Below are 111,844 nucleotides of genomic sequence, written 5' to 3'. Positions count from 1 at the left end.
ATATATACATATATATACATATATATGTATATATATAGAAAGACAAGAGCAACTTGTTGGCAAGGATATGGAAATAGGGAAACTCTTGTGCATTTTTGGTTGGAATGTAAATTGGTGTAAGTATTACAGAAAATAGCACAGATGTTCCTCAAAAAATTAAAAATACAACTACCATAGGGCCCAGCAACACCCACTTTGGGGTATAAAACCAAAAAAAGTGAAATCAAGGTCTTGAAGAGAAATCTACACTCACATATTCATTACAACATTATTCACAATAGTGTCCCTGTATGGATGAATGGCTAAACACAATGTGGTATATAGATAAAATGGCATATTAATTCAGCAAAGAGAAAGAAGGAAATCTTGCCATCAGGGATTAACCTGGAAGGCATTATGCTAAGTGAAATAAATCAAACAGAAAGACAAATACAGTGTGGTCTTATTTATATGTGGAATCTAAAAAACCCAAACTAAAAGAAGCAGAGAGTAAAATGGTGGTTACCAGGGTCTGGGAGGTGGGGGAAATCTGGAGATACTGGTCAAAGGGTACGAACTTCAGTTATAAGATGAGTAAGTGCTGGGAATCTAATACTGGTAATCATTTTGCAGTACTTAAGTGTATCAAATCATGTGTCATTACATGAAAAACATGCATACAGTTTACATGTGTATCCATGCATACAGTATTACATGTTTACATGGATATACCCAAAGATATATCCATTTGAATGCAGAGTTCCAAAGAATAGCAAGGAGAGATAAGAAAGCCTTCCTCAGTTATCAATGTAAAGAAATAGAGGAAAACAATAAAATGGAAAAGACTAGAGATCTCTTCAAGAAAGTTAGAGACACCAAGTGAACATTTCATGCAAAGATGGGCTCAATAAAGGACAGAAATGGTTTGGACCTAACAAAAGCAGAAGATATTATGAAAAGGTGGTGAGAATACACAGAAGAACTATACGAAAAAGATCTTCATGACCCAGATAATCACGATGGTGTGATCACTCACCTAGAGCCAGCCTGGAATGCGTAATCAAATGGGCCTTAGGAAGCATCACTACAAACAAAGCATGTGGAGGTGATGGAATTCCAGTTGAGCTATTTCAAATCCTAAAAGATGACACTCCAAAAGTGCTGCACTCAATATGCCAGCAAATTTGGAAAACTCAGCAGTGGCCACAAGACTGGAAAAGGTCAGTTTTCATTCCAGTCCCAAAGAAAGGCAATGCCAAAGAATGCTCAAACTACCACACAATTGCACTCATCTCACACGCTAGCAAAGTAATGCTCAAAATTCTCCAAGCCGGGTTTCAACAGTACGTGAACCGTGAACTTCCATATATTCAAGCTGGATTTAGAAAAGGCAGAGGAACCAGAGATCAATTGCCAAAATCTGTTGGATCATAGAAAAAGTAAGAGAGTTCCAGAAAAATATCTACTTCTGCTTTATTGACTGCACCAAAACCTTTGACTGTGTAGAGCACCACAAACTGTGGAAAATTCTGAAAGATATGGGAATACCAGACCACCTGACCTGCCTCTTGAGAAATCTGTATGCAGGTCAAGAGGCAACAGTTAGAACTGGACATGGAACAACAGACTGGTTGCAAATTGAGAAAGGAGTACGTCAAGGCTGTATATTGTCATCCAGCTAATTTAACTTATATGGAAAGTATATCATGTGAAATGCCAGGCTGGATTAAGCACAAGCTGGAATCAAGATTGCCGGGAGAAATATCAATAACCTCAGATATGCAGATGACCCCACCCTTAGAGCAGAAAGTGAAGAGAACTAGAAAGCCTCTTGATGAAAGTGAAAGAGGAGAGTGAAAAAGCTGGCTTAAAACTCAACATTCAGAAAACTAAGATCATGGCATCTGGTCCCATCACTTCATGGCAAATAGATGGGGAAACAATGGAAACAGGGAGAGATTTCATTTTGGGGGGGCCTCCAAAATCACTGCAGATGGTAACTGCAACCATGAAATTAAAAGACCCTTGCTCCTTGAAAGAAAAATTATGACCAACCTAGAGAGCATATTGAAAAGCAGAGACATTACTTTGCTAACAAAGGTCTGTGTAGCCAAAGCTATGGTTTTTCCAGTAGTCATATTTGGATGTGAGAGTTGGACTATAAAAAAAGCTGAGCACTGAAGAATTGATGCTTTTGAACTGTGGTGTTGGGGAAGACTCTTGAGAGTCCCTTGGACTGCAAGGAGATCAAGCCACTCATTCATAAAGGAAATCAGTCCTAAATGTTCATTGGAAGGACTGATGCTGAAGCTGAAACTCCAATACTTTGGCCACCTGATGCTGGGAAAGATTGAAGGCGGAAGGAGAAAGGGGTGACAGAGGATAAGATGGTTAGATGGCATCATGGACTCGATGCTGGCGTGCAGCAGTCCATGGGGTCGCAAAGAATCGGGCATGACTCAGCATCTGAACTGAACCGAATTAGTCTTCAGGCTTCCTGGATGACTCAGTGGTAAAGAATCCTGCCAAGCAGGAGACATGGGTTCAATCCTGGGTCAGGAAGATCCCCTAGAGGAAGAAATGGCAACCCACTTGCCTGAGAAATCCTTGGACAGAGGAGCCTGTGTCTGTGGGGTCGCAAAGAGTCAGACAGGACTACGGACTAAGCAACAAATTAGTCCTCATCTTTAGCATCCTGCTTCAGTAGGCTGAATTAGAGAAGATAGGTATTAATACTAATAATAATTTGGAATTCCTACTTTTTACTGTAGGTTTTTTCAACTTATTACCACGTGCTTTTTTAATTCTCATTTTGAAAAATGAATTACTCTAGTTTTGCTCCAACATCAGTAAGCTCAAAAATACAGTCAAAAGTTCTAAAATCATCATTAATAGTGCCCATTTACAATGAGATGTCTGGAAGAATGGCAGAATCTCATGATTTTTTTTTTCTCTTTCTTAAAAGATCCAATCTTAGGAAAGATGAGTTACATGGAAATATTACATTGCATATACCTATGCTTGTATTTTCTTCTGGTGGTGCTATCTGCAAATGTTTTGATTTTTTAGCTGTTATACTATCTTGTGGCATGTTTAGTTGTGCAGGAACTTTTATAGTTAATTTCAGTGGTAGAGGTAAATGGTGTTTTCTTTTTAATTTCAACTGGGTAAAAATATGTTTTGTATTATCAAGGTGATCATCAAGAATTATGTTTAAGATTGTATTTCTTTTCACTTAAAAACAAATTGATCACATATCAGTATCATAATGAAAGGGATTCAATGTTACAAGTTTGAACCACTGTTTTATTTGACATTTTAACTTACTACCTTTTCTAACCTCAATGTTTCTTTTTTTTATGAGAATGATAAAGTATATCCCTGGTGAGATTGTTTTGATAATTAAGTTTAAATTATTTAACATTTGTTAAGTGATTATAACAGTGTCTGGCTATTACTATGTAAGTGTTTAAATAAAAATATGTAAGTATCATGGTTCTTCCATTCAAAAGCAGTGATTAACAGTATTATTTCCTTAATGACAACATCCAGCTTTGATACTATCAGTATAAATGAAAGTTATCCCAAATTTTAATAATGAGGAATTCAGCTAGGAAGTACATGGCTGTACACAGTATATTACATAAGTAATACCACCAGAAAATGCTTCTTGGACAACTTAAAGCCAATCCTAGCAAACATTTCAACAATTACATTTTAAATTTTCCAACTCCAACTAAAGACATGCCTGCTGCATGTCTCACTGTCATGACAAACTCAGTATGTTTAACTTATCTCTGATAATGGCACCAACACTCTCAGTAACCTGGGATGGGGAATTAAATTTCTGACTCTTCTTCCCTTGTCTACTCATAACCAGTCACCAACTATTGCTGCTGCTAAGTCGCTTCAGTTGTGTCCGACTCTGTGTGACCCCATAGACGGCAGCCCACCAGGCTATTAACTCTATTAATTCAACTATTAATTTGTCCCAAAAAATGTTTTTCTTGTGCCTTAAATCCTTCCCTACCTACTATTGTCACTCCAATTCACACAATTATTTTCTCTTGCTTACTGGACTTTTAACCCATCTCACTCCAGTCTCTCTCACTTCTGGTCCTGCTTTCAAATCTCACCTCAATCCACTACAGTTTGCTTCCATCCCCATCAGCCCCAGGAAGCTACCCTTGCTGGGACCATCAAAGATCTGTTAGTTACCAATGCCACTACACACTTGTACTCATCTAATTAGGCTTTTTGGTCAATTAACATTCTCTCCTCAAAATTCCCCCTTCCAATGTTTCCCAAGGCCGTGCTCACCCGTGATTTTCCTCCTTACTTTTAACTGTGACTTCTGCATCTCTTGGCTTCCCTGGTGGCTCAGACAGTAAAGAATCTGCCTGCAATGCAGGAGACCCAGGTTTGATCCCTGGGTCAGGAAGATCCCTTGGAGAAAAGAATGGCTATCCAGAAAAGGGAATGGCTACCCACTCCAGTACTCTTTCCTGGAGAATTCCATGAACAGAGGAGCCTTGTGGGCTACATACAGTCCATGAGGTTGCAAAGAGTTGGACACAACTGACCAACTAACACTTTCCCTTTCACTTTTCTGCATCTCTTCCCTAGGGTTTCTTCTTCTCTTTATCCTTTAGGTATTATATTGATGTTCCTCAGGATTTTATCTTTGGCTTTCATATTTTCTCATTCTTCATGTTCGTGACTATTTTTTACTACCTCCAATGTCTATGACTCACTAGGCTGTAAACTCCATGAAAACAAAGCCTGGACCTGTATTGTTCTGAATCCTATCCCACTACCTAGCACATGCTAAGCTAAGTCGCTTCAGTCATGTCCGACTCTGTGTGACCCCATAGACGGCAGCCCACGAGGCTCTCCCGTCCCTGGGATTCTTTAGGCAAAAACACTGGATTGGTTTGCATTTCCTTCTCCAATGCACGAAAGTGAAAAGTGAAAGTGAAGTTGCTCAGTCATGTCCAACTCTTAGCGACCCTATGGACTGCGGCCCACCAGGCTCCTCCGTCCATGGGATTTTCCAGGCAAGAGTGCTGGAGTGGGGTGCCATGCCTTCTCCAACCTAGCACATAGTCAGCACTTTTCCTACACCTGTGCCCCAAGCACCAGCCCTATGTACCATGTACCCTATGTAACCTAGTTACATCGTTCGCCAGTACGGCAACCTTGAATAAGTTAAGGCATCTGTATCCCAATTTCCTAATGTTTACATTAGGAATAGTAGGAGTAGTAATACCTACCTTTGAAGGTAGGGAGTTAAATAAATTAATAGAGGTAAGCCATTGAGAATATTGCAAGGCATTAGAGCAAGCATTGTAAAATCTTAGGTGTTTTTTACATATCTAACATGTACTAGCCAATTCCTTCCTGACGTTACATGGCCACACCAAATTCAGCATGTCCCAAAGTGAACAAACCCCTACATCAACCTACCCAAACTGTTTTTTTTTTTTTTTCCTTCTAAATTCCCTATTTGGTTTAAGGCAACATCATCTATGCAATTACCTAAACTTCTCTCCCATTGCAGCAGACAATCAAGTCATCTCTATTCTCCACTGTATGCAATTCCACCCCTTCCACCTACTTCTACTCCCACAGCCCAAGCTCTGGTCTCCCCAGTTCATATCACCTATTCCCTGACTTTTTGACACCACTGCTGCCAGAGTGACCTTTTTGAAAATATATCCTTTTATCTCCAGGATAAAATGCAAGGCCTTTATGATCTAGCCATTGCTTTCCGTGACAGATTCATCTTTCATGGCTCTTTTCCTACTTTATCTTCTAAAAGTAGCAGGGACAAAAATCAGAGTAATAGTAGTAGCTGGTTGTTGGGCTTCCCTGGTGGCTCAGATGGTAAAGAATCCGCCTGCAATGTGAGAGACCAGGGTGCAATCCCTGGGTTGGAAAGACCCCCTGGAGGAGGGCATGGCAACCCACTCCAGTATTCTTGTCTGGAGAATACCCATGGACAGAGGAGCTTGGCAGGCTACGGGTCATGGGGTCGCAAAGAGTCAGACACTACTGAGCGACTAAGTGCAATAGCTCGTTATTAGTAAGGAAATGGAAGCTTAAAGAACTTAAATCACCAAAATCTCAATGCTGGTACCTGGCAGAGTCAGCACCCAAAGTTAAATCTGACTCCAAAGCATGTTCTCTAATCACTATAATACGCTGCTGTTCAACTGCAGTTGTCTTCTCAGACGCACATATCACTTCCCTCTTCAGTATCTTTGCACATTTTCTTTCCTCCATAAGGAATTTCAATAATTCATTTTATGACACTTTTTTTGGTCAGGATTTTGCTTTCTGTACAAAAGATGGCTCAGAGAAGAAAAACACTTGTAAAATCCATTTGGGGACTTCCTTGGTGGTCCAGTGGCTAAAACTCGGAGCTCCCAATGCAAAGGGCCCGGGTTTGATCCCTGGTTGGGGAACTAGATGCCACATGCTCTGACTAAGATCTGGCAAAGTCAAATAAAAATAATAAAATAAAAATGAAAACCCACTTTTGAGGAAAAGAGAACAGTGGAAAATGGTATTTACAACTTAAGGCATTTAGAAGAGTGTTATAAATATCACTTTCCTTTCAAATGTAAAGGAGTAAATATTGTTAAACATATAGCTCAGGTTTCTCCTTTGTAACATTTTCACTAACTTTACCACTAGACAAAATTTAAAATCATTTGCTCAATAACCATGACATTCAAACCCAACCTGCTCCATGCACAGCATACTGAGAAAACATACAGGGGGAGTCAAGGGGCTAAAAAAAAAGAAATTTAAGTATACCATGTCCATAATTCTAATGTATTTGTATCAAACGGTACTGTATTTGTTTATTTATTTTAAATCTTCCTTAATTCCTAAGGATAGTAATGAATCACATGTTATAGGGGTTTTGAAAACAGAACCTCAGAGAGTTAAGCAAATATATATCCAACAAATGTTTATTGACTCTTAATGCCAGAATAGAATCAATTTCACTAATATGTTCAAAACCTAGGAGTGATTACTCCCCTCACTGTCTAAAATCGTATCTTATTCTAACGTTCAAGATGCTCCAAAAAACTCAATTGTCCAAACTTTTCTCTCGTCTCCTTACAATACAGCTTCTACTCCACCCTGTCAAGCTGCATGTGGGAATGCCACGATATCGGCAACCTTCTCCCTTCTACATTTTCCGTCTCTTGTTTCCCCCCTGCTCCTACGGTATATTTAAAAAAGAAAGAAAGGCAATGGGCCCAAAATGGAGTTACTTATACTAGGCCTCTTGTCAGCAAACTAAGATTTAATAGTTTCAGTTCTCTCAGACACAGAAACTTAAACCAGTCAATCAGGAATCATCTGATCAGCACCTGATAGGTAATATACCTAACTGTATATTGGGTCAGTCCCTTATTGTCCCCTAAAGGAAAGTAGCTTTGCGATAACAAACACGCTCTTTTGCCTAATATAACTTCCTTGTTTTCACTCCCTTCTGCCTATAAAAGTCTTTCATTTTTTACAGTACCTTTCTATCTGCTAGATTGAATGCTTCCTGATTCAAATCAATTTTTGTTCAAATAAATTCTTAAAATGTTTAATATGCCTCAGGTCACCTTTTAACATGTATTTCATACATAGGCTTTAAAGCACTGATGACAACCTGGTAGCTCATAAACCAAATTAGACTCACAGACAAGTTCAGTTTGATTTGTAGTTGAAAATACTTTTTTTCTTAATTATATGTCATTCTTCAACAGTTAGGAATGTTCATGTTAAAGCCTAGATGCCAGATTTTCTGTGAAACCTGAAAGTTTAAGCAGACTGAAGTTCCTGCAAAGCATCAGTTGGCTGAGACTGAGTAGAGGCAGCCCTCCTTGGATGGGGCTGGCCTAATGTGCCTGTAGTCTGTATTATCCCTTTCAGTATTTTACCTTCTGATACTTGTTTTAAAAATTAGACCAAGTTCCAAATAGTCCTGAAGTGTTTTCCTAGAATCTTGGGGCCCCCGATCTCAATCACATTTAATACAAAACACCTATTACTTATATCCTTCATCTGCAATTAATCATGTGTTACTTTATTGATGAAGAGGCTTTGAGGCGGAGCAGAGGGCACTCAGAAAACTTTACAGGATGACAATGATAATTATAGGTTATTCATGCAACCAAAATTTGTTCTGTTCCTGCTTTGGGGATTTCCAGACCACCCAGACAATATTCTTGACATAGTGCCAGGCACCAAGGTAAGCAATTCCCAAACACGATCCCATTTACTCTTTCCAACAATGCTGTGAAGTAGGTAATATCCCATTTTATAAATGAGGAAGCAGGGGCAGACCAGGGTTCTAAACCAAGTATGTTTGACTCCAAATCTTGTAGTCTAGTCTTTTGAATTACTGGATGAATTCATTCTTATTATCACTGCCGTGATCCAGATCTACTTCTTAGCTTTGAAGTTCAAGAAGCTTGATTTTTCTCACCGCACTCTGAATTGATCAGCCAACAAAGACTAATTCATAGGAACTAAACTTCAAGGGACTTGCATCTTGATCAAAATGTCACCTTATTGTTTTACAACATAGATGTTCATGTTAAATCAATAATACATTCTCTTTTGTAATCTTCAACGCTTCAGAGGCTAAGTCATAACTGAAAGTGGCTTAGTAAACAAGGTATCAGTACAGAAGAAATTAATAGAATGATTTTACTGATTTGTTCATCCAACTATCCAACTGACTGTGCTATATAAGAATCTATCAAGGTACTAGACCAGTACAAGGCCATCCACCTATTCAGGTGCCCCACACACACCATGCCCTCTCCCCACCCCGTCTCCTTCAGATCAGATCAGATCAGTCGCTCAGTCCGACTCTTTGGGACCCCATGAATCGCAGCACGCCAGGCCTCCCTGTCCATCACCAACTCCCGGATTTCACTCAAACTCACATCCATCGAGTCAGTGATGCCATCCAGCCATCTCATCCTCTGTCGTCCCCTTCTCCTCCTGCCCCCAATCCCTCCCAGCATCAGAGTCTTTTCCAATGAGTCAACTCTTCGCATGAGGTGGCCAAAGTGCTGGAGTTTCAGCTTTAGCATCATTCCTTCCAAAGAAATCCCAGGGCTGATCTCCTTCAGAATGGACTGGTTGGATCTCCTTGCAGTCCAAGGGACTCTCAAGAGTCTTCTCCAACACCACAGTTCAAAAGCATCAATTCGTCGGCACTCAGCCTTCTTCACAGTCCAACTCCCACATCCATACATGAAAAGCCTATCGTGGCAAAGCCTTATGTTTTGGGATCTTCTCTAGATTCCATAAAGACTACCATCTCCCTTTCTGTTATTACTATTTGCTTTCTTCAGTTGTAACTGATTAGGCTACAACTTTTTACACCTATTCAGATTTAATTTCCAGAGCTTACTTTTGCTTCTTTTGAACTTGGAAAGTATTCCGTTTTCTAAGGGAACTATGACAAATAGCTAAACTGATTTATTTTATACTTATTTGGTTTTTTAATTCTCATCTTTCTGGGAAATACCTTATAGTAGCCCTTATGCACTGCCTTAGGTGTCCCATTTCTATTTCGCTTTGTAGATGCTTATGCTTTGTCTTCCTAACCAGATTGTAACCAGTTTGAGGGCAGTAACAGCAATAATATCTTTGAAGAGCTTTACTCTCTGTTCCCATTTTATTTACAAAAGCATCTAGCAAAATCATTCATGCTATTATTTATCACATGCTTTTATTTTTTTCTTTTACAAAGGGTGAAAACCGAAGTTAGGAGAAATAAATTGACCTACCCAAGTTTATAAAATTAGTCAGTGGTAAAACCAGGTTCTTGTCCCAGTTCTTGCAGTCTGCTCATCACACTTTCTCTGAACATCACACTGTTCATCACATAAGGCTGCTTCTGTGTGCTCATGCTTAATATCTCTTCTGTGCCCCCACAATACCAGATTGTAAATATTGAATAAATAATCACAGGTTTTGTTTGTAATTATAAGCCAATGAGTCTTAATTCTTACTATTTGTTTGTTAACATATTAACTATACATCTCAATAATGCAAATGGTTAATATCTGATATTGTTTCAGATGAGCATGTCTCAATATATGACCAGTGGCACAACAGCATTAGAGTCACCTAGACTGCCTGTCAAAATTGCGGATTCCTAAGTTTTCTCCAGTTCTGTTGAATGAAACTTCTAGGGGTAGAGCCCAGAAACACATATTTCAATAGGCTTTTCAGCTAAGAGTTAATCACACTGACATTTGACAATCACTGTTCCAAATAAAAATAATGAGGGATAGGGTGAATGTAAAATACGAGGTTCTCTTGGAAAGCTGATAATGGTGGTTAAAAAGAATGAGGACAGATAAAGGAAAGCTTTTACTATCAGGCCAACTCATGATATTTAGTGGTTAAGGAAGTGCCTTTAAAGGTTTTTCAGCAGTAGGAGGAAATAATAAAAGCACTGCTTATCTAGAAATATACATAATGTACTCAAAGGAAAAGAAATCATAGCGAAATCAGTTAGCAAGTTTATTCCAACACACTCAGTAACCTAGGACAGCAGAGAGAATGGAAAGCAAAGCTTGAATAAAACACTGAAGAAACAGTCATATTCTGACTTGACTTCCACTTCTAGCAATTTATCTGATGGATTTAATTATATGTACAGTTATAGAGATTCAATTCCAAGGACATTGATCACAGTGAAGTTCATAATAAACAATGAAAATGATCTAAATATCTAAGAAACAGGTATTGTTCAGCCATATATTAGGATATTATTAAGTCACTAGGAATGTTGCTGATGACTGGATATTAATGCATAAAGATGTTTACGATATATTGATAACTGAAACAAATGGTTCACTTCAGTTCAATTCAGTCGCTCAGTCGTGTCCGACTCTTTGCGACCCCATGAATCGCAGCACACCAGGCCTCCCTGTCCATCACCAAGACCCAGAGTTCATTCAGACTCACATCCATCGAGTCAATGATGCCATCCAGCCATCTCATCCTCTGTCATCCACTTCTCCTCCTGCCCCCAATCCGTCCCAGCATCCGGGTCTTTTCCAATGAGTCAACTCTTCGCATGAAGTGGCCAAAGTACTGGAGTTTCAGCTTTACCATCATTCCTTCCAAAGAAATCCCAGGGCTGATCTCCTTCAGAATGGACTGGTTGGATCTCCTTGCAGTCCAAGGGACTCTCAGGAGTCTTCTCCAACACCACAGTTCAAAAGCATCAATTCCTCGGTGCTCAGCCTTCTTCAGAGTCCAACTCTCACATCCATACATGACCACTGGAAAAACCATAGCCTTGACTAGACAGACCTTTCTTGGCAAAGTAATGTCTCTGCTTTTGAAGATGCTATCTAGGTTGGTCATAACTTTCCTTCCAGGGAGTAAGCGTCTTTTAATTTCATGGCTGAAGTCACCATCTGCAGTGATTTTGGAGCCCAAAAACATAAAGTCTGACGCTGTTTCCACTGTTTCCCCATCTATTTCCCATGAAGTGATGGGACCAGATGCCATGATCTTCGTTTTCTGAATATTGAACCTTAAGCCAACTTTTCCACTCTCCTCTTTCACTTTCATCAAGAGGCTTTTTAGTTCCTCTTCACTTTATGCCATAAGAGTGGTGTCATCTGCATATCTGAGGTTATTGATATTTCTCCCGGCAATCTTGATTCCAGCTTGTGTTTCTTCCAGTCCAGCATTTCTCATGCTGTACTCTGCATATAAGTTAAATAAGCAGGGTGACAATATACAGCCTTGATGTACTCCTTTTCCTATTTGGAACCAGTCTGTTGTTCCATGTCCAGTTCTAACTGTTGCTTCCTGACCTGCATACAGATTTCTCAAGAGGCAATAAGGTAGTCTGGTATTCCCATCTCTTTCAGAATTTTCCACAGTTTATTGTGATCCACACAGTCAAAGGCTTTGGCATAGTCAATAAAGCAGAAATAGATGTTTTTCTGGAACTCTCTTGCTTTTTCCCTGATCCAGCAGATGTTGGCCATTTGATCTCTGGTTCCTCTGCCTTTTCTAAAACCAGCTTGAACATCTGGAAGTTTATGGTTCACGTATTGCTGAAGCCAGGCTTGGAGAATTTTGAGCATTACCTTACTAGCATGTGAGATGAGTGCAATTGTGCCATAGTTTGAGCATTCTTTGGCATTGCCTTTCTTTGGGATTGGAATGAAAACTGACCTTTTCCAGTCCTGTGGCCACTGCTGAGTTTTCCAAATTTGCTGGCATATTGAGTGCAGCACTTTCACAGCATCATCTTTCAGAATTTGAAATAGCTCAACTGGAATTCCATCACCTCTACTAGCTTTGTTTGTAGTGATGCTTTCTAAGGCCCACTTGACTTCACATTCCAGGATGTCTGGCTCTAGGTGAGTGATCACACCATCGTGATTATCTGGGTTGTGAAGATCTTTTTTGTACAGTTCTTCTGTGTATTCTTGCCACCTGTTCTTAATATCTTTTGCTTCTGTTAGGTCCATACCATTTCTGTCCTTTATCGAGCCCATCTTTGCATGAAATGTTCTCTTGGTATCTCTAATTTTCTTGATGAGATCTCTGCTGCTGCTGCTGCTAAGTCGTTTCAGTCGTGTCTGACTGTGTGTGACCCCATAGATAGCAGCCCACTAGGCTCCTCTGTCCCTGGGAGTCTCCAGGCAAGAATACTGGAGTGGGTTGCCATTTCCTTCTCCAATGCATGAAAATGAAAAGTGAAAGCGAAGTCATTCAGTCGTGCCCGACTCTTAGCGACCCCATGGACTGCAGCCTACCAGGCTCCTCCGTCCATGGGATTTTCCAGGCAAGAGTACTGGAGTGTAGTGCCATTGCCTTCTCCAAGAGATCTCTAGTCTTTCCCATTCTGTTGTTTTCCTCTATTTCTTTGCATTGATCTCTGAGGAAGCCTTTCTTATCTCTTCTTGCTGTTCTTTTGAACTCTGCATTCAGATGCTTATGTCTTTCCTTTTCTTCTTTGCTTTTCACATCTCTTCTTTTCACAGCTATTTGTAAGGCCTCCCCAGACAGCCATTTTGCTTTTTTGCATGTCTTTTTCTTGGGGATGGTCTTGATCCCTGTCTCCTGTACAATTTCATGAACCTCAGTCCATAGTTCATCAGGCACTTTATCTATCAGATCTAGGCCCTTAAATCTATTTCTCACTTCCACTGTATAATCATAAGGGATTTGATTTAGGTCATACCTGAATGGTCTAATGGTTTTCCCTACTTTATTTAATTTCAGTCTGAATTTGGCAATAAGGAGTTCATGATCTGAGCTACAGTCAGCCTCTGGTCTTGTTTTTGTTAACTGTATAGAGCTTCTCCATCTTTGGCTGCAAAGAATATAATCAATCTGATTTCGGTGTTGACCATCTGGTGATGTCCATGTGTAGAGTGTTCTCTTGTGTTGTTGGAAGAGGGTGTTCGTTATGACCAGTGCATTTTCTTGGCAAAACTCTATTAGTCTTTGCCCTCCTTCATTCCGTATTTCAAAGCCAAATTTGCCTGTTACTCCAGGTGTTTCTTGACTTCCTACTTTTGCATTCCAGTCCCCTATAATGAAAACGACATCTTTTTTGGGTGTTAGTTCTAAAAGGTCTTGTAGGTCTTCATAGAACCCTTCAACTTCAGCTTCTTCAGCGTTACTGGTTGGGGCATAGACTTAGATTACTGTGATATTGAATGGTTTGCCTTGGAAACGAACAGAGATCATTCTGTTGTTTTTGAGATTGCATCCAAGTACTTGATTTTGGACTCTTTTGTTGACCATGATGGCTACTCTATTTCTTCTGAGGGACTCCTGCCCGCAGTAGTAGATATAATGGTTGTCTGAGTTAAATTCACCCATTCCAGTCCATTTTAGCTCGCTGATTCCTAGAATGTCGACATTCACCCTTGTCATCTCTTGTTTGACCAATTTGCCTTGATTCATGGACCTAACATTCCAGGTTCTTATGCAATATTGCTCTTTACAGCATCGGACCTTGCTTCTATCACCAGTCACATCCACAACTGGGGATTGTTGTTGCTTTGGCTCCATCCCTTCATTCTCTCTGGAGTTATTTCTCCACTGATCTCCATAACATATTGGGCACCTACTGACCTGGGGAATTCCTCTTTCAGTATGTTATCATTTTGCCTTTTCATACTGTTCATGGGGTTCTCAAGGCAAGAATACTGAAGTGGTTTGCCATTCCCTTCTCCAGTGGACCACATTCTGTCAGATCTCTCCACCATGACCTGCCTGTCTTGGGTTGCCCCACGGGCATGGCTTAGTTTCATTGAGTTCAACAAGGCTGTGGTCCTAGTGTGATTAGATTGACTAGTTTTCTGTGAGTATGGTTTCAGTGTGTTTGCCCTCTGATGCCCTCTTGCTACACCTACCATCTTACTTGGGTTTCTCTTACCTTTTGCTCCAGCAAAGCGCAGCCATTGCTCCTTACCTTGGACGAGGGGTATCTCCTCACCGCCACCCTTCCTGACCTTCAACGTGGGATAGCTCCTCTAGGCCCTCCTGCGCCCACACAGCCACTGCTCCTTGGAGGTGGGGTTGGTCCTCCAGGCTGCTGCCCCTGGCCTCGGGCGTGGGGTTGCTCCTCCTGGCCTCCGCCCCTGGCCTAGAATAGTCTAATTCTTGTTTACAAAAATATGTAAGTGTTCAGACTCCTAGAAAAGTTTGGGAAGAATAAATGTACAATAAAGTATCACTAGTGTTATTTCTGACATTTCATTCCACATAATTCGATGAAGGGTGTTTTTTATTTTCCTCTTTTTGCTTGTTTTCTAATTTTTGGAAGATGAATATGCTTTGGGTTTGTACTAAAAAAAAAAGGCAGAGTTAATTATTTCTTTAAGCATTTATGTTAAAAAATAGGACTTGATAATGAGGAAACTAAAACAAAACTATATGAATGTTTTAAGCCTGGGTAACAGAGACTGATACTAACATGAAAAACGGAGGAAAGACAAGAGCAAAAGAGCATTTTGAAACTGGTATTACATACATATCTCAAGGGAGAGTATATAGAAAAATAGCCAAAAAATTAACTTTAGAGCAGTGTGGAGTTCTGGGAGAATAATAAAAAATAACACTGGCTGTAGAAGATGAACTTAGAAAATTTTTGTCTTGCTGAGATTTATTTATTAGCAGTAGGGATGAGGAGGGGAGGCTTCCACTAATGCTACAACAGTAATTCTCAAACTTTATCATGTACCAGAATCACCTGGAGATCTTGTTAAAACTAACCTCTTGTTGCTGGTGTCTACACCTTGATTCTATAATCTGGGGGGAAATAGAGAATTTATTTTTAAATCTTTTTATTTATTATTTTTGGCTGTGCTGAGTCTTTGTTGCTGTATGCAGACTTTTCTCTAGGTGTGGAGTGCAGGGGCTACTCTCTAGTTTGCAGTGGCACAGGCTTCTCACTGTGGTGGCTTCTGTTGTAGAGCATAGGCTCCAGGGCACGGGCTCAGCAGTTGCAGCACATGGGCTTAGTTGCTCCATGGCATGTGGACTCTTCCCAGACTGCCAGGGATGGAAACCATGTCCCCAGTATTGGCAGGCAGCTTCTTAACCACTGAACCACCAGGGAAGTCTCAGAATTTGCATTTTTAACAAGAAGCTCTATACCAGCAAAAACAAGATCAGGAGCTGACTGTAGCTCAGATCATGAACTCCTTATTGCCAAATTCAGACTGAAATTGAATAAAGTGGAGAAAACCACTAGATCATTCAGGTATGACCTAAATCAAATCCCTTATGACTATACAGTGGAAGTGAGAAATAGACTTAAGGGACTAGATCTGATAGACAGAGTGCCTGATGAACTATGGATGGAAGTTCGTGACATTGTACAGGAGACAGGGATCAAGACCATCCCCAAGAAAAAGACATGCAAAAAAGCAAAATGGCTGTCTGGGGAGGCCTTACAAATAGCTGTGAAAAGAAGGGAAGATATACCCATTTGAATGCAGAGTTCCAAAGAATACCAAGGAGAGATAAGAAAGCCTTCCTCAGCGATCAATGCAAAGAAATAGAGGAAAACAATAGAATGGGAAAGACTAGAGATCTCTTCAAGAAAATTAGAGATACCAAGGGAATATTTCATGCAAAGACAGGCTTAATAAAAGACAGAAATGGTAGGGACCTAACAGAAGCAGAAGATATTAAGAAGAGTTGGCAAGAATACACAGAAGAACTGTACAAAAAAGATCTTCACAACCCAGATAATCACGATGGTGTGATCACTCACCTAGAGCCAGACATCCTGGAATGTGAAGTCAAGTGGGCCTTAGAATGCATCACTACGAACAAAGCTAGTAGAGGTGACGGAATTCCAGTTGAGCTATTTCAAATTCTGAAAGATGATGCTGTGAAAGTGCTGCACTCAATATGCCAGCAAATTTGGAAAACTCAGCAGTGGCCACAGGACTGGAAAAGGTCAGTTTTCATTCCAATCCCAAAGAAAGGCAATGCCAAAGAATGCTCAAACTACCGCACAATTGCACTCATCTCACATGCTAGTAAAGTAATGCTCAAAATTCTCCAAGCCACATTTCAGCAATAAGTGAACTGTGAACTTCCAGATGTTCAAGCTGTTTTTAGACAGAGATCAAATTGCCAACATCTGCTGGATCATGGAACAAGCAAGAGAGTTCCAGAAAAACGTCTATTTCTGCTTTATTGACTATGCCAAAGCCTTTGACTGTGTGGATCACAATAAACTGTGGAAAATTCTGAAAGAGATGGGAATACCAGACCACCTGACCTGCCTCCTGAGAAATTTGTATGCAGGTTAGGAACAAGAGTTAGAACTGGACATGGAACAACAGACTGGTTCCAAATAGGAAAAGGAGTACGTCAAGGCTGTATATTGTCACCCTGCTTATTTACCTTATATTCAGAGTACATCATGAGAAATGCTGGGCTGGATGAAGCACAAGCTGGAATCAAGATTGCCGGGAGAAATATCAATAACCTCAGATACGCAGATGATACCACCCTTATGGCAGAAAGTGAAGAACTAAAGAGCTTCTTGATTAAAGTGAAAGAGGAGAGCAAAAAAGTTGGTTTAAGGCTCAATATTCAGAAAATGAAGATCATGGCATCTGGTCCCATCACTTCATGGGAAATAGATGGGGAAACAGTGGAAACAGTGGCTGACTTTATTTTTGTGGGGGCTCCAAAATCACTGCAGATGGTGACTGCAGCCATGAAATTAAGAGACACTTACTCCTTGGAAGGAATGTTATGACCAACTTGGACAGCTTATTGAAAAGCAGAGACATTACTTTGTCAACAAATGTCTGTCTAGTCAAGGCTATGGTTTTTGGACTATAGCCAAAGGCTATGGTTTTTGGACTATAGCCAAGGCTATGGTTTTTGGACTATAGTTGGAGTATAAAGAAAACTGAGCGCCAAAGAATTGATGCTTTTGAACTGTGGTGTTGGAGAAGACTCTTGAGAGTCCCTTGGACTGCAAGGAGATCGAAGAACTCCATCCTAAAGCAGATCAGTCCTTGGTGTTCATTGGCAGGACTGATGTTGAAGCTGAAACTCCTGATGTGAAGAGCTGACTCACTGGAAAGGATCCTGATGCTGGGAAAGATTAGGGGCAGGAGGAGAAGGGGACGAGAGAGGATGCGATGGTTGGATGGCATCACTGACTCGATGGACATGGGTTTGGGTGAACTCCGGGAGTTGGTGATTGTAGGGAGGCCTGGTGTGCTGCGATTCATGCGGTTGCAAAGAGTCGGGCACGACTGAGTGACTGAACTGGACTGAACAGGAATCCAAGTGATGTTGGTACTGCTAATCCCCAAACCATATTTTGGGAACAATCATATTAGAATTGAGAGAGATCAGGTAAATTGTTGGGTTGACAGGGTAGAAGTTTGAGGAGAGAAGTCTAAGGAATGAGATATGTGTGTATGCATGCTCAGTCGCTCAGTCATGTTGGATTCTGCAACCCTATGGGCTGTAGCCTGCCCAACTCCTCTGTTCATGGGATTTCCCAGGCTGAATACTGGAGTGGGTTGCCATTTTCTTTTCCGGGGGCTCTGGAACCCTGGGATCCAACCTGTGTCTTCTGTATCTCCTGCATTGCAGACAGGTTCTTTACTGCTGAGCCATCAGGGAGGCCAGGAGATATACTTGAGTCAATTAAAAAAAAAAACAACAAACTGAACTAGATGAACAGAGCCACTTCCAAAGCCCCTTTCTCATGAGGCAGAAGAGTTTTGATCACAGAGGAGCAAGGTGCACTAGGCAAGGGAACTGGGCTGGAATTGTACACCAAGAAGGAGCTGGTGTGTAGGGAATTAAAAAAAAACAAAAACAAACCTTAACATCTGGTGTAATACCAGGGGAACAAGGATTCTGAATTGAAGGTGATGGACTCTATTCCTTTAATTCACTCCTGGTGAAACCTATCTGGACTCATATTTAGGTCCCACTTTTTAAAAAGTCTACATAAGTAAAATTGAGAGAAGTTTTATTAATGCTGTAGCACATTAGAGCTACAGTAAAAGGGAAAAGAAGGTCACTTCCCTCCGGTCACCATCATGCATCTTGAACACCACCAGAACAGACTAGCATCTGGTGAAACAGCATGTAGTAGAAGCAGCACCTGGTAGAATATCATAGGATTGGATTTGTTTCTGAACAGGTGTGGGACTCCTCATGGGGGCTCTCAGAAATAATTAAATAGGGGATGTACTTTACAGGAGGCTGGAATTTCTGCATAGTCACTCAAGGGCCAGAGCCAGGGCAATTTGAATTACATGGAAACCCTTGAATTTAACTCAGAATTTTATCACTCTATCTTGTGTAAAATGCTAAGAAGAGCAAAGGTATACATGTCTTGTACCTGTGCAGTAATCAGAGCCAATTTTGACTCAACTAACAATAAAGAACCACTGCATTATTTTTAGTAGAATCCACAAAATAAAACCAAGATGTTTAAACTATAGCTCTGATAGGTTTATGCAGGATAAGGTGAGGAAGACAGAATCATAGACTGGGGAATAACTAAAATGCTGCTAGATTCTAGTAGAAAAATGCTAAGGACTCAGTGAGAAAGTGACTATACATAAATGAACTAGTAAAGGGGTATACAATATCAGCAAGACTTGAGAGATGCTGCTGCTGCTGCTGCTAAGTCGCTTCAGTCGTGTCCGACTCTGTGCCACCCCATAGACAGCAGCCCACCAGGCTCTGCTCTCCCTGGGATTCTCCAGGTAAGAACACTGGAGTGGGCTGCCATTTCCTTCTCCATTGCGTGAAAGTGAAAAGTGAAAGTGAAGTCGCTCAGTCACCGCGGACTCGTGGCGACCCCATGGACTGTAGCCCACCAGGCTCCTCCATCCATGGGATTTTCTAGGCAAGAGTACTGGAGTGGCTTGCCATTGCTGAGATAATAGTAAATAAATTTGTGTAAAAGCCAGATATAGCATCAATTTTTTCTGTTATGGTAGCTAGAAAAGCCATGATCTAACTATGAAAAACAGATAATTTTAAAAGAATTATCATTCTGATGATAAAGATGAATTTATTTCCCAAGCAGGAACAAAGACACAGACGTGGAGAACAAACAAATGGATACCAAAGGGGAAAGGGAGAGAGGTGAGATTAATTGGGAGATTGGGATTGATATATTTATACTACTATGTATAAAATAGATAAATAATAAGAAACTACTGCATAGCACAGGGAAACTCTACTCAGTGCTCTGTGGTGACTTAATAGGGAAGGAAATCCAAAAAAGACAGGATATATGTATATGTATAGCTGATTCACTTTGCTGTACAGCAGATATTAACACAACATTGTAAAGCAATTATACTCCAATGAAAATTAATTTAAAAAGGAAAAAAACTATTATTTTGAGAGTAAGAGATATATTTTTTAGATTTCTTAAGGCTGAAGTAATAATCAGCCTGTGATTTTAATCAGGAGAGTGTAGTTTAATTACTCCTTCATTATCTCACACTAAAAGATTTTTTTTCTTATCTGAATCTTTTTAAGTTACTGCTTATACCACTCCTTCAGTATTAACTATTAATTAACTTGTACTCTTAATGACCAATTCACGTGAATGTCTTACTTCTCAAAGTAGATTTTGCTGTCCTACAGAATAAAACCAATGTTTTACACTATATCTCGCACTCTCTGGTACTATATCCCTATATCTCACACTCTCTGGCACTACCAATAACTCCATACTAACTAAATGATACTATTTTATAGTATATGGTTCAAACATCCTTTGAAAAATATAAAGGATACATTAAAAATTATGATCAGTATTCTAAGACATGAACTAGAAGGAACTCTTGGACATTAAATATACAATAGTGTCAATAAGTAATGCATCAAAAAGAATTGAAAGATAAATTTGAGTAAATCTCTTAGAAAGCAGAACAAAAAGATAAATACAATTAGAGAAAAGATAAGATTAATAAAAAAAAGGAAAAAGACATTTCCCAGACCTGAAGGATGTGTCTCTACATTGAATGTGATCACCAAATACCCAGTGCAATGAATAAAGCAAGACCCACGCAGAGGTACATCAAATACTGAAATGGTGGAACACCAAGAAGAAAGAGATCAAGTAAATGTCAGAGAGAAGAAACAGATTATATACAGAGGTTTCAGAATCTAATAGTATCAGACTACTCTATAATCACCTGGAAGCTAGAAGACAGTTTCTCATCAACTAAAATGAATAAAAAGTATCTCCAATGCTGAGTTTTATATTCCAGCCAAACTATATGAAATAAAGGTAGAATAAAGGTCTAGCTATTTTCAGACAAATATGACCTACAAAAATATGCTTCTTATGCACCCTTTCTCAGGAAACTGAGAATATATTCCACCAAATCAAGGAAACAGGAAGACAGGAGATCCAAGAAAGAAAGGAATCAACATAGAAGAGAGGAAGAAGCAATTCCTAAAACAACAAAAAAAAGAAATCCCAGGATGACAGCTGCTCAGCAGGCCTATAAAACAACAAGTCCAGATCAGAGCAGAAGTGAGTGTTCAGGAAAGATGTACACAAGATTAAAATGGGTCTGAGAAATAACATGATATGGTTGACAGTACTGGTAACTCTGGCTGAGTTAGTGGTAAGCCCAAGTAAGACGGTAGGTGTTGTAAGAGGGCATCAGAGGGCAGACACACTGAAACCATACTCACAGAAAACTAGTCAATTTAATCACACTAGGACCACAGCTTTGTCCAACTCAATGAAACTAAGCCATGCCCATGGGGCAACCCAAGGTGGATGGGTCATGGTGGAGAGATCTGACAGAATGTGGTCCACTGGAGAAGGGAATGGCAAACCACTTCAGTATTCTTGCCTTGAGAACCCCATGAACAGTATGAAAAGGCAAAATGATAGCATACTGAAAGAGGAAATCCCCAGGACATTAGGTGCCCAATATGCTACTGGAGATAAGAGCTGACTCACTGGAAAAGACTCTGATGCTGGGAGGGATTGGGGGCAGGAGGAGAAGGGGACGGCAGAGGATGAGATGGCTGGATGGCATCACTGACTTGATGGACGTGAGTCTGAGTGAACTCCGGGAGTTGGTGATGGACAGGGAGGCCTGGCGTGCTGCGATTCATGCGGTCGCAAAGAGTTGGACACGACTGACCGACTGAACTGAACTGAACTGAACTGAACTGAACTGAAGAGTTTTAAAGCCAAGCAACAAAATGATAAGGCAATTGTTAATTCCAGGGAAAACAAAACTTTAGCAAAAAAAGTAATCAGAGTCACAGTAAAATACCTGATTTTGTGGTGAATAAATCTAATGCTTTACATTTTGAATACTTTGATCAAAGTTTTGAAAAAAATTGGGAGGTTGGAGCAAAAGGAGGAAAAAATGGTATGAAAAAAAAAAACCTAAATCCTCATCTTTATAGGACTAAATCAATAAACAATATCTACAACTTTTAAATGAAGACATCAGAGTATAATCATGTTACTCAGAAATATGGGGATAAGGAGCTAAAGACATCTAGGAGTTGAACGGGGGATAGTTACTGCTCTGTCCCTCCATCAGTGTGGAGGGACAGAGCAGTAACTGATTTTTTACATAAACTATCTGACTTTTGGGTTTTCCTGGTGGCTCAATGATAAAGAACCTGCCCACCAATGTAGGAGATGCGGGTTCCACTCCTGAGTTGGGAGGATCCTCTAGAGAAGGAAATGACACCACCAGTATTCTTGCCGGGAAATACCATGGACAGAGGAATCTGGTGGGCTATAAAACAGCTCATGGGGTCATAAAAAGTGGGACAGGACTTAGAGACTAAAATAACTAAATAACAACAACATTTGAATTTTAAGGCTATTGCATCTGTAACCCTGAAAAAAAATTAAAAATTATGGATTAATAATCAGTTTGTTTTTTAAATGATCTATTTTAACTAGATATGCCAATAAGCAAAAAAGAATGGGATATTTTCCAGTTTAGTATCTTCTGAGAATTCTCCCTAGATGCTACTCGCCACCTCTCTTAGAAAATACTATGCCCATTTTCACAAACTTAAATAAATATATATATTTGGTCATCTTGATTTATATAATTGCTATGAATAAAAACTGATTCTGTTTTTATTATAGATAAGCTATTAAACTATGCATGTGAACATTTGAAACATACTAATAAAAACTACAAGAGCAAGAAGGTTTAAGTAGCATTTTTGAAAAATGGTGAATGGTCATTATTTGAGATGCACTTTCAAGATTTTTAGCTCTACTGTGGTTTCTGGCCTGTAAAAATGATTCATCCATTCAATTTTTTCATGTAATACACTTTTATAAATATCATTTTTATAATCAAGGCAGCATGCTAACTTCTGAATTTCCCAAAATCTGTAATATTCTCACTTGTACTTAATGATCTTAAATACTGTAAAGTGCTTAATCCAGCAACATATATCTTAATCTCTTAACATTTGCAATTCTTTTTCAGGGAAAGATTCTAATTTGAACGATAGTATTTATTGCTTATGGATTGACATGGAGACCAAAAACACACAAAACTCCTAAATTCAATATTCTAAAGAAGCTTTCTATTCAGTTCAGTTCAGTTCAGTCGCTCAGTCATGTCCGACTTTTTGCGACCCCATGAATTGCAGCACACCAGGCCTCCCTGTCCATCACCAACTCCCAGAGTTCACTCAAACTCACATCCATCGAGTCGGTGATGCCGTCTCACCTTCTGTCGTCCCCCTCTCCTCCTGCCCCCAATCCCTCCCAGCATCAGAGTCTTTTCCAATGAGTCAACTCTTCGCATGAGGTGGCCAAAGTGCTGGAGTTTCAGCTTTAGCATCATTCCTTCCAAAGAACACCCAGGACTGATCTCCTTTAGAATGGACTGGTTGGATCTCCTCGCAGTCCAAGGGACTCTCAGGAGTCTTCTCCAACACCACAGTTCAAAAGCATCAATTCTTTGGCGTTCAGCTTTCTTCACAGTCCAACTCTCACATCCATACATGACGACTGGAAAAACCATAGCCTTGACTAGACGGACCTTTCTTGGCAAAGTAATGTCTCTGCTTTTGAATATGCTATATAGGTTGGTCATAACTTTCCTTCCAAGGAGTAAGCGTCTTTTAATTTCATGGCTGCAATCACCATCTGCAGTGATTTTGGAGCCCCCCAAAATAAAGTCTGATACTGTTTCCACTGTTTCCCCATCTATTTCCCATGAAGTAATGGGCTTTCTATTATCTCTTCTAATTTTCCTCTTTGGCAAGAGTTGGATAAGTATCGTAATATTATGCCACTATAAAAAAGGTGGAAGGAACATCATTTCTGCAGGAAATAGCATTTCCCAAGCAAATATCAAAAACGTAGCAATAAGAAAAAACATTAGACAGTAAACAGCAAGAAGATGTGAGCCCTTCTTATTTACCAGGCATCCCTAGTGCCACAGAATCCGGCAATGTAATGGGTACTGAAATATGTTAAATGAGTGAATGAAACACTGCTTAGTAACTTTGTCTATCCTCTCTAATCAAGAGATACAGAAAGACCACATTCTGTTAGATACCAGGAACTGATACATCTGACTAGGAAGGAAGATAGGTCTTGACATTTCCGGATCCCCATTACCTAAAGAATGTTGAAAGGCAAAAAAAGAAAAAAGCCCCTGTCAGGAACAGATCACAGATAAGAGTAGCACCAGCCTACTTTCTCCTCTCTGAAAACTGAATATCCATAAGAGGAGTAGACTCAATAGAAAACTGACTTTTTCTGACACAGGCACTTCCCACTCCATGCAAAATGAGGCCAAGTTAAAACCGCAAAGACTTGGCTAATGCAAGCACAAGTTAATTTATTATGATTGGCCCAAATCATCCACTTTTTTTTTTTTTTTAGCCTCGCAGGCCAATATCCACAACCGCACTGACGCCTCATGTAGAGCGAACGTTTTCCCCAGTAGCTGATGAGGAGCAGGGTGTTTCTCAGCCAAAACCGAGAGAGACTGGAAATTGTGCAGTGTAGTGCACCTTGAGTGGATCCCAGCATTTAAAATTTACATTTCGTAAGAAATGCCTTCAATTTTCCATATTACAAGCTGGGGAAACAAATCTCCTGAGCTTTTCAGGGATGAGTTCTTTTCCAAATACTACAACTGCTGCCAACTCCCCATCCGTCAGCCCCAGGCTGAACCACACACGACTCAGGTCTAAGCGGTCACACCCGAGCTGACCGCCTCCCCGCTCGCCTTTAAAGAAGCCGCGCGCGGTCTAGCTGCCCCAGAGTTCAACTTCCGGCCACAAAATGAGAGGATGTTTTTCTCCTGGCCACGCCCTCCTAGCCACGCCCTCCACGCCCCGCGCTGCCCAGAGCGCGCGGGCGCGCCGGCGAGGCGGAGCCCCGTGGGCGGTCGCTGTGAGTGTCCCTTTCACCCGGCGGCGCGCAGGCACGCCCAGGGCCCACGGACAGCGCGGCGGCGCGCGCGCGCTCTCCCGGTGACCTCCCCTATGACGTGCCTGGCCGAGGCCGCGCAAGGGCGCTGTAGCTGCCAGTGCCGCTGTCATGGCGTCTGAGGCGCTGTCTGAGGAGATCCCGCCGCGGTCTCTTTAGAGCGAGGGGCGGGCGGCTGGGTATGGAGAGCGGCCCCGAGAGCCTGCAACCGCTAGAACATGGAGTGGCCGCCGGGCCAGCGCCAGGGACAGGTTCTCCGCAGGAAGGGCAACAAGAGACCAGGCTCGCCGCTGGGGATGGTCCTGGAGTATGGGCGGCGGAGATCAGCGGCGGGAAGGGGCAGGGGGCGGCGGCCGCCGGGAGGAGCCTCTCGGACTCGGCTTCTCCCGCCGGCTCTCCTCAGGTTCTGATACCCTGCAGCTCGCTCCCGAGCTTGGACTTGAAGGAGAGCGATTTGGAGAGTCCTGCTGCCCAGAAGGAGCCTGTAAGAGGGCAGCACAAGGTGACCGCCTCCCCGGAGACAGCCGAGGCCGGAGCTGACCATGGGCTGGGTCCAGCGGGAGACGGGGGCGCCCGGCCGGATCCCGCCGGCACCTGCCAGGAAGAATCGGCGGCCGCGGGCTCTTCGGAGCCCAGCAGCGGCGGCGGCCTCAGCAGCAGTTGCAGCGACCCGAGCCCTCCTGGGGAATCGCCGAGCCTGGACTCCCTGGAGTCGTTCTCTAACCTACATTCTTTCCCCAGTAGCTCCGAGTTTAATAGTGAGGAAGGAGCTGAGAACAGGGTCCCCGAGGAGGAGGAGGGCGCGGCGGTGTTGCCCGGGGCTGTGCCCCTGTGTGGAGAGGAGGAGGTGGAGGAGGAGGAAGCCCAGGTGCTGGCGGCCTCCAAGGAACGCTTCCCGGGACAGTCTGTCTATCATATCAAGTGGATCCAGTGGAAGGAAGAGAACACACCTATCATCACCCAGAATGAGAATGGCCCCTGCCCTTTACTGGCCATCCTCAATGTTTTGCTTCTGGCCTGGAAGGTACATTCCGCAGCTTCTATTTCCTACACCTTTTGGGGAGGGGTAAAAGAGGGGTGAGAGAGTTGCTGCATTTTCAGCTGATATCTTCTTCCTTTGTTTCCTCATTCATCAATAATCCCCGTTTCTTCCTACACGAAACTCACTCTGAGATTGCCTTGTTTAAGGAATATTCTCATATGTATGTCACAAAGAACTGCCGGCAACCTAAGATCTCTCTTGTAGCTTTCAACAGCTGTGCCTGATACACTTGAAAACAGCCAGGTCTTAGAGCATCCTAAATCTTTTGATTATTTTTTAACTATATTTTTCTGTTATTCCTTCTTACTGACTTTATCCTATATGCAAAAGCGTGAAGAACTGGACAAAATCATCTTCAGAAGTTATCATCAATCCATTATATCAGGGAGCAAGTTTTGATGGTTATGTTTATGCTCCATTTGGGTGTGGATACTTAAGGACGTGGTAATAGGGAAGATGTGGCCCCTTAGACAAATTCCATTTATGGAAAAGTAATGGCCTGAGACCTAATTACTATAACTTCTTGGTTTTCAAAGACTGTTTTTATTTTATGGATTGTTTTTATTTGCCTCATTTCTTTTACTCTTGTTAAATAGTCTAGCATTATTACCCATAGCCACACAGAATGTGTTAAGAGAGCTAAAATTATAATAACAAATAAAAGATAGATTCAAGATAAAGGAGCAAAAGAGGGAAGGACCCTTCAAAAGTAACTGTACTGAGGACTCAGGAGTGAGTTACCTGTACATGAAGTGTCTTATTTAAGCTTGCAGTTTTAGAGTGCTGAGAAGATGCATTTTAGAGCACATATTTTACTGTCAAATTGAGAGCTGTATCTATAGATAAAATGTTACCTAGAAAAAAATAACCTGGATTTTTGTGACCAGTTAGAAAGAAAATCAAGTAAAGGGAATAGTGTTTATGAAATTCCCTCATCTTCCTATCTAGCAAGGGATAATGCAAAAGAAATAAGATTAGAAATCTTACCAGTATCAAGTACATAATGGCACTCAAATGCTTTGAGTGGAGATTGCTTGCTCTTGAAGAGCTGTTGAGCTATTTGGAACTGCAGCATTGACTTCCTTGAAATTACTAAAGAACAATGCAAGACAATATACTGTAAATACTAGGTTATAGGAAGCAGATTGAAATGCATTAGACATCCCAAGAGGGGAAATTTTCCTTTAGTCTGATGTAGTTCCAGAGAGCTTCATGAAATTTTTATATCTTGAAGGAAGCTTTTAAGGAAAAAGTAGGATTTAAAATAACAGAAAAATGGGAATCCTGAGAGAGGAAAGGATATAAACAAAAAGGAATGAAAACAGAATGAATAATACATGTGTGTATGTGTTTTGGATGACAAAAGTAGAAAGTTCATATTGCAAGATAATAGAAAATAAGATTGAAAAGGTGAAGAGCCACTTGATGAAGGACCTTGAATGCTAGACTAAGGAGTTAGATTTCATCCTATAAGCCAAAGTCTCCAATCTGTCTGAAGGAGTAACTGTTTCCTTTAGGCTTTTCTCACTTCCTAGTTTCTACATAGTACTTCAGAAGCTCAAAGGAAAGAGCAAGTGCTGTGGTCTCACATATTTGAGGATAGATGAGCATTGGATTGGTCTTTGAAAGACAACTTCAAGTGAATGACCGTAACGTTTGGGTTCCCACTTTGTGTGAGATAATAGAATACAGAGATGAGTAAGATGCAAGAGTGCCCTCATGTAGCTTAGTATTGATTCAGAGACAGACATATAAACCATAAACCCAGCACAGTGTGGAATTATGCTATGGAATTACAGAGAAATATGCTATGGAGTTACAGAGTAGAATGTGTCAAGGGAGAGCTTCATAGAAGAGGTAACCTATGTACTGGGTCTGATGGGTGAGTAAATGCAATTCCTTTCAGGCCGAGGGAATAGTGTATTCAAAGATGCTGAAGCAGAAAAAGGTTTGTTCTATTTGGGGATTCCAACCTTGGTTGGACTGCGGCGGAGGAGGAGAAGGAAATGGCAGTAGCAGGAAATAAAATTGATGTTAGGTCAGACTCTTAATGAGAGTCTTTGGTTCTTGCCTTTTTTTTTTTCTACCTTAAGGTTATTGATGCACACAAAAATTACTTAGTAATCGTCAGTGATAGGGAGATGTATTAAGAGAAGCAAGGTTGGATAGAGCAGTGTCCTGAAAGTGAACCAGGGTTTCTGAGGTCAGTACTGTTCAGAATAGTACTTAGTTGTTTTTTGCCTTTTACACTGTCATTCTTTCAGTGTCAATAGAGTTTTCCAAGCTGTATGATGTGTGATGACATCCTTGCCCTGACGGTTAATGGAATGTGTGCTCTGCATTCTTGTGTTTAAAATTTTTCTCAATTTTTATTTTTAGTATAGTAAATGTTGATAGAATCCACTTAAACTAGAGCTTTTTAGGATCCTCAGTGATTTTTTAGGACTGAAGAGGGTCTTGAGACCAAAAAGTTTGAGAAATGCAGTTGTAGAGAAAAATAGTTAAATTAGAGTATAAAAGTTTTCCCCGGTGACTCAGTCAGTAAAGAGTCTGCCTGCTATGCGGGAGATCTGGGTTCCATCCCTGGGTTGGGAAGATCTCCTGGAGAAGGAAATGGCAACCCACTCCAGTTTTCTTGCCTGGAGAATTCCATGGACAGAGGAGCCTGGTGGGCTAGAGTCCTTGGTCACAAAGAGTCAGGCATGACTGAGTGACTTAACTTTCTTTCAGTGTATGAAGGTAATTGTCAAATTTTAGAGGACCCATCACTAGGCTTGTTTAGACTTTATATATAGTTGATAATAGGAAGCTATTATAAATTATTGGATAAAGGAATGACATAATGAAAGAGATCTTTTCATTTGAGATTAAACTAGAAGTCAGACTGTAGTGAGTGTAGCAACAGGAATTGATGAGATTAACTCTTTTGGATGGGGAATTCTTTGCCCCTTCTCTTTGATGAGGATAGTGCCACACAGCCTAAATGATGAATTGACTACTAACTGGATATAGGAAATTAAGGATGTGATACTTTTTCCAATTTGAGTAATAGAGAATTGCTTGGATCATTCAAAAGATAGAGAATGTGCTTTAGATGGGAAAGTTGATGCAAAGTTTGGTTGTGTCAGATTGGAATTGTCTTACTAACAGCAAGTCATAAAAATATAAATGTTTATTATACCTTCAGAAGAATAGAATGGGCCTCAGAAAAGAGGTCAAAATTATGGGAAAAATTGAGTTGGAGAATTATTGCATAGATTTAAGTATGGTATCTATGAGAATAAATTAATTCTCCATAGTAAATGGTGAACAGTAGTTCTCAGCTATTTGGGGAGGGACTTCCCTGGTTGTCCAGTGTCTAAGACTCTGCACTCCCAGTGCAGAGGAGCCCGAGTTCCATCGCTGGTCAGAGAATTAGATCCCACATGCTGCAACTGAGAGTTTGAATGTCGCAACTAAACATACTGCATGCTGCAACTAAAGGTCCTGCATGCCTCAGTGAAGACCCAGCACAGACAAATAAATAAATATAAATAAATAAAGGCGGTGGGGAGAAGGGAATGTAAGCAGTAAAGATGAAAGAGTATAAAATAAACCAGTATAGGCCCAGTTTGAGATGTACATGAGAACTAGAAATGGGACAATGTCATAACAGTTGTCTGGGAGAGAGGCTTAATTTTTATTTTTTTTAAGTGACTTATTGCCAAATGCAACAGCATTAAGGAACTGGTGAAGTAGGAAAGATTGTTGCCCCCATTAGTTCTCTTATCTCTGGAAACAAGAGCAGGAAGAATGGCTGGTTAGGATTATCAAGTATTGGGTTTTTCAAGGGTTGATTCATTGTGAGTCAGTGGAGTTAAGGGTTGAAAGTAAAAGAGTTGATCATCTTTTTTGGGGGAGAATGAAGCAATGAGAAAAATCAATTTTTTAATTTTTCTGCTAGGGAATTCTCTAGCAGTCCAGTGGTTAGGGCTCTTCACTTCCACTGCAGAGGGCGCAGGTTCTGTCCCTGGTTGGGAAACTTTAAAAAAAAGAAAGAAAGAAATCAATAAACTGAATATATTAGGAGGATTTGAGTGATTCAGGGGAAGGAAGTGCCGTGTTTCTGAGTGAGAGATGACAGGTAAAATTATCAAACATGATAAGTACTGATTTGGAAATGTTGGAGTTTTAATTAGACGTGTTGGTTTAGGACTGATGGAAAATAGATGATCATTAATAATCTGTAAAATAGTTGAGCTGTGATAATCTAGTAAATCAGGAAAGAAGGAAATCTGTTCATTAATTTAATTTGAGCTCAAATTTTCTAATTCTCTTAACTGACACCAGGTAAATTGACTCAAATTTATGTCTTGGAACAAATATTTTCATTTGCTTCTTTAAAAGAGACTGGTTTTGGTTGTTTTTAAATAATTTTTCTTTAGTCTTTCATTTTATCTATCAAAAACAATGCCATTTATAGGTTTACTTGAGGACTGTGACCCAATGAATCAGTTATGTTTATAAAAATCAACAAGTCAGAAGAAATGTAAAATTTACTTTCTTATGATACTGGCCTATACTATAAATGTTGAATCTGAGTGATGGGTATTTGTCATTATGCTGTTATTTTTTCTACTTTTGCATATGATTTAACTTTTGCATTATAAAACATTTTTAAAAGCTTCTGCATTAATATTTTTATATCATGAGACATGTTTAATAACAGAGGGAGTCCCTCCTTTGTCACACTTATGTTTTCTTATAGAAAGAATATAGGTTTAAGGCCCACATACTCAAATATATATATATGTGTATATATATATATAGACATAAGTGAAGTGAAAATCGCTCAGTCATGTCTGACTCTTTGCAACCCCATGGACTATACTGTCCATGGAATTCTCCATGCCAGAATACTGGAGTGGATAGCCTTTCCCTTCTCCAGAGGATCTTCCCAACCCAGGGATCAAACCCAGGTCTCCTGCATTACAGGTGGATTCTTTACCAGCTGAGCCACAAGGGAAATCCATATAGACATATATGTATATGTAACTTATACTGTACTTGTAGTAGAGGACATATAGTATTGTAATACCTAATTGGTATGTAACATGTTAGTGGAAGACTAAATACACTATTCTGATTTAAGATGTGCTTCAATATCTTGTATTTAAGATGTGCACATCTTCTCTCCTGCCTAGCCCTTTTGGGTGGAAAATTCTTCTCTTTTTGCTTAGCAGGAGCTGAAGTGATCTCCCACTCCACATCAAGGGAGGAACACCAGGATTCTTAAGTTTGTTTATATTAGGCGGGTTGCTTCTAGTTTTAGACATTAAATCTAGAAACTGTAAAAGAAGAATTGATATATTTGATTCAGTAAAAAAAGAAAAGAGCTTAAAGTTAAAAAATAGACAAAAATATACCCCTTCGCCCAAAAAACTTCACCAGGAACTAATTCAAAACACACACTACAAACTGAGGGAATTATCCGCAAGACTACTGTATGTGTCTAAGGGCTAATTTCTCAATTTACAAAGAACCCCCATAAATTAGAAAAGGAACTTCCTTGGTGCCCCAGTAACTAACACTCCATGCTTTCAATGCAGTGGGTACGGGTTACATCCCTGGTCAGGGAACTAGATCCCACAATCTGCCAAATAAATAAATATTTAAAAATAAATAAATTAGAAAGAAAAAGATGAGCAGTGCAATAATAGCAAAGTGAGCAGAAGGCCATTGGCAGAAAATTCAGTGAAGTTCAAATGGACATATCCTCTGTCTCATTATCACCTGCAGAGGCTGTGCTTCTTCCCAGAAAGCTTTTCTCTAGTTCTCCTTCTCTCCTGGTGACTTTTCTTTTCTTGGACCCTTTTCTTGCTTTTGACTAGGTTTTATTTTCTCTTTTTTACTTCCTGACGTATAGGAATATTGTAGCCACACAAATATTCTCATATTCCACTTTTCCTAAAGAAGGTACAAAGCTCTTTTGAGAATTTCCAAGTGTTCAGTTCAGTTCAGTTGAGTCGCTCAGTCGTGTCCGACTCTTTGCCACCCTACGAACTGCAGCACGCCAGGCCTCCCTGTCCATCACCAATTCCCGGAGTCCACCCAAACCCATGTCCATTGAGTCCGTGATGCCATCCAGTCATCTCATCCTCTGTCGTACCCTTCTCTTCCTGCCGTCAATCTTTCCCAGCATCAGGGTCTTTTCCAATGAGTCAGCTCTTTGCATCAGGTGGCCAAATTATTGGAGTTTCAGCTTCAACATCAGTCCTTCAAATGAACACCCAGGACTCATCTCCTTTAGGAAGGACTGGTTGGAGTTCCTCACAGTCCAAGGGACTCTCAAGAGTCTTCTCCAATACCACAGTTCAAAAGCATCAATTCTTCGGACTTAGCTTTCTTTATAGTCCAACTCTCACATCCATACATGACTACTGGAAAAACCATAGCCTTTAAAAAATAAAATAAAGATTACCTTAAAAAAAAAAACAAAGATATAAATACCCTCCCAGTAAAAACTGTCAAAGTATTCTTGTTATAATTACCACGTTTTTATATTTAGGTTGGTAAAAAAAAAAAAAAAAAGAAAAACCATAGCCTTGACTAGACGGACCTTTGTTGGCAAAGTAATGTCTCTGCTTTTTAATATGCTGTCTAGGTTGGTCATAACTTTTCTTCCAAGGAGTAAGTGCCTTTTAATTTCATGCTGCAATAACCATCTACAGTGATTTTGGAGCCCAGAAAAATGAAGTCAGCCACTGTTTCCCCATCTATTTGCCATGAAGTGATGGGACCAGATGCCATAATCTTAGTTTTCTGAATGTTGAGCTTTAAGCCAACTTTTTCCCTCTTCTCTTTCACTTTCATCAAGAGGCTCTTTAGTTCTTCACTTTCTGCCATAAGGGTGGTGTCATCTGCATATCTGAGGTTATTGATATTTCTCCCGGCAATCTTGATGCCAGCTTATGCTTCATCCAGCCCAGAGTTTCTCATAATGTACTCTGCATATAAGTAAAATAAGTAGGGTGACAATATACAGCCTTGACGTACTCCTTTTCCTATTTGGAACCAGTCTGTTGTTCCATGTCCAGTACTTACTCTTGCTTTCTGACCTGCATACAGATTTCTCAGGAGGCAGGTCAGGTAGTCTGGTATTCCAGTCTCTTTCAGAATTTTCCACAGTTTATTGTGATCCACAGAGTCAAAGACTTTGGCATAGTCAGTAAAGCAGAAATAGATGTTTTTCTGAAACTCTCTTGCTTTTTCCATGATCCAGCGGATGTTGGCAATTTGATCTCTGGTTCCTCTGCCTTTTCTGAAACTGGCTTGAACATCTATAAGTTCATGGTTCACGTATGGCTGAAGCCTGGCTTGGAGAATTTTAAGCATTACTAGCGTGTGAGATGAGTGCAATTGTGCGGTAGTTTGAGGATTCTTTGGGAATGGAATGAAAACTGACCTTTTCCAGTCCTATGGCCACTGCTGAGTTTTCCAAATTTGCTGGCATATTGAGTGCAGTACTTTTACAACATCATCTTTCAGGATTTGAAATAGCTCATCTAGAATTCCGTCACCTCCACTGGCTTTTTTCATAGTCATGCTTCCTAAGGCCCACTTGACTTCACATTCCAGGATGTCTGGCTCTAGGTGAGTGATCACACCATTGTGATTATCTGGGTCGTGAAGATCTTTTTGTACAGTTCTGTGTATTCTTGCCACCTCTTCTTAATATCTTCTGCTTCTGTTAGGTCCATACCATTTCTGTCCTTTATTGAGCCATCTTTGCATGAAATGTTCCCTTGGTATCTCTAATTTTCTTGAAGAGATCTCTAGTCTTTCCCATTCTGTTGTCTTCCTCTATTTCTTTGCATTGATCGCTGAGGAAGCTATTCTTTGGAACTCCACATTCAAATGGGTATATCTTTCCTTTTCCCCTTTGCTTTTCGCTTCCCTTCTTTTCACAGCTATTTGAAAGGCCTCCTCAGACAGCCATTTTGCTTTTTTGCATTTCTTTTTCTTGGGGATGGTCTTGATCCCTGTCTCCTGTACGATGTCACAAACTTCCATCCATAGTTCATCAGGCACTCTGTCTATCAGATCTAGTCCCTTAAATCTATTTCTCACTTCCACTGTATAATCATAAGGGATTTGATTTAGGTCATACCTGAATGGTCTAGTGGTTTTCTCCATTTTCTTCAATTTCAGTCTGAATTTGGCAATAAGGAGTTCATGATCTGAGCCACAGTCAGCTCCTGGTCTTGTTTTAGCTGACTGTATAGAGCTTCTCTATCTTTGGCTGCAAAGAATATAGTCAATCTGATTTTGGTGTTGACTATCTGGTGGTGTCCATATGTAAAGTCTTCTCTTATGTTATTGGAAGAGGGTGTTTGCTATGATCAGTGTGTTCTCTTGGCAGAACTCTATTAGCCTTTGCCCTGCTTCATTCTTACTCCAAGGCCAAATTTGCCTGTTACTCCAGGTGTTTCTTGACCTCCTACTTTTGCATTCCAGTCCCCTGTAATGAAAGGACATTTTTTTTGGGTGTTCTAAAAGGTCTTGTAGGTCTTCATAGAACCGTTCAACTTCAGCTTCTTCAGCGTTACTGGTTGGGGCATAGACTTGAATTACTATTATATTGAATGGTTTGCCTTGAAAACAAACAGAGATCATTCTTTCGTTTTTGAGATTGCATCCAAGTACTGCATTTTGGACTCTTTTGTTGACTATCATGGCTACTCCATTTCTTCTAAGGGATTCCTGCCCACTGGTGCTGCTGCTGCTAAGTCGCTTCAGTCGTGTCCAACTCTGTGTGACGGCAGCCCACCAGGCTCTTCTGTCCCTGGGATTCTCCAGGCAAGAATACTGGAGTGGGTTGCCATTTCCTTCTCCAGTGCAGGAAAGTGAATAGTGAAAGTGAAGTTGCTCAGTCATGTCCGACTCTTAGCGACCCCATGGACTGCAGCCTACCAGGCTCCTCCGTCCATGGGATTTTCCAGGCAAGAGTACTGGAATGGGGTGCCATTGCCTTCTCCGTCCTGCCCACAGTAGTAAATATAATGGTCATCTGAGTTAAATTCACCCATTCCAGTCCATCTTAGTTTGCTGATTCCTAGAATGTTGATGTTCACTTTTGTCATCTCCTATTTGACCACTTCCAATTTGCCTTGATTCATGGACCTCACATTCCAGGTTCCTACGCAATAATGCTCTTTACAGCATTGAACCTTGCTTCTATCACCAGTCCCGTCCACAGCTGGGTGTTGTTTTTGCTCTGGCTCCATCCCTTCCTTCTTTCTGGAGTTATTTCTCCATTGATGTCCAGTGGCATATTGGGCACGTACCAACCTGGGGAGTTCATCTTTCAGTGTCCTATCTTTTTGCCTTTTATACTGTTCATGGGGTTCTCAAGGCAAGAATACTGACGTGGTTTGCCATTCCCTTCTCCAGTGGACCACAGTATGTCAGACCTCTCCACCATGACCTGTCTGTCCTGAGTGGCCCCACACAGTATGGCTTAGTTTCATTGTGTTAGACAAGGCTATGGTCCATGTGATCAGATTGGCTAGCTGTCTGTGATTGTGGTTTCAGTCTGTCTGCCCTCTGATGCCCTCTCTCAGTGCCTGCCTCTTACTTGGGTTTCTCTTACCTTGGATGTGGCGTAGCTCCTCCCAGCCGCTGCCCCTGACCTTGGGCGTGGGGTAGCTCCTCCCGGCTGCCGCCCCTGACCTCGGACTTGGGGTAGCTCCTCTTGGCCAAGTTATTACTTATAAAAATGGAAAAACAGATGGTGAGCCAAAGATTCCATTTTAGCCTCTGCCCACCCTATTTGTTCTTAAATATAGATCCTTTAAGAAGAGAGAAAAACTTCACACAGTGGTGGAGTTTGTTTACACAAAAGATGCAAGCAGCACTTCTGAAGTTTTCATTTCCAGTCAGTCCTAAAAATTAGGGTTGGTGTAATATCTCTGGACTTGTGAAATAAAGTGGAAATGGGCAGATGATATTATGAATACTCCCTGTGGTGGTTGTCCTATTAGTGATGTCCTCATTTTTTCTTCTCCCTTTGCTATGAGTAGTCCTTCAGTGGAAAACTCCCATTTTCCTTCCGTCCTTGTTGATGTTGAGTCCCAGGTAGCATTCGCACACAGGTAGTATCAGTAATCTTAGGGTACCACCTAAGATTAATAATAATAACCCTAAGTATGCAATTATTTTTATGTCTAGATACTCTGCTAAGTATTTTATATGTATTGTATGCATTTTCTGTTTTAATTTTCTCAACCACATCATAAGATCCTTGTGTAGATATTGTTCCTATTTTACATACATAGAAAATTGAGGTACATAAAGTTCAAATAACTCACCCAAGGTAAGTTGATACCCACTCCAGAACCTGAGCTCTTAGTTCAGATATTTGGTTGGAAAGTTAAAGATAACACCTGGTGGACAATAGGCCTGGGACAAACCAGGGTAGAAGAAGAGCTAGTGATAAAGTCAGAGAAGCAGAAACAGACATCATGAATCATGATTCCTTAGAACAAATCCTAGGAATCTACTCTTTGCACAGATTCGTTCTGTTCTCAGCCCCATATGTTTTATCCCATGTCCTGTGAATTCTCTGACACTTCCAATTTCAGAGCCTTTCTTGAGTTCTGTGGTGAGTGAGCTTGCCTTAACCATGAAAGTTTATTGACTGTATTCTTCAATATTTTCAAAAATTAGTAAGTTTTCTCTGTCCTGCTACTCTCCTAATTCAAGCTACTTTCCATCTTCTGTACCTTCTAACTGGTCTCTTACCTTATCCTATTCTCATCTATCTTGCAAGCAATTAATATAAAAATTTCACTGTTACTTTTTCTTTAGTAGGTTTTTCAGCATTGGTAAGCTTGCTGAGCTGCTTAAGTATAAGTCCAGTGAAATTTGAACTAAAGATGTCTTCTTTTACTCATGAATCTTTTACTGGGAATATTTCTCTGGAACAACATTCTTCACTGTTTTATAATCCTTTGAATTGCATATTAAATAGGACATTCTTGAAAATCTAATACATATGGATGCATCTATAATTTCTGATGTTAAGCATTTTTAAATAGGCCTCGATGTTACTCTGAGTGTGGGGTTTGAGTTATGATAAACGTCTATGGTAAAAGTGTTGCAAATCGCTAGAAGTTGAAGCTTGTCTTTTATTAAAAGTTCCTGATTTGAAATACTGATGGCAAGTAGAAAGTTAAATTTTTAGTATTTTTAAGTACAGTAATTATTTTTAATAATAAATGAATACTACCTATAAGAAATTAGAATGTAAAACATGATTTACAGTAGCTTGTAATACATGTTTATTTGCTGGAGCCAGAATTAAAGGCATGTTGAAAGGATCCTTAAGTTTTTTAGTTCTTATTTTGAAAAAAAAACCTACATTCTTCTCTTTGATTCCAGTTAACAGTACTTACAGTATAATTATTTTACAATTTGAACTTAAAAACTCATCAGTACTATATGATTTACTGCATATTCTAAATCAGTGAAACTTGAACTGAGAAAATTTTTTTTTTTTTTAGCCACGCTGCATGGCTTGCAGGATCTTAGTCTCCCGACCAGGGATCTGACCTGTGCCTCCCTGTTCTGAAGTGTGGTGCCCTCACCACTGGACCACCAGGGAATTTCCAAGAAATTGTATTATTTATGTATTATTTAGTGATCCATTTTACCATAAGTAATGAAAAATAGACTGCAGCATAGGAATCAAATAATTCATGGACAAATTAAAAATCTTTGTCTCCTGAGTTCCATCTCAACTTTCTGTTTGAATGTCAAACTAAATTTCACAGTTATGAAGCAGATATCATTTCTTATACAAACTTACCAAATTTTTTGTTTTCAATAGGTGTAGGGATCTTAATTTTTGGAGTTTCCTAAACCTTAGAGTCAACTTTAGAGTTAATTTTTCTTTTCCCATTATTCTCCACTTTTCATTGGTCATAAAGTTCTGTCAATTCTTCATTTAAAATATATTTCAGATGATGTTTTATATAAGACTTCATTGAAAGAAAGTGTTACTGTTTTTGGAAGTCTGTATATTAATTTTGTATCCTGCAATTTTATCAAACTCATTGATGAGTTCTGGTGGTTTCTTGGTGTTTTTAGGATTTTCTGTGTATAGCATGTCATCTGCAAACATTGACAGTTTTACTTCCTCTTTTCCAATTTGGATTCCTTTTATTTCTTTTTCTGGCATGGTTGCTATGATTAGGACTTCCAATACTATGTTGAATAAAAGTGGTGACGGAAATTCCCTGGAGGTCCAGAGGTTAGAACTTTGTACTTCCACTGTAGGGGACACAGGTTCAATCCCTGGCTGGGAAACTAAGGTCCCAGAGCCACATGGTGCAGCCAAAAAAAAAATGTGTGAGGAAGCATCCTTGTCTTCTTCCTGATCTGAGAAGAAATGGTAAAGTGCTTTTCACCACTGAGTATGATGTTAGCTGTGGACTTGTCATAAGTGGCCTTTATTATGTTGAGGTGTGTTTTCTCTATACCCAATTTGTTGAGAACTTTTATCATAAATTAATACTGAATTTTGTCAAAAGTTTTTTGTGCATCTGTTGAGATGAACATATAATTTTTATTCATCAGTTTGTTAATGTGATGTATCACATTGATTGATTTGCAGATATTGAACTGAACCATCTTTGCATCCCTGGGATAAATTCCACTTGATCATGGTGTGTAATCCTTTTTATGTATTGTTGAATTCGGTTTGCTGATATTTTGCTAAGGATTTTTGCATCTATGTTCATCAGTGATATTGACCTATAATTTTCATTTTTGTGTGATATCTTTGGTTTTGGTATCAAAGTGATAACTTGCCTCGTAGAATGAGTTCAGAAGCATTTTTTTGTGTGCAATATTTGGAATAGTTTGAAAAGAATAGGTATTAACTCTTTTCTAAATGTTTGTTAGAATTCATCCTATTTTTTGAATAATTATTATTGTACTAAACATCAATAGGCTTGGAAACAAAGCTGTAAAACAACAGACAACACACACACAATTATTTGCTACCGATGCATGGTTGACCAGTGTCCTACCTAATCAATAGGTTTTTTGTTTTGTTTTGTTGGGTCTTCGCTGCTGTGTGGGCTTTTCTCCAGTTTTGGAGAGCGAGGGCTACTTTCTAGTTGCAGTGTACCGGCTTCTCATTGGAGTGGCTTTTCTTGTGAAGCACAGGCTCACAACTGTGAGTGCTTGGGTTCACAATAGTTATGTCACGTAGGCTCAGTAGTTGTGGCTCCCAGGCTCTACAGCTTAGGCTCAATAATCGAGGCACACGGGCATAGCTGCTCTGTGACATGTGGGATCTTCCTGGATCAAGGACAGAACCTGTGTCTCCTGCATTTGCAGACAGATTCTTACCACTGAGCTACTAGGGAGCCTGATCTTGGACTTTTATTTGTTGGGAGTTTTTTAAATTACTGATTCAGTTTCATTACAGGTAATTGATCTGTTCATATTTTCTTTTTTTTCCTGGTTCAGTCTTGAGACATTATACATTTCTAGAAATTTGTGCATTTCTTCTAAGGTTGTCTGTTTTATTGGAGTATAATTGTTGGTGTGTGCTTAGTCACTTCAGTCGTGGCCGACTGTTCGTGACCCTATGGACTACAAGCCCACCAGTCTCCTCTGTCCATGGAATTCTCCAGGCAAGAATATTGTAGTGGGTTGCCATTTCCTCCTCCAGGGGATCTTCCTGACCCAGGGATTGAACTTGTGTCTCTTGTGTCTCCTGCATGGGCAGGCAGGTTCTTTACCGCTAGTGCCACCTCAGAAGCATAATTGTTGGTGGTACTCTCTTATGATCCTTTGTATTTCTGTGGTGATAATTGTACCTTCTTTTTCATTTTTATTTTTATTGATTTGGGCCCCCTCTCTTTTTTTCTTGATGAGTCTGGCTAAAGGTTTATCAGTTTTGTTATATCTTCTCAAAGAACTAGCTCTTAGTTTCATTGATTTTTTCCCCCCTGTATTCTTGGCTAGCTTTCCCATAACATGTTTTTGTGTGTGTGGTTTTTTTTCCTTTAATAAACTCTAAAGAGACAACGGAAAGAAAGTCTTAGGATCATTAACAAAATCTTCGGCATTTGCTTTTGTGGTGATGGTGGTAGAGGGAAGCAAAAAGAGAAGGAGCTTTCAGGAAGATCATTTTGTGGTTAAAAAAAATTAAAATCTGTTGATGGTTCCTAAGTATTGGTGGGAAACAAGTATTTCTTCACTGTTGTACTCTTTAATCTCTAGCTTTAGTGAACATCCAGGATTTTTAGTTGGCTAAGATTCAGGAACTGAATATACTACTGAGTATACTTGGGAATAGTCAGTTAAAATATTTACATATTTGTTGTCTCACGTCTAAAATCTATATAAAGATTGTCATTTCCTGTTTCAAATACTTGAAGCAAGATGTGGTAGGCGGTTGTTATTATTTGGAAATTGCAAGACTAAAACCTGAAATCATCTATTTGCAGAAATCTAGGATTATAGAATGTATTTCCCAAATACATACACTTGTTAGTATTTTGCTTTTTTATTTTGACAATTTTATAGTAAGATCACTACATTGACCAAAAGAGGATAAGCTGTTTGTTTATGGAATTTTCTAGTAAAATATATATATTTATTTTACTTTTGGCTATTCTGGGTCTTTGTTGCTCTGCAGGGGCATTCTCTAGTTGTGGTACACAGGCTTCTCATTATGGTGGCTTCTCTTACTGCAGAGCACAGGCTCTGGAGTGTGTGGGCTTCAGTAGTCGTGGCTTGCAGGCTCTGGAGCACAGGCTCAGTAGTTGTGGCTCACAGGCTTGTGTGCTCCACAGCATATGGGATCTTTCCAGACCAGGGATTGAACCCACCGTGTCCCTTGCATTGGCAGGTAGACTCTTCACCACTGGACCACCAGGGAAGCCCTCTAGTGAATCTGTTTCTGTACTGGATTTGTCTGGAATAAAAGAATGTATAGGTCTTATTTTTTCAAAAAGCATTGTTAGGTGTAAATGGGACTTTCAGATTGGTCTGACAATTATTCAGAATGTAAATATTCACAGTGTATGTAAACTACTAGTTTAAATATCAGACCTTCAAAGTGGTACTGAAACACCTTGATGAAATATTACCTAAAAGCAGTTAAAATCATCTAAAGCAGTATTCTGCATACTTTTCCTGTAAAGGTACGTGCGTGCTAAGTTGCTTCAGTTGTGTCCAACTTCTGTGCGACCCTATGGACTGTAGCTTGCCAGGCTCCTCTGTCCATGGGATTCTCCAGCAAGAATACTGGAGTGGGTTGCCATGCCCTCCTCCAGGGGATTTTCCTGACTCAGGGATCGGAACCAGTCTCATATCTGCTGTATTAGCAGGCCAGGTCTCTACCACTAGTGCCACCTGGGAAGGCCTCCTGTAAAGGACCAAATAGTAAATATTTTTAGGCTTTATGGGCTGTACCTGGTCTCTGCTGCAAAGATTCAACTTTGCTAATATAGTGCAAAGCAGCCAGAGACAATACATAAACAAATGAGAGTGACACCCAATAAAACTTTATTTAGAAAAGCAGGGGACTTTAACTTGCCAATGAATTTCAACTTAAAAAATAATATTTATGGGAACTCTCAGTACTTGCTGCTCAGCTTTTCTGTAAACCTAAAACTGCTCCAAAAAAAGTCTATTACAGTTTCTGGGACTTCCTTGGCAGTCCAGTGGTTAAGACTCTGTACTTCCTCTGTAGGGGGCATTGGTTCAATCCCTGGTCAGAGAACTAAGATCCCACATGCCACATGGTGCAGCCAAAAAAAAAAGTCTATTACAATTTTTCTAAATGTCCTAGAAAATAAAAATTATTTAGAATGATCAAAACCTCATGACATCTGTTGGTTTTCACTGAGTGATAAAGCCCCCGGGTGACTAACTCATCTGTTCCAACTGTCAGGTATGCTTTCAGAGGGTCTAAAACCATCCTGTTTTACAAGGATTTTTTTTAAGACTTAAAAGCAAACAAAGAGGTAGAGGTGTCACATACTGTTACTGCATTTGATAACATAAATACTCAGAGCACCTTCCTCAACACTTGTTGGAGGAGTTGCTGATTTAAATGATTTCCTTGGTTGAACAGAAAATAATTGCTAAAATATTAATTGTTGAAGATTTTTGAATTATGCTGCTATTCTATCATTGATATGTTAATTTCTTTGAGTTTGCATCCTATAGTATTTATTTTTCTTCTATAAATATACCAAGGAGTATCCTTTTTAGTAAATCAGCTAAAATATTTACAATCATTGGCTGTAATATCTGTATAACTCAGCTGATAATTCATTTGAAAAATTTAGACTGTGTTGCAGCTGAATTAACTTTTGAAACTTAAATGTGACTATAACATATATATCTACTTTTAAACTTTTTATCGTGACATGTAGCACAGAAAATACATAAAACAGAGATGTCCAGTTTAACAGGTTAATTATAAACCAAACAGTGGAACTACCATGCAAGTCAAAATATAAAGCATTGCCAGCACCCCAGAAGCCTCTTGTATGTCTTGTTCTAACTATAACCCCTTCCCTTATTCCTAGGGTTAACTACAGTCCTGATTTTTATAGTATCCATTTTCTTTTTTTAGTACATGTGCAGCTCTAAATAGTGTAGTTTGTTTTGCCTGTTTTTTAAAATTTTACAGATGGGCTCATATAGTATGAATACTTCAGTTTATGACTAATCCTTTATACTGTATTCATTTTAGCTATTCAACAACAACAATAAAAAATGGTCAAGGTAGACTGAAGTGATGGGATATTGAGCTGTGTTCCAGCCTGTCTTCAGAAAAATTGCTTCATGGGTGATCTGTCAAAACATGTTTGGTGCCACTTCCTGCCCTTTAACTGCATTTTCTGTCATGCAGGACACTGTTGCATGTGCCTAATGACAATCAGGATGGGTGATGAAAGGCATAGCGCTTGTTTTTGAAAACAGATTTCTCAGTGATTCTGTGAGATCTTGAATTTTATGGTGATAGAATTGTGTTAAACTAATCTTTAATACAACAAAGCTATTGTTGTATTAAAGATTAGTTAAAGTGAGTATGGTATACATATAGTAGATACATATAATATAGATATATACTTGTGTTTCTGACTGAAGAAACACTTTAATTACCTAAAACATTTGATTTTATAGAAAAAATACTTTGTTTTTCAGGTGAAACTTCCACCGATGATGGAAATCATAACTGCTGAACAGCTGATGGAATATTTAGGTTAGTGTTGAAAAGTGAATGATTTTTATATCTCTTTCAAGATAAAACAAAGTTTTCAAAGCTAATATTATTACCAAATTTCACCTTTTTGAAGCTATTTTTAATCTCGTAACTAAATAATTTTATTAGTGTGTTTCTGTTCTTGGATGTTACAGACTTCTTTCTAACCAGCGTTAAAATTTTTTAATGTAAATAAAGAGACTAGTGACATCTAGAAAACAACAAGGTATATATTAATTCCAATAAATTACAGAATGGGAAATGGCACAGAAACTCTTAACACTGCATGTAGAGAGTGTTTAAAAATATTGAATAGACTTGAATTAAAATCCAGGAAGTGATTTAGAGCAGTGCTACCCAAAATATGGTTCACGAACCTATGCCAGTCAATAAAATGTTAGACCAGTCTGCAGTGAAATAGAGGCTTGTACTAGAGTATAAAACATTTACTTTAGGAAGCACACTGTTTAGTCCGTCTGAAATATTTTTATAGCGAGTTTTTCTTGATGAAGGAAGCAGCATATTGAGTTGCATTCTTATGCAAGCTTCTTATTTTAAAACAGACCATAATACACAGTTTGCAGATCAGCTGCATTCAGTAGAACTTGTTTACAGAGCAGGTAGTTATTTATTACACTGAGGTCTTTTACAACTTAACAAATAAGAAGTTATATATTTGCACTGTTACCAAATGAGAAATCTTAATCCATATTCTTATTTTTAGTAATTAAATTTCTATTAAAAAGATCTTATTAGCTGATTAGTTTGTCTGTGCTCTTCCAGACAACTAGCTAACTGATTTTTTTGTGAGATGTAAGTTTAGTGAAATAATTGAGATTACAGCTTTTGGAAGACCTTTTTACTTATATAATTAATATAATTTAATCTTATTCACTAGCTAGGGAACCTCATCATTAAGTGTAGATTACTTCACTATCTAGATATCTGAAAATAAAGTTTCTCTTTATACCTCTTTTTACTCTAGCTTGGTGATTCTTAAACTTTGTGATTTCTAAATTATATTTCATAGGAAAAGGCTGAAATATGCTTAGTGGTTTTGAGGAACAGCCAGAAGGACTGCCCAGGACTGCAAAGGGAAAGTGTCAGGAGATGAGGTTAGAGACAATGGAATCATATCATATGGAGTATCCTAGGCCTTTATAGCAACTTTGACTTTTGCTGTGGGTGATCTGAGAAACCATTAAAGGATTTTGAACCGAGGACTGACATGATCTGACTTTGAGATTCTTTAACAAGAATTCTCTGGCTTCAAACAGGGTAACAGAAGTGAGATATAAAATATGGTCAGATTCTGAGTATAGAGCAGACAGAATTTGCTGATTAGTTGAATGTGGAGTTAGAGTGAAGTCAGGAGTTACCCAGTGATTTTTGGCTTGAACAACTGGAAGGATGGCATTAACATCAACTGAAACAGGAACAAATGGAAGGAATATGTTTACGGAAGAATATCAGGATTTTGGTTTGGGGATGTTTATTACTCCTTGGAAGGAAAGTTATGACCAACCTAGATAGCATATTCAAAAGTAGAGACATTACTTTGCCAACAAAGGTTCGTCTAGTCAAGGCTGTGGTTTTTCCTGTGGTCATGTATGGATGTGAGAGTTGGACTGTGAAGAAGGCTGAGCACCGAAGAACTGATGCTTTTGAACTGTGGTGTTGGAGAAGACTCTTGAGAGTCCCTTGGACTGCAAGGAGATCCAACCAGTCCATTCTGAAGGAGATCAGCCCTGGGATTTCTTTGGAAGGAATGATGGTAAAGCTGAAACTCCAGTACTTTGGCCACCTCATGTGAAGAGTTGACTCATTGGAAAAGACTCTGATACTGGGAGGGATTGGGGGCAGGAGGAGAAGGGGACGACAGAGAATGAGATGGCTGGATGGCATCACTGACTTGATGGATGTGAGTCTCAGTGAACTCTGGGAGTTGGTGATGGACAGGGAGGCCTGGCGCGCTGCAATTCATGGGGTCGCAAAGAGTCGGACACGACTGAGCGACTGATCTGATCTGATCTGATTGACTTTCCAGTGGAGATATCAGGGAGGCAGTGGGATATATAAATCTAGAGCCTAGAAGACAGGTCTAGATCAGCACTGTACAGTGAACCTTTGTGTGTTGATGGAAATGTTCTTTATCTGTGCTATCCATTTTCTTAGCCACTAACCACATATAGCTCTTGATGTAGCAAATATTCAGCTACATTTTAAATTGTAGGAAAATTGAATATTTAATTTTAATTTAAATTAATATAGCCACATGTCACTACTGGCTGTTGTGTTGGACAGTGCATATCTAGCCTGTAAATACCCATTTGGGAACAGTAACTATCATATAAAGGATCATTACACTGAGTCACAAATAATATAACCATAGACAGAGAAGACATCAGTGGACTGAATCTGGGACATGCCAGTGATTAGAAGCTGGAGAAGAGGAAGAATAGATAGAAACTCAGCTATGTAGAAGAAAAACTGGAGACTGATTTCCTAGAATCTAAATGAAGCGTTTCAGTAAAGAATGAGAGACTATCTGAGTCAAATGTTGCTAATAGGCCTTGCAGGATTAAGACTAAAAATTAACCACTGATTGAAGCCATACAGAGGTACTTGGTAACTTCAGTAAGTCCACAGGATGAAAACCTGACTGGAGTAGGCACAAGAGAAAATCAGAAGTCCTAAGACATAACCAATAGGAATGGAACATAATGCAGCCACTGTGGAAAACAGTGTGTTAGTTCCTTAAATAGCTAATATAGAATTACCATATAACCCTATACTTCCCCCAAGAGGAGTAAAGACATATGTCCATACAAAAACTTGTATAGGAACGTTCATAGCAGCATTATTCATATATGCCAAAAAATTGGAAACAATCCAGATAGCCATCAACTGATGAATAAACCAACTATGGTATATCCATACAATGAAACATTATTCAGCCATAAAAGGAAATGTACTGATGTATTCTGTAATATAAACCTTAAAGATGTTGTGCTAAGTCAAAGAAGCCAAGTCATGAAAGACCACTTATTATGTGATTCCATTTATATGAAATGTTCAGAATAGGCAAATTTAGAGACAGAAAGTAGGCTTCGTGGTTGCTTAGGACTGGGAAATATAGGGGGGAAATAGAGATTGACTGCTAAAGGGTATAGAACTTCTTTTGGGGGAGCCAAAATGTTCCAAAATTAGATCATGATGATAATTTCACAATCCTGTTAATATAGTTCAAAAACATTGAACTGTACACATTAAATGGGTTAATTTTATGGTATGTGAGTTATGTTTCAATAAAGCTGATTTTAACAAGAGAAAGTTGGAGGAAAGGAATTGAAAAATATACTTTAGATAAATGAAGAATTAGTCTTAGGTATACAGGTAGTTCATCCTTAGCAATAGAAGAGAAGATAGACTGTTAAAAATAGGTGCAGGTTGGAATTCCTTAGTGGTCTAGTGGTTAAGAATATGCCTGCCAATGCAGGGGACATGGGTTTGTTCCACGGCCTGGGAGGATCCCACATGCCACAGAGCATGTGTGCCACAACTACTGACCTTCCTACACCACAGCTACTGAAGCCTGAATGCTCTAGGGCCTGAGCTCTACATCAAGAAGAGCCATCACAATGAGAAGCCCACACACTGCTACTGGAGAGTAGCCCTCGCTTACTGCAACTAAAGAAAGCCCACAGGCAGCAACAAAGACTCAGCGCAGCCAAAAATAAATAAATACAAAAAAATTTTTAAAGATACAGGTAGATGGGTAGATGTGGGTATGGTAGCATGTAGAAGGTCTTTTAAGTACTTTTATTTTCTCAATAAATGGGAAATCAGGTCATCAGCTGAGAGTGAGAATGAAGGAGGAGTTATTGAAGATGAGAAGGAAGGTATAAAATAGTTGCTTAGACAAGTGGGAGAGTGAATGAGGAGATGCAATATGATTCCTGGGTTTTACCCTGGGGTTAGTGAGACCAGCCAGCATTGGTGGTATGATTTCTATAGTCACATTCTGCTGCATGAGTATAGGCCTGAATAGTGGAGGAGCAGGGTTTAACCAGAGCTGGGTTTTTGCCAAGTGAGTATGTTGAAGAGGGTCTAGGGAATTGAAGTTATGTGTAGATATACCTGTGATATAATAATGAGCCATAATATTTAAGTTACATGAAGAGGAGATGCAGATATAAATACATTGAAGAAAAATGTGACAGGATTTAGTGGATTGTAGGCCCTAATACAGTCAAAGAATTTTTGGAACCTGGTAGTAACAAAATTGTGTGATCATAGGGAATGAGTTTCTGACATAAGGTGGAATATATGATTTTTGTTGGAAAAGAGGTCAAGAAACAGAAAGGCCAGAATATTAGGTGGGTCATCTCTATGAGCATTAAAATTATGAAAAATTACAGCAGGATTTGTATCAGAGAGAGATAGTGAGCTAGGAATGAGAGAGATTGACCTAAAAGTTTGTAGAGAACTATAACCAGGTGGGTGAATAATGGGTAGTAGTGTATCATGGCATAGGTTTTAAAACTGAGTTTTAGGGAGGATAGGGGGAAAGAATGATCGTAAGGAACAAGTAGATATCTGCCACCAGCAGATTCACTGGTAAAGAAGTATAAGCGAGAAAGGAGCTATCACTTAAAAGGACTGCAGTGTCATCAAGGCAGAGCCAAATTTCATTTAGGCAGAAGGCGAAGGAAACATTAAGAAAAAACATTTAGTAGCTTTGTTGAGAGACCATGAGTTCCAGAAGATGTTGAAATTCAAAATAGGAATTTAGAAGTCATGGATGGGAAGATCCCCTGGAGAAGGAAATGGCAACCCACTCCAGTATTATTGCCTGGAAAATTTCATGACAGAGGAGCCTAGTAGGCTACAGTCCATGGGGTCGCAAAGTGTTGGACATGACTGAGCGAATGAGCACACACAAGTCTAAAGATTATATTTAAATCTGTGGAAACATGAGATCATTAAGAGAGAAAGAATAAAGAGAGAAGTGGGTGCAGGATTGTCTCCTGAAGTTTCCCAGCATGCCCAAATTGGGTAGAACAGTGTTTCTCAACCTTTTTTTTCAGTATTGTCCCCATAAGGAGCCTTTGAAGACATCTTTGTCCTAATCACTCCAGGAAATTTTAATACCACAGACATACTGTGTGTCTCTTCGTGCTCTATGGCCCTTTGAAGGCCACAAGCGCTTATAATATCTAAGATATTTTTGCCCCTACCCTCCCAGAATCAGTTTTTGCCCTCTTGTGGGGGCAGCATCACCCCTACTGAAATATATAGGTTAGAGGACAGAATGGTAAGGGAAGAAGTAGCCACTAAGAAAGGAGAAAAGCCAGAAGAGGGTGATTCAGTGAAGCCAAGAAGAGAAGAGTGCTAGGAGGGAGAATAAGAGAGTATTGAATACTGGAGAATATTCTCTACATAATTTGGCAACATGGAAGTTATTGTAACCTTCACAGAAACAATGTCAGTAGAGTGACGGGATGGAAATGAAATAGTGAGTTGAGGAGCATCTAAGAGATAAGTAAGTGAAGACTCAAATGCAGATAACTTCTGAGAAGTTTGTCTATGGATGGGTATGAGAAGTAGGTGAAAAGTAGGAAAAGGTTTAGTAGAGAACATGTGACTTATCTTGGGTTTTGTGGTATACTTAGAATCCTTGTAAAGAAGGTGGTATACTTAGATCCCTTGTAAAAAAGGAGAAAGATCGTTTTAGGGCTAGGTGTAAACTATTTTAAGCTCAAGCTCAAGGTAAAAAAATGTAAGGCATTTTTTTTCCTTAATTTTATTTATTTTTTGGGGTGGGGCTGTGTTGTGTCTTTGTTGCTGTGCAGGGTTTTCTCTAGTTGTGGTGAGTGGAGGCTATTCTCTAGCTGTGATGAGTGGGCTTCTCATCGCAGTGGCTTCTCTTGTGGGGCATAAGCTCTGGGGCATGCAGGCTTCAGTAGTTGTGGCACATGGGCTCAGTAGCACAGGCTTAGTAGTTTTGAGGCATGGCATCTTCCCAAATCAGGGCCCGAACCCCTGTCTCCCACACTGGCAGGCAAATTCTTTACCACTGAGCCACCAGGGAAACCCCTGTAAGACATATTTGGAAGAAGGGTGATTTGAGTACAATTTGAATGTGGTTGGTAACTCTGCATGTTACAGAAAGTTGGATTGGAGATTGGATTAGTAGGCCACAGCTAAACTGAGGAGTTTTGGAAGCCAGGCAGAGAAGTTTACTGTGGTAGGCTGCTTCATGTATTTTAGTTCAAGAGGAGTAAACAACATGTTAAGAGTAGTTTTTAGGATTGTCTGGTTGAGACCGATTAGGAAATAGTAATAGCAACTCAGATGTGGTCAAATATCAATAGATTTTTGAATGCCTAATATATATAGAAAACATATATTTTTGAGCCCAGTTTCCTATCCATTTCTTCCATATCCAACCACTATCCATCCTACTTTCTTTGTTCTCATATCATGACTAGAATCACCTAAACCTACACCACCTGGGCATAGTAGCCACTGGCCACAGGTGGCTTTTGAGCACTTGAGATATTGCCAGAGTGAACTGAGATTTTCTGTAAGTGTAAAATATATACTGGATTTCAAAGATTTAGCTCAAAAAAGAATATAACATATCAGTAATTTTTATAATGATTATGTGTTTAAATGATAATATTTTTAATATACTGCACTAAATATAGTATTAAAATTACTTTTACCTAATTCTGGGACTTCCTGGTGGCTCACTGACTAAGACTCTGCACTCCCAATGTAGGGGCCATGGTTCGATTCCTGGTCAGGGAACTAGATCCCACATGCCACAACTAAAGATCCTGTATGCCACAACAAAGATCAAAGATCTCAAGTGCTACAACTAAAACCCGGCACAGCCAAATAAATATTTAAAAAATTTTTTACCTATTTCATTTTACTTTTTAAAAATGTGGCTACTAAAAATTTGAGGTTACATATGGCTTACATTATATTTCTATTGGACAGTGCTAACCTAAACTGTGATACGTCTCCACAGCTTCTTATTTCATCCTGGCTCTGCTCTCTGTGCTACCATAGACTGATATTGTTTACCTAACCTGTTCCTGCTGTTATTACCATCAGTCTACTTGCCTTTTTCTGTTCTGTCTTCTGGGACGAAATAAGCTCTTTTGCTGTTGGTTCCCGTACCTAAAGAATGCAGTTGTAATGGCAGAGACCCGTGAGCAGAAGCAGAAGGCATATGAATGGATGTAGGAAAAGATAAGACTGAAGTAGCAATAAAAGCATCATAAATTATAGTACCTCTGGATTTTATAGATGAGGTAACCAAAGCTCAGAAAGGTTAAATAATATGTGCTCTCTACCTGGGCACCTTCTAGTATTATTTTTTAAATGCTGAAAGGCTAGTATTCTCAAAAGTGTATCTCTTCTCCCTTTCTACCACTCAGGTGTGTATTTTAAATTTGTACTACTTGTCTCTATCTTCCTTTTTCTTTTTTCTTACCCAGCAAATATTTACTGATCACGTACTATGGACACATTGTTTGGAGTTGTCAACAATACAGTCAGTGTAACTGCACAAATGTACTCCACTGAGAAAATGTTAACATGGTATTTTTCTTGGAAAGAAAATAATTAGTACATCTTGGTATTTTAAATTTATCCAACTGCTATGTTGTAAAAAGTCCTAAAGAAGCAGGACATAGAGATTTTTTTAAATTATAGGGAAAAGAAAAATTGATGAAGAAATGTTTAGATCTGGGGTAGGTGAAGAGGTTTGGAAGTCCTGGGTGAGGCTGGGTGAGGGTACTCATCTACTAGGAATAGCATGAAAGTAATATGATCCTAATGGGAGGTTGGGGAGAAGTGAGCAAGAGTGATGTGAGAAGAGAGGTTCTGGAAACCCTGCCTTGCCAAAAATAAAATTTATTCAAGGCCATTTCTGCCAGAACTAACTGTTTAGTTTTCTAAGCTATTTGGATTTTGTTCTCTTGAGATGACTAAAGTTCTCTGGAGGAACCAGAGACATTTTGCATTAATAAGCAAGCACTAGTAGAAATATTGTAAAAGAAAACATTGAAGACTTTCCTGTACCCAGATGAGGAACCATGGGGAATGGGAATTTTGACCTGTGGGTCAGGAATCTGACTGTGGCCGAGTGACTCTCGTTTAAAGTCTCTTACACAGTTGCAGTCAGTGTGTCAGTTGGGGCTGCAGTCTTATCTCCAGGCCCAGCTGAGGAAGATCTGCTTCTAAGCTTACTTACTTGGTTGTTGACAGGATTCAGTTCCTCACAGGTCATTGGACTGAGGTCCTCAGTTTCTCACTGACTGTGGCCAGAGGCCTCCTTCAGTTGCTTGCCACGGCCTCTCCCATAAGGCAGCTCAGAGCATGACACGTGGCATTTTTCAGAGTGAGCAAGTGAGAGAGCACCATAATGAAAGACACAATATTTTCTTTTCTAATTTTGTAAGTGACATTTCATTAATTCTGTTGTATTTTGTTCACTGGAAGTGAGTCCAGTCCACAGTCAAGGGAAGGGGATTATACAGAGGTATGAATACCAGGCAGTAGGGTCCGTCAAAGAGGCTGCCTCCCTTAGTGAGGCCATTCTTTTCTTGTCAAAATCTTTTCTGACCTCAGGAAAAGAGAAGTTGCTTATCTGAGTCTTTCCCAATAATTATTATACTCTTAACACATAAGCTTTAATCTATGATAGCATACCTAGGGTCATTTAGTATTGAATTATATAATATTCTGCATCCTGACCCTGCTAAAATGTTAGAAAAACAGACACTACAGTGTTTTATAAGGATAATTACAGAACTTAAATGAAATATAGGATCAAAGTATAGCAAATATGATCTCAATTATTTGCGTAAATAATGTATAAAATTTACTCAATGTAGTTTTCAGTTAAGTGCTATATTAAAATTTCAACATGTAAATATACAGTGTGCCAGTTATAGTAAGGTTTAAAAAATATTTGTTAAATATACTTGCTTATATATTTCTGTGAATGAATGAATTTAGTATTTTTGGAGTTCCTTTACCTTTGGTAGAATAAAATTGTTATTAGATTTTGCTGTCTTAAAATTCTAAATAAACCCACAGATAATAATATATTGATGTTTATAGGAATTCTTTGATTATCAAAATTGGAGAGATTGAAAGAGTACTGGCTACAGTCTTTGGAAGTTTATTTTGAATTTGAAAATAAAAGTTATATAAAAGCAATTTATCAACTTGTTAGTGGTTTGGGAGGCTGAGAAGCTGGTTATATCACTGTTTATATAAAAATTAATTCCAGATAACGTAAAGACTTAAACATTAAAAAAAAACCCATAAAATTACATGAAGAAAGTATATGTGAATGTTCATATACTCTGAAGAGGTGAAAATCTTTCTAAACATAACGTCAAGCTCAGAAGCTGTAATAGAAGAATATGACTATATTAAAATTAAATATTTCTATGCAGTGAAAAATAGGCAAAAAAGCACCATCATAAAGTCAGAAGCCAATATGGAGAAAAAAATAATGTACCACACATTTAACAGGAAATGTTCTCATTTCTCTAATTGAAAAAGAGTTTTTATAGTTCAACAGTTCAGTTCAGTTCGGTCGCTTAGTCATGTCCGACTCTTTGCAGCCCCATGAATTGCAGCACACCAGGCCTCCCTGTACATCACCAACTCCCGGAGTTCACTCAAACTCACGTCCATCGAGTCAGTGATGCCATCCAGCCATCTCATTCTCTGTCGTCCCCTTCTCCTCCTGCCCCCAATCCTTCCCAGCATCAGAGTCTTTTCCAACGAGTCAATTCTTCACATGAGGTGGCCAAAGTACTGGAGTTTCAGCTTTACCATCATTCCTTCCAAAGGGCTGATCTCCTTCAGCATGGACTGGTTGTATTTCCTTGCAGTCCAAGGGACTCTCAAGAGTCTTCTCCAACACCACAGTTCAAAAGCATCAACTCTTTGGCGCTCAGCTTTCTTCACAGTCCAACTCTCACATCCATACATGACTACTGGAAAAACCATAGCCTTGACTAGACGGATCTTTGTTGGCAAAGTAATGTCTCTGCTTTTGAATATGCTACCTAGGTTCATCATAACTTTCCTTCCAAGGAGTAAGCGTCTTTTAATTTCATGGCTGCACCATCTGCAGTGATTTTGGTGTATAGGCAGGCAATTTGAAGAAAAGTGTATATAACTAATATATATTTTAAAAAGCAAAACATAGATCAAAAGGTACTGCATATATTAAAATGATGCTATATATATTTAAAAAGTGTCACGTATACTAAAAGTCATTTATATATAAAAAAGGTGATACCAAATAAAAATACATGTATAAAAAGATATCAATTTGGAGGGGTGAATAGTTGGTTTACAATAGTTTCAGATGTACAGCCTAGTGATTTGGTATCTTTACAGATTATACTCCACTTAAAATTATACAATAGTGGCTATAATTCCCTGTGCTATACAATATATCCTTGTTGCTTATCTATTTTATACATAGTACTTTGTATCTCAATTCCATACCACTTTCTTGCCTTTCTCCTTTCCCTCTCCCTACTAGTAATCACTAATATATCAATTTCTTAAATGCAAAAAAGTTTTTGTTTACTTCTAAGAAAAACAACATTCAGAAGACTGATAACACCCATTCTTGGAAAGGTATTGGGGTAACAATTATATTGCTGATATCCGTGAAAAAGACTGATAACACCCATTCTTGGAAAGGTATTGGGGTAATAATTATATTGCTGATATCCGTGAAACTTTGTAAAGCCTTTTAGAGTTTTATTGTAGTGACATGGAAAGATGCTCATGAAGGAAGAAAAATAAATTCAAAACATAGGATGTACGCTGAAAAAAATATGAGATCTTAGCTAACAGTTAACAGTGATTTTCTCTGATAATTTTCTCTGAATAGAATTGGGCGGGGGCTCTTTTTTATGTTACTTATTGTTACAGATTATAATTTAAATACATTACCTTTGTAATTAGAAAAAAAGTGATATTTTTAAAAGGCAACTTTACAATTTCTTTTTACAGGAGATTACATGCTTGATACAAAGCCAAAAGAAATTTCAGAAATTCAGCGTTTAAACTATGAGCAGGTAACAACCCAATTTTTGTTATATTAAAATAGGTAATTTGCCCTTATGCATATATTCATTGGTCACTATCAATGGCTTTTCAGGCATATTCTTTGTTTTCTTTTTTTTTTACGCACTTTTAAAAATGTAAAAACCATTTTCAGCCCATAGCCATATTTGACCCACAGGCCATACTTTGCTTATCTCTCTTTTATATGAACCTATATATAGTCCATGGGGTCACAAAAGTTGAATACGACTTGGTGACTAAACCATATAACATGAAGAAAGAAATATGGACACCATTCTACATACCTATGAAGAATCATGACCTAGTATTTTCCTTGAAAAAATTGACTTTCAAGTGAATTGAATTTGTTATTGATTCCTCTTCCCTCATTTGTTTATATTTTACAATTAAGTTATATTTTGGAAATCATTCAGCAAATGATGTCTAGGGTATGCCATTAGGACTAAATCTTCTATTTCATAGTTTCAGTGTGTTTACATTGTTTGGCACATTCTTTTGAGATACTATTCTGTAATATAGGTGGGGACCACTGGGCTCAAAATTATTGGAGCTGGAAGAAAGCAAGAAGAGCTTCATTTTCTTCAGTATTCTTCCTTTGTTTGACAAAAGAAGGCAAGAAGAACACAGGTTCTTGCAGTGGAAGAAGTATCAGCCAGGGAAGAAACATATCATTGGAACTTTTGTTTGAATGTGTTTACATTGTTTGGCATGTTCTTTGGAGATACTATTCTGTAATACATGAGGGGACCACTAGGCTCAAAATTACTGGAGCTGGAAGTAAGCAAGCAGAGCTTCATTTTCTTCAGTATGCTTCCTTTGTTTGACAGTAGAAGGCAAGAAGAACACAGGTTCTTACAGTGGAAGACGTATCAGCTAGGGAAGAAACATATCACTGGAACCTTTATATAAGTTCACTTTCAAAGTAACCCTTATTCGTACTTTCACCAGTGTCCAGATAGCAAAAAGAAAACTCATTTCAATATTGCAAAATTTCTTGAATTTGAATGTTAGATAATCTAGTCCTAATAAGATCGAAAAGCTAGTATGTTACATTGAATCACTGTGTAAGGTAGGAAATCTGTGTGTGTGTTAAGTCGCCTCAGTTGTATCCTACTCTGTGCAACCCCATGGACTATAACCTGCCAGGCTTTTCTGCCCATGGCATTCTCCAGGCAAGAATACTGGGGTGGGGTGCCATGTTCTCCTCCAGGAAATCTGTAGTTAAAGCCAAATAGGTATACTAAGTCATTTCAGTTCTATTGGAATTCGTAACTTAAAGCAAGGATTTCCAAACATTTTTCACAGTAGAAACTTGTTTTCAAATGAAATCTTATGTTAACCTTCAATTTATAAAGCCAGTGAATATTTTATAAGTGTAAAGTGATATGGTTAAACTTGTATCATTTATCAAGTTTGTATCAGTTCTTATTGAAATCAGTAAGGCTATTAATACAAAAACTTGAAATTAGAAATTACAGATCATAGTTGTAGTTTCATATCAACCTCAAAATTTAGTCCATTTCTGTTGCACAGACCTGAGAAAATCTTGAGTGCAAAGTATTTACAAATGATACCAGCACTTTGTTTCAAGTCTTGTCTTGCAGTCTCAGGATGTGCTTCCATTAAGATGATTTGGACTCTTGAAAAACGACTGGAAGTTTTGTTTCAAAGTTGAAACAAACACTGATAGCCACTTGCATTTCTTATCAACATGTCAGACAAAAAGTACCGTGTTTAAAATAAGTTCTAAAACTATAAGGTATTGTGATTGAATTACCATTCGTTTTGAGAATAGTATCTTCAGTTCAGTTCAGTTCAGTCACTCAGTCGTGTCCGACTCTTTGCAACTCTGTGAACCACAGCACGCCAGGCCTCCCTGTCCATCACCAACTCCCGGAGTCCACCTAAACCCATGTCCATTGAGTCAGTGATGCCATCCAACCATCTTATCCTCTGTCGTCCCCTTTTCCTCCCGCCCTCAATCTTTCCCAGCATCAGGGTTAGTGCCAAGCTGATAAAATTGAGTCTAAGCTGGTATTTAATGCTCCACAGGTATGGTATAACAATAATCTTTTTGTATAATTTTGTGTGAGCAGAAATGTTCAAGCCTAAATTTGAAAAGACCAGTGCAGAACTTCAGTCTTCCTGATTTAAAATCCTTACCAGAAGTTGCAATATAAACAAAATACTATATGTTTATGACAGATTTTTATATGACTGCAAATATATTTTAAAAATATATCTTATGTTTAAATTTAAAATTTCACCACATTAACAGTACCTTTAAGAAAAATTCTAAGAAGCAGTTGAACTATTGGCTTTAAAGAAGTAGTAATCCTTTTATCAGCACCCTTCCCTAATTTATATTTTATGTTAATTATCATAATATGAATTTAGGAACAAAATGGCAAAATACTCTTTCAAACTCTTTGTTTATAGATTTATTTATATCAGTTTTATTCTTTATGGAGATTATTAGTTATATTAATTTAGTGATTTTAATATTATATAATCTATTTTAAATGTAGAAGATATATATAGGTGTAAACTTGAAATTATATTCCCCCTTGAAGAAAATTGGGTGATTGGCAACCAAGAATTTAACAAATAGCAGAAAAAATCAGTAGTAGTAAATCCGCAGTCCTACAGTGGCTCATATTCATTCATATTTTCCCACATTCATCATTGTTATGGCTTTAGGCAAAGTTTTAAAACACTGAAAGGAAAAAAATGTGAGCTGATTGTTTTCAAAGGTTCAACTTTAGGGAAGACTGAGAAAATAAGTGTTTCAGGGTATTACAATTGTTAGAGAGAGGTGAAACGGAAAAAACCCAAAAACTCTATAATAGTGTTATCCTGTTGTAAATTCCTCACTCATAAATTTAAAACATTTGATTAATTTCTGTTTTTTAGTCTGTGTTGTCTCTTATGATAGAATTTTGTAAGTTAACTGGTAAAACTTTTCTTATGACCTAAATTTGTCCTTTCCAGATTTCAGAGAGTCCCTAATTGTAATATAAAAGGGTTTATTTCATGTTCAGCCATTCTACTATTAGCCCTCCAGTAGGCTATAGTCTATAGCCTATTTTATATCTTTAGTATGTAGCACAGTATCTGATTAACAGTATAGATCTAATAAAATTTTATCAGATTTTCTATATTGAATTTTATTTGTTCCATCAGATATACCCTCTATACTTCTGTCCATATTTAATATATTAAAATGCTTCAGTTCAGTTCAGTTCAGTTGCTCAGTCGTGTCCGACTCTTTGCAACTCTGTGAACCGCAGCACGCCAGGCCTCCTTGTCCATCACCAACTCCTGGAGTTCACCCAGACTCACGTCCATCGAGTCAGTGATGCCATCCAGCCATCTCATCCTCTGTCGTCCCCTTCTCCTCCTGCCCCCAATCCCTCCCAGCATCAGAGTCTTTTCCAATGAGTCAGCTCTTCACATGAAGTGGCCAAAGTACTGGAGTTTCAGCCTTAGCATCTTTCCTTCCAAAGAAATCCCAGGGCTGATCTCCTTCAGAATGGACTGGTTGGATCTCCTTGCAGTCCAAGGGACTCTCAAGAGTCTTCTCCAACACCACAGTTCAAAAGAAAAACATGTTTTAAAATAGTCTTCATTACACACTTACATGACCATGTTTAATGAGAAACCTGGTATGGACAGAATGACACTGATTTGACCAATAAGCCTTTGTGATTGAGCCTCTTTTTCACAGACTTCACCTCCCACCATTTACACTGATACAGAATTATTACCCAAAGTCCATAGTTTACATTAGGGTTCACTCTTGGTGTTTATACATTCTTTGAAAGTGTCTCAGTCATGTCAGACTCTTTACAACCCCAGTGGACTATATAGTCCATGGAATTCTCCAGGCCAGAATACTGGAGTGGGTAGCTGTTCCGTTCTCTAGGGGATCTTCCCATACATTCTTTGGGTTTTGACAAATATATAATGACGTGTATCACCATTATAGTATCATACAGAATAGTTTCTCTGCCTTAAAAATCCTCAGTGCTTTGCCACTACATCCCTCCCTCCTCCACTGATCTTTTTACTGTCTCCATCGTTTTGCCTTTTCCCATTGTTTGTGTCATGTGGAATCATACAATACATTTCATATTGGCTTCTTTCACTTTGTAATGTACATTTAAATTTTTTCCATGTCTGTTCATGGCTTGATAGCTGATTTCTTTTTCTTTCTTTTGTTTAAATTGTGGTTAAAAAAACATAAAATTTACTCTTAACCATTTTTTTTTTCTCTTAACCATTAAGTGTAATGTTAACTGTATTTATATTCTTGTGTAACAGATCTCTAAAATAGTTTCATCTTGTAAAACTAAAATTCTATACTAATTGAACAACTCCCCAGATCTCCTTCCAGCCCCTGACAACTACCATTTTACTTTCTATTTCCATGATTTTGACTACTCTAGATATCTCATCTAAGTGGAGTCACATAATATTTGTTCTTTGCAGTGGCTTATTTCACTCAGCATAATGTCCTCAAGTTTCATCCATGTTGTAACATGTAATAAAATTTCCTTCTTTATTCCATTGTGTGTGTGTGTGTGTGTGTGTGTATATATATATATATATAAAACATGTTTCCTTTATCCATTTTTCTGCTAATGGACATTTGAGCTACATGCACCTCTTGGCTGTTGTGAATAATGCTGCAGTGAATATAGGTGTACACCTATGTCGTTAAGATGATGCTTTTGATTCTTTTAGGAATATACCTGGAAGTGGGAGAGGCCTTTCTCTTTGACTAGAAACTTTTGTCTTTGAACTTCCTGGTCTAAACATAGATCCCTCTCCCCTCTCACTCTGTATACCTTTATCCTATCCAGTTCTTCTTATTAATACTTAACTTTATATTATAATTTATGTATTTTTCTCTCATTAGTAGACTGTTAGTTCCATGAGATTAAGAACTTTGTTTTGTCCACTGTTTTATCTTTAGAACTCATATTTAATGCCTGTAACATAGTTCAGTGCAATCGCTCAGTCCTGTCCAACTCTTTGCAACCCATGGACTGCAGCACGCCAGGCTTCCCTGTCCATCACCAACTCCCGGAGCTTACTCAAACTCATGTCCATTCAGTTGGTGATACTATGCAACCATCTCATCCTCTGTTGTCCTCTTCTCCTCCTGCCTTCAATCTTTCCCAGAATCCGGGGCTTTTCAAATGAGTCAGCTCTTCACATCAGGGGACCAAAGTATTGGAGTTTCAGCTTCAGCATCAGTACTTCCGATGAATATTCAGGACTGATTTCCTTTAGGATGGACAGGTTTGATCTCCTTGCAGTCCAAGGGACTCTCAAGAGTCTTCTCCAACACCACAGTTCAAAAATATCAATTCTTCAGCTCTCAGCTTTTCTTTATAGTCTAACTCTCAAATCCATACATGACTACTGGAAAAACCATAGCTTTGGCTACACGGACCTTTGTCGGCAAAGCAATGTCTCTGCTTTTTAATATGCTGTCTGGGTTGGTCATAGCTTTTCTTCCAAGGAGCAAGCGTCTTTTAATTTCATGGCTGCAGTCACCATCTGCAGTGATTTTGAAGCCCAAGGAAATAAAGTCTCTCACTGTTGCCATTGTTTCCCATCTATTTGCTGTGAACTCATAATCTTAGTTTTTTGAATGTTGAGTTTTAAGCCAACTTTTTCCCTCTCCTCTTTCACTTTCGTCAACAGGCTCTTTAGTTCTTCTTCACTTTCTGCCATGAGGGTAGTGTCATCTGCATATTTGAGGTTATTGATATTTCTCCTGGCAATCTTGATTCCAGCTTGTGCTTCATCCAACCCTGCATTTCACATGATGTACTCTGCATGTGAGTTAAACAGGATGGCAATATATATCCTTGATGTATTCCTTTGCCAATTTGGAATCAATCTGTTATTCCATGTCCGTTTCTGTTTCTTCTTGACCTGCATACAGGTTTCTCAGGAGGCAGGTAAGGTGGTCTGGTATTCTCATCTCTTTAAGAAATTTTCACAGTTTGTTGTGATCCACACAGTCAAAGGCTTTGGCGTAGTCAAACTAGGAATCAAACCTGGGTCTCCCACACTGTGGGCAGACTCTTTACCATCTGAGCCACCAGGGAAGCCCCTTAAACATAGTAGGTACTTAAAAATGGAAAGGATGAATAAATTGGATAAAGTGGAAAATTTGTAGTAAATGTACTTGTATTTAAATATCTTTTTTTGTTGTTGTTTTTCTCATTTTTTTCTCTTCCCCTTTCTATTTTCAGAATATGAGTGATGCTATGGCAGTATTGCACAAACTACAGACAGGCTTGGATGTAAATGTAAAATTCACTGGTGTTCGAGTGTTTGAATATACACCAGAATGCATAGTATTTGATCTTCTTGATATTCCTTTGTATCATGGATGGTTAGTGGACCCTCAGGTAAGTACAAAATATTAAATTATATGAACACAAATGTAGTAAAAATTTATTAATTTGGCAAAGGAATCTAGGTTTACATTTTCTGATATTTATATTTTTGTGTTTTTATGTGGAATTAGCCACATTGTGAGGTTAAGAGCACAGTCCTCTAGATTGCTAAATCTGCTCAAGACTTCTGACTATAATTTCATGGAGTTAGAGGCCAGCTACAGAGCTGAGTGCACATCCTCACCAACACCTGTTATTGTCTATGTTTTTGATTGTAGCCATCCTAGTAGGTGTAAAGTTGTATCTCATTGTGGATTTGTTTGCATTTCTCTAATGACTAATGTTGTTGATTATCTTTCCATGTGCGTATTAGCCATTTGTATATCTTTAGAGAAATATCTGCAAATCTCTTGGCCAGTTTTAATTGGGCTATTTGTCTTTTTGTTACTGGGTTCTAAGAGTTTTTTCTATATTTATAATATATAAAGTATGTAAGTATAAAGTATAAACTTTTAGTGCTTACATTTAGGAGTTTGATACATTTTGAGTTGATTTGTGTATGTGGTTTGGGGAAGGAATCCAACATTATTCTTTTGCATGTGGATATTCAGTTGTCTCAGTCTCATTTGTTGAAAAGATTATTCTTCCCAGCAGTGAATTGTCTTGGCACTCAGAATGATCTTTGTGAAATAAATCCTCCCCTTTATCCCTGCACCCTACTCCTTTCATCAGAAGTCTCCATTGTAACTAGAATAAGATACAAAATCTTTTTTTTTTTTTTTCAATTTTTATTAGAGTATAGTTGATTTACAGTCTTGTGTTAGTTTCAGGTTTACAGGGACATGTAGTCAATTATACATATATCTGCTCCTTGTTAGATTCTTTTCCCATATAGGCCATTATAGAGTACTGAGTAGAGTTCTTTATACTATACAGCAGGCCCTTATTACTAATTTATTTATATAAAGTAGTGTACATATGTCAGTCTCTCAGTCTCCCAATTTATCCCTCCTTCCCCTTCCAGCCCGGGTAATCATGAGTTTGTTTCCTACATCTGTGACTCTCTTTCTGTTTTGTAAATAAGTCAATTTGCACCATTTTTTTTTAGATTCCATGTATAAGTGATATCATATATCTTTCTCTATCTGACTTACTTCACTTAATATGGCAATCTCTGGGTTCATCCATGTTGCTGCAGATGGCATTATTTCATTCTTTATAATAAGATATAAAATCTTTATTAGAATTTTTATGATACACTGCATAATCTAAACTCTGCCTCATGTCCAACTTCGCACCTTTTTACTGGCCTCCAACAACACCAGCTGCCTTGCTATTTTTGAGATATACAGAGCTTGTTTCTAGCTCAGGTTTTTGTACTAGCTGATTGCCCACTATGGAACACTGTTTTCCTGCCCTAACACATTGTTCTCCCAGATCTTTCCATTTCTGGTCTCATTATTCAGGTCTTAGATCAAATATCATCTTGTTAGAGAGGCCTTCCCTTGTTGAAGTTAGTCACCTTCCTTTTCCCAAGTCATTATCTAGAATTGTTTATTTACTTGATTGACTGTCATCTCCCAGTAGAGTGTATGTTTTGTGAAGGCTAGGCTCTTATTGTTAAGAACAGTGCCTGGCACATAGTAGATTCTCAGTAAATATTAACTGATGAAACATTCATGCTTGTATTACCTACAGAGACAGAGAGATCATATAGCAAAGATTTGGTAGTGTTTCTTCATCCCTGTCCTTTGGTAAAGGTAACTGGTATTTCTGAGCAGTGAAAGGCTTGCTGTAAGCAGACATCTGTTTGTTTATTTTGGCACTCTGACTCTTGAGAACATCACTGAAAAGTCTAAAGATGTCCAGCATCTGAATCCTCCAAGGTAAATCATGTTGTGTCCTGGAAAATGGCAGTGCCAGAGAACCTAGAACTTGACAAAAATGAACTTATGGCCTAAGGAACTTAATCAACTGGATTGAAATCATCCCTCTGACTGTATAGCTGCATATTGTCTGGCAAACAGTTGAATTCATATGCTTAAAGAAAAGTATACTCTAATGTAGGATACAAATTGTTCATCAGATTTTTCTGGTCTGCACAAAGCTGTGCTTTTTATCTATTTTTACTTACTTGTTTCATGACTGAAGGATTCTAATGCTGAGAAAGAAAAAAGAACATGGCAAAAGCTTAAAATCCATAGGCTTCTATGAAATATCTCCTCACACTGGCTGATTCTTTCTATTCTTTGAATATGTGTACTGCAAATAATTATCTTGCAATAAATGTGATTCTCTGGATGGTTCAGTTCAGTCGCTCAGCCGTGTCCGACTCTTTGCGACCGCATAAATTGAGCATGCCAGGCTTCCCTGTCCATCACCAACTCCCAGAGTTTACCCAAACTCATCTGCATCGAGTCGGTGATGCCATCCAGCCTACTCGTCCTCTGTCGTCCCCTTCTCCTCCTGCCCCCAATCCCTCCCAGCATCAGGGTCTTTTCCAACAAGTCAACTCTTCGCATGAGGTGGCCAAAGTACTGGAGTTTCAGCTTTAGCATCAGGCCTTCCAAAGAACACCCAGGACTGATCTCCTTTAGGATGGACTGGTTGGACCTCCTTGCAGTCCAAGGGACTCTCAAGAGTCTTCTCCAACACAACAGTTCAAAAGCATCAATTCTTCGGCATTCAGCTTTCTTCACAGTCCAATTCTCACATCCATACATAACCACTGAAAAACCATAGCCTTGACTAGACAGACCTTTGTTGGCAAAGTAATGTCTTTATTTTTTGGTTGGTCATAACTTTCCTTCCAAGAAGTAAGCATCTTTTAATTTAATGGCTGTAATCACCATCTGCAGTGATTTTGAAGCCCCCCAAAATAAAGTCTTTCACTGTTTCCACTGTTTCCCCGTCTATTTCCCATGGAGTGTTGGGACCAGATGCCATGATCTTCATTTTCTGAATGTTGAGCTTTAAGCCAACTTTTTCACTTTCCACTTTCACTTTCATCAAGAGGCTTTTTAGTTCCTCTTCACTTTTTGCCATAAGGGTGGTGTCATCTGCGTATCTGAGGTTATTGATATTTCTCCCGGAAATCTTGATTCCAGCTTGTGTTTCCTCCAGCCCAGCGTTTCTCATGATGTACTCTGCATATAAGTTAAATAAGCAGGGTGACAGTATACAGCCTTGATGTACTCCTTTTCCTATTTGGAACCAGTCTGTTGTTCCATGTCCAGTTCTAACTGGTGCTTCCTGTCAGGAGGTCAGGTGGTCTGGTATTCCCATCTCTTTCAGAATTTTCCACAGTTTCTTGTGATCCACACAGTCAAAGGCTTTGGCGTAGTCAATAAAGCAGAAATAGATGTTTTTCTGGAACTCTCTTGCTTTTTCCATGATCCAGCAGATGTTGGCCATTTGATCTCTGGTTCCTCTGCCTTTTCTGAAAACAGCTTGAACATCTGGAAGTTCACGGTTAACGTACTGCTGAAGCCTGGCTTGGAGAATTTTGAGCACTACTTTACTAGCGTATGAGATGAGTACAATTGTGCGGTAGTTTGAGCGTTCTTTGGCATTGCCTTTCTTTGGGATTGGAATGAAAACTGACCTTTTCCAGTCCTGTGACCACTGCTGAGTTTTCCAAATTTGCTGGCATATTGAGTGCAGCACTTTCACAGCATCATCTTTCAGGATTTGAAATAGCTCAACTGGAATTTTATCACCTCCACTAGCTTTGTTCATGGTGAGGCTTCCTAAGGCCCACCTGACTTCACATTCCAGGATGTCTGGCTCTAGGTGAGTGATCACACCATCGTGATTATCTGGGTCGTGAAGCTCTTTTTTGTACAGTTCTTCTGTGTATTCTTGCCACCTCTTCTTAATATCTTCTGCTTCTGTTAGGTCCATACCATTTCTGTCCTTTATCGAGCCCATCTTTGCATGAAATGTTCCCTTGGTATACTTAATTTTCTTGAAGAGATCTCTAGTCTTTCGCATTCTGTTGTTTTCCTCTATTTCTTGGCATTGATCGCTGAGGAAGGCTTTCTTATCTGTCCTTGCTGTTCTTTGGAACTCTGCATTCAAATAGAAATATCTTTCCTTTTCTCCTTTGCTTTTCCCTTCTCTTCTTTTCACAGCTATTTGAAAGGCCTCCTCAGACAGCCATTTTGCTTTTTTGCATTTCTTTTCCATGGGGATGGTCTTGATCCCTGTCTCCTGCACAATGTCATGAACCTTCGTCCATAGTTCATCAGGCACTCTGTCTATCAGATCTAGTCCCTTAAATCTATTTCTCACTTCTACTGTATAATCATAAGGGATTTGATTTAGGTCATACCTGAATGGTCTAGTGGTTTTCCCTACTTTCTTCAATTTCAGTCTGAATTTGGCAATAAGGAGTTCATGATCTGAGCCACAGTCAGCTCCTGGTCTTGTTTTTGTTGACTGTATAGAGCTTCTCCATCTTTGCCTGCAAAGAATATAATCATTCTGATTTTGGTGTTGACCATCTGGTGATGTCTATATGTAGAGTCTTCTCTTGTGTTGTTGGAAGAGGGTGTTTGCTATGACCAGTGCATTCTCTTGGCAAAACTCTATTAGCCTTTGTTTGCCCTGCTTCATTCTGTACTCCAAGGCCAAATTTGCCTGTTACTCCAGGTGTTTCTTGACTTCCTACTTTTGCAGTCCAGTCCCCTATAATGAAAAGGACATCTTTTTTGGGTGTTAGTTCTAAAAGGTCTTGTAGGTCTTCATAGAACTGTTCAGCTTCTTCAGCGTTACTGGTCGGGGCATAGGCTGGATCACTGTGATATTAATGGTTTGCCTTGGAAACGAAAAGAGATAGTTCTGTTGTTTTTGAGATTGCATCCAGGTACTGCATTTCGGACTCTTTTGTTGACCATGATGGCTCCTCTATTTCTTCTAAGGGATTCCTGTCCACGGTAGTAGATATAATGGTCATCTGAGTTAAATTCACTCATTCCAGTCCATTTTAGTCCCCTGATTCCTAGAATGTCAATGTTCACTCTTGCTGTCTCCTGTTTGACCGCTTGCAATTTGCCTTGATTCATGGACCTAACATTCTAGGTTCCTATGCAATATTGCTCTTTACAGCATCGGACCTTGCCTCTATCACCAGTCACAGCCACAACTGGGTATTGTTTTTGCTTTGGCTCCATCCCTTCCTTCTTTCTGGAGTTATTTCTTCATTGATCTCCAGTAGCATATTGACACCTGCCAACCTGGGGAATTCATCTTTCAGTGTCCTATCTTTTTGCCTTTTCATACTGTTCATGGGGTTCTCAAGGCAAGAATACTGAAGTGGTTTGCCATTCCCTTCTCCAGTGGACCACAGTATGTCAGACCTCTCCACCATGACCCGACTGTCTTGGGTGGCCCCACAGGGTATGACTTAGTTTCATTGAGTTAGACAGGCTGTGGTCCGTGTGATCAGATTGGCTAGTTTTCTGTGATTATGGTTTCAGTGTCTCCCCTCTAATGCCCTCTCACAACACCTAACCTCTTACTTGGGTTTCTCTTACCTTGGATGTGGGATATCTCTTCACGGCTGCTCCAGCAAAGCGCAGCTGCTGCTCCTTACCTTGGACAAGGGATATCTCCTCTCAGCCGCTGCCCCTGACCTTGGGCATGGGGTAGCTCCTCTCAGTCGCTCCTGCGCCGTCTCAGCTTGGCGCTCTCAGTCGCTGCCCCAGATGGACACTAATCCAGCCACTGAGAAGGTATTTCTCCATTATTGATAATTAATTCTTTAAGCACAACATTGGAAGCCAGATGATAGTGAAAATCGTACTTTCAGTGTGCTGAAAGAAGGCAAATGCTAGCCTATTTCCTGTTCCCAGAAAAATTATCTCTCAAGAATGGAGAGAAATAAAATCATTTTTAAGATTGGCTTCATCTTTTAAAAAAATATTTATTTATTTATTTGTCTGTGCCAAGTCTTAGATGTGGGATCTTTAGTTGCATCATGCGAACTCGTAATTGCAGCATGTGGGATCTAGTTCCCTGACCAAGGATCTAACCTGGGCTCCCTTGTGTTGAGTTGCATTCTTAGCGACTGAACCACCGGGGAAGTCTGTAAAGTCATTTTTAGATTAATTGAATTAAGATAGTTTCCTGCCAGTAGACCATTATTTATGGAAATTCTGAACAAGGATTTTGAAAAGAGAGAAAGTTATCCCAGATGGAAGAGTGAGTGGAAAGAAAATAACATGATAAATTAAAATCATTGTTGACTATATTAAATAATAACATCATCTTTTACAGTTTAAAAACATTAGCATATGCAAAAATAATAATATAAGCTGGGTGAAGGGTAAAGTTTTCTAAAGGCCTAGAATTAATTGATCAAGAAGAGAATATTAAGTTCTAAGTTTGATATGATAAGGTTCGATATTATAGTTCTTATAACTTCTCTGTCCAATATGGTAACCAAATATGGCTAGTTAAATTTAATTAAATATTTACTTCCTAAGTTTCACTAGACACACTTTAAATTGCTCAGTAGCCACCTGTGACTAGTGAATTTCTTACTGGGCAACAAAGATTTAGAATATTTCCATTATTACAGCATGTGCTGATGGATAATGCTCCTTTAGAGTAAACATGAAAAGAATAGAAAACATAGTACATAACTTCTGGATTAGTAAAAGGGGGAAGTTTAATCCAAAAAGAAGAAAGGAGAGGTAAAGAAATGTAGAGCTGATGGGAAAGAGAGAACGGTAGATTTAATATATTCAAATATATGAATAATTGTAGTAATATCAATAGGACTAAATGCTCTAGTTAAAAGTCAATGATTCTGAGGTCAGATTAAAATATGTATATTTGCTGTTACAAGAGACATATATAAAATAGTCTGAAGTTACACAGAATAATTGCAAATAAAAAAGAGATAAAAGAGATGCCATACATTGCTAATCTAAAGAAAACTGATGTACCAATAGTAATATCAGAAAGAATAGACTTTTGAGTCAAAAAGTATTACTATTGACAGAATGTTTAATTTACTAAGAAGATATAATCATTTCAAATGTGTATGTGTCTGGAGGCACCTAGAAAATAAATACTCTGATTGACTATTCCTTGAACTCAGTGGGAATCGCCACAGAGAGTCAAGATCAGTTTTTAACAATGGAAAACAGAATTTGTATGCAACAAATAACATAAGCTCCAAGTACATAAAGCAGAATTTAATAAGAAGAAATAAATTTGCCATACTGGAAGCTTTTACAATACTTTTCACTGTAATTGATAGAAGCAGAAAAGATAACCTAATAAACATATATTCTTTTCAAAAAATTAATGAACTTTTTATTTTTGACTAATTCTAGATTTACAGGAAAGTTGAAAAGATAGTATTCAGAATTCCCATACATTCTTCACCCAATTTCTCCTACTCTTACATGACCATAATACATGTGTCAAAACGTAGAGATTTAATGTTGATACATTACTATTAACTATGTTACAGTTCTCACATTTCACTAATTTTTTCACTAATTTTTTTTATGTTCCAGAATCCAATCCAGGGTATTATATTGCATTTTAATCATTGTATCTTCATAGTCTCCCCTTGTCTATGCTGCTTTCTCAGGCTTTCCTTGTTTTCTATGAACCTGACTATCCATTCTTTTTATGTACTAATGAAATTTATAAAACTTGACCTAATGCTGTTATAAAGCCAAGTTTCAACAAATTTATAAGGATTTAAAATAAACAAAGTTTAAAATAGTCTCTGACCACAATGTAATTAATCTAGAAATCAGTAGAGAAAATCAGTAGAGACTGTTTGAGTCAAAAACTCATAATGAAACAAAGTGTATTTTAAACTACACAGCAGCTAAATCTTTATCAAAATTTGTGAGATTTAGCTAAAACAGTTTTTAAAGCCCTAAAAGTCATATATTAAGGAATAGTAAAAGACTGAAAATCAATGAGCTATATATCTATCTTAAGAGCAAAAGTATTAAAATAGAAAGTATATAATAAAGAAGACTAGCAAAGCTAAAATTCTTCAAAACAGGCTTGAAGAAACACTTCAAAAAATGGATACCCAAATGACCAGTGAACATATGAACTAGTCATCAGGGCAATGCAAATTAAAGTCAAAATACACACATCAGAATGACTAACATTTAGAAGTCTGACAATACTAAATGTTGGAGAAGATATGCAATATAGAGAATTTTCATTCCATGCTAATGATAATATAAACTGACTACCTCCTTTGGAAAGCAGTTGGGAGTTATCTAGTAAAGTTGAGGATAAGACTCGGGAATTTGACAAGGCAAATTTGCTAGAGAAAATGTAGATTTGTGAAACAGGATAAATGTACAAAGAACGTTCATAGCAGTGTTATTTGTCATCACCCCAAACTGAAAGCAACTTGAATATCCATCAAAAGATGAATGAATAACTGTTACATTCATACTATGGAATGCTATAGTACAATGAAAACAAAGAACAGCTTCTTATCACTATATACGATTACTTGGTATATTATATATTTGCTAAACCATCTATTTTATTCACTGCTTAGTCTTCAGTTTCTCTGATAGCACCTGGTACATAGTAGTACATAAAAGACATCCAAATGAGTTAATTGATAAAATACTAATTAATGTAGAGATTCTGCCTATGAAGAGTTGAAATCTTTGTATTGTTCATCACTAGTCTATAGAAGTACAACTGATTTTTATATATTGATCATGTATTATTCTAGGTGTATTTTTGTGGATTTCTTAGGATTGAAAATTCAGTACTTTGGAAAGACTTAATGAAGTTGAATACTAAAGATAGTTGCTGTAATTAGTAAAGATGTTCCAAAAAATAATGAAAATCTAAAGAGATTATACTCTCAAACTGCTTCTTAAGGGCCTAGGTTTTCATTTTAAATAAATTAAAACTGGAAGGCATATTCTTGTGTTGTTTATATAGAATCATAGCCAAAAGATCCACTTTCAAAGAAACAGCCTTATTTTGGCTCTGCGTCAGAAGGTTGACAAGTGGATACCGTTGTGTTTTAAGTTAACGTGAAATGTTTAAGATATGTATATAACATTTTCCACAGTTCTCTGCTTTAACTTATTCAATTAACTTATCTTCAGCCAACCATTAGTACACTTGCATGATTAAGAGGCTTTTACCACCCTTAAATTTTGCAGAAATAGAGGAAATAAATTATAGCCTAAAGAAGTTGTTCTCAAACTTTGCTATACAGCAAAGGAATGAAAACTTAGATACAGCAGTGGAATGAAAACTTAGATACTTGAAAAACAACTTGAGTCTCGAAATCTTTTAACTTTTTAAAACACTGTTTAAAAACCACTATTCTTACTGTTACTTGTGCAAATCTGTCAGTTCTTGGTGGTATTCAAGAAGATCATTTGGATATGGAAAGAAAATATTGCCCCTGTTATTTTTTATTTCATTATATAAATTTATGTTAATATATTAATTAAGTACATGTAAATAACTTACAAATATATTTTAGGAATGGGAGTGAAATCAAAGTAAGTTGTTTAGACAGCAGAAATCTGTTTTTCTTCAGTAGTCAGAGCAAAGTATAATGGAAGGAGAGTAGCGATGCCCAGTTTTATTGTTCTGTACTTTAAAACTTTGAATTTATTTTTCTGCTGTACCTCCACAAACAAAATAAGAATCATGAGGCAAATAGTTTCCCTTAAGAATGTATATTAACTTTCCTTTAAGGAAGTAACATTAGTTATGTTTACTTGTATCTCCAGTATACTTTGCTAGGAACTAATAAAATGGGAAAGCCTTATTAACCCATAAATTAACATCTTTTAGATTTGCCTTGCTTTAAATACAAAACATTTGTTTTTTCAATTAAAAAAATGGGATTTTCTTAATTCTCTTCCTGAAATAGATTACTTTTAAAATTTGAATCACTTAAATACATCTTTACAATCTTTAGAAATAAAGTTGTATATAATAATTCCATTTTATAATTTTTTGCATAATTGAAATATAGCTAAGCAGTATTTTTCATACTGTGCTATAGTGAGCTATAAACAAATTTGAAAACTGTTGGGTGTTGATTTTAGTGATGATTTTTTTTCATCAGTAATATTTTTTAATTTAGTATTTTATTAGAATAAAACCCTCAAGAGTGATGTAAGTTTTTTTGTAACTGTTTTTATAATAACTTTATCATGATTAGTGAGACAGTCATTTGTTTTCTAGATTGATGACATTGTAAAAGCTGTTGGTAACTGCAGCTACAACCAGCTAGTGGAGAAGATCATCTCTTGTAAGCAGTCAGAAAATAGTGAGCTGGTTAGTGAAGGTGGGTGAGTGCTGCTAATACCTGACTTATTCTTGGCAGAATAACTTGTCTTATAATTTAATATCTTTTAAATGTCTTAAATACAACTTCTAAAAATAAAAGTGATGCTACCTGTGGGAATTAAAAGAAGTAATTATTTTAAAAAAAGAAGTAATTATTCATAAAGGTGCCAGTGAAAGGTTTTTCCTAGAACGCTTTTTACTTGCCTTGTAAAATCAGGCCTGGATTCTAATAAAAGTCTTTGGAATCACTTGCTGTCTTTGATATGACCAATTACCAGGGGTTACTGATAATTGCTCTTTTAAAAAAGGGTTATTATTTGGGAGTACTGAGGGAACTTTATAATTCATCCTGAACACTGAGTGAGATGTGTGTTATGGTACTCATGTTCATTTTAGTAGAGCTCTGCCCTATATTTCAGTACAATATAGTATGTTAAAGTTCTGTTCTGGATCAGAGTACACTTTTGATCATTAGTTTTCCTAATTCTTAACTAAAAGTAAGTATTGTTAAATTCATCAATATAGAAATGGTTTCTTTTTTCTTTTTTAAAAACTGTGTTCCAGTCAGTGAAGGGAAGAGCATATTTGAAACCAAAATGCTGTCAGGAACCATAGCATTTGGCATAATTTCCCCAACACCCACTTCAGTTTTTCATAAATATACACAAATACTAAGTCTCCTATTCTTGGGTTGAAGGATTAACAGAAGAAAGAGAAATAGTGAAAAGTAGGTGATAAGCTTCATCTTTCTGTCTCAGACACAGTTCTTTCACATGAAGTATAATAAAAATCTATTATAATCACTGCATGTTAAAAAATTAAAGCCAAGTGACTACAAGAGTACCTAAGAAGATATGTAAGTGAATCTCAAACTATATTGGTTAATAAGAACCCAACTAATTATTTGCCGGGGTCCAGCCCCGGCTGATCCAGGGTATTCGAAGGAGAGACGGCATAGGCGAGGGTCAGGAAACAACTGCTTAATTACACGTTAATTAAGGATACAAAGAGTAATAGAATGAGGATAGCTCAGTAGGAAAATTCAGTGGAGAAAAGAGGCTGAGTAGCTTGGTTTACGCGGGAGACCAATAAAACTTCAAGACAAGAAGTCTGCACCACTTACGTAGGCCGCAGGCGTCCTTCCGTTCTCCCGAAGGAGAGGAGACACTGAGGCCTCCCCGGTCGGATCTTAGAAGCCCAGGCATAATTAGCAAGCATGGTGGGTTCCGCGCTCCAGATGGAGACTCAGCCAGAATTTGGGAGAGAGAGCGACATGGGGAGACCAAGTTTTGGTGAACAAGGCCCGCACTTTATTTTCCAAAGTAGTTTTTATATCTTAAGTTATGCACAGAGGATAATGGGGGAAGGGGTGGAATCATGCAAGGACAGCAGTTCCTGGTTCTAATCGAAGCCAGGCTTTCAAACTTATCATATGCAAAAGTTCAGGTGATTGACATCATCTTCTGGCCAGGAGGCCTGTTAACATTTTAAGAAACTTATTTTTCTCTAAAGGTGATTATTCCAGAGTCAGGCACCAGCCTCCAAAAAAGCTTTGGACAAAGCTGCATTTTACATTTCTATACACCCATTATATCAATCAATACACTGCCAAGGACACAGTAGGTAAGGAGTATGGAGACTTAGCAGCAAACATTGGCCCAACAAGTGAAAAACCCTTCACCAATACAATTTCTAATCAATCTTTTAACTACTCAAAGGAATCTGTGTTTAGGCAGTTTAGAACATCTCCTGCCTCTCACAGTTGGGAGGCTCTGAACAATCACATGTGGCCGGAAAAACCTATTCAGGCAGGCTAGAGGATTTCCAAAGGAGTTTGTAGGTTAAACACTGTCACACCCAGGAATTATTAACTGGAGCTGTAAGCTAATTCTTTTTTCAGAGAGAGGTAGTGGGGGACAGCCCCCCGTAAAGTCAGAGGTGTAGGTGAAAGCACAAAGCAGAAAGTAGGCAGACTCTGGTTTGGGGGTAGATGCTCGAGAATTTCCAGGGGGACTCCTGAGGCTCGATCCCGCCTTTGCGTATGCCGAGCCTCCTTCCTCATGACCTTTGTCATGGGCGGAGTTCCTCACGCTGGCTCCCGGCAGTGATAGAATTCCTGTTGAGCTATTCCAGATCCTGAAAGATGATGCTGTGGAAAGTGCTGCACTCAATATGCAATATGCACTCAATATGCAATATGCCGGCTCCCGGCAATTATTGCTAAATTATCTAGGCATAAATATTCAGGGATATTGATGATTGATTTGTGTGACACCTCTTTCACTACAGCCTAAGGCAGCAAAGTTTAAATTTTAAGAGAGAGAGGAGCAAGAAAAGTTGTCACAAAAAATGTCTTCCCTTAGTTAACAAAATTCCACTCACTAGAAGATTCCATTCTTTATCCATGCTCTGTAAATATTCTTAGAAAGCAGGCTACAAAGAAATTATCTCTCTGTGGATTCCTACTTTCTCAGTAACTTTCAGTATGTTATTCAATAATATTTGAGAGAACAATTGGATCTAGAAAGTGTTAACAGATAAAATGATAGCCAATAAGTGATATTTGGACGAATATATTTATGAGGTAAGAAACTATAGGAAACACTATTAACGGCATTTTCACCAAGTGAGGCTGCATTGTAACATGGGTACCACTTATTACACTTGCAGAATGAACAGCAACTGAAAAACAGTCCCTTCATCACTAAAGTGGTTTTACAACTATTTATTATTATTATTTCTCTAGCATTGATTTCTGGGATATTGAAAAAGGTAGCTAATTTGTATAATATTGATAACTTGAGAAGAACATCTTGGTAAAAACAAGAAGGAATCTTCCTCTTTAGTGGTACAGAATTTCCAGGTAATATATACCAAGCTGATTAATTCCTTGATATATAAATTTTGTAATGGTGAAATTGTGCTTATCAGATTTCCATTTCAAAGAAAAATTATATATGGAATTCAGTACAATTAAAAAGCTCAACTAGTTTTTTGTTTATAAGAAATTACAAATATGTAGTCTGATTGAAATAAGTATTCAATCCCAATGGCTGCATGTATAAAGTCACTATGACATCAGTAATGAAATGAAAGACCACGATGGACCTTTTTACTTATTTAATGTAGCAATTAGCTTTTTTCCATTTTCTTCACCATATTTTCTTGGGTATGTTATTCAGCTGAAGAAGTCTGCTTTCTTTTTCTATTTAGCCTTACAACTGTAACTTTCCTTCTGAATCATAAAATATCCCAAAATGTTTTATTATTTCTAATCCTGTATTAAAAATTATTGAACTTTGGCCTTAGATGGTAACTGCTTATTTTTTTTAAATTCAAAAGTTTCATTTCCATAAGGTGCAGAATACAAGAAATGCTTTTACTATCATTCTTTTTTGATGAAAAAGAAATATTATTTAGCGATTGGTCAAATAGAATTAGACATTCTTTCAACTTCTTTCGGAAAATATTTGTTTTCTTCTGATGGCAGTATCTCGTAAGTAAAAGTACAGAACTTTTCGTGTACATAGAATATTTGTTATTTGCTGCCTCTTTTGGATGTTAATATTTTTTTGATTCAAGTTATAATGATGGGTTGTAGCATGGCAGCAAAAATCAGCAAGGCAAAAACTAGCTCAGAGTTTGTCATTAATTCCAGGTGCTCTCTCAGGAATAATTTCTTTAACAACTGTTTCTAGATTTAAAAAAAAAAAAAAGCCTAAAAGAAATTTTTCTAGCATAGTCATTTAGTCAAGTACCTATTGAACCTTTATTATGTGCCATAAACACTGAAGGTTATAGTTTGAGTTCATATTATTTTTGATTAAATAATATTGATTTCCTTTTGTTTTTCTTTCTCTTTCATTTTGAAAAAACTCCAACCCATGAAGTTGGAAGAGCACAATGAATATGTGCGTATGTACATACATATATATGTTTCATCTAAATTCACAAATTACTAATGTATTCAAGTTTTACTTTCTTTCTGTATTCACACACACACACACAATTTCTTCCCTAAATCATGTAATAATTAATTGCAAATATTATAAAACTATCCATTAACTCCCCAGTATTTGTCTTCTAAGAACAAAGAATATTCCTCTGTAATCACAATACAGTTATCTCAGGAAATTTAGCATTGATACACTACCAGTATCTAACATACTATTTATTTTCAAAATTCCCCAGTTATCCCAATAATGCCCCTTATAACTTTTAAGATTTTTCAATATAGGCTTCAATCAGGTATCATTTAATTATCATACCAACTTAGTCTCCTGTAATTTAGAACAGATCTCTATCTATTTTTCTTTTTGGTCTTTTGTGGTATTTACTTTTCTTTATAATCCAGCCTAATTGTTTTATAAAATAGTCCTCAATTTTGATTCATTTGATTGTTTCCTAAGTAGACTTGTGTTAAATATTTTCAGTGGGGTTACCACATAGGTGACATTGTGTCTTTCCTAGTGCCTCAAATCGAGTGGCACATCATGTCTGGCTATCCCATTGTTGGTGATGTTCAAATTTAATTAAGGTGATATTTACCAGATTTTTTTATTGGAAAGATGCCCTTTGCCATTTGTAATTAATAAATAATTGCTGATATTATGCTTTGAAACTCCATAATTTGTTTAGTTATGAAAAGTTAAAACTAGATTAAGCTTTTGAATATGTCACTGTTTATAAGTTGGTAGAAGAATTAGGAAACATTTATCTAAATCTAAATTAAGCTATGCTCTGTGGTTCAGGGAGAAATAAAGTTCAGTTTACATTTATAATGCAATAAATTTGCATTTATAATGCAGTAAATTTTTTAACTTAATACCAGTTAAGTTCCAATGTTCACCTTGCCATAACTAGTTTTATGTCCTTAAGCAAATTGCTTCTTCTCTCTGAATCCATGTCCTGATCGCTAGAAACAAATAGCTGAGAAAGACTATTCTAGGGTTAAATTTTGGAATTTCATATATGAAAGTAATGTTGTGCTATAGCTCCACTGAATTTTGGTATCTTTTTGAAACGGTTTTATAGAGAGAATGTTGTGTGAGTGTGGTATGGAAGGGACATTTAGAAACATCTTTCTGAAAGAAGTGTTTAATTACGTGGATATTCCAACAGCAATGGTATTTCTCAGAGATATAATACTTACATTATAAATGTTAGATAATAGTAAGTGCTTTAGTATATGACTAATACGTTTCACTCAGTAACTTAGTACTTAGCAAAGTAATGATAATAATTAAGGGGAATCTTATTTCTAAATGTATAAAACCCAAGAAGTTGCAGATGTGCTATAAGTTTCCTTCGGCTGTGGCTTTCTGTATAACTTTTTGCACTTCCCCTCCTACCTTACCAATTCCTTGGAATAACATGGTATAATGATTACTTTTTACAACCAGTTTGTAGCTGGAAGTGCTATGGTTTGACGCTGAAAGTGAGGGATGGGCCCTGTCAACTATAAATTGACACTTGCCTGTCAACTACAAATTGGCACTTGCTGAGAGCATTTGCCAGCAAGTGAAGAACAACAACAAGGGCATTTGCCATCTGTCTGTGCTGCTGCAGCTGCTGACCTTTGACACTTCCTGAAGGGAATTCAGTGTGGAGAGTGAGGCACTCTGTGCTCCAGGGAAACTGGTGTAACAGGTCTTTAGATAGTAAGATATTTTCAGGAATGATTTCATGATCCCAATCTTTGCATCTCCTCATATCTAGAAAAGCACTAAATCCCTTCATGGTGACATCAGCTCCTTGTGACTAGCAGAAAACCTTTTGTAAAATGAGTGCTTGATTGCATTGAACTCCCCCTTCACCAAAATCTTATTACCTTCCTCCACTAGCTCTTTGGACCAGTCGCTCAGAGCTATCTGAGGTGCTGTCTCTTGGGCTGCAGTCCTCATTTTGCCCCAAATAAAACTTAACTCAAAATTCTAAAAAGTAAATAAAAGTAAGGGATGATAAGGGAGTGGAATAAACCTATATTATACAGCTGCCTCTGGCCCTACCAAGTTTCTACCAACTTTTTTTTTCAATTTTTTATTGAGGTGTCAGTTTCTTAACACAGATTCATGTTTACACCCTATATCTGCACTTCCCTGCTCACTTATAAAACTTTTTAGAGCGTTCTCTTCCCCTCCATTCCTTTTTAAAGAAAGGGAGCAAAGAAGAAAGGAAGAAAAAGAAGGAAAGAGAGAAATACAGGCTTTTAAAATATTTATACAATTGACTTTTATTATTACTGAAAGTTATGTCCTGTAAAGTTGCTGTGAACACTGAATTAGCCAATACCAAACCACTACTCTCAATCAAAACAGAAGATTAGGTAGCTGTGAGCTTCTGGTCACATTTTCATCAGCTTGTCAAGAGATAACCTTGTTTTTTGTGTGTGTTTCTGTTTAGAGACACCTCTGTTGACTCATAAACATTAAACTCATAGCCGAGAGCCCTGTAACTCTTGCCTGACTGAAGCTGTAAAAAATATGTATTGTCTTCATAAGGCACATCACAACCTTTGTGTGCTTAGGAACACTAACTTCAACATTATACTTAGGAAGCATTTTACACATTAAAAATCACCCCAAAAAGCACAAAAATTTCACAAAATGTGAAAAGTGTGGCATTAAATAGAACATGAAAATGACACTTCTTCACAGTATGAGAGCTGAAACAAGAAGGCATAGTGTTGCTTATTTTGTCTTCAGTGGGGAATGTGCATATTGGGTAACTCAATTTTTTTGATATTTTGTACATACTTAGGAATGCAATAAGTATTTATTTTTGGAGTTATAAATTTTAGATAGACAAATTTGCAGATATGAACCCATGTGAATAATGAGGATCAACTGTACATACATATCTTTTAAATTAAACCCCAGAAAGCTTCTTTGTATTTCATTATGTTTGAAAAGAAAAGAGATTATTTCTATTTCTGATCTTAATATATCTATATAATGAGTGGCATATGTTGAAGAATAGGATAAAAATGTAATTGGTTACCCCACTGTTTTCTGTTAGGTTTTATGCCTACTTTTAGTTTTAAAGCAAGAATTGAACAGTTTGTGAATTGAAAATTATCTGAGATCTTTGTCAAAATCTTAAGCAACTCAGTTTCTTGAAGCTGCTTTTAATTTCTAAATACCTGTCCTTTGGGGAAGTGGTTGTTAACATACAACTTTTGCTCCTACCCACTTTTTAAATTGCTAACCCTTGCCTTCTCATTTGTTATATTGGGTTTTAGTTTTATTGTGTCTCTTTCTTTTATTGAAACTCTTTGCAAAAGTAGGTGTGGTATAAGTAAATGCATTTATTAATAAAAAGAATTTCAGATAATTATTTCTTTAGCCTGGAAATGTCAGATACATCTTCCATAGCAGAATAAGAAAGAAGAATCTCCAGTTTGGCACCATCATGTTATAATAGAAAAGTTTTATTTTGATTGGCCTTTCTTCATACTTAGAACACAGTGTAAATAGAAAAACTTTTAAATTTTGAAATTATTCTTCCATTTAATATTATGCATTGGTTCCTAGGCTTTGTAGCTGAGCAGTTTCTAAATAACACAGCCACTCAACTGACATACCATGGATTATGTGAACTAACTTCAACGGTTCAGGAAGGAGAACTTTGTGTTTTCTTTCGGAATAATCATTTTAGCACCATGACCAAATACAAGGTATGATATAGAAATAGCTATTGTTACTCTGAACTAAAGGAGCTTGATTTAGAGGTGTCTTATGATCTGCTTCAAAATAAAAAAAAAATTAGCATGATATTCTTTAACCATCAAATTACAAGGTAATTATTAATTCTTTAGAGTGGAAATCAGTTTTTTGTATTTATGTAGGTCTCAATTCCCTTTGCACAGATTATTGCATTAAAATGTATGTATTTTCTTTCTAAGGAAAAAGAAGATAAACCCTAGAGATAGAACTAGGATGACTGCTGATGATGGATATTTACATTTGAGATCTAAAGGACTTTAGAGGAAAGAATCAAGATTTGTTTGCATGATAGTGTTTTCTATTATTATAGTTATCAGTGTGACTTTAAATTCTTTTTATTGTGCCATTTATGGCTTTGCCAAAAAGAACTTACTGATTCATCTCTCTTGTTATCTCCTCAGCTGTTCCATTTTTAGAGCTGCCATTTAATTCAGGAGTTTATCAACTTATCTCTAGACTTCTGTGGCAGAATATTGCTCTGATCATGTCAATAATATAGCAAAAATGTTCAGTAGAACGCAGTTCCTAGAGGATAAAAATGCAAGATATTTTCTACTGTCCCCTTGTGCCAACACTTTGCTTCAGCCATAATGATCTGTCTACTCATTAATAACCCTTCATCCCCTTATACACTTTATGTTTTCCCATTTATGCACTTTTATTGCCATTTCTTACTCGTTAATCCCTTTGTTTACATTCTCACCCCCCTTTTCTTTAGAAGATTTATTGATTTTTTAAAGATTCAATACTTTGTTTATTTATATTTTAGCTGTCCTGAGTCTTTGTTGCTGCACATGGGCCTTCTTTAGTTACAGCGAGCAGGGGCTACTCTCTGGTTGTGGTGCTCAGGCTTCTCTTGGCAGTGCCTTCTCTTGTTGCTGAGCACAGGCTCCAGAGCGCCATCTCAGTAGTTGTGGTGCATGGGCGTAAGTTGCTCCGCAGCATGTAGGATCTTCCCGAACCACGGATCAAATCCGTGACCCTGCATTTACAGGTTGATTCTTTACAACTGAACCACCAAGGAAGCCCCCATTCTCACCCGGTTTTGCCTATCCAGTTTTCACCTATTGTTTAAGAAGCATTTCAAATACTAACTCTTCGGTAAGCTACTTCTTTTCTCCTTAAACCAGTGGTTCTCAACCCAGATTGTATACTAGAACTGCCTAGCATACAGTTTTAAGGGAGCTCTTAAAAAAATCCCAATGCCCAGATCCCAGCATGATCTCAATTAAATCAGAATCTGTAGAGGTGGGACTTGCTGCTGCAGCTGCTGCTAAGTCGCTTCAGTCATGTCCGACTCTGTGCGACCCCATAGACGGTTGAGTATTTTTAAAAACGCTTTCCAAGTGATTTTTTTTTAAAGTTTTAAAAATTTATTTTTGGTTGTGCTGGGTCTTCATTGCTGCCCATGGGCTTTCTTTAGTTGTAGCGAGTGGTGGCTACTCTTCCTTGTGGTCATGGGCTTCTCATTGCAGTGGTTTCTCTTGTTGCAGACCATAAGCTCTATGTGCTCAGGCTTCAGTAGTTGTAGTGCATGGGCTCAGTAGTTGCGGCATGCAGCCTCAGTAGTTGAGGTGTGAAGGCTTACTGAAGTCAAGAATCTGACTTCATGTTTCCTTCAACACATTAATCAGTGAACTGTAAAAAGCAGTATAAAATAATTATTTGTTTGCTTATATAGGAATAGCTTGTATAGTCCTAGCTTTCTTACTCTGCTGTTTGTTATAGCAAGGGTTTATTTGTATTATTGCCATATTTAAGCTAGATATGTGATAGGTATGGACCCAGATTTATCCATATTCCTCAGAAATCTAAGGCCAAAGAACTACAAAATCAGAATTATTGCTACATAATAAATACTGCTAGGTCATCTTGGTTTATTTTACCTTATCTCCTCAAGTCCACATTTTGTTCATTCATTTAATCAAATATCTTTTGGGCATGATTATGACCGAGTGCTCAGCTAAGTACCAGGACTGCAGCCTGAGCAAGGCAGCTCCTGATTTGGCAAGGGAAACACGTTAAATAATTGCACAAGTAGTTATCATTTCTACTGAGATTTACTCTGTAAAGGCTGCATACGACATGCTGTGAGTACTTTTATTAGACTTATAACCTATTTGAGAATGTCAGGAAAAAGGGGGGTTGCCATTAACTAAGCAGATGGAGCATGTGTGCAATGCCCTGAGGAGGGAAATAACCTAACTTTGTAAGGAGTTCAAAGAAGGCCTATGTGACTAAAGCATAGAAAATAGGAGGCATGATGTAAGGCTCAAGAAATAGATACCAGATCTTATAGAGTTCTCAGTTAAAAGGAAAAATAGGGAATTCCCTGGTGGTCCAGTGGTTGGGACTTGGCACTTTCACTGCCAGGGCCTGGATTCAATCCCTGGTTGGGGAACTAAGATCCTATAAGCCACAGTTCAGTTCAGTTGCTCAGTCATGTCTGACTCTTTGCCGACGCCATGGACTGCAGCTCACTAGGCTTCCTTGTCCATCACCAACTCCCAGAGCGTGCTCAAACTCATGTCCATCAAGTCGGTGATGCCATCCAAAAAGAAAAGGAGAAGTAGACCTTGGTCTCCTAATGGCCTAATGATTCCTTTTGTTCTTTCTTTCTCTCTTTTTTCCTTTTGCTTATTAGCAGGGGTGAGATAGTTCAGTTGAGAAAACAAGGTCTCTGGTGTCGTTGGTGATTGTTTAACAACTTCCCAAAATTGAACTTTAGATGTTACCTTTTTTTTTTTTTAAATCAAGGCCATACCCCTGACCTATAGGTCCTTTAAATGTCATCTAGGTATTTGCAGTTTTCCTATGTGGTTGGAGAGAGTGTCCCTCTCCTAAAACTCATTGTACATTAGGTCTGTTTCTGGATTGAATATGCATTTCTGTGAGATAATGGTAGCTGAGGGAATGTGTGCATCCTGCTATTTCTCTACTTCTAAGTTTTCTCAGTGAACCTTATTTCATGGCTGAACAGTATATCAGAAGTGATGATACACCTGCCCCTTATATAACATTAACACATTATTGACTGAAAACCTATTAATGCCATAGGCATTCGTTTCTGCAAAAATCCCCTTGTCAATAATGTGTTGAGATGCTTTGGACTTCAAGGCAAGAGTGGACATGTATTTAGTTAGACTATTGTAGGAAGGCAAGTAAGAGATTGTAATGACTTGAACTAAGATTGTAAAGAAATAGAGAGTAGACAGATTCCATAGACATTTAAGAGATATAGTCAACCAGATTTGGTGATTAAGATGGATAGAAATTATTTCAAGCATTTTTTCTGACCACAGTGGTATAAATCTAAAAATCAGCCAAAGAAAGAAAAATGAGGGGAAAAAATTACATGGAGGCTAAACAATATGCTACTAAAAAACCAGTGAGTAACAATGAAATGAAAAAAGGAAATTACAAAACACCTTGAGACAAATGACAATGAAAACAACTTACAAAATCTATGGGATGCAGCAAAAGCAGTTCTAAGAAGGAATTTTATAGTAATACAGGCTTCCTCAAAAACAAGAAAAATCTCAGACTACTGAACCTTCCACCTAAGAGAAGTAGAAGAAGAACAAATAAAATCTGAAGTCAGCAGAAGGAATAAAATAATAGTGATCAAAGAGGAAATAAAACAGAAATTTTAAAAAATAGAAAAAAAATCAGTGAAACCAAGAGCTGATTGTTTGAAAGTATAAACAGCAAAATTGACACCTCTAGCCAGGCTCACCAAGAAGAAAAGAGAGAAGACCAAAATAAAATAAGAAATGAAGGAGGAAAAATAACATCCAATATTGTAGAAATTTTAAAAACTCATAAATTCTGTGAATATATGCCAACAAACCTAGAAAAAAATGGATGCTGCTGCTGCTGCTGCTAAGTCACTTCAGTTGTGTCTGACTCTGTGTGACCCCATAGACGGCAGCCACCAGGCTCCCCCATCCCTGGGATTCTCCAGGCAAGAATATTGGAGTGGGTTGCCATTTCCTTCTCCAATGCATGAAAGTGAAAAGTGAAAGTGAAGTCACTCAGTCGTGTCTGACTTCTAGCGACGCCATGGACTGCAGCCCACCAGGGTCCTCCATCCATGGGATTTTCCAGGCAAGAGTACTGGAGTGGGGTGCCATTGCCTTCTGCGAGAAAAAAAATGGATAAGTTTCTGTAAACAAGTTTGTCAAAACTGAGTCAAAATGAAACAGATAATTTGAAAAGAATGATCACTAGAAATGAAGTAGAATCTATAATCAAATAAACAAACAAACCCCCAAACCAAAAACTCCTGGCAAACAAAAGTCCAGGACCAGATGGCTTTACTGGAGAATTCTACCAAACATACAAAGAAAAACTTATCCCTCTCAAAGTATTCCAAAATATTGAAGAGGAAGAAACACTACCAAAGTCATACTGTGAAACCACCTCTGATAGCAAAACCAGACGAAGATACCACAAAAAAAGAAAATTACAGGCCAGTATCTTTGATGAATATAGTTGCAGAAATTCTCAATGAAATATTAGCAAACTGTATCCAACTATACATAAAAAGGATTATATGCCATAATCAAGTTGTATTCATTCCAGAATTGCAAGGATGGTTCAAGATATGCAAGTCAATCGAGATGACAGCCATCTGATCATCTAAATAGGTGCAGAGAAAGCATTTGATAAAATTCAACACACATTCATGATAAAAACTATCACTAGGAGCTTACCTGGTGGCTCAGTGGTAAAAAAATCTGCCTGCCTATGTAGAAAATATAGGTTCGATCCCTGATCTGGGAAGATCCCACTTGCTGTGGAACAGCTAAGACCAAGCAACACAACTGTTGAGCCTGTCCTCTAGAACCTGGGAACCAGAACTGCCGAGCCCACATATCACAGCTACTGAAGAGAAGCCCATGCACTGTAACAAACAGTAGCCCCTGCTTGCCACAACTGGAGAAAAACCTGCGTAGCAACAAAGATCTAGGACAGCCAAAAATAAATAAATAAAATTATTTTTAAAAAAATCTCAACAAAGTGAGTATAGAGGAAACATATCTCAACATAATAAAAGTCATTTTTGACAAACCCATAGCCAATATAGTACTCAATGGTGACAAGCTGAAAACTTTCCTGCTGAATTCAGGAACAAAGCAAGGATGCCTGCTCTCATCACTTCTATTCAACATAGTATTGGAAGTTCTAGCCACAGCAAACAGATAAGAAAAGTAAATAAATGGTATCCAAATTGGAAGGAAAGAGGTAAAACTGTCATCCTATGCAGATGACATGATTCTTTATACAGAAAACCCTGAAGCCTCCACACAAAAACTATTAGATCTAATAAATAAGTTCAGTAAGGTAGTAGGATACCATATTAATATACAGAAATGTGTTGAATTTCTTTAAACCAACAAGTATCAGAAATATTTTTTTAAAAGTCCTGTTCAAAATTTTATTGAGAAACCCCTCCAAACAAACCAACCTAGAAATAAACCTAACCAAGAAAGTGAAAGTCCTGTATACTGAGAACTATAAAACATTGGTAAAGCAAATTGAAGCCAATTCAAAGAAATGGAAAGATATCCTGTGCTCTTGGATGGAAGAATTCATATTATTGTAATGGACATACTACCCAAAGCAATCTACAGATTTAATGCAATCCCTTTCAAATAACCCATGACATTTTCTGCAGAATTAGAACAAACATTCCTAAAATTTTTTTAGGACCACAAAAGACTCAGAATTGCCAAAGCAACCCTGAAGAAAAAGAACAACTGTAGGCATTAATCCTCCCAGACTTTAGAATACCACAAAGCTACAGTCATCAAAAAGCATGGGGGGCGGGGGGAAGCATCGAATTGGCACAAAAACAGATATATGGATCCAGTAGGACAAGATAAAGAACCCACGAATAAACTCACACACCTATGGTCAATTACTCTTCAACAAAGGAAACAAGAATAGACAATGGAGAAAAGGCAGTTTTTTTAGGAAGCAGTGTTGGGAAGGTCGGACAGATGGCATGTAAATCAATAAAGTTAGAATATTCCCTCACACCATATACAAAAATAAACTCAGAATGACTTAAAGACTTAAATGTTAGACATGACATCATAAAACTCCTATGCCACCAAATTGGGACAACCTTGAAAAAATGGACAAGTTTTTATAAACCTACTGCTTGCTAAAACTGAGTAAGAAGAAACATACTTTGAACAGACTGATCACTAGAAGTAAAACAGAATCTGTTTAAAAAAAAAAAAATTTTTTTTTAAACAATGACAACACCAAAAAACTCCCCAGAAGCCCAGACTAGATAGTTTTACTGAAGAATTCCACCAAACATACAAAGAACTTATCTTTCTCAAACTATTCCAGAAGACTGAAGAGGAGGGAACATTACCAAATTCATTCTACGAGGCCATTACCTAGAAGAACACATAGGCAAAATATTCTCTGATAAATCACAGCAGTATTTTCTTAGATCAGTCTCCCAAGGCAAAAGAAATAAAAGCAAAGATAAACAAATGGAACCTAATCAAATTTAAAAGCTTTTGCACAGTGTAGGAAGTCAACAACTAAAAGGCAACCCACTGAATGGGAGAAAACATTTGCAAATGTTGTGTCATATAAGGGGTTAATTTCCAAAACATACAAAGAACTCATACAACTCAATTTAAAAAAAATAGCCCAATCAAAAATTAGCAGAAGACCTAAATAGACATTTCTCCACAAAGACATGGCCAACAGGCATATGAAAAGATGCTCAAAACTGCTAATTATTAGGGAAGTGCAAATGAAAACCACAATGAGATATTACTCACACTGGTCAGAATGGCCATCATCAAAAAGTTTACAAATAATAAATGCTAGAGAGGGTGTGGAGAAAAGGGTAAACTGTGGGTGGGAAAGTAAATTGGTGTAGCTACTATGGAGTATGAAGATCAGTATGAAGATCTTATGTATGAAGATCTATGTATGAAAATCTTATGTACTGAAGATCTCAGTATGAAGAGCCCTCAAAAAACTAAGAATAGAACTACCATATGATCCAACAATTCCACTCCTGGGTGTGTATCCAGGAAAGACGAAAACCCTAGTTGAAAAAGGTACATGCACCCCTGTGTTCAAAGCAGCACTATTTATAATAGCCAAGACATGAAGCAGTGTAAGTGTACATCAACAGATAAACAGATAAGGAAGATGAGAAAGGATAGACATTTTCATAGGTGAAAGGGATTGACCTTTGATTTAAAAAAAAGACCTCTTCATCATAAAGAAGGGAAAGAATAGACTATGAGTATGACTATAGGTTCCTCTGCCTTTTCTAAATCCAGCTTGTATATCTGGAAGTTCTCGGTATACTGCTAAAGCCTAGCTTGAAGGATTTTGAGCATTACCTTGCTAGCATATGACATGAGTGCAATTGTATGGTAGTTTGGACATTCTTTGAGGGATCAAAGTGCCAGTATTCATTGGATCATAGAGAAAGCAAAGGAATTCCAAAAATACATCTACTTCTGCTTCATTGACTATACTAAAGCCTTTGACTGTGTGGATCACAAAAAATAATGAAAAATTCTTAAAGAGGTGGGAATACCAGACCACCTTACCTGTCTCCTGAGAAACCTATATGCAGGACAGAAAGCAACAGTTAGAACCTTACATGGAACAACTGTCCAAAACTGGGAAAGAAGTATGTCAAGGTTGTATATTGTCACCCTGCTTATTTCACTTATATACAAAGTACATCATGCAAAATGTCAGGCTGGTTGACTCATAAGCTGGAATCAAGATTGCTGGAAGAAATATCAACAACATCAGATATGCAGGTGTTACCACCCTAGTGACAGAAAGCGAAGAGCTAAAAAACCTCTTAATGAGGGTGAAAGATGAGAGTGAAAAAGCAGGGTTAAAACTCAACATTCAGAAAACTTAAGATCATGGCATCCGGTCCCATCACTTCATGGCAAATAGATGGGGAAAAAATGGAAACAGTGACATTTTCTTTTCCTGGGCTCCAGATTCACTATGGATGGTGACTGCAGCCATGAAATTAAAAGACACTTGCTCCTTGGAAGAAAAGCACTGACATCACTTTGCCAACAAAGGTCCGTATAGTCAAAGCTATGGTTTTTCCAGTAGTCACATATACATGTGAGAGCTGAACCATAAAGAAGGCTGCACACTGAAGAATTGATCCTATGGTGCTGGAGAAGACTTGTGAGAGTCCCTTGGACTACAAGGTCAAATCAGTCAATCCTAAAGGAAATCAACCCTGAATATTCATTGGAAGCACTGATGCTGAAGTTGAAGCTCCAATATTTGGCCACCTGAATGCGAAGAGCTGATTCATTGGAAAAGACCCTGATGCTGGGAAAAATTGAAGGCAGGAAGAGAAGGGGGCGACAGAGGATGAGATGGCTGGATGGCATCACCAACTTAATGGACTTGAGTTTGAGTGAACTCTGGGAGATAGTGAAGGACAGGGAAGTCTGTGGTGCTGTAGTTCATGGGTTTGCAAAGAGTCAGATACGACTGAGCGACTGAACAACAAATGGCTACAGGTAGGTTTATAGATTTGATGGCAGGAAATAGAGAAAGTTATTGTTTCAATACTTCTATTTTTTATAATGTGGAAGGCAAGATCATTTACTGAGCAGGAAAAGGAAGGTTTCTAACATTTCACTTTTGAAGGACCGTGAGATTTTTAGGGCCATTTGCATTTTTATTTAATGATCACTTTATTTTGTATCTTCCTGCTTCTGTAAACTCTTTGGAACACCTAGAGTAGAAACACAGTTCACTCCATGGAATTCTAGATATACTTGCAACAAAAAATAAATTTAATATCTGGATAGAATATTTTCTCAACACTGTTTAGATAAATGGTATCTATAACTAGGGACCTATAATAATAATAAACTACCAGTCTATAATAAATAGGCAGTCAGTCAAAAGTATCTGTAAGTGTATTATTCCATTAATGGGGCTTATTTTTACTGTGATTTGTAGAAAAGATTTTTATGCTTTCTGGTACCCATATCATTATCTCATTTAATTTTCACAACTCCCCTGTGAGGAGTGGATATTATTATTCCCACTTTACATCGGAGACACCAGGCTTTAAATAATTCAAATCCAACCTAGTTAACCAGAACTAGCAGTGCTTTCCTCTGTACTTTAAAGGCTGGAATTACTTAACTTTTGTATTACAGTATTATTAGATTTTCTTCTGTTTTGCCAATTTACAAAATGTGATGGCTTTATGTATATTGTTAATACAAATAATATATACTCTGTATGAAATTATTAGAGTATTTTACATAGAATAGATTTTTGTTCAGTCTTTAATAGTTAAAATTGCCCATTTAAAAAATTATCTAATATATTTTCACATAATAAAATGTACATTTTATATATTAATAATCTATGAATTTAATAATATATGTATTTTGTATTTTTTGATGAATTTAATATTTTAGAGACTGGTGAGTGAGATTTAGGAAAAAGATTTAAGGTTAGGGAAGCAAACTTTGGCTAGACAATATAACAGCAGTGCTGGAATACAAAAGCAAAAAATTTTTTTTTTCCTTTTTAGCCATACCACATGGTTTGCGGGATCTTAGTTCCCAAACCAGGGATTGAACTCAGGCCACAATAGTGAAACATTGCTTCCTAACCGCTGGACGGCCAGGGAGTTCCCAAGAAATATTCTTAGTGATGATCTAATTGTAGACTGTCAGGAACAAATGAACCTAAAGCATTCAGTACAGCATGGATACATGCTTTGCTATTTTACACTGCAGTTATGTCAAGGAACTGTTAAGTAATAACCAGCATTATTGTCAATGAACCAATTATAGACTTTTTTGATAAATGTCAACATCTAAAAGAGGAAGAAATTGAGGCTGGTGTCCATAAGAAGATAGATTAGATATGCAAGAAATGACTACCCTTTTAATTAAAACTTTTAAATATTCATGTGCTATGGATAGTAATAGCTTTCATAAAAACCCTCCTAGAATTTAGCTTTCCTAAAGAGTCATTTGGAGAAAAATTATTGATAAGATTATAGTTCCTTCCCAACAAACAGCCAACCTACCTAGAATAAATTGTAAAACATATATTGTATAATATGTTGAAATGCATTGTGATAAGTATTAAACAAAAGGGTCAGACTTGTTCCGTGGAAAATAAGTTTTTACTCAAATTTTCCTAGAACAGGTAGACCCCAACTGGGTATTAAAAATATGTTAGGTCAAGCTTGAAATGTATTAGTAGAGATAAGTAAGTAAACAGACAATGATAATTCAGTGTATGAAGTGCTGTAATAGTGTTAAGTCCAGAATTCTGTGGAATCACAGAAAAGGAGGAACTAATACCAGAGTAAGGTGGGATCATTACTATCCATGATATGAATCCTCAATCACTTAGCATAGTGCTGAGTGTATGGCAGGCACTCAATATTTGATAAATTGGAACATATCTGATTTTTAAAAAAATGATCCTGGACTTAATTTTTGCTTAAAATAGTATCTTTAAACTTTATACCAAAATGCTTTTCTTTATAAATACTTTTCATGTTGCTGTAGACATTTCAGTGACCTTATAAATTAATCAATGTCTACAGCTGATTTCTTGAATGTAACTGCTACTAGACAATAGGAAGGACTGTACTCTAGGAAGAGCTGTGTCTCACAGTGCTGGACACATAGTAAATGTTCAAGAGTAACTACTTAGTTTTTTTTTTAAAGCTTCAGAATTTATTCAGTAATTTTGCTACATGTACCACAAGTCTTTAAAGGAATTTCTTATTATTAATTATTAAGATTGTATATAAGTGAAAACTTGAAAAGTATGATTCTTGTGCAATTATAAACACTATATTAACCAGTGGGAACTCTAAATAATTGAAAGTCTTGTCCTTGGCAAATCTGAAGAAAAAATTGCTTACAAGCATTATACTAGGGACCCTTAACATATGATTGGAATTAGAACTGATGCATATGAACAGTTAGAGATCAATGCTAAATTCTATAATAATGACTATAAATACATTATGAATACATTGATTCAATAAATATTAGACTCCAGCTTTATGATACAGCCTACAGTAGGCCAAGAGATAGACTATATAGTCTGGAGAACAAGGAGGAAAACATAATCATTGCATAGTATGATTCAGTGCTACAATAAAAAAAGTACAAAGTACCACTGGTGTATGAATTAAGAGCAGCAAATTGATATGGATTGGATTAGTGATATAGGCTTAATTTTTCTTAAGAAATACGCAATATTATATAATTTTTTTGTACTATGTCTTGTTATTTGATGTATTTTTTAGGGACTTATTGTCTAGTATTTTTGTATTTTGTGAAAGGAGATTAAAAAACCCCAAGGGGCTGTTTATAAGTTATGAATTAGTTGAGATGCCAAGAGCTCCTAATTCTCATTATACTATGGTGTAGCAATTATAAACTATATTCAAAGTCAAGTGGATATAACTCATTGAGAAAGTTATCTACTTGGTCTACTATTTATTATGTCATACAGTAGGATGACATAACAGGAAATTAGTAGGAATAATTATATTTTAAACAGATTATAGAATTTCTTTTAAATTATAAATTTTTTAAACTAGTTTTAATCAACTTAACAGTCCTTTTTCTTATTTCTTATTAAGGGTCTACTATATTTGTTGGTAACAGACCAAGGATTTCTCACTGAAGAAAAAGTTGTTTGGGAAAGCCTACACAATGTTGATGGTGATGGAAATTTCTGTGACTCAGAATTTCATCTGCGGCCTCCTTCAGATCCTGAAACTGTATACAGAGGACAACAAGATCAGATAGATCAGGTAAATATGTTTTATCTTCATATAGTTTTATTGATAAATGCTCATTCCTTTCAAATATGAATTTAGTTATTCAGAATTTTGAACTAAAGATTTGTTAATTAATATATCAATACTTGTGAAATTCTATTACTTCCTAAATAGGGAAATGATTATTCTACATTAATTGTACACTTTGGTTCAGAAGGTCTGATTATATTTAACTGTGAAGGTCATGGTAAAGAGTTTGAATTTTATTCTAATTGTAGGAGGGAAGATATGTCAGATATTAAACATGGAAGTGACAATGATCTACTTTACCTTTTTTTAAAGTGAGGTAACATTAGTTTAAAACATTATATGTTTCATATGTACAACAGTATATTTCTACTTCTGTAAAAAATATGGAATGCTTCACAAATTTATATGTCATCCTTGCATAGGGGCCATGTTATTCTTCTCTGTGTCATTCCAATTTTAGTATATATGCTGCCAAAGGAAGCACTGCTTTACCTTTTTAAAAACCTGCTATGTGGCAAATGCATAGGAAGGACACTGGTGTAAGCAAAGTAGCAATTTGCTTAGCTTTAGTGGTAGAGACGAAGAGATGAGTACATATTTGAGATCTGTTTTGGTTAGTCAGAAAAAAGAACAGAGGGAGTCTTCAAGATTGCATGCGCTGGGTAAAGAGTAGGGGCTGTTCTAAGCCTTAGAATCCAAGGTAAGGAGGATAGACACTGTTACAGCGGGAGCTGCACTGCTGGGAGGATTCTTATTTAGAACTGAGATAGGTGAAATTTTTGCTTGTTGGTGGGTAGGCTTAGAGCCACAATTGTGTTTATTACTAGAAGTCTAACAGTGATGTGACATTTTCTTTAACTTAGGAAGAAATATGATTATGTTAAACAGTTGGCACATGTTTTGCTGGTAACAATTTAAGTGCATAGAGACTGTCTTCATTTAGCCAGTATTCACTGAGCAGTTGTATTGAACACTGTAACTAGGTCCTGGGGACACAAAGATAAATCATTCTGTCCTGTTCTCAGAGATTTGGCAGTCAGTTGGGGAGGCAGGTGTTTTACCAACTAATATATAAGTTCTGTAATGGCAGTTTGAATAGCAAGCTGTGAATGGACAAAAGAATATTTGATTCAAACAAATGCTAATCTTTCTAGGACTCTCAACTTTGCTTTGACAGCCATAGTAATCCATACTCATTTTCCTCCAGAAGGTATACAGGGGCATTTAAGAGAAATATACAAGATTTTTAAACCACTGTATATAAAAAATATTGGCACAGAGGGATTGTAGTAGAGCAGTAGATTGCCACAGTAATCTAGTCATAAGATCTTGAGAATATACGTCATGATATTGTTTGCAAAGTAACAAAGAAGGGGGTCTTTGCTGATGGTCCAGTGGCTAAGATTTCACGGTCCCAAGGCAGGGGGTCCAGGTTCAATCCCTGCTTAGGGGACTAGATCACACATGCTGCTACTAAGAGTTCACATGCCACAACTGAAAAATGATCCTGCATGTCAGATCAAAGATCCCATGTGCATCAACTAAAGATCTCCCTTGCCACAACTAGGACCCAGTGCAGCCAAATAAGTGAATAAATAAAAATACATATTTTTTTTAAAGTATCAAAGACTTGGCAAAGAGTGGAGTTTGAAGAATCGAGGAGAAAAATTTGAAGGACAATTTCTTGATGCCCCTAAGATGATTGATAGTATAAGGTGTTCACAGGCAACAACCTTTTACATATCTTCTGTGATTATATATAATTCTCTTACTTTGAGAGTGTGCTGGGGGAGGTGCACAGAATAGTCAAGTTTCATTCACTAATTCATAATAAAAGTGGATAACTTTTGAAATTAAAAGACGCTTACTCCTTGGAAGGAAAGTTATGACCAACCTAGATAGCATATTCAAAAGCAGAGACATTACTTTGCCAACAAAGGTTCATCTAGTCAAGGCTATGGTTTTTCCTGTGGTCATGTATGGATGTGAGAGTTGGACTGTGAAGAAGACTGAGCGCCGAAGAATTGATGCTTTTGAACTGTGGTGTTGGAGAAGACTCTTGAGAGTCCCTTGGACTGCAAGGAGATCCAACCAGTCCATTCTGAAGGAGATCAGCCCTGGGTGTTCTTTGGAAGGAATGATGCTAAAGCTGAAACTCCAGTACTTTGGCCACCTCATGTGAAGAGTTGACTCATCGGAAAAGACTCTGATGGTGGGAGGGATTGGGGGCAAGAGGAGAAGGGGACGACAGAGGATGAGATGGCTGGATGGCATCACTGACTCGATGGACGTGAGTCTCAGTGAACTCCGGGAATTGGTGATGGACAGGGAGGCCTGGCGTGCTGCGATTCATGGGGTCGCAAAGAGTCGGACATGACCGACCGACTGATCTAATCTGATCTGATAACTTTTGACCAAAGATGCATCACTTTATCTCATAGGAAATAATCTGAGTATGTGTATAGGAGGAGGAAGAGCATGATTAAGTAATTGAATATGATTGTTTGATGGACAGCTACGTTGGCTTTAAAAATTGTCTTTAGAAGACTAATAAATAATTTGGGTCTGTGTTTATTATTTTTTTAAAACAGAAGACTCTTATGACATTAAATAGAAAACAGATTATGATAGTTTCAGGAATTGGAAGATGTGTTTGAATCCGTATGTGAATATAGAAAAAACCAAGAGGAATTATATATTAATTGTTAACAGTAGTTGACTCTGACGATGATATGGTAATCTTAACTTTCCTATTTATGCTTTTTTATTTTGTATCAATTTTCTATAGACATGTGCTGCTCTCTTTTATAAGCTTTCTTGAATGCCTTATATACTGCTGCTAGAGAGAATTTTGAATGAATTTTTAAAATATTGATAACAATGGCAGTATTGCTGAAATTATACTATTTCTCAAACAGAAATAGTAAACTTTTATTTTTATATTTAACATCTAGTATGTTTTTAAAAATCCATTTTCATAGATTTGTAGATAAAATCTCTGTATTTATACACATGAGTTCTTGGGTAAAATCTCACAGCTAAAGATGGTTGTCATTTAATTTCTTAGGACTATCTTATGGCTTTATCTTTACAACAAGAACAGCAGAGCCAAGAGATCAATTGGGAACAAATACCTGAAGGAATCAGTGATTTGGAACTAGCAAAGAAACTCCAAGAAGAAGAGGATCGACGAGCTTCTCAATATTACCAGGAACAGGAACAAGCTGCAGCAGCTGCTGCTTCTGCTTCTGCTTCTGCTTCTGCTTCTGCTTCTACACAGGCCCCGGTAAAGACTAGTGTTCTGACTCAAATATAAGGATCATTTTAGCAATAAAGAAATGTGTGCTGAGATTAAAACTTTTAGGTTAGGTATTGACTCTGTTAGCATTTTAGCATCCATGGGTTTTATGACACAGTCCTAAGTTTGTGATTATCTTAATATATTTCTAATTTAGTTAAATTTATTTTTTTCTGAGGTTTTGATGGCAAGATTTTCTAAATTAAATTCTTAATAGCTTCATACAATATAAACCAATTTGAACAAATCTTTCCTATCAATTAGAAGGCAGTATGAGGTACTGCTGGAAAGAATGTGGACTTTGGAGCCAGATAAATGTGGATTTGCATTTTCTGCTTCTGTCTCCCCTTACTAGGTACACCATGGACAAAGTCCTCTACCTCTCTTAGCCTCGTTTTCCCTATTTGTAAAGTAGAAGATAATACTTAACTCCTAGGTTTGTGGTTAACAGCAAATAATGTTAGCACTTAATCCAGTGTCTAACATGTGCTGAGTATCCAACAAAGGTTATTAGCACCTTTCCACTTTCCCTTTTCCCAGTTAAATGTTGTAAGCACTGGAAATGTGACTAGGGTGTTTCTATTAGTTAAATCTCATTAAATGAGAAAAATATTCTCCTTCTTTTATGTTTAACAGTACCATGTTACAACTGTTCCTTTGATTTAGGTGTACTGGGAAGCATGATGTCTTTTAAGTTATGATGAAACTTTAAATGTAGAGGTCTCTATTAACATAGGTATAACATTTCTATTTCTAGCTCAAATATTGATTACTCCAAGCTTAAAAGTTGAAACCTACCATGTTATGGTTAGCTTTTCACTGAAGTTCTCTCATTTCACAGAATACACATTTCACACCGAGTCCTCAGGTTCTTTTTCCCTCCTTTTAAAATCTGTTTGTTATAGTATATGTAATAAAATCTTGGATAACTACTATAGTTTGCCTAAAAGGTGTCACTTTCTTTAACTTTCCCAAACTTTAACATAAATTGTCTTCAATTTGAGTCTTCAGGCAATATAATGCTACATGTTATTTATTGTTTATTTACTTACAATAATGGATACATTAATTATATCTATTCTGAATGATAGAGGCAATTATGCAGGTACCATATAACATTAAAAATTTATATACCAGTAGCCTTTTTTCCTGGAGAAGGCAATGGCACCCCACTCCAGTACTCTTGCCTGGAAAATCCCATGGACGGAAGAGCCTGGTGGGCTGCAGTCCATAGGGTCGCTAGGAGTCAGACACGACTGAGCGACCTCACTTTCACTTTTCACTTTCATGCATTGGAGGAGGAAATGGCAACCCACTCCAGTATTCTTGCGTGGAGAATCCCAGGGACAGGGGAGCCTGGTGGGCTGCCGTCTATGGGGTCGCACAGAGTTGGACATGACTGAAGCGACTTAGCAGCAGCAGCAACAGCCTTTTTTCCATTAATGATTCCTTTCACTCTCATGGTTTTTCTTTCTAGGTAACTCTGCTTAAGCATCTTAGAAAAATTGTGATAATTTCTTCCTGTTTATTTTCCTTAAAGCAAAGCCAGCCAGTGCAAGCCTCTCCGTCAAGTGGCAGACAATCTGGAAACAGTGAACGTAAACGAAAGGAACCACGAGAAAAAGATAAAGAAAAGGAAAAGGAGAAAAATAGCTGTGTCATTTTGTAACAAGTGTGGGTTCTGTTGGAGCCATCTGTATGTCTTCAGAAACAACCACAGGAGGAAAGGAAGAAAAACCGATAAATACCGTCTGTGCCTGATTTCCCAATGGATTTTGTTCATGTTTATCAGGGGAAAGGTTGTTACTTAATTACAATCAGACTTTTAAAAATCACACAGTACACTCTTTATGAGCTGGAGTTTCATGTTACAAGTTGGAAATGCTGTGTTGTTATTCGTGAAAAATAATGCACTTGTAGCCAAATAAGTAAATAACAGCAAATTTTGTGTCATAGTGACATTCATAACTCATATCAGTTAGTAAGCTATTTCATCTTCTGTTCTAACAATGAATAGAGAGAATTGATTTTGTCTGATTCCTTCCTCAAACCTAAATATTAGCACAATAGTTTCTGAAATTAATTTTTACAATGTTAAATTATGATCTGATCCATGAGAAACCAGGGGTTTAATATAGATTTAAAAAGAAAAAAAAAGACAAAAATAATAAGAATAAATAACCCTCAGTTGTATATTGGACTAGTTTAGCCCTTGAACAGCTTTACCTTTGTTTAGGAATGTACATTTTAGATATACCTTGAGAAACTGATAATGGAACTTGGATTTAATTTAGATAGAAAAAAAATAAAGATTTGTATTTCTTTTCCAGTAGCAAAATTACATAACACTAATACTCATCAAAATCAGATCTTAATAACTTTGTAGTGTTGTAAAATTTTGAGGAGTTTTAAAATCTTTAATATAGGTTACTTGGACCACAGTTACTATTTATTCAGTGTGACAAGTGAGTATAAAGAGGAAACCACAGTGGATGCTAGCCCTTGTAAATATAGGGATGTACAAAAAGAGATAGTTCAGTGTCTACCTTTTTCTATAATTACCTTGAACCTTAAAATTTAAATCATGTTTATTTTGTAGAAAATTAAGTATACTTATTAAATTTAAAAAAAGCACATTTCTGAAGGGATGTTAGACAGAGATAATCTCTGAGTCTAGTAGAAAAGCATTATTAAAAATCTGTTTGATGATAGATAAGAATTTGGAGGAATTTATGTAGAAACAATCAGATTTTTCTAACTTATAAGAACCAAATAACCTATAACATCTTATAGTGTTTCTAGGATTCAGAAAGAATATTTATTGAACTTTATTATGAGGCAACACATATTTTCCTGTATTTCTATAGTTTGGAAAACTATCCTTGATAGTCCTTTTTATATGCTTTATATTTAAAAGTTTGTTTTAGTCATTTTTGAAAAGACTATTGCTGCTGTAAGTAGTTACGTGATTTACATTCTAAGCCTCAGTAAATTTGTCTGTTCAAGAGCATCTTAACTTAACCTGAGCATCCACTTAGAGAATGCTTTTTGTGGTCTGGGGGGACAAAAGACTACAAAAAAAACCGTCGTCTTGATTTCTTAAGCTATGTCCTTAACATTATCTGTGATCCAAGACCAGTTGTAGGATAAATCTATATATAAAAAGTAAAGTCTTATTTATGGATGAAGTTATTCTAAGAGAAATATTCAGGGTCAAGCTGTATCTTTTGTGTCTGCCTGTATCACATGTCTCTTTATGTTATACCATTTGTTGTTCCTTCAAATTTCACATGCTAGCATGATAAGTCATCAGAGAACCTATTTGGTTTATAAAACTTTCATACAAAATATTTGGTGAGCCTCTTGACCGTTACCCAAAATATGCATATATTGCTCAAGTAATCAGATATAAGATGTGCTATACAGTTCTCTGTTAGCTCAAACAAGTTGATTTTTAGGCCAAGTTTATTCTTGATATCACTCTGTTGGTTAAAGGAGGAAACACAGTGTCGGTGCATTATATTTTATTAAGAAACAAAACAATAAATCCTGAGAAATTTTTAAAAATGTATTTGAGGCATACTTTTCCATAATTATATTCTTAACTATTCATTGCCCTTGAAAAACATATGTGTAGAAGTTATTCCTCTGTTAGTTGTTACTGTCTTCTTAATTTATTCCAAAGACAACACTGCCATTCTGCATTCCCATTGAAGGAAAAAAAATTTACTCAAAACCAGCAGTACTGCTATCAGATAAGTAAATGTCAATGTATACTTATAAGAAATAAGTAAGAAATATAATGTGTTTGTTAATTCAGCCTTTTTCTATGTAATATTTCCCAGTTGGGCTTTCTTACATTCCTGGAATTCAGTTTGGTGTACCAAGAGTAATAATGATAAAATGTTTACTTTGAATACTGTGGGGGAAAATTAAATGTTTAGTTCTGTTAAAAAAATTTCTTAGAGATCTGATTTTGCATCCTTGAAAGTAAAAAAGAATTTAGAGCAATTATGTTTTTATTTTGCTCAAGTCAACAAATTACATATTCAGACATTTCATTGTTGGTTTGGGTATATTGGAATTTGATAGTGGTGTATTAGTCTTTCCTTCACAGTATTTTGTAATGCTTGAAAATTGTTACATGTATAAAACTAGAAGAAATTAGAACTTAAACATTTTTGTTTTTAAGATTTATAGGCTAGATTAGAGGCACATTTGCATCAGCCAGTCACCATTAGACCTAGCAAAAGAGGCAGATGAATGAATGGTTATGGTCATTGAACTTTCTCGTACTTTCAAAGACTATTCCTTAAGGTTAGTGACCAGTCTTTATTAACAGTATGAAAATTTTCTCATGCCAATCCCATTGAAGCGAAAATTTTCTCATGCCAATCCCATTGAATCAACAGTGCTGTGATTTACAGTGTTATCAACACTTAAAAATTGTGTGTGTGTATGTGTGTTTCTGAAGCAAGGATCTGTGACTTCTAATAGATTCTCAAGGGAATCTGGGAACGTTCCTCAAATTTAAGAATCATCATTGTAAGCATACACATACCAAGCTATTTGAGACAGTTAAAACTGGGATTTGGCTGCTTCGTGTAAAATGCTAGTTCAGTGTGCATAGGTAAAGTAACTTACTTCATGTTTCAAGGTGTCCAGTAAGTAGTTGAATGAGACATAGATTTAAGTATTAGAATTAGGCTTTGGAATATATTTTCTGTCTTACATCTCTAGTATTTGACTACTTATCCCACATTATGTTTTGAATTCTTCCCCATACTTCTTGATCTTAGCTTAATTAACAAGCAGTTTACTATCAGATTGATTGAATCCAACATTAACCATTTTGTACTTTCACAAAACCGTAACATTTTGTTTTCAATGAATAGCCAGCTCAGTTCACTAAGAGACAAAACATCTCGAGAGGAAAGAGGCCTAGAAGTCAAATATATATTTAAGAAGAGAACAATATTAATGTTGGCCTTTCAAGCAGATACTTATAAAATTCTACTGGACAAAAATCAAGGCAAGAATTTCTAGAGCTGTCCTAAAACAAATCATTTGTTTTTTTTTAAAAAAGCAAATTGATGGCATTTCATTCAACTTTCCTATTAAATGAAGTTATAGTAAAACATGATGGAAAGGCTTTTACCTATCACAAAATATTTGGACATACAACTTAAACCCTAATACTAAATTTAATAAAATTTGATTAAAATAAGATGGCATTAAAGGTAGCATATAATTTGTATTTTAAGGAATGGGAAATGTGAAATTCTGAAGCATTTTGTCTGAAAACCTGGCTTTTATCCTGCCTTCAGCAAATTTACTGTGCCTCTGTTTAAGTATCTAAAGAGTGCTTGTTTTTAGTGCTTTGCACCTTCAAATATAGGGCATAGTATAAGCACAGGGTATTATTGAAATAATCATAAATATTACACATCTTTTGCTCTTGAATATGTAGATTTTTTTCCCCAATGGCAATATTTCTACAGCCAGTCTTTTTCTGAATGCTGTTAAAGTGTGGAGAGTCGTCTTGTGTTTGAGTATGGCATCATCTCCTCCCCAAGTGTGTGTTTGTTTTGTTTTGCTGCACTGCACAGTATGTGGGATCTTAATTCCCAAACCAGGGATCACACCCGTGCCCCCTGCAGTGGAACTGCTAAATCTTAACCACTGGATGCCAGGGAATTCCCTCTTCCACAAATGTAGAATTTTACAGTTGCTTTTGTGTTCTGTAGGGCTACAGAATCAAAACCAAGAGTACTTAGGAGTGTAAAAGGATTGAAAATCTATTTTTTCCAGTATCTTTAATATATCTAAATATTTAGATTCTGTTCCTTCATGGAATAAAGTACAGTGGAATCAGATTACTGATCCATATATGTAAACTTTTTTGCTGGATGAAATTCATTTAGATCTCTTATGTGCTGTCCTTTTTAGGATTATTTTTTTTTTTAACTATAAAATGTTATTTGATAATATACAGTTAAATTTCTATTAGCAAGTAACCAAAAATAGTAAAAGAACTAACTGGAATCAGAGTTCAGTTCTTAGGTCCTCTAGTTATTGAGTGTCATTTTTACAGATGTCCGACACTCTTGGGAAAACATGAAAAATTGTGGTAACTCTTTTGGAGTGACACTTTAAAACTAAAATTATAATCAAAGGCTTTTTGAATAAAATATACTGTAATACAGAGATAATGCAATCTAAAGGGACAAATTGCAGGACCCTGTTAATTTATTTTGAAGATTTATCTAAATTTTAACTCATGCATGTCTCTTTCTTAATCCCATTGTTTCTACTGTTAGAAATTAGAGTTTAGTAAATTGTGATATGCATATATGTATTTTACATGATGGATTCTAATGTCTAACTTTCCTTTTCTGATCTCAAAAAAAAATTCAACTCATAATGCAGGGCAAAAGTGTTCAACTGTTCCCTCAAGCTTAGCTTTATACTGTTGACCTGAGAAAGAGTGAGATTTAGACTTGTCTACCTATAAAAATTTTTTTACAGCATAGGACTGTCCCAGAAAAGGTGTTAAAATACCATGGCAGAAACATAAAACCTAAGCTTTAAACCACTGTAGATTTAAAGATCAAAAAGTTGTAGTACTATGTTACAATGTCTCTACAATGTCTGATATTAATTCTAAGATTTCCTTCAAACTACTTAATAATTTGTCACAATTAACTTTAAGGATTTTGTATCTATCCTCACTGCAATATCCTGACAGGCAGAAGCACCTCCTAGATTAGATGGTAGACAAAGCAAAATTTTTCTGAAGGTGATCCTGGCTTCTTCAGCGCTAGTGTACTTATATCTTTAAATAAGAATTCAGGAAACTGAAATACCTATTTAAATTCTCAAATCAAAGACCTGTCCAAATGAGCATTATAACTGAAATACCCTGCAGAACAGTTCTAACTAATGAAATGTGTTTTAAGACTAAGATTGGCATTTAATCTGTCCTATATGTTTCTCAATTTTGTCTGTTTTTGTTGTTTTTTACATGGTAGTTGAATGAAATAGCCCTTTTTTTCCAGGGCATATAGGATATCCTAGAGCTTTACAGATTTTTAAAGATGAGAATTTGAAAAGCTTCCAGTGGTTTTTGTTAAAATGCTATTTTCTTAATAAAATGATAACTATTATTTTCACAGATCTGCACATCACAAGTAGGATAATATGATTGGAGATTGATGTGTGCTTGCTACCCAACAATCAGCAAAAGGGATAATCATCACTTGTGAAACTTCAGAGGTACCCTGAAAGTCATTTCCTAAAGTTAGTGCGTGTGTCTTTTTTCCTTGAATTGTGCAGAATAATTGGAATGTCGCATGTATTTGGGGGCCTAGCAAGTGAAATGGTGTAATGACCACAGAGAAAGTGGTCTTGAAATACAACAAGAAAAAAGGTTTTCTTCTTCTTCCACTTTATTGTCCAGCTATTTGGGTCCGGAGGTTGCTATGATAGATCTCTGTACCAGGCCAAGACTGGCCAACTGAAATAGAGTTCTCAAAAAGTTTAAATACATAGACTGTGTATGAGTGCCTATTTTTTTCTCCTTTCCTTTACTATCTTAATGCCCTTTCTGCTTCTGAAATAATTTATCAGTTTTACTTTATGACCAGCTTGAATTCCAGTTGTAGAATAATAGCAGCCCTAGAGGTTGATAGAAAAGAGCATTGAAATACAGTTTTTGAATGAAAACACCTAAAAGCATCTCCCCAGCTTAGGGTTGAACTGAATTTTTAAGAAAATTATTGTTTTATATGCTAATTATGCTAAAACTATTTGAATTTAAAAACTAAGTCTTAAGTTTCAGAAGTTTCACTTTTGGAGGATACTCCTATAAGGGGCATATTGAACAAAGATGAGAAAGTATAAAATATTTCTGAAGGAATTATTCAGTATTATTCAACTTTTAATTTCATGTTTGTTATTGTACCACAAAGATAGTGTCATTTTTGGATTAAAATGTTAGATTTTTGTTAATACACTTAAATCTGTAACCAGTGGTAACACTATTAGTATTTTTTATTATAGATTATATTTTATTTCAATAAACTTTGATATTTAGACCCAAAAGTATTTCTGCTATGTATATTCATCTCATTAAGCTACTTCTTATAAACTTAAAATAAGTGGGAAAATGGGGAATTAACATTAATTCACATTTAACTAGGATTGTTACCTCTAAACATACTTGGACCAACTCTTTTTTTAAAACTTTTTTTTAAAAAATCTTTTCCAGTGTGTCTGTTTTTGTGCTAGTACCATACTGTGTTGATTACTATGGTTTTGTAGTATAGTTTGAAATCTGGAAGGGTAATACCTCCACCTTATTCTTTTCTCTCTGGATTGCTTTGGCTAATCAGGGTGTTAGGATTGTTTTCCTGTTTCTGTGAAGAATGTCTTTGGTATATTGGGGGGTAATGCATTGACTCTGTGAATGGCTTTGGGTAGTATGGCCATTTTAACAGTATTAATTCTTCCAAGCTGTAAGCATGGGTTATCATTTCATTTGTTTGTCTTCTTCAATTTCTCTGAAGTTTTATAGTTTTCATTATACAGATATTTCACTTACTTGGTTAAATTTATTCCTAAGTATTTTACTGTTTTTGATGCCATTTTAAATGAGATAAGTTCATTTCTTCTTCAAATACTTCATTGATTTTGTATGTTGATATTTAGCATAGCAAGGCAGCCATGCTCATTACTATATACCAGTGCTGCACTGTATATTGATTTATATATCCTGCCACTTTACTGAAATTATTGACTGATTCCAAGATTTTTGAATTAGTTGGGCATTTTGAATTCTTGAGATTTTCTATATATAGGATCATAATCCTATATGACATTTTAACTTCTTTCTTTCTGATTTGGATGCCTTTTATTTCTTTATCTTGACTAATTGCTCTAGTGAGGATTTCCAGAACTGTATTGAAAAGGTGTGATGAAACTGGGCATCTTTGGCTTATTCCCGATCTTAGGGAAACATTTTCACTTTCTCTCCATTCTGTATAATATAAGCTGTGGGTTTGTTGTATATGGCCTTTATTATGTTGAGGCATGTTCCTTCTATATCCAGTATATATCAAATGCTTTTTCTGCATCTATTGAGATGAGCAGGTGATTTTTACCTTTCATTTTGTTGGTGTTATGTATTACAGAGGTCCTAAATCTTTTTAGCACCAGGGACCAGTTTCATGGAGTACAGGCTTTTCATGGTGCAGTGTGGGGGAGGATGGTTGCCAGATGATTAAAGCACATTGCATTTATTGTGTACTTTGTTTCTATTATTACACTGTGATATACAATGAAATAATTATACAAATCACCATAATGCAGAATCACTAGGAGCCCTGAGCTTGTTTTTCTGCAACTAGACAATTCCCTGTGGGAGTGATGGGAGACAGTGACACCTAAATTATATTGCTTATGTCCAGTCTACTCTGTAATCTCATTTGGTCACTGTCACTACAGAAAACCCTGCTTTATAAAGATAGGATGTGCGGAAATGGAAGGATTTTCAGTGCTTTTGTGGTAATATCAGGATATTCCGCCTTGACTTTAATCCAAAATGTATGGAGAGCTGAAGTTGTCACAAATGTAATTTTAAGGCCACCGTCATTTGCATTCTCAAGCAGTGGATCCTCTTCTAGCACAAAGTTGATTCACCTGGCTTATTAAAAAATGGGTCGCGGATCCATTCTTTCCCAGTTTGGGGGTCTTTGGTAGTTGGAAAGTAATGCTCAAACTCTTTTGAAAGCTGAGATGGGTGAACATGCACCAGCTGGGAGAAAGAAGGCCCTGGCTCAGTCTCTTTCTAAATCTCTGGTAATGTTTGAAATGTCAAAAATCCCAATGTTCATTTGTCTCCTCCACAGTTCCAGTTTGACTTTGAATGTACCTTGAAAAAAGTTGTTGCTCTCCCCTAAAGTGACAGATTGAGTTTGTTGAGTAGGTTGAATATGTCACACAAGTAAGCAGGTTTTGTGACCTATTCTGTGTCACTGAAATGTGCTGTCGGTGGTAACTGGTTTTCTAGAAAAAATCTCTGGAGAGGCTCTCGTAACTCAAAAACTCTGGCCAGTGATCTACCTTTAGAAAGCCATCTCACTGCTGTGTATAAGAGATGTATGTGTCCATCTCCTTTTAGAGCTGTGCAAACAGACATGGGTTAAGGGCATGTACTTTCATATGGTTGACAATTTTAATCACATCCCGAAAAACACTGTTAAGTTCAGGTGACATTTTTCAGCTTGCTAGCATTTCTCTGTTTATGACACAGTGTGTAGATTCACATTCTGAAGTAGTGAAACCAGAAAGCCATCCAGTCATGGCAGCCGCTCCATCTGTGCATATACCGATACAAAATGACCATTTCAATTTTCCTGATATGTAATCATTCAAAGACTAGAATAGATCTACAACTGTGATGTTGGTTGGCAACAGAAGTGCACACACCCATTCTCATGCACATCCTCCTGAAAATAGATCGCACGAAAACCAGCATTGTTGCCTCCTTGTCAACATTGAGACACTCATCAACCTGTATTGCACACCACAGTGACTCATTAATCTTTCTAACTATTGTGCCTCAATATCCTCTGCTATTTTATCAGTTTGTCTAGTTACGGTGCTAGCCAAAAGAGGAAATGTGCCACCGTTTCAACTGCAACCTCTTCTAAAAATTCATAACAAATGTCCTTAGCAGCAGGCAGGATCAACTCTTCAATAGTAAAGGGCTTCTTAGCTTTACCAATGCGGTTAGCCACTAAGAAGGATGCTTTTGACAGACACGTTTGATGAAGTGGTGGCCTTCAATAATTGCTTCCGTTCTTTGTGTTCACAGTTTTCTTTTGAAAAACTCCAAAGGCTTGTCTTTTGATGGAGAGTGCTTGGTCTTCATGTGGTGAAGCAGTTTTAAAGGTTTCATGGCTTTGTTCAATATCTGGTCACCACAGATTATACAAAGCAGACTTGGAGAAGTGAATCACCTGTTGCAGTGAGCCCATAATTTAAGTAGGACTCTTAGTATTTTCTTTTAAATGCAGCTTTCTTTTTGTTGGCAGTCTTAGAGTCTTCTGCTGTCTCATCATTGGGTCTTTCTACCTTTTCGAAGAAGCTCTTCAGCAACATTAGTTTTTCATTCATTTTGGCTAGGGTTAGCTTGTGGGCTTCAATTTCCCAGGTAGCTCAAATGGTAAAGAATCTGTCTGCAGTGCAGAGGACCTGGGTTTGCTCCCTGGGTTGGGAAGGTCATGGCAACCCACTCCAGTATCGTTGCCTAGAGAATTCCATGGACAGAGGAGCCTGGTGGGCTACAATCCATGGGGTTGCAAAGAGTTGGAAACGACTGAGTGACTAACACACTCACACAGCTTTTGGACTTACCAATAACTGTGGCTGAGACAAGTATGCAGTGCAGGAAAGAGGCACAGGCTGAAGTGGCAAACAGAATAATGGGAGGGCCATGCATGGACTAAAATAATTGTTGGGTCTGATTTCAAGTCAGAATCATCATTTGCCTGTCACCAGATGCAGATGTACAGTTGAAGTACATCAACTCAGTTCCCACTATAAAGCCTGCCTACCAGATACAATTTAATTGTCACTTGTCACTTACTGATAGGATTTTGATATGAGTCTGCAACCAGTTCATTTATTATGGTCTCTCTGCAGTCAAACTTTTCTGCTAATGATAATCTGTATTTGCTAATGATAATCTGAATTTCCAACTTCAGGATAAATTTTAATGCCATTTATAATTTAGTTGCTTAGTATATAGTTACATTATCACTCTAGCTCTGAGATTTTATTTATATGCTGAGATACATATCAATCAAATTGACAAAAATATTTTAAAAATATCAAAAACAACAATAGAAAAGCAACAAATAACATCAAAGGGACTCTTAATAAGGTTATCAGCTGATTTTTCACCAGAAAAAGCTCAAGCTCAATAGATACAGATAAAGCTTTTGATAAAATTCACTATCATTTATAATAAAAACTCTCTGGAAAGCGTAACCTACCTCAACACAATAAAGGCCATATATGACAAACCAACAGCTAACATATTCAATGGTAAAAAGCTCAAAGCATTTCCTCTAAAATCAGAAACAAGACAAGGATTTCCTCTCTCTACTTTTACCCAACATAGTTTTGGAAGTCCTAGCCACAACCTTCAGAGAAGAAAAAGAAATAAAAGGAATCCAAACGGAAAAAAGAAGAAGTAAAACTAACTGTTTTTAGGAAATCTTAAAGACACTACCAGAAAAGTACTAAAGCTCATCATGAGTTCAGTAAAGTTGCAGGATACAAAATTAATACACAGAAATTCCTTCCATTTCTATTCACTAACGATAAAAGATCAGAAACAGAAATTCAGGAAACAATCCCATTTTCCATTGCATCAAAAATAGTAAAAATAACCTACCTAAGGAGGCTAAAGACCTGTACTCTGAAAACTGTAAGACACTGATGAAAGAAATCAAAGATAACACAAAGAGATGGAAAGATATACCAAGTTCTTGGATTGGAAGAATCAGTCTTGTCAAATGAATATACTACTCAAGACAATCTATAGATTCAATGTAATCCCTATTAAATTACCAGGAGAAGGCAATGGCAACCCACTCCAGTACTCTTGCCTGGGAAATCCTATGGACAGAGGAGCCTGGTAGGGCTAGTCCACAGGGTCGTGAAGAGTTGGACCCAACTGAGCGAATTCACTTTCACTTTTCACTTTCCTGCACTGGAGAAGGAAATGGCAACCCACTCCAGTATTCTTACCTGGAGAATCCCAGGGATGGGGGAGCCTGTTGAGCTGCCGTCTATGGGGTCGCACACAGTTGGACATGACTGAAGCGACTTAGCAGCAGCAGCAGCAGCAGCTATAATATCGGAGAAGGCAATGGCACCCAACTCCAGTACTCTTACCTGGAAAATCCCATGGACGGAGGGCCTGGTGGGCTGTAGTCCATGGGGTCCCTAAGAGTCGGACACAACTGAGTGACTTCACTTTCATTAAATTACCAGTACAGTTCCCTCCCGTACCCACCCCCTCTAGTCACTGTGATTTCTCTTTTTTTTCTTTTTTTCTTTTTCGCTGTGATCTCTCTTTAGTGAGAGCAGCTAGTCACTAGAGCCACTCAGCCACTCACTGCCTTCAACCTCCTCCTCCTCTGGTCCCCAGTGAACCAACTTCTACCTTCTCTGCCATAACCACCTCTGCCACTGCTGGCTCCACCACCACTCCCCTCACTCCGCGGCCTCCTCCTATTCCAGTCCACTCACTTTCAGGCACACACATGGATGGGTCTCTCAGATGTCCTGCTATGCAGTGGTTTTTTTCATGGATATCCAATTTGTGGTTTAGAGGGTAAATTGTCTGCCTGCAATGTGGGAGACTTGGGTTTAATCCTTGAGTCAGGAAGATCCCCTGGAGAAGGAAATGGCAACCCACTGCAGTACTCTTGCCTGGAAAATTCCATGGACGGAGGAGCCTGATAAGCTATAGTCCATGGGATTGTAAAGAGTCACACACGACTGAGCAACTTCACTTCAAAAGGGAAGGAAAAAGGGAACAACTCATACTGCCATGAGGCTGACTTCCCTCAAGTTAATTTTTCTATGTGGTGTGAAGTAAAAATCAAGTTATTTTTCGCATACAACCATTCCATTATTTCAGCCTTTCTTGTGGAAAAGATTATCCTTTCCCCATTTTCTTGTATTGGTACCTTTGTCAAAATCATTAACCATGAATGTTTGAAGTTTTATTTTCTTGATCCCATTCATCTATTATTCTATCTTTATGTAAATAACATAACATCTTGATTTGGCTATATAAAAAGTCTTGAAATCAGGTAGCAGGTGTAATTGAATTTTTCTCTGCCATTTTCAGGTTGTTCTGACCTTTATAGATTCTATATAGTTGCATTTTTATATAATTTTAAAAATCATTTAAAATCAATCTGCCAATTTCTACAAAAAAAGCCCTATAGAATTTTTATTTGTATTGTATTGAATCCATAGAATAATTTCTGAAGCAGTGACATCTTAATATTTAATCTCTTAGTCTGTAGACATCATTGTAAATAAATTAGATGTCATCAAAATTTAAAACGTTTGCTCTGCTAGGGTTACTTAAGAAAAAGCAAGTGAAATACTGAGAGAAAATATTTTCAAAGCATACACTGTCAAAGACTTGGATTAATAGATAAACTTTTACAACTCAAGAGAAGGCAAAAAATTTTTTTACGTTGGCAAAAGTTTGAATAGACACTTCACAAAAGAAAATAAACAGATGGCAAATAAGTACATAAAAACAGACTCAACATCTTTAGTCATAAGAAATTTCAAGTTAAATCATAATGAGATACAACTACACACCCGCTAGAATGGGTTAAATTAAATAGACTGATAATACCAAGGGTTCATAAAGATGTGAAACAATTAGAACTTTTAGACTGCTTGTATGAATATAAAACAGTATCACTTTGGAAAAAAGTTCGGCAGTTTCTTATAACATTAAAAATATACCTACCATGCAACCTACCTATTTCACTCTTACTTAACAAAGAGAAGTGAAAGCATATGTGCACATAAAGATTTGTACACCGATATTCAGAATAACTTCATTTGAAAGAGCATAAAATTAAAAATAACCCAGATGCCCATTACCAGCTGAATGCATAAACAATGTCATTCATCCATACAATGAAGCACTGCTCATTACCATAAAGGAATGAACCATTGATACATGCAACAATGTGAATGAATCTCTAAGTATGCTGAGTAAAAAAAGCTAAATAAAAGTCTAATTTGGTCTTATTAGACCTAAGTGATGAATGAGTTTTTATTCCCACTGATTCTCCATTTGACAGCCCAGTTTTTCCTTGTTCTTAAACCTAGAAAAAATCATGATGTCTCAGAGTGGCTTACAGCAGTCTTAATTCTTGTGATCCCATCCATTAAGGCCAGCATACCCAGTACTGAATATTACTTAAATTACTAATGCCATCCAGAGGGAGAAGGCAATGGCAACCCACTCCAGTACTCTGGCCTGGAAAATCCCATGGGCGGAGAAGCCTGGTAGGCTGTAGTCCATGGGGTCACCAAGAGTCAGACATGACTGAGCAACTTCACTTTCACTTTTCACTTTCATGCATTGGAGAAGGAAATGGCAACCCACTCCAGTGTTCTTGCCTGGAGAATCCCAGGGACAGGGGAGCCTGGTGGGCTGCCGTCTATGGGGTCGCACAGAGTTGGACATGACTGAAGCGACTTAGCAGCAGTAGCAATAGCAGCCATCCAGAGACTGGTAATTTAGCTACTACAGATTTGATTAGCATGTTCTATTTGGTGCCTATTTACACAGCTTCTCAACCACAGTTCACCTTCACCTTTGAAGGAACATAATACACCTTTACTAGGCTACCCATGAGGTCCCTCAACATCTTTGCCATCGTACAAAATCTTTTCAAACAATATCTTAACTGCATTCACCTTTCCCCAGGAGCATCGTATTAAACACATTGATGATGTCCTCCTTTCAGGAGTTTCACTTGATAGATTCATTAAGGACACACAAGTCCAACATCTTTTAGTCCCTTTAGAGCTCTAAAGACAATGTATTACTTAATTACAAGTTTTACTTAATCTCACTGATGCCACTGTTTATAAATCAGGCCATCTTAAATGGGGCTCCCTTCAACAAAAGTCTCTAAAATCTGTCCAAACTAAAATCAAGGGCACTTCCGTCAGTGCCTTTAGAGACTCCTTTACTGTAGAGGCTTTGACAGCTCCCTACATGCCCCCTGGAGTCTCTGGACCACCTATGATGACCATAAATTACCAACAGACTAACCTCAGATTCATGCTATATATCATTAGAGCAGAAATTGCTGGTCACATACTGGGATATCCTGAAAATACAGGCTCTCACAGACCCCAGGCCTGTGACCGTCTGTACCCATCTGCCAATTATGCCTTGAGCCTATGGAAGCAGCATGGCACAAGCCCGGCACTGCTACTGAGGCCTCCTTGATGCAGGGTGGAGCCAAACCTGGGCCGACGGGTATGTTCTGCCTCAAAGAGAATTGGCCTGCTTTGCTCTTAGTTCCTTGCCAGATGTCACGACCCCTCCAGATCCCTTGACCCCCTGAGGAGCCATTTGGGATTAACTGAGTGAACAGCAGTTGGGGAGCTTGTAGAGTGTACGGCATTGCCACCATCATAAGTGAAGGAGCTCAGGGCAGTGTTGCTGCTTTGTCTGAGATGTCCTTGATGAAGGATGGTACACAAGGGTCAGCAAAATTGGCCAAACTGCGGGTAGTTATCTTAGCACCAAATGCCCTAATCAGCCAGTTGCCCCATCTGCACATTTTTATAAACATTTGTAGTCTTACTGAGCAAAGAACTGTTGCAGGTGTCTTTTATAGTCTTCCAGGAATTGAAATTTTTTTCCATTAAGAGAATTTTGTAAAGACTAAAATAAATGGGAATCCAAAGGTGCAGTGTTTGGTGAGGATGATGGAGGAACCAGAACTTCCCAGCCAAGCTATAAGTTTTTGCCAGGTCATCAAAGAAACATTCAGTCTCCTGTTACTCTGATGAAAGACTGTGCATTTTCTGTTGACTAATTCCAGATGCTTTTCGTGCTTTCACTTGGTCTAACTGAGAGCAAGATTTGTTGGAATTAATCATTTGGTTTTCCAGAAGGAGCTCATAATAGAAGACTCCCTTCCAATCCTTCTATATACACATCACCTTCTTTGGATGAAGAATGGCCTTTGCTGTGGTTGGTTCATTTCATTTGCCCCATGATCTCTTCTGTTCCAAATTATTGTACAGTATCCACTCTTCATTGCTTATCACAGTTTGTTTTAAAAATGGGACATTTTTGTTAACATTTCAGTGGAGAATTACATGTGGGAATACAGTCAACGCTTATTTTGTTTTGTTTTTTGCTTAACTTAAATGGAACCCAAACATCAAAACGATTAACATAACCAAGCTGGTACAAATGACTTTTAATGCTTGATTGGGATATTTTGAGTATGGTGGCTATCTCCTGTGTGGTATAATGTTGATTGTTCTCAATTAATGTCTCACTTTGATCACTATCAACTTCAACTTGTCTACCCAGCTGTGGAGCATCGTCCAGCGAGGAATCTCTAGCATGAAACTTCGCAAACCACTTTTGACACATTCAGTCAGTCACAGCACCTTTTCCATACACCAGGCAAATCTTTTTTTGTGTTTCAGTTGTGTTTTTTCCTTTCTTGAAGTAATAAAGTATAATATGCCCAAAATGTTACTTTTTCCTTCCGTCTTCTATATTAAAATGGCTACACAAAAATCACCAATTTTGATAAGCTTTTTAAAAAATGCACAGATATAACAGCTGTCACAATACAACCTAACAAAATTGTTTCAAATGAAGTTAAAGACAACTGAGTGCTACTGGAGCCATCTTAATGGAAAAAAATGAACTTTCTGTCCAACTCAATAAATGATGTTATTTTCATTTTATTGTCTTATGTACTAAAGTAATAAAGTCCATTTTTTTTCAAAGCCTTGTATCATGTTAAATATCAAATTTTCCTTAATGATTAAGTTCCTGCTGATCTTTTAAACAAAGAAATAAAAATATTTAACTGCTACAAAGTCCTAACCACCATCTGAGCCTTCATTGAGTTGTAGTAGCAACATCAATTTCACTTTTCACTTTCATGCATTGGAGAAGGAAATGGCAACCCACTCC

At 37.5% G+C, this 111,844-nt stretch overlaps 1 protein-coding gene, 1 long non-coding RNA gene and 1 other non-coding gene across 5 annotated transcripts; 2 read left to right on the top strand and 1 right to left on the bottom strand.

Annotated features, from left to right (window-relative positions):
- The first annotated feature begins 24,901 nt into the window (after positions 1 to 24,901).
- Positions 24,902 to 102,153, top strand: MINDY2 (MINDY lysine 48 deubiquitinase 2). Of its 3 annotated transcripts, none has more exons than XM_055537819.1 (9): positions 24,908 to 25,997; positions 43,236 to 43,293; positions 54,364 to 54,428; positions 60,711 to 60,869; positions 71,079 to 71,181; positions 78,716 to 78,858; positions 90,582 to 90,755; positions 93,820 to 94,038; positions 95,591 to 102,153. In XM_055537819.1, exons 1-9 carry the CDS (start codon positions 25,155 to 25,157, stop codon positions 95,717 to 95,719), a joined length of 1,893 nt encoding a protein of 630 aa, XP_055393794.1. In that variant the 5' UTR covers positions 24,908 to 25,154; the 3' UTR covers positions 95,720 to 102,153. The 3 variants fall into 3 exon arrangements, with proteins under 3 accessions (XP_055393795.1, XP_055393794.1, XP_055393796.1); XM_055537821.1 differs by lacking the exon at positions 24,908 to 25,997 and adding an exon at positions 38,704 to 38,722; XM_055537820.1 differs by lacking the exons at positions 71,079 to 71,181; positions 78,716 to 78,858 and having other exon boundaries at positions 24,902 to 25,997.
- On the bottom strand, positions 91,130 to 91,236 carry LOC129622221 (U6 spliceosomal RNA). Its single transcript, XR_008699892.1, has one exon. It is a non-coding gene; the product is annotated as a U6 spliceosomal RNA (small nuclear RNA).
- Positions 102,154 to 103,790: 1,637 nt separating the features above from the next.
- On the top strand, positions 103,791 to 111,392 carry LOC129621399 (uncharacterized). Its single transcript, XR_008699325.1, has 2 exons — positions 103,791 to 110,878; positions 111,227 to 111,392. It is a non-coding gene; the product is annotated as an uncharacterized LOC129621399 (long non-coding RNA).
- Positions 111,393 to 111,844: the final 452 nt, after the last annotated feature.

This window comes from Bubalus kerabau, chromosome 10, assembly GCF_029407905.1.
Source record: "Bubalus kerabau isolate K-KA32 ecotype Philippines breed swamp buffalo chromosome 10, PCC_UOA_SB_1v2, whole genome shotgun sequence".
Taxonomy (NCBI): Eukaryota; Metazoa; Chordata; class Mammalia; order Artiodactyla; family Bovidae; genus Bubalus; species Bubalus kerabau.
Note: the sequence above shows the minus strand (reverse complement) of the source record. Positions and strands in the feature narration are given on the sequence as shown.

Excerpts from the sequence above, each read along its gene's own strand:
- MINDY2 (XM_055537819.1), top strand. The coding sequence starts at position 25,155 with ATGGAGAGCGGCCCCGAGAGCCTGCAACCGCTAGAACATGGAGTGGCC. Across the intron at positions 25,998-43,235 it reads TTTTGCTTCTGGCCTGGAAG|GTGAAACTTCCACCGATGAT; the intron begins GTACATTCCGCA and ends TTTGTTTTTCAG. Across the intron at positions 54,429-60,710 it reads AGCGTTTAAACTATGAGCAG|AATATGAGTGATGCTATGGC; the intron begins GTAACAACCCAA and ends TTCTATTTTCAG.